The sequence below is a fragment of the Erpetoichthys calabaricus genome, chromosome 2 (assembly GCF_900747795.2).
Source record: "Erpetoichthys calabaricus chromosome 2, fErpCal1.3, whole genome shotgun sequence".
Classification (NCBI taxonomy): Eukaryota; Metazoa; Chordata; class Cladistia; order Polypteriformes; family Polypteridae; genus Erpetoichthys; species Erpetoichthys calabaricus.
This window is the reverse complement of record NC_041395.2, coordinates 99,444,472-99,588,650: the sequence shown is the minus strand read 5'-3', so window position 1 is coordinate 99,588,650 and position 144,179 is coordinate 99,444,472. Positions and strand designations below refer to the sequence as shown.

Below are 144,179 nucleotides of genomic sequence, written 5' to 3'. Positions count from 1 at the left end.
CCCCTGTAATACCCAGCAGATTGAAAACTCTGCAGTGCGGGTGTCCTGTGAAGTCCTGACAGCTCACCTCTATTCACTCACAGCAGGTCTTCCAGCCTTGATTCTCACACAACTCTATCAGTTCCTGGAACTTGATGCTTATTCTATTGTTTGCTTCCTCATTACACTCTTCCCAGGGTACTGTGAGCTCCAGAATGATCAGTTGTTTGGTAGCTTCTCATAAAATGATCATGTCAGGATGTAAAGATGTTAGAATTATATACTCTATAAATCTCAGTCTTTTGCCCAGGTCCGCTTTGAGATGAGTCAGAAGATGTACTTAGCACACCAGTGGGTATTATTGGTTGTAAGTGTGACTTTTCTCCACCCTTGACAAAAGAAATAGTCTTCTTTGGAGGATGTTAACTGCACTGACAGCAACTGCCTTGTGCACCTGGTCATAGTGTCAATGATATCGGCCTTCCCCAAGAGCTTTCAGGCAATTGCTTAAAATGTGTTCAGGAGATCCTCTTCCAGAGCACTGAGGACAGGAAGGTGTCTTATTCTTTCCCTAGATATGACGGTTTGCTGGGCTTGGTAGGGTGTCACAAATGACTTGGACAAGGAACTGGACACAATAAAATTTTAGACCAGGTAATTCTGTACTGTAATGCTCCCACCCAGCTATCCATGCTCCCTGCTGCCTAAACTCCACCATCCTGTTTGTTCTTCCTTCCTCCAGACTTACTCACACTTCTTCCTCAATCGGCTGCTGTCGCTTTTTACCCCTGGGTCTTATCAACCTCGATTTTAGGGAAGTAGACAAACCCAGCCACAGGGGATGCACAAACCAATGTGTTTCTTCGTGCCAGTCCCAAGCCCGGATAAATGGGAAGGGTTACGTCAGGAAGGGCATCGGGAGTAAAATTTTGCCAAATCAATATGCGGGCAACAATACAAATTTCCATACCGGATCGGTCGAACCCTGGGTTAACAACAACCGCCACCAGTACTGTTAGCCAACAGGCTGCTGGAGGAAATTGAGCTACTGTTGGCCGAAGAAGAAGGAGAATAAGAGGGTGGAGATGTGTCCGGAGGCAGGAGGAGGAAAGTAAAGAGAGTGGAACTGAGGGTAGGAACTTTGAATGTTGGCAGTATGACTGGTAAGGGGAGAGAGTTAGCAGATATGATGGAGAGAAGGAAGGTTGATATATTGTGCGTGCAAGAGACTAAATGGAAGGGGAGTAAGGCCAGGTGGATCGGAGGTGGATTCAAATTGTTCTATCATGGTGTGTATAGGAGGAGAAATGGGGTAGGAGTTATTGTGAAGGAACAGTATGTCAAGAGTGTTTTGGAGGTGAAAAGAGTGTCAGACAGAGTAATGATTATGAAGCTGGAAATTGGAGGTGTGATGATGAATGTTGTTAGTGCATATGCACCGCAAGTTGGGTGTGCAATGGGTGAAAATGAAGATTTTTAGAGTGAGTTGGATGAAGTGATGAACAGTGTACCCAAGGGACAGAAAGTGCGGATTTCAATGGGCATGTTGGTGAAGGGAACAGTGGAGACGAGGAGGTGATGGGTAGGTATGGTGTCAAGGAGAGGAATGATGAAGGTCAAAGGATAGTGGATTTTGCCAAAAGGATGTACATGGCTGTGGTGAATACGTATTTTAAGAAGAGGGAGGAACATAGGGTTACGTACAAGAGTGGAGGAAGATGCACACAGGTAGATTGCATCCTATGCAGAAGAGCTGATCTGAAGGAGATTGAAGAGTGCAAAGTGGTGGCAAGGGAAAGTGTAGTTAAGCAGCATAGGATGGTGGTCTGTAGGATGATGTTGGAGATCAAGAAGAGGAAGAGAGTGAGGGCAGAGCCAAGGATCAAATGGTGGAAGTTGAAAAAGGAAGACTGCAAGGTTGAGTTTAGGGAGGAGGTGAGAGAGGCACTGGGTGGCAGTGAAGAGTTACCAGACAGCTGGGAAACTACAGTAGATGTAGTAAGGGTGACAGCAAGAAGGGTGCTTGGCATGACATCTGGACAGAGGAAGGAGAAAAAGGAAACCTGGTGGTGGAATGGGGAAATACAGGAGAGTATACAGAGGAAGAGGATGGCAAAGAAGAAGTGGGATAGTCAGAGAGATGCAGAAAGTAGACAAGAGTACAAGGAGATAAGGCGCAAGGTGAAGAGAGAGGTGGCGAAGGCTAAAGAAAAGGCGTATCATGAGTTATATGAGAGGTTGGACACTAAGGAGGGAGAAAAGGACCTGTACCGATTGGCTAGACAGAGGGACCGAGCTGGGAAAGATGTGCAGCAGGTTAGGGTGATAAAGGATAAAGATGGAAATGTACTCACAAGTGAGGAGAGTGTGTTGAGCAGATGGAAAGAGTACTTTGAGAGGCTGATGAATGAAGAGAATGAGAGAGAGAAGAGGTTGGATGATGTGGAGATAGTGAATCAGGAAGTGCAACAGATTAGCAAGGAGGAAGTAAGGACAGCTATAAAGAGGATGAAAAATGGAAAGGCTGTTGGTCCAAATGACATACCTATGGAAGCATGGAGGTGTTTAGGAGAGATGGCAGTGGAGTTTTTAAACAGATTGTTTAATGGAATCTTGGAAAGCGAGAGTGGAGTGGAGAGGAGTGGAGAAGAAGTGTACTGATGCCAATATTTAAGAATAAGGGGGATGTGCAGGACTGCAGTAACTACAGGGGAATAAAATTGATGAGTCACAGCATAAAGTTATGGGAAAGAGTAGTGGAAGCTAGGTTAAGAAGTGTGGAGATGATTAGTGAGCAGCAGTATGGTTTCATGCCAAGAAAGAGCACCACAGATGCAATGTTTGCTCTGAGGATGTTGATAGAGAAGTTTAGAGAAGGCCAGAAGAAGTTGCATTGCGTCTTTGTGGACCTGGAGAAAGCATATGACAGGGTGCCTCGAGAGGAGCTGTGGTATTGTATGAGGAAGTCGGGAGTGGCAGAGAAGTACGTAAGAGTTGTACAGGATATGTACGAGGGAAGTGTGACAGTGGTGAGGTCTGCAGTAGGATGCATTCAACGTGGAGGTGAGATTACATCAGGGATCAGCTCTGAGCCCTTTCTTATTTGCAATGGTGATGGACAGGCTGACAGATGAGATTAGACAGGAGTCCCCATGGACTATGATGTTTGTTGATGACATTGTGATCTGTAACGATAGTAGGGAGCAGGTTGAGGAGATCCTGGAGAGGTGGAGATATGCTCTAGAGAGGAGAGGAATGAAAGTCAGTAGGAACAAGACAGAATACATGTGTGTAAATGAGAGGGAGGTCAGTGGAATGGTGAGGATGCAGGAAGTAGAGTTGGCGGAGGTGGATGAGTTTAAATACTTGGGATCAACAGTATAGAGTAATGGGGATTGTGGAAGAGAGGTGAAAAAAAGAGTGCAGGCAGGGTGGAATGGAGAAGAGTTTCAGGAGTAATTTGTGACAGACGGTTATCAGCAAGAGTGAAAGGGAAGGTCTACAGGACGGTAGTGAGACCAGCTACAGCATGTTATATGGGTTGCAGACGGTGGCACTGACCAGAAAGCAGGAGACAGATATGGAGGTAGCAGAGTTAAAGATGCTAAGATTTGCACAGGGTGTGACGAGGATGGATAGGATTAGAAATGAGTACATTAGAGGGTCAGCTCAAGTTGGACGGTTGGGAGACAAAGTCAGAGAGGCGAGATTGCGTTGGTTTGGACATGTGCAGAGGAGAGATGCTGGGTATATTGGGAGAAGGATGCTAAGGATAGAGCTGCCAGGGAAGAGGAAAAGAGGAAGGCCTAAGATAAGGTTTATGGATGTGGTGAGAGATGACATGTAGGTGATGGGTGTAACAAAGCAAGATGCAGAGGACAGAAAGATATGGAAGACGATGATCCGCTGCGGCAACCCCTAACAGGAGCAGCCGAAAGTAGACGAAGACAAAATCCATTCTATCGATTGCCACAGTTCCCACTAGAGCCTTTTGTGTCAGCATAAATTCATCATTTCAGTTATTGCAATTATGAATAACACTAAAGTACAGAATTTACAATTGTAAATTTGTCCTCTTAAGCCAATATATATACAGTATATATAGTAAGTGCTGGACTGAATGGACTGCATCCCAACTGGGACTGGGGTTGACATCTTACTTGGCCATGAGTCTGTAATGGAGTCATGGCCTTAATAGTCCTCAGTTTCTGTCTTTGTCAGGATGAGCAGGTAATGGAAAGATGAGGAATAATTGGATGTGTTGTCCCCCAGCATTAGAGATGACAATGCTCCCCTTGCTGGAACCCAGTTTGGACATTTGCAGATTACCTGGGAGTTTAGTATGGAAGTGCGACCCTGTCAGGCTCCTTGGGTGTCACAGGGGTGCACTGTGAAGAACGGACCTCCCTATTTTGGGGTGCTTCTATAGGACCCAGAAGTGCTCCTAGCATGCAATGCCGACACACCAGAAGTGCTCCTGGTCTGCCATAAAAGGATGAATTTTGCCTCAATCAGGGGGTCAGAATCAGGAGGAAGAGGACGATGCTTACTGTGGAGGATTGGAAAGAACTGATAGAAGCATTCTGGTGGTGTCATGCTGTGTTAATCTGACTTTAAAAGCTTGGAACTGTGTCTGTGGCAGGTGAGTCTGGTGTTTAGGGCTTAGTGGTGCCCCATTGTGGTCACAATATATATGTATTGCAAGAGGCACTATATAGCGCCCGACCCGGCACAGACTGTCGCAGAGGCACGTGTAAAAAAAAGACCTTTTTTATTTCTCTTCAGCCGTGGGGCACACCTTCCCCGTGTCCCACAGGCCCAACACAGTCCCACAAGCACTTTAACTGGCACAAACAATAAACAAGTCCCTCTTCTGGCACCACCACTCCTCCCAGGCAACCTCATCCTCTTCCTCCCGATTCTGGCTCCTGAGTGGTGGATGCTGGACCTTTTTATAGCCCACCCGGAAGGTGTTTGATCACCTGTGTATAATTGCACTTCCGGGTGGGGCTGCAGAGATGTCCAGGTGGGTTCCTGGCCCCATGTAGCACCCCCTGGCAGCCACCCCAGATCCCCACAGGGTTGTGGAGAACTCCATCTCCCATGAAACCCTGCAGGAAACTGAGGCACCATCGTCAGCCAGGGAGGCTGCCACCAAGCGTCCCAGGGGAGGTAGTGAGATGTCCATGCCTGCTCCCCCGGAACATCTGTAGAAGGGGTGTCCCGGCCGGGCATGGGACCCGGCCGCATGCCACAATATATATTATGATGAACCATCTTCTTGAAATAAAGAGAGGCGTCACAAAAACAAAGTTTTGGGGACCGTCCCCGTATATTGTCTGTAGGACAAGGAAAAAAAACACAAAAAAAGATGTTTTGGGTTGATCAAAAGCAAGTGTATATAGCAGTTGATAAATGGTACATGACAAGATGCCATTTATATACAGAAAACAAAATGGGGACAGGAAATGGTTGATGGGATATGACGTCAATCCTGTGGGACGGAAGCAACGTCATCAACAGAGGACCGGAAATTATGTCATCAGGGAGTGTCGGAAATGTTTCGTCGTGACGAACACCGCAAGTGACATCTCAGCAGCCATTTTGGATCCCGGAAATACATTCTTTATTTTTCTTCGGATTTCCTGCTGAGAAGAACGAGAGAATCAGGTTAGTACTGTTTGATAATGACTTGTCTCACAATGTTTCACTCACCTTTAGGCTTTTTGACTGCCTCCTAAGCGCACGTGTGTGACAATATATATATATATATATATATATATATATATATATATATATATATATATATATATATATATATATATAAATATATATATATACATATATATATATATATATATATATATATATATATATATATATATATATATAATATATATATATATAAATATATATATATATATATATATATATATATATAAAAAGCCAAAAACCACTGACACACTCATCACGAAATCTCCCAAACCATGAGGACTTAGGATATGAAATTTGGAATGTAGGTTACCCTTGGCCCATAGGTGCTCACTAAGAAACGGTTTTAAAAATTTTGTGGTCCAAGCGTGTTCTGTCTGTATGTCTGTCCGCTTTTTACAAGACAATTACTTAATGGATTTAGATCTGGTTGTTTTCTATAATTTGCTTGAAATTTCCGGTTGATTTTGCGACTTCTCTCATCTCGCTAAGTACCATAGTTCGCTTGCGGTACCGATGCATTTATGCAAATAGAAGAGAGTGGCTGTGGGCCGAGAGCAGGAGGGTGGGGCCTTTCTCATTCACTCGCCAGCCTCTGTTCGAATTGGTCTATGTCTCGCCATGTATTGAGTGCACCTTGCCTCCGCTTAGCTAGCGATACCTGTTTGTTCAACAGACATTATCATCTACAGATTGTTAAGGAGTAACATTTGACGTTTTTGAGAGAGAGAGATCAGAGCTCCATGTGTTTTAAAGGGTAGCTGCTGATTGCCAGAGATATCACAGCCATCAGAGCTGAACGCGATCACATATAGTGTCAGCGTCTATTGATTTTTAAAGTTTGTCCTGTTTCATTACTACATGGACGCAGCCATGAGTACAGCTAGTATATATATACATGTTTGGCCGAGCAACGACAAGTGTTACCTGATAGGTAACCACCTAATAATCATATTGCGATTCAGACTTAAAAAGAATGTAATACTACGATCATCGGCCTGCCACATATGCAAACCAGCTGCTGTGGCACAGCTTCAGAGGCTTTGCCTCAGGTGCTGTCATCCGATGTTCGATCCCCATAAAAGAGATGCAAAAGTGCATACACCTGACAAGCCCCAATAAGGGTGAAACATGTGTCATGTACTGTTGGTATTATTTGGCAGATACTGTATCAAATATCTATGATCTGCTTCTTGCAACTGAAAGGATGTGGCAGATGTTTGCAGAATGGCCAACCAACCACAAGTATTACCTGATAGGTAACCACCTAATTATCAGATTGTGATTCAGACGTAAAAAGAATATACAGTATTTATATATATACATAAACACACTCTCTGGCCACTTTATTAGGTACACCTTGTTAGTAATGGGTTGGACCCACTTTTGCTTTCAGAACTTCCGTAATTCTTCATGGTGTAGATTGAACAAGGTGCATGAGGAATCATTGCTTAGGGATTTTGGTCCATATTCACATGATAGCATCACGCAGTTGCTGCAGATTTGTCGGCTACACATCCATGAAAGAAATCTCCCATTCCACCACATCCCAATGGTGCTCTGTTGGATTGAGAGCTGTTGACTATGGAGGCCATTTGAGTACAGTGAACTCATTGTCATATTTAAGAAACCAGTTTGAGATTATTTGAGTTTTGTGACATGGCACATTATCCTGCTAGAAGTAGCAGTCATCCATTCAATGTTAAAACAATTCAAAGTTGAAAATCACATAAATCCGCTTTCTTCCCCAAACTGATGCTTAGTTTGAACTTCAGCAGGTCATCTTGACAATGTGTTCCTGCCTAAATTAATTGAGTTGCTGTCATGTGATTGGCTGATTAGATATTTGCATTGTATTCAGAAGCCATTAAGAAGGCTAACAGAATGTTAGGTTATATAGCACGATGTGTGGAGTACATGTCCAAGGAGGTTCTGCTCAAGCTTTATAATGCACTGGTGAAGCCTCATCTGGAGTACTGTGTGCAGTGTGACAGACGACCGGCTATGGACTCCGGTCGTCACCCCCAGGCCGCTAGGAGGAGCCCTCCGGACAGCATATTTGTGCCCCGAATTCCAGCAGGGCCTCATGGACTATGTAGTGTTTTGACACAGCCCTGCTGGATACCTTGGGGGCCGCCAGGAGTCGCTGTAGGGGGGCTAGTGGGCTCTGGCATGCCCTATAACCCGGGAGTGCATCTCAGTCACGTGACTGGAAGAAGTGATGTGCTCCCGGGATGAAGAAAAGGACTTTGCCCTGACCCGGAAGGAAAACGGACTTGTGGGTTTGGCTTGGAGCCACTTCCGGGTCAGGGGCTATAAAAGGACTCTGGGTAAGCCCAGACACTGAGCTGAGCTGGGAGGTAGGGTGGCGACGTGTCTGGGAGTGGAGGAGTATTGTTAAAGAAGAGTTTATTGTTAGTATATGAGTGTGGTGTGGAGAGTGCTTTGTGCACCGTACAATTATAAAATAAATATAATTTATACTTTCACCTGGTCATCAGAGTGGTACCTGAGGGTTCGAGAGGTGGACACAAGCCTCATCTGCTACAGCAGTTTTGGTCTCCAGGCTACAAAAAGGACATAGCAGCACTAGAAAAGGTTCAGAGAAGAGCGACTACGCTGATTCAATGGCTACAGGGGTTGAATTATGAAGAAAGATTAAAAGAGCTGAGCCTATACAGTTTAAGCAAAAGTAGATTAAGAGGTGACATGATTGAAGTGTTTAAAATTATGAAGGGAATTAGTACAGTGGATCGAGACTGTTATTTTAAAATGAGTTAATCAAGAACATGGGGACACAGTTGGAAACTTGTTAAGTGTAAATTTCACAAAACATTAGGAAGTTTTTCTTTACACAAAGTATGATAGACACTTGGAATAAGCTACCAAGTAGTGTGGTAGACAGTAAGACTTTACCAACTCAATGTTCTTTTGGAAGAAATAAGTGGATAGGAATGGTGAGCTTTGTTGGGCTGAATGGCCTGTTATCATCTAGAGTGCTCTAATGTTCTAATTAACAAGCAGTTGAACAAGTGTACCCAATAAAGTGGCCAATGAGTTATATATTTATATTTAAATAATTATTAAATAATTAATTTATAAAATTATTATTATGAAATAATTAATTAATATAAACATTTATTACATTATTATTAAATCATTATTTATATATAAATTATTTTGAATGTGTTTTGAAATACAGGAGGGCCACGAAAAAGTAACCCACCTCCAGCGATAGTATAACAAGATAAACGAGCAAGTGGATTGTTTTTATTCACTTACCCACAAGTTAAAATAGATGCAGAAAGTGGTCCCCTTTTACGTCTATGCACCTTTGGACACACTAGAGCATGTTGGTTAATACTGATGTGGCTCTTCAACAGTGATGCTGCGGATAGTGTTCGTGATGTTTTCCTTGAGTTCATCCAGCATATGTGGATTGTTGGTGTACACTTTCTGCTTTAAATTTCCCCACAGATAAAAATTGCATGTGTTTTCTTGTTTTACGGGGAACGTGGTGGCCATAACCTCTTGCTCACAGTCCACTCTTCTGTAAACAGTTCATGAACCCATGCGAGTGAGTCATGTGAGGTGTTGCATGTTGCTCCATCTTGTTGGAAAGAGCAGTACATTTTTCTTCTGGTGTTAGTTGGTCGTAAAATTGTTCAAAGATGTCCAGGTATACTGCGTTACTCACAGTTGATTCGAAGAAAACTGGGCCCACTACTCGTGTTTCTGACACAGCGCACCAAACACCTATTTTCTGCCCGTGAAGTGGCTACGGCCTCCTCCAAAGAGCATGTCACCGGTATTGGCAGCGGGCTACTTTTCCGTGACCCTCCCTGTATTTGTGAATAATAATTCATACATTTGAGTGTCAGTAAATTTGTTTACATTTTAAGTTTGTCATGCTATCAAGTCTAGAAAAAAGGGAAAAGAAGGATTAAAATAAAGTGCCGAGATCAAGTTATACTAAGTTTATTCAAAAGAACTCAGGTCAGCATCCTCAGGGAAGACAAGGGAGGTGCTTCATCTGCATGTTGTTTGATGTGAATGGCCATTATGCACAATATGGGTTAAATGGCACATGTACCATGTGCACTTCAACTACAAGCAATGCTGCTGGCACACTAAACTGGGCAAAATGTGTACCAATAAAGGAGGTGTGGATTTGAAATATCCTCTTCAGGTTATACTTTGGTAGCTGTCTCCATCACTCGAACAAACACAGCAGTCCTTTTTGAGGTTGGGTTCAGATCCTGGCCCAATCACTCTCCACTGTGGACTTTATAGGGTTAGGGTTAGGGTTAGGGCTTGTGTAGGACTTTCCTTGGGTGCTTTGGATTATCTACTACATCCAAAACACGTGCTTGCTGAATCTAAACTGGCCTGGTGTGTGTGTGTGTGTGTGTGTGTGAGTAGGCCTGTGATGGACTGAATGTCCTCTGCAGGGTTAGTTCCTGCCCAAAGCTCGATGCTGCTGTAAATGAATCTAAATTCCCGCAACCATGAATTGGATTAAGTGCACTCAGTAAATGAATGGCTCTGAATGTCACCTTTTGAATTAGAATTAATAAACATAATTAAAAGTTATAGTAATAAATTTAGGAATAAGACAATTTATTCTCCTCCTACCATTTTAACACTACTTAAATACTTAAATCAAAGTATATGCACACTCACATACACACACACAAACACACACATACACCATCCAGTTTTTGATACAGTACTTCCACCTGAATATGTGTGGAGGAGAATGGCTTTCGAGCAAAGGGTCTCATAGGCAGGCTGAAGGAACTCAATATGAGCAGAGAAGACTATTTTAAAACAATGACTCAATATGAATCCCACAGTCAGAGATCAGCTAAGCAGTGAATTAAGTCTTTAAAGTCACTGGCGCACATTGAGGAGCTGTGTATACAGCACAGAAGGCAGACAACACAGCAGAATGAAAAAGATCAACGCTGGCTCATGTTTGTTTGCGTTATAATGATTGCAGAGATGCGCTTCTCTTTTTCAGGGTCTCAACTTAAAATATTTATAACTGTTACTCAACATGGAGCTGTGGACCATTTTTTTTGTTTTCAAGGAGCCCAGACAAGTACTGTGCTTTTTACTGTTTTGGCAGACTTGGAGTCAAATGAATGTCATTGCTTCCTTTTTTTCCCACACATAAATCAGATAGCCTGGCCACAGGTAGGAGTGCTCTTCTCATTTTGTCCGTTTCCATGCCTCTCTTTGTATTTCTCGCCTCATATGAATTGCTAAACAATACAGCAAAACAGACATTAAAGGGGCCTTTGAAGAAGCAAACAGGAAGATTCATTTGCATTCAGTCCTGTGCCTACAGATGAAGGTTTACTGAGGTCTGGCAATGCAGATCTCCCAGGTGACTCTGATACTGGCCATTAACCATACAAAGAAGCACATTTCAAAGGAAAGACACATGAAGGTGAGGGGCTGTGCCCCAAACTTGTAACTTAAATGGCTGCTTCATTGTTCTAGAGATCCTGATCTCAGGAATGTGGGACTGTCATTTTCAATTCTGTGTGTGTCCCAGTTTCTGCTTGAGATTCAGCATATTGTAAATAAGTGGACACAACTCTTGCATGGTCAAAGTGCTTTAAAAGTACAGATATATAACATAGTATGTATTAATACTGTACACTCCATATGTGTTTATATTCTAAGAGACCCCAGGGAAATGTATAAGGGATATGAAGGAAAGAATAAACTACTCACGCACTAGTAATTCAATGTAAAGCTGAACAGACTTTTATTTGAAAGAGCAATCTTATGTACTTATTCATTCCCACTGCTAAGGACATGAGAGACACTGTGACCCAAGAACACGTTCAGTTTGCTTCTGGTGTTTAGCAACTGGGGCATGCCACTCAGGAGATGCTCTGGTGTTCTGGCCTCAAAACATGCCAATTGCCAGACAGAGCTCCTCGTGCACCTCACACTCTCCAAGGTTTCTTTCTGGTGTTCACAGCACTCACTGCTGATTGGTTTCTGATTACATCTCCATCTTCCAATATCAAGATCAACTTAAAAAACACTAGCCTGTGATCCAGCAGATCTGATATCATTCATGATGAAGGTTCTGCTTACTCTGTTTTATTGCTGATGATCTATGTATCTTACAGAACCCTAACCCAGCAGGCATGCTCTTCCTCCCTATGCCCTGCTGCCAGTATATACTGTATACTCAGTTACTGTACATGTGTTCCTGAATTAAGCTGCCAAGTCATTACTAAATATACACTATCTGTCAAATGTTTGGGCACACCCAGAAATGTTTCTGTTTTTATCAAGATATCATCAAATTGATTTAAACTTCAGCCAAGACTAGCCATTAATAGTGTTGTTAATGGCTATTACTTCTTGAAAGTACTGATTTTTAATTTATTATTCATATTGGACTGCAAAGCCCCATTTTCATCATCCATTCCTTCATTGTCCTAATGGTCAACTATTATAGGTTATCCTTAATTAGTCATTTTAAATGCTAATTGGTTATTAAAGAAACCATTGTACAGTACTTGCATTAGTACCACTGATTATTAGAAAGACCTACGGGTGGTGCTTGAGTGCTATGTTGGAACAGCATTTCCCAGAATTCCTCGAGGAAATTGTGACTACTTGAGAATAGCAGAGTTGTTGCCTACTAGTTGCTTACTACCCAGCTGTCTGTCCATTATATGAATATTCCACCCTGACTACTCTATGGTCTACTCTTCCTGTCTGGGACAAGACAGCTAATAATAATATTATTATTATTATTATTATTATTATTATTAATAATAATAATAATAATAATAATAATAATAATAATAATGTACAAATGTAAAGCTAATGTCCCAGACTGTCTGGCAATAAATTCAATTTTTTTTGCAGGCAACCTACAACAACAACAACACTTATTTATAAATTTATTTACAAATAATGTAGCTCAAAGTGCTTTAAATGATGAAGAAAAAGAAAAGAAAACAAAATACAGTGGACCCTTGACTTACGAACTCAATTCGTTCGCAAGGGCTGGTTGTAACTCAAGTTGGTTGTAAGTCAAGACTATTTTTCCCATAAGAAATAATGGAAATACCCATAATGCGTTCCGAACCTCCCACAGCAACACTTACTTAACCTTTTCATTATAAAAAAGGGTTGTATAATGTGCATAATTTACCAAAACACCAATAATTTTTCTAATGTACTAACCACAAAGTTATAAAAAGTGCCTAGCCTACCAGAAACAACAATTTCATACTGTACTCACCATTTAATTTGACATCTTTGGCTTGCAGGAAGGGAGGAGGAGGAGAATGAAATGGAAGGTGGTTATTGTTTGGAAGGAGCCTCCTTATACAAATCTTTTCTTTGTAAAATTGTCGAGATGGTGGATTTCGACATGCTGTACATGTTAGCAAGATCGGTCACACGGACACCACTCTCATATTTCTGCACAATTTCCTTCTTCGTTTCGATTGTGATTGCTTTCTTTACCTTCGTTACCTTCTCTTCCTTCCTTAGCAATTATCGAAAAAAATTATATAAATCACTGCACTGACCGAAATTATGTCCACAAACACATGTATCTGGGCTCTGACTGACGCTTACAAATGCTCTTGGCTGTTTGTTTACAATCGCGCAAGCGGATACACGTGACCACATTCAGGTCGTAATGCAAGATGTTGGTCGTAAATCAAAACAAAAAGTTTGGTCATAAATCAAGTTGTTCGCATGTCATGCCGGTCGTATATCAAGGGTCGACTGTAAATAAGAATTAAAATTAGGCAATACTAAAAGTATGGTCCAATGGCTAGGGAGGACAGAAAAAAAAAAAAAAAAACCTCCAGACGGCTGGAGAAAAAAATAAAATCAGCAGGAGTTCCAGGCCACGAGACCGTCCAGCCCCCTCTAGGCTTTGTACCTCACATAAATGACCTCAATCAGTCCTCCTTGTATTACAGTATCAATATCATTGCCCGGGGGATGAGAAAAAATTAACTTTGCTGAAAAGTTACTACAAATTAAAAAAAGAAAGAATTACGAGATCCTGTGGTGGGTTGGCGCCCTGCCCAGGATTGGTTCCTGTCTTGTGCCCTGTGTTGGCTGGGATTGGCTCCAGCAGACCCCCGTGACGCTGTGTTCGGATTCAGCGGGTTGGAAAATGGATGGATGGATGGAAGAATTATGAGAACCGCAATGATGTTTTACATTAAACAGAGCTGATCTTCGTGTTATCTATGGCAATCTCAGATTAGCACAGATGGTGGCATTTCTGATGGCAAGTCAGCTGCATCATGGTTAATGTGCCATCTGTATCCTAGGTTTTTATTCTGATGTTATTTTTGTTTTGTATGCAAAAATATTTACACAAAAATAATCAACACTATGTGATAGCAGAAGTCAAGCATTAACTATTTATTACTATTAAATTCTTACTTATCATAGACAGGGTAATGCCCCACATTGCTCTAAAAATGATATTCATACTCTTCAGTCTTGATTTCAATGTGCTTCTTATATATTATAAGATTTGTGTGATAATTTTCAATTGTCTAGAAGTGAAAAAAATCTCATGATCATGTCTGAAGTTTCAATTTCTCCGTGCATTACATTATTAACGTTGCTTAAGAAATCAGGACTGGCACCGTCTAGCAATCCTGCATTGTTATTTATTAGTTCATATGTCTGCCTTTCAGAAGAGAATGCGTATTGTATACATTTTACAGTTCCTACATATACTATTATGATAACTGTTATTCATTGCATGGGAAAAATGAAATGGCATTTAATTACTACCAATATATACTGTATATACATATATACAGTACTGCATATAGTATATGTATATAAGGAAATAAGCCAAGAAGGCCTAAATAAATAAAAAGAAACATTAAGCCAAGAACTTCAAAAATGAATAAGGTATTTTTATTTTACAAAAGAAGCACACGAAAGAAGCACAGAACTAACACGAAAAGAAATTAAACCTTAAAGACTCATCACTGGGCAAGACGGGGTTGCTTATCCACTTGTTCCTCCCTATCACTTCCAATGCCTTTCTCTCTTAATTTTGACCTCATCTCCTCCTGCCAGTTCCATCCTTTCCCCATCAAACCTTGGAACTTTATATTAGTGTCTACTAGAGTATACTTTACATTTACCTCCCAACAGAGCACACCTTCAGTATACTCTGTTATACTGTCCCTTCCCCGAAATACCTACCTGTAAATTTCGATTTTACCCTGAATGTAAGTATTCAACACTTTATATATACTCTGTACAAGGAACCCTGAACTGAATCAAGCAGGTTCATTCAAGGTTGAATGGATAGATGAATATGGCAACATACAAGTAGTTGTGCCAAAACTGTCCCATTCTCTTTTCTGGGTAAGGCAAGGCAAGGTAATGTTGGGAGCATGCGCTGATAACACATTGCAACACCCACCACATGGTGAACCACCTGGATTGAGATCCGAGTGCAGCTGTGCAACGGGTGACATCTCAGCACCACGCTGGAACAGTGTGAGGTTTTTTACAGTGGCTGGAGTGACAATCCTGCCACCAACCTCCAAGTTTCCCTGCAACTTGCAGGACCTGCTTGTAGGGATGGATGCAGATTGACGTCATACCCAGGATGGAGCATTTGCAGGTTAAGAGGCCCAACAGAGTAGAGTCACTTGTGGCGTTTATGGCAAAAAAAAAACCTAACATGCACATTTCAATATTTACAATTTCAAATATATGATTTACACATTTCTTCTGAAATATATATTATTATGAATGTACTTAAATAATGAAGGGGCTCTCACAATGAAAAGCATCAAAGAGGAAACCAGAAGGATTTTTCAAGGAAACCCTCACAAATGGAAAGAAAGTAACTCAATCAACAATGTGGTAAGGCAATTAAATGAGCAGGGTCATCGCTAGTGCTGGGGAAAGAGTGATGGCAAGGAAGGAGTTTAAGGAGACTACTGGAAAGATCGATGGTAGGTGACCCAGGTGACGCCAGGAGTGACTGTACCTTTACTTAATAAAAGAAGGAAGCCATATAGGCGAGGCGTGAGACCACAAGAACTTCATGTCAGCTTGTGGGAGCTCAAGGGTCCTATCTAGGTTGTACATTGAAGAGTACGGTCCAGGACAAAAGGCACCAGGTCAATTCTTTTCTGCCCAGACTCTAGAGGGCAACAGAATGTTCCCTAAAATATAAGAGCAGGATTGAGCTGCCCTTCTAAGTAAGATGAAGCTAGTGATTTGCTATCAAGTCCCTACCCTTTGAGGTCTAGACATGACTTAGAGTTACAAGGGACACCAGCAACCACAGTAAGGATGTCCAGCTTGGTGTTCATTTAAAGAAAAAGACCCATGCCAACTATTAAGAGCTCATTGAGTCTGACTAAGGCACTGATTGGTGGATTAGCTTTTTATGAAATGACCGGGTAAAGGTGGGTTTAATAAAAAGGGGCAGATTGTCATATTTAGATTACAGTTCTCTTCAAATGCAATGAATAATTTAATTATCAGAAGCATCATTTGCAGCTCAAAGTTAATCTAACGAGTAAGTAGTAAAACAGGGACTATTTTAATAGGTATCTCATAAATTGTGAGACTTGTGTGTCTCACATGACTGCTGGCCTAAATTCTGGGCTGAGTTTTCACAGACATGTTTATGTTTTTGTAGACAGTGGAGTCTTAAACTCAGCTTTTCAAAGGATTAGGTGAGGTATTAACTAAACAGTGTTAAAGTGTGATAGAGAAAAGGATAGGATAGCAGCCCCAGTGTCCCCGAAGCGGAGTGCATGTGATGCTCATTTGCATATGGCACGCTTCTGTGCCCTGGTTATTAAAAAGCAGTTCCATTGCCGTGCCAGATTCAAAGCACGCACTTCCTCAACTCCCTGAGGACTTGTTTATTTGATCAGCCATCTTTGCCACCTGCCTCCCAGACCCGAGCTCATTGATTAACTAGGAAAGCTCCCTCTCCTCCTCTAAACCAGATGTAGACCCCCTCGATTTACCTTGACACCTTCTCTACTGACCAGGTGGGGCTCACTTACAGCCTGTACATTAATTAGTACAAAAATAATAATAAAAAAACAAACATGAACAAACAGGGCAATAAAAGAAGCAACTTAGAGAAACTGTCACGGAGGTCATTTGCACACAACAGTTTTGGCATTCATGCTGGAATGAATCCGGCCTAATTTACATATTCAGACAGTATTAAGGCCTCATAAATTAATCACATTGCTTCTTTTAAATGCTGCTTTCTTTCCAAGATTAAAACATTAATGAGAAAGAAATCCATACTCAGGAGACCTTGCAAAAGTATACATCATATTGTACTGCATTATCAGTTCCTGGTATTTAGGCTTTGAAATGAATGACTTTTCAATTTCCAGTTTCAAAGAACAGTGTCACGACCGCTCTCATCTTTTGGCTGTCCTACTGATGAGTCAAAGTTTATTCATACAATTCAATTCATTTTTTTTCTTTGTATACCACTCTTCACTCAGGCTCAGGGAATTTGCACATATTTACAACTATAATGCAGTGACAGTAAATTGGTAAACCTCAAATTAACATACATAAAGAATGAAACATATAGCAAAAAAATAGCTTATGATATGAAACACATGGCACACTGAATCAAGGAACACAAACTTAAATCCGTTTTAAACCACATTAAGCACACAGTAAAATTAGGGCAATTTCAATGATGTACATATACAAATCAAACAGTTTAAAATCCATTATAATTGATACATCGTCATTGGACAACGGAGGAGAAAAGTGCAGTTGGGGAAAATACACATTTGGGGGTCTGTGGTCAGTTTCAGCAAACAAAGATACAATTAAAGTGCAACAAGGTTCTGGTCATCATTCATGCTACCCATGGCTCACTTGTGCTGTATTATAATCGCCCACTTTTCTGTCTATAAGTCTACAATTTAATTAAAGCACCTTTCACGTCTCCAGTATAGTCATCAGCAACAGCCGCATTCATTTTCCAGCACCTTTTTATTAAGGTAATAATTGTTCTCTCCGGTTTTCACATGCTCTCGCTGATGGATGATACTTTGCCTTCAACTCACTTTCATGACTACTACCAACATTAGCGACTTAGTATGAGATATCAAGCAGTCATTGAAATATCGAAAACATGCATTTAGTACAGAATTCTGCATTCTCGCCCATAGTATCATATGATGATTGTCCCATTTGATTTTTCTCACTTCGAATGAATGAATACATTAATGAGCAAATGAATGTTATATTGCATTGTTTCTGTTATATTGTCATGTCTTGTTATTGTACTTATTGTTAAAGGGGTTATATAAAGAATGTATTAGGTGATAATTCACTCACTAAGCAAATTCTTAGGAACACTACACTGATACTGGCTAGGGCCTCCTGTTACTCTCAAAAGAGCCTCAATTTGTGTAGCCTGGACCCCACAAGATCTTGGAAACATTCCTTTGAGAGTGTGGTCCATGCTGACATGACTGCATTACACAGTGCCTGTAGATTTATCAACTGCACATTCATGCTTTTAAATCTCCTGTTCTACCACATCCTAAAGATTTTTTAATTGGATCCAAACTGGGAAGGCCATTGAAGAACGCTGAGCTCATTGCCATGTTCACAAAACCAATTTGAGATGACTTTTGCTTTGTGACATGGTGCATTATCAGGCTGGAAGTAGCCATTTGAAAATGGATAAGTTGTGACCATGAAGGGCTGTACATAGTCAGCCACAACACTCAAATAGGCCGTGGCATTCAAACGATGTTTGATTGATATTGATGGGCCCGACGTGTGCCAAGAAAACATTCTTCACGCCATTACCTAAGAGAGACATAAATCGTTTGCAATTAGTGCAGAATGCAGCAGCCAGAATCTAAAACTAGATAAATTTGAGCACATCTCACCAGTTTTAGCGTTGTTACCTTGGCTGCTGGTGTCATTCAGAATTGATTTTAAAATACTATTAATGGTTAATAAAGCGTTAAATAATCTGGCTCTGTCCTATATTTTGGAATTCCTGTCCCCCTTGTCACAAACTCCACACAGAGCCATAGCAAGGTTTGGGGCAGCCACCCGTATAATTGGTATCCTGGCTGCAAAGTCGAAAAATGAATACAGCACTGATGTGCACAAAACTGAGTCCAAAACAGAACTGAAGGATTAGGGGAAAGATGGAGGCTTTTAAAGGGGAAGACAGGAAGTGAGGTCAAAGGGGTCAAGCTCACAAGGGTCTTCAGCCATTGGCTTGAGCCCGGACATGACATCAAAATGGCTGGAGCCGACAAGGTCTTCCTCCATAGGCTCGGACCCGGAAGTGACGTCAAGAGGGCCAGGTGGAATCTCCCGTGAATGGTCTGCAGAAAAGGGAGAAAAAGAGTCAGTGCACTCTGCCACATCCCAGTATGACTCGGAGCTGCCCTTATTCAAGTCCTTTAGTTGCCTCCCATGCGCACGTGTGTGACACCCAACAATTCAAGTCAGAACCTTCGATCTTTTAATGTTGGTCTACTTATAATTCCAAGAGTCAAGCTTAAAAGAAGTGGTAAGGCGGTCTTTTGTTGTTATGCATCTAAAATCTGGAAAACTTTACCTATAGAAATTCGCCAGGCTAATACTGTGGAACCCATTTTTTAATATGGCCTTTTCATAGCTTCTTTTCAGTTTTATTCTTAATAGACTATATGGGCACAGAATTGTCATATTCTTCAGAGATCTCCTATTTGTACTAATCCCCTCTATTCTCTGCTGTTTCATTCCGGTTCTTCAGTGGCGGCGATCTGCGCCACCACCTGATCAACTCACCATGCAGCCCCTCTAAGATGTTGAAATGAAGGTGGGTTTCTCAGTTGTCCATGACACCAACTTCATCAAATCCTATCATGAGAAGCATGAAAGCTAAAAAGTTTGATTTAGGAACATTTATGTTAGGTGGAATGCCTAGTGGGGGCTGGGCTGGGCTGGGCTGAGTGGACTTTTGGCCTTGGAACCCCTGCAGATTTTGTATTTTTCTCCAGCTTAACTGGAGTTTTTTTTTTGTTTGTTTTTTTGTTTTTTCTGTCCTCCTGACCATCTCACCTTATCTTGTTTTGTTGAAATTTGCTATATAAATAAATGTTGTTGTTGCTGTTATTACACCACCATTAACACACTGGATTGTATGCATAAGGCAGGTTGGGTGCAAGGAGTTATGTTATTGGCCTCAAATTGTGACCACCACCTGTGTGCCTCAGCAAAACTTCAGATTCATCAGACCAGGCCATGTTTGTCCAGTCTTCAAATGTCCAGTTTTGGTGGGCCTGTTCCCACTGCAGCCTCAACTTTCGGATGTAATCTTCTGCTGTTGTAGCCCATTGGCCTCGGCCTCAAAATTCAACATGTGCATTCTTAGATTTTTTTTTGCTCACTACAGTTGGAGAGACTGGTTCAAGCTGAGTTACCACAGCCTGTCTATCAGTTTGAACCAGTCAATCGATTCTCCTCTGACTGCTGACATCAACAAGCAGTTTCTGTTCGCAGAACTGAAACTCACTGATTGTTTTCAGATTTCCACAACTCTAGAGGCTGTTGTGTGTAAAAATCTCAGGAGATGAGCTGTTACACAAATAGTTAAACCAGTCTGTTTGGCACCAACAATGCTGCTATGGTCAAAATCACTGAGGTCACATTTTGTCCTATTCTGGATGATTTATTTGAACATTAACTGAATCTTAGATAACTGCATGGATAAGGCAGATGTACAGGTAGTCCTAATAATTTGCTCAGTGAGTATTTATACACATTTCACAGTGAAACTTTTTTCTTTTGAATCAAGCAACAAAAACAATAATCTGTCTCTATTTTCTAGAAAGCAACACAAAATGAAAATATATGTCAGGTGAATTTATTTTCCTTACATCCAATTTCAGTACCAGTCAGTGCAACTTTATTTCTAATGAGGAGAGATGTTGGTCTCTGTGGGGCAGCATGCCTTAGGCACGATATTTGATTTTTTTTCAGTTTGACTTATTGGCAGAATAAACAGCTTTAATTCCGCCATTCATTATATAAATAAGCATTGAGGACAACTTTTTAAACTTGTTGACTGGGTGCCCATTCATCTGTTCATTCTCAAACCTAATTCATTCCAGTTTAAGGTTATAAAGCCTATCTACGTTTTATGGCAGGACCCAACATGAGATGGGGAGCCAGGTCACCTTAGGGAATACTCATTGTTATCGGCCTACTGTCGAGTCACTGGTCAACCTAACTGGCAGACAGCGTGGTCTGGTGGCTAAAGCACTGGGCTCAAAACCCCAGGGTGATGGCTCAATCCCTAACTTCTACTTACTGTGTGACCCTGAACAAGTCACTTTACCCATCTGACTGCCAACTGTATAATATACTTGTACAGTTGTTCCATATCACTGTTACTTGGAATGGAATTTACTATGAAAATGCATGACCGAAAATATATGATTACTTTGTGACAAAAAAAGAAAATTCTGAGTTCCTGGAGAAAAATCACCATGTACATGGGGAGAACATGCACAGTGACCAGGCTAGGGTTTGAAACAAGTCTGTGTGAACTTGTGCTAATGGGAAGTACAGAATGCATATTAAAAAATTACATGGCTTTCAGTGTTGCAAATTGTTTTCTAAATTTTCATTATTTCTTACAGTAATTTTTTTTCTTGTTATTGCTGCCTTCCTGATACATATCATGACTAAAATTTTAAACATCTCCAGTCTGAATCTCTGAACCATTTGGTTCTGCTAAGCAGATATCAGGGTTAAGTTTAACACCTTCCTAATAGTCACTCCAATTGTCACTAATTGCATTTGAAACTTTTAGGGCCATGTTGGAAAATCACCCTGCTTTCTTCATACTCGCATTGCTCCTTCTACTCTGCCTGACCAAAAGCTATTTGAGTTATACCTAAGGGTCGATGATTTGACCATTTTTACAGTAATTAATATGTTTCAGCTGTAAATATTCCTTTGGGTAGCTTTTCATTTATTAAACAACCATGTCTGAAGATTCTTCCTGTGGTCATGGAAAATGCTGCGTTTCAGAAGGAGCAAATTATTGGCCAGCGTCAAGCAAAGAAAATAATGGAGATTGCTGAAATTAATTGAATTGGGTTAAGAATTGTCCAATGTGTTATTAAAAGCTTTAAGTTTAGTGGTGAACCATCAACTTTGCGGAAGAAACATGGTCGGAAAAACTTTGAATGATCACGACTGGAAATCACTAAAAAGCTTGGTGAAGTCAAATCGTAGAAAATTGACTGTAGAACTAACATCTATGCTTTTTTAGTGAAAATAAGAGGATTTTCAAATGCACAATGCAATGAGAACTTACAACTCTGAGCAATGTAAACGCAACATTTCGGAGAAACCAGGAAATGATGACACTCTTGATCAAGCAGTGAAATACTTGCAACATAGCTACATTTCTGACAGGCACCTTTATATATAATACGCTACCGTGGCTGTTCGTTTGTCTGTCCAGGATTTTAAATCACCTGTAGCTTGCAAACCGTTTGACCTATTGACCTGAAATTTGGTACGCATATGCTACGTGACGTCTAGTATCCGTTTTCGGGGTGATGATTGACCTCCAAGGTTATTCCTCTTTTTATTTTTATTTTATTTTATTGTAGAATCAACTGTCGGCAGCAGCCAGCAGGGCGGCCGTGTGGCACATGCGTACTGGCGCCGTTTTCATTCCCTACCTCCTTCATCATCACTTCCCCTACCTCTTCATATCTTAAATCATTCTTGAGGCAGATTGAAGACTTAAGTTCCAGCTTAAGTGAAAAATTAAGGAAAATGTATTAAGGAATTGCAACACAAACACTGACATAATCAGTTTTAACGTGAAAAGATGCTGACGAAATAAGAGAAGAAGTGGGCTGCTAGAGTGGAGAAAAGGAGAGCTGCTGAGGAAGCAGCAAGCGCATCAACCTCTGAGCAAAAAAATGCTAAACGTACAGAGAAGAGGATGAAAACTATGAATGCTCAAGTCAAGTGTATTCACTGCACGTTATCATGCAGTGCGCCATTTCCGGGGTATAATAATATCACAGAGCTGTTACTAACATGTGCGTTGATGAGACAAACATATAAAAGCTCAAATGCGATGAATATGCTGTATAGACTGTATTTTAGTTCCCTTTAAAGAGGGTCAATGCTGTGTATTTGCAATCAAGAACTTTTTTAGTTTTTTTTTAGTTTATATCAGCTATATGTTGTCACTTCTCAGGGAACTGGCCGACAGGTCAGGATTATCTCAGCCATGCATGCTGCGCTAGAAGTCTTTAACTGACTCGCAAAGTGCAATGTCCAGTTTTAGTATGGTGTGGATGCAGATACAATACATATAACTAACATGTTGTTACTCAATATTAAAAAACAATTTGCAGCAGTGTCTGTTTTCCTAATGTAATCAGAACACTTTAATGCAGTCATATTGTAATAAGGGCACCTAGCAAGAATGAAGCTGCTTTTGTTAACCATAAGAAGTTACATTCAACATACAAGTTATCTGTGATGCCAGGATGAGACTGACAATCATCACGACTGCTCTGGCATAAAGCCACATAAAAAACATCTCCAATTACAGATGCCCTTTGCTGATCAAAATCAGTGTTAATATGTGTTTTTTTCTTTCCTCTCGTTATATGCACATTCTGCTGGTGACTATCGATCTGCTTCGTTGACAGAAATCAAACCTTTTTTTTTCTTTTATTTCAGGCATGATACAGTTGCAACTCACGGCATTTACAGCAGCAGTAACATGATGCCATTCGACCTATTTACAATTGTTGCTGACACTCGTGCTTAGGATACCAAATAGAGATTCTTGTGTCTGCACTACCAGCCAATGAAATTCTGCGGCATCACGATTTCATATGTATGAGGTTCATTAGCATGGTTCATATATTTATTTTTTCAGGGAAGAACCAATCAAGAATCAATACACACAAAAATTACAAGATGATTATGATTTATAATGATAAATTACATAGAAATGTACCATGTGTTTGGCGTATGCATTTTCTTGTTATTTGGTGTACGAGTATTTTCGTGCTCAAATTCACTATTTTCTAAATGAGGCTCCAAGTCCCTTGCCAGCTGATAGCAGAAGAACCTTATAAAAGCCTGGCAAGAATTTAATAGGGGGACAGTTAAGCTGAGAGAATCTGAGGTCTTTCAGGTTGTTGCTTACGGATGTACGCATGTTTTTCCGTATGCGTTGGGCTGGAATTCTGTTGAAACAGCAAGCTTAGTGACCATCTGAGGTTTAGTGAGAGGGATGGCAAAACAAAATCAAAGGCTTAACTACGAGAGAGCATGTTGGGACTGAATGGGCTGGTATGTGAAGTGCCTAGAAAGTAAGGGTGTAATTTTATATATTTATTGTGCAATTGCATAGCACTTTTTGACTAAATATGTATAGTTTGGAGGTGTAATATTTGTGCAGTGTATCTGTTTATTAAAATATTAATTGCACAATAAAGTGCACTTTTTTTTGCACCAATGTGTCCATTTCTCTTACTGTTCCACTGGCCTCGGTCCCAATATCAAGGTCCTGGAATCTGCCAAATTTACAGGCTGAGGACCTGAGGGCTTAACACCATCATGCACTGTGCCCACTGGAAGTACTGTTATGATCTGGAGTTGCTTCAGTCGGTCTGGTCTCAGCTCAGCAACATTTTGCAGCAATAAAATGAAGCCAGCTGAGTACCTGAATTATTGAATGACCATGTTATACCATCAATGGATTTTTTTTTCTTCCAAGAAAACACGGGCATATTCGAGGACAACAATGCCAAGATTCAAAGCACAAAGAATTATTTTCACACAGAGTCCAGCCCTTAATCCCACTGAATTTCTTTGGGATGTAGTGGAGAAGACTTAATGGGGCAGTTTGACACTATTGTCATCAATACAAGATCTTAGTGAAACATTATTGTGTATCTAGCTGAAAATAAATATTGAGACATTTAAACAATGCCACAACGAAACTGTGCAATAATCAAAGCTAAAGGTCGTCAAACAAAATATTAAAGTGTGCGACTTTTTTTTTGACCAAGCATATAACCATGTCATAAAGCTCACAATCTTGGTTTCAAGTGGATTAATACCCAGATGTCTCTCTTTATATTGACGAGTGAAAGTGCAGGTTGGCATTATTAGTTTCCTTTAGGTTTGCCTTGTTTTATCCAGAGTTACCAATGCAGTGCCTTCACAGCATTCAGTCCAAACCAATGGATAGTCAGGGTGAATTTCCACATAAACATAGAGGTTCAAATGGATCCCACTAATATCTGAGCACATCATTCTGAGTTCATTTGTAAATGACATCATCCTTTTTGACTTTTTTTAATTCCTATGTGGAAACCAATTAAATGGCTTCATGAACAAAACTCCACCAGATCAAATACTAAAATAAAAGAACAGTGAGATAGCAAGTTGAGTCCAAAGAGAAACAGAAGTCACAGAGGATGGTTGACTTTGGGGCAGAGGCTTGGAAGAGAAGGCACTTTCATCTTGTGAACCTTTTTAAGTCTGTGACACAAGAGCCCTTTGAATTAAAGGTCATGCCTGTGGCATACTGCACCAATGATAGAGGGTCCTTCAGTTAGTTTGTTCGCACTGTTTGAAATAATTTGGTTATCGAGGAACAACACTTCAATGAATAAATTTCAATTGTTGAAGTTGGCATACTCAAGCTTGTTCCTTTCCAGTGCACAGACTGTGCCATGCTGCTTTTTAAAGCAGACCCAGGGCACTCAGAGCCTGATAAACTGATGACAGCATCAAATGAATCCAAGCACCTTGCTATGATGGATGGGACACCATCGGCTACAATTTTCTGCTACACCCACATACTGCTGACGTCTGAGATCTGATTTCTTTGCGATTGCGGCTGTAAATCTCCATGCTTCTGACACAAGCCAATTACAAGTCCCAGCCTATGCCATCGGTGTCATTAATTTGACAGGGCAGCATCACATTAAGCCGAACAAACATGTTTTCAGGGGCTCAAGCAGCCGGAACGGTCGCGGCTGTTACACTAACAACTGGGTATTGATTGGTGCCGCTTCACTCCTGACCCGCAGCTTGAGACTGCTGGAGGGCCAGATCAGATTGGCTCATCTCTCTGCCTTTATTCACATTTCTGCTGAGAACAGAATGTCCTCAATTCCTACTAGATGACAGCTTGGCATTTATAGTGCAAAGAACACAGGACGAGTGGTCACTATAACAGGAAAGAACCGGAAAAGAGCAAACTATCTTAGCTAATAAAATGATTAACCTCTCATTGGATTATTTGAAATAATTACAATCTTAATTAGCTGCCTAAGTATTTAATTAATTAAATAAGAAGTACGTTAACATGCTATTTGATTTATGTAATAACGAGTTGTGAAATTTATTAATGTTTTATTAGTAAGTGATAATTTCTTATTTTGTTGTTTCTTTATGTAAGGTAATCTATATTGATTTTCATCAGTTTTTTTATCATCTAATGCTAATGAATGCATTAATTCTGTTTTTTTAGTAGTGAGGTAATCACAAGCAATACTTGAAGGAATAAACAAGGAGTGGGCAGGAATAATATCAAGGTCAGAGATACGGATTGCAAAACATGTCGATTTCATTCAGATAGAGTCAAGGCATCTAATAAAGGTTTAAGGTGTCACTCATACTCCCACAGACAATCTGAGCTGGAAAACATGTAGCACTCTAGTCTCATATTGCCTATTTGACAGGCTCCAGTAAAATTTCTAGTGACGCATGGAACCATCAACTAAAGCCGAAGCTCGGGGTTAAAAAACAAAGTGTGGAAATGTGGCATCAGGCATCAGCGGAGGGAAGCTGCCATCCGTAGCCATCTCTGTATGATGTCTCAGGGAGAGGTTGCAAAGGAGCCAGAATTCAAAATGCTGACTTCTTTGCTCACTTAACATCAATGACAGCCATATGGAAGAGTAACTGCTATAAACAGAAAATGTAAAAGAAAAAAAGTAGAATTGAATTTTTGTACAGTAGTGAGTGATTGAATAAAACACAGGAAGGAATGGTCAGTCGCCATTTGGTCAAAAGCAGACCGGTCTTCTCTTGTGGTTAGTTATATTAGTGACCTTAAGTGGCTGAAGAGTTCAACCCTTCAGCTTCATGCCAAAGAACGTGGCATGGGGGGCTGGTTGCTAGAAGTTTTTCTTAACAGCAGTTTCCACAAACCTGGTTTCTCCTCTCCAGCTCCCTATCTTTGCCATTTTCATGAAAAAGATGATTCATTTCAAATAAACAGCTGCTTGAAGTTCTGTGCTTAGAGTCTTCCAGCTAATGATTTGATGTGGCCTTCTGAAAGGGTGTTTTTTCGTCTTGCTCTTTGGGTTCTTTGACATTAGCTCAGCTGGAATTAGAGAACACATCTGGAGAGACAGAGGTCAAGCATTGTGATACAGTGGCCTGTCCAGCAGAGCTGATTCTACAGTGTCTTAGATTCAATTTTGGTAATTTTTCCCTCAGTAAGGACGCTGGAACTGCTGTGTTGACCCTCCTGGTTTAGGCAGACAATTCCTAGAGGCAGCACTCTTGAAATCTAATAGCAACGTTAATGCAATGGTAGATAACCCAGTTCTTTCTACAGTACAGGAAAAGTAATAACACAAACCAAACAACCTTAAAGAAGTACTAAATGTCTTGTTTGACACAGCTAGAGAAGTATGAAAAGTGGTCAACTACATCCAGAGTTTTCTAAAGTAGGTGATTGCTTGGGATACAGCTATTTGGTAGGGACAACTAGGCAGAGAATCTTGGGTTTACTGACATTGAGATTCACTCCTAGTATTATTATCTTCTGGGTTCTACAAAACTAAAGACCTGGGGCCTCATGTATAAACAGTGCGTATGCACAGAAATGTTGCGTATGAACGTTTCCACGCTCAAATCACGATGTATAAAACCTAAACTTGGCGTAAAGCCACGCACATTTCCACGGTACCTCATACACTGGCGTACGCAACTTCTCCTCTCGGTTTTGCAGACTGGCGGCACCCAGCGTCAAAGCAGTGCTACTGTTCCTGTGTGGTTACCCTTTCTTTTTCAGATCCACTTCCCTGACGCAGCTTTATAAATATACTGAAATTAACCACATATTGTTTATTAGTTTAATGCATCTGATTGTAATTAAACAGTAACAATATAATGGTCCACGGAATGGTCAAACTATTCCAAATACCATAACTGCTTTAGCTTTGTTACTCTCACTGCATCTTCTTTTACTTCTGTCAGCTGCTCCCATTAAGGGTTGCCACAGCGGATCATCTTTTTCCATATTACTCTCACTGCACCACTCGGAGCAGCTGATCGGAAAGAGGATTATTGGCATACAGCATCAAGCACACGCTGCCTCAGCCATGCTTCCTATTTGAACTGCTTCTCACACGGCAAACGCTTCAAAACCTTTCCTGTACGGACCTCGTGGTTCAGAAAGAATTTCATCCCAAGAGCTCTAAACACAATCAATCAGTTTATCAAGTGCTCCTTGTAGAACTGTTTGTACTTATAAGTACAATCACCTCATTGTAAACTTGCACTACAGTTATAATATTGCACAACCTGAGCCACTTTATAAAGCGCGTATTTACATATGATGACGATATCATTTTTAAGATGAAATGCAGCAAAATATGTTTATTATATTATACAGATAAAACTTTAACTTAATTTAAATAATCTATATTGTTAATAATTAAAGGACACAGTGTTGCTACGGTAGCAAGGCTCGCACTGTTAAAAATTAAAAGTTTTGAAGAATCGGCGTTGTAAGCTTGCAGATGGCTTCACGTCTATTACAGAGCTGATTGTGTGGCAATTGGGTATTTGGAGAAAGAAAAGGAAGGACAGGAATTGGGGTTTAGTACGTTTGAAAGAGATAGTACTGCTTCAATAAATTATTTCATCGAAGGTCGCGCACAATCACTGCGCCACCGTGTTCCCATATTTAATAACATGCTTTAACTCCTATCATCATGAAAATTATATCAAGTATACATCCCAGTATTTTAATTATTCAGACAGTTGTAATATTACAAATGTAATGGATTTTGTGTCCTGTTGGAGGAAGAGAAAGCCAGTAAGCACGTAGTGATTCACACACATAAAGCACATAGAAGATCAAATACAAAACAAAGCATTTAACGTGCTACTTTAGTTACGATGGGATTTGAGAAACTAGTAAATTAAATGATTTTAAGATGAAGTTTGTGATGTTCTACTTTAATGACAAAATAAACTATGTGATAAAAGTGGAAATTTTGAGATTAAAGTTGACATTTCGTGCTTTTTTCACACTGTGTGCCTATTTTTTTCTCTGTACCCTAATAAGCTTTCATATGAAACTCATACGGTGAGCTACGACTTTGATATCTGACAACTTCTTTTTTATTTCGGGCACTGTGCGACTTTGTGAACTTCAGCTTTCGAGTTTCTCCAACACTCTCTGTTACTCGATCAACTTTCTTTTCTTGTTTATACCACTGTTTAAACCAACAAATACTACGTTTTTCCTTTGCCTCCACTTGGTATTCGCTGAAATTCTTAAATTTTCCCCCATGCTTTTTCCATTGTCTTTTCACAGAAGGCTGAGCTTAAGGGCTATTTATATTGATTTGCATATTCAAAAATGCGTAATTCTGGGAGAAGTTGGGGCAGGACAGCAGGCGTGTGCACATGCGTTACTTTTCACGCTGATCGGGATTTATGTAGCGGAAGAACGTGGAAGTTTGCGTACATAAAGATTCCTGTATCTGGATTTTTCTGTGCATACGCACATTCCTGCTTTTGTGCTTACGCCATGTTATAGTGTGAGTTCTATGCATGCCGTTATACATGAGGCCTCTGGAGGGCAGGGGGTCTTAAATAACAAAAACAAAAGTTCCTTTATGTTTTTAAAGGGTTTATTAACACACATTAAAAAACAAGATCATGAAATGGAAAACTGAATCAAGAAGGGTAATACCTGAAAGGCAAACCCAAGCACCAAAACTAAGACCATAAATTAGAAATCTTATTCAGTTACATGGGACCAAACAACAAAAACAAGAAAGTCATAAAGAGAATGCACTTACACAATCCAACTATCAAGAAAGGAGTCAAAGAAGAGACACATAAGTGCAATGTCACCACAGTAAATCGGGGTACAACCCTATTTTACATAAGAGCTAAACTATCCATCCATCCATTCATTCATCAATCCCACCCATCTTCCAAACCTGCTTTATCATTTGTAGGGTCACAGGGAAGCAGAAGCCTATCCCAGCAAGAATAGGGTACAAGACAGGAACAATCCCAGGACAGGGTGCCAGTCCATTACAGGAATTCAGCTAATTTTACTCATACTAACCAATAATGTTGCAACCCATTACAAATGTGAGCCACACTTTAAGAAATACTGATCTGAACAGATAGTGAAGCTGCCTATGTTCCTTGTTCCAAAAGTTCTCTAAAGATCATCACTCTGAGTAGGTTACTCTGACTGTCACCATCTAGATCACTAATCTGGTCAAATGCTCTATCTATAGATATAAAAGGCAAAGCCCTCACTGACTCATCACTAATTCTCCCACTTTCCATATAGGTGGAAAGCTGAAATTTCGCGAACTCATTCCTTGCAGTGTACTTACAAAAGTTTGGTATGTTTCATGTCCTACTGCAACACCCAAGGGTGGGGAAATGGGTGTACTCCCTAAACAGTATATATAGATAGGGGAAACCCCTCCTCACTATTTCTGCGACATCCAGTATATGTAGGAAGCCCAAATTTCACATGCTCATCCTATACACTGTACTTACAAATGTTAAGTATGTTCCATTTTGCGCCATGCCCCGTAAAGAACTTTCGAAAATTACATCTTCTTTTTGGCAGTTCTCACCATTATGTCGTAAGGAACTTTCAGAGCTGACCTCTCCTTTTGGCATTTTCATTCCTTATTAAGTATGTTTCATGTCCCATTGCAACACCTAAGGGGGGGAAACGGGTGAACCCCCTAAACTGTATATATAGATAGGGGAAACCCCTCCTCACTATTTCTGCGACTTCCATTATATGTAGGAAGCCCATATTTTCCATGCTCATCCTTTACACGATTTACAATCATGAATTAAACTCTTTACAATCATCAAATTCACTACGACAATTACATTGACAACCATGTTACGTTATTTTTAAAATGTTTCCTTTTCTTTTTCATAACTTCTTTAACACACTGTTTCTCCGCTGCTAAGCGTGGGTATTTTGCTAGTTTTGGTTTAAAAGAAAAAACAAGCAAAGATATCAGGGGTGAGGTCCCTTGATGAAAGTGCCTAGGGGATGAAATATGAAAATAGCCATGCCAAAAAGAAAATAATCGGTGTCTGCAGTTTTACTATTGATCTCTTCCAAGGTGTGGAGCTCCGTTATCCTTAGAAAATGATCCGTGAATGAATGGCAGCTTGATTTAACTATCAGCTACACTCGAAGGGGTGGGTTCTTGTGCAAAATGGATGTGACCTCAGCAATCCTTTGTTGGATTCTTTTCCTCCACTCTGAGGAAACAGATGGAGCAAACATTACTAATAAAATTGAGCGAATGGTTGAAAGTTAACCACGAAAGTTAACCACGGAAATGTTGAGCATCAACTGAATATAACATGAAATAGAAAGCCAAAGGGACAGAGCTGTGTCGCTCCTCCTGTCCACTTCTGCCTGCCTGTCATGCCTGCCCTTTTTAACTTAATACTCGGTGAAAATTAGGGGACATTCGGGTGATATTGTGACTGACACCATAAACATATAACAGAATTAAAAAAAAATTACAAATGGCATAAGCAGTATATACAGTTAGGTCCATTGTTATTTGGACATTGACACAATTTTTATAATTTTGGCTCTGTACATCGGATTTTAAATATAAGCAATCATTACTGTATGTGATTCAAGTGTAGCCTCTCAGCTTTAATTGAAGGGGTTTACCAAAAATATTGTGTGAGCCATTTAGGACCTGAGTGTAAAATGCATTTAAAAAAATTCAAGAAAATGAATAGTAATATCATGTACTGATACGTTGCACTTAGCAGAGAAGTGATTTGTTGCAAAATGAGAAATTTGAAACTTTTAAAATCAAACTAGTCCTCTCAGTTTTTAAAGGTAGTATACAAGTAAGACACTGGATGTAATTCTTATGGTTTAAACGTAACTCTCCTTTTTTGTGTTATTATTTCATAATAATAATAAAAAAATACAATTACATGAAAATGTCACCCATGCCAAAGAGCCACATCAGACGAGTGTTTCGTCGCCTCACCCTGTATTTAGCCTAGCAATGAGCTGACTGCTGAGCATGTAGGGCATTACTGGCAAATGGCTTCAGGTTCTGTCTCACCTCTAAATGACTTTGTACCACTGATGCTGCATAAAAGTATTTCTTTTTATAATCTATGTTATGAAGGGAATCAGCATAAAAAGCACCAAATAAAGACTCAATGAACTCAACAAGTGGTTTCCATTATAAACATTAAGATGAGTTTCATTCCTTAGCATTGCAGACACGTACCATTCACTTATTTAATTTTCTTAGAGCACTGCCTGGACTTTCGATGAGGTGCTCTTAAAATGCGATTGATCCGGAATTCTTTCAGATTCGATTTGTAGCCGTTAATTCATCATTGCTAGCTATAGGTCAATAGCATCCCTAGACAAATTGGTATGACATCCCAGGCCATCAATTTTCAAAACAGCCAATCCCTTGGGGATAACTGGAGCACTGGAAGGTTGGGGGGGGGGTGGTGTGGGTGGGTACGCACACGACTCTGAAGCAGCATCAGCACAAACACGCAATGGGAGGAAGGCAGGCAGGGCAACGTGGGGTTTGGCTGCCTTATCACCTGCCAGTATTGGCCTAAAAAAGACTAAAGGGGAAAAGTGCATCCTGGGAAAAGGTCAGGTTTGTCCAGAAATTTGTTTTCACACAAAATATTTGACTGCATATTTTAAGAAATTTTAAAATAGTTTAGTTTCTTTTATAAAAATCCCCTGCTTTATATGATGAGAATGAATCATTTCCCTAAAGCACATAGCAGCACACTTTGCAGCTGTCAGCTATAAAAATGAATAAATTTCTGTCTTTCTAGCGTTGGGCTGCATGACTATGAATACCAACAAATTTAATAATAGTTTGAACAAATAATAAAATGTAAAATAGGAAGAATGCAGTACAGGCTGACTGTGCAGTGTTCTGCTAAATGTGCTGCTCTCCCCTTTAATGTGTCTAAGGGTCCTTTTGTTTTTTTTCCGTGGACAGCCCTTCTGTTTGGTGTTTGTTTTGCCGCTCTTTGTCTCACTCTTTTGTTTGCAGGAGAAAGGCATCACCTGGGCCCACTCTGCACACCTACATGTTTCAGAGAGCGTTTTCAAGGCCTATCCTTGCTGCTGAAAGGCCCTTTATGGTAGTATGTCTCAATAAAAGGCCTTCATTTACAATGTTCAGTATTGTTGGAGCCTTCAGTTCCTCTGGCACGGCTGAAAGAAAGGAGCTGAGTCACCGAGAGCTCATTGCACAAATCCTGACCTTGAATCTTTTGTAAACACTTCATCACTCACTGCAGTGTCGCTGGAACAGGACAGAGATATGCCTCCTTTGCTACATTAATATGAAGTTCCAGCTACAGTGTGAGGTGGTTAGTCGGTAAGTTAGGGGCTGTAATGTTAGAAAACTCTACCAGACTTTCAAAAAACTGCTTGCAGTTGCTGAAAGGACATAAGCAAAGCACAAAATATATGGCTGAGACATGAGACAAGCACAGAGGTAAAATTTAAGAGATGCATTGTGGATTGATGGGAGACGAGTAGAAGCTTCTTTCTTTGTAAATCTGGACGGTGACATGAATTTAGTTCTTGGGAGATCCCCCCACTGAACTTATAGCAGCTGTACAATTTGTACAAGGGCTCCTGGACAGTTAAGCACTTGTCATTCGAGAGTGGCCAGAGTGTCTTCCCCTTCCATTATCTGTAAATGCTTTTTATTCTCGTAAAGTAATCCTCACCCTAAGTCTGCTCCACGTTTATATTGAATTTCTTCCTGTTTTCCATAGGGTCTGACGTTAGCCACTCATATTAAGTGAAGTGCCTCTACACTTCACGGACTTTTCTTATTACTGATGTAACAGATTGAGGCGTGGTCCACCTCTTGAACCCTCAGGTACCACTCTGAACACCAGATGAAAGTGTAATCACAGTTTATTTTACTATTACACTGTGCACAAAGCACCCTCCACTCCACACTCATAAACACAATTCTCTCTCAATAAACCAATTCTCTCTCCTCCTCGCCCAGACACTTGCCACCCTACCTCCCAGCTCAGCTCAGTGCTCAGGGCTTTCCCATAGTCCTTTTATATCCCCTGACCCGGAAGTGGTTCCCGGCCAAACCCACAAGTCCTTATTCCCTCCGGGTCAGGGTAAACAGTCCTTTTCTTCAGCCCGGGAGCATGTCGTTCCTTCCTGTCACATAATGATGACGCACTCCTGGGTTAAAGGGCACATATGAGCCCACTAGCTCCCCTACAGCGACTCCTGGTGGCCCCCAAGTTATCCAGCAGGGCTGTGTATATAAACTACAAAGTCCATGAGGCCCTGCTGGAACTCGGGGCACGATCATGCTGTCCGGAGGGCTCCTCCTGGCGGCCTGGGGGTGGCGACAGGAGTCTGTAGCCGGCCGTCCATCACACTGATCATCTTTTCACTTCCTTCATATGATATGCGTAATGGGGTTGAAAAGAACTTCTTCATGGACTTGCACATTTTTGGGATTCCTGGACCGAAATTCTTAGGTGCTGTCAGTGTGTGTGTCACTGTATCCTTGTGCGTGTTGAATGCGTAACTCTTGGATTTTTGATGTCAAATTTTCAACAGGTTTATGTATTTTAGGAGTTTGCAGCAGGCACCACTCATAAATGGATTGACTGCAATATAATTTGCGACACTTGGCTACAGCTCTGCCATAACTATGTGGCATTGCAAGAAAATGATTAAAATAACAGTAACAGCACACTGCACAATAACGTGCAGTGAATACAATTGACTTCAGCATTCATGGTTTTCATCCTCTTTCTCTGTATGTTTAGTATTCGTTTTAGTCAGAGGTTGATGCGCTTGGTACTTCCTGAGCAGCTCTTCTTTTCTCCACCCTAGTGGCCCGCTTCTTCTCTTTGTTTGTCGGCATCTTTACGTTAAAACTGATTAAGTCAGTATTTGTGTTGCAATTACTTAGTACATTTTCCTTAATTTTTCACTTAAGCTGGTACTTAAGTCTTCAATCTGCCTCAAGAACGATTTAAGATATGAAGAGTTAGTGGAAGTGACGGCGAAGGTGGTAGGGATGAGAACGGCGTCCATACGCATGCACCACATGGCCACCCTGCTGGCCGCTGTCAAGAGTTGATTCTATAATAAAATAAAATAAAAATAAAAAGAGGAGTAACCTTGGAGGTCAATCATCACGCCGAAAGCGGATAGTAGATGTCACGTAGTATATGTGTACCAAAATTCAGGTCAATAGTTACAGCACGCTACAGGTGAGTTACAATCCTGGACAGACAAACGAACAGCCACGGTAGAGCATTATATAAGAAGATGGAAAGTTCCAGTTTGCTGTGTTTTAGTTGAAAGCTGGAGAGAACTGAAAAGTTTATAATTTGCAAATTTTGTCAAAGATATGTGTCTGTGTCTAATTACCATCATTAAGTGTGTTATGTTTTACTGTTAATGGCCCACTATAACTTTCTTCTTTGTTTCTGGTGAAAATAGCAGGGGATTAAGATATCTACAATTATTTTTCAAACGATTTTAAAAATTCTCAATCATTTCTTGACAATTGGAAACATTTATAAATCACAGCCAGCAAGGTGACATGGCTTGCCAACTTGACAATACTCCATCCATCTGCAGTCTCCGGCATAGGAATAATGAAAGCCCCAAAAAGTAATGACTGACTTTGTCCTAAGGTAATTTTTTTTAGGAGAACACAGAAAACGGAGATGTTCCCAAATGAAAGCTATTTTTTCAAAAATAAAAAGGGTAACACATTTTCAGAAAAAAACTTATATGTAATTACATGCCAGCAAAAGCCTTATTATAACTTTACTTGTGAGCATGACGTCTTGAAAAAACAGAAAGGAGATACAGAGAGAGATGGCAAACAAGTGTTGCAAAATGTTCTTTCATTGCATAATGGAATGCCATTTGTTCTATATTTTATACAGAGCCAAAACACCAGCCCGGACATCAAAACTCAAAGTGTGAACCACCCATGACCCTGAACATCGACAGTGCCAAGGGGGACTGCCTGGCAATGCTGCTTCAAACTCCCATTCCAAGCACCCATCCTCACAAATCCAACCAACCCTGCCATTGCCTTAGGTCGTTCCTAATTTTTAGGAAAGTTGGCAACCGTATAGCAAACTAAAGAGATGATTGTCCGTGAACTAACAGTTCCCCACATGCCACTCACAATATGTATTTATGTATACTTATCCAGAAATTATGAAGAATCTCTAAACATGTCCCATTTGGCTGAATCAAATCAATTAAGGAAGGCAGAAGTGGAAAATATAGTCCATAATTCAAAACATTAAAGCCAGAAAGGGTCAAATGACCATAAAAGCATTCATAATTGTGGGTAAACAAGACTGATGATTGAAATAGTGGTTAAATCAGAATGCTGAACTTATGCTGCCTTCCATTTACCTTGGGAGTCGGATGTCTGAGCTGGGAATGACATTACACCAGAGTTGACCACGTTTCAGTAAAACATTCGGAAAACCAATATGGACATATCCAGGAAATCCTTTGCTGTGCCCCACCAGAATAAATAGCAGTTGATAACAAAGCATTACTGTACACAGTATTTCGCATTTCCAAACACCGTAGCCACATGTCCACAAATAGATGTTGGACAGGACTGTGTGTACGGCTGATTTTATGAGACACAAACAGACAGAAGTGCCAATAAACAGTATAATGCTACAGCTTTGCTCACGGTGTATGACAAAGCAGAAGACAAAGCAGAGCACCAGCACCAGCGGAGGTCTATGGCTCAACATTGCCTGCGCTCAAGATGAGCCATGGAGCGGCTACGCATTTCGGGAGAAGCTTCTGGAAGAAGACGACTGCTACGAGGTATGTGCCGGGAGCGAATTTGAAAATCTTTTTAAAATAACTCATTTTGTCCCCTGCTCATACCTCGTAGAGAAGCATCTGGAGGCTTTGCGGGAGGCAGGAGACACTCCTGAAGACGGTGGTGCGCTCTTGTTCGAGCCGATGAGAAAAAAGATGGACTTCCGCATGTTGGGTGCCGGCGAGGAACACGTGACCTGCCCCGGGGGATTTGAGGAAGGAGAAGGTCCGTGTATCGCTACTAATGACTTCACCCACAAGAAGACGGACTTGGTCTGTCCGAAGGGGAAGGGGGAGGCGAGCGAAGTACCGCTCACCCCACAAAAAGGTAAGGAGGTCCGGGAAATGACTGATCGGTCCACCGATAGATTAATACAAAATACATATTAATCACAGTCAGCCAAAGATGGCAGCCTGGTCCTCCAAAAAAGAGACCTCCAAATCGCAGACACTCTTGTGAAGCCCGACAGAGCACGTGCCAGGAGCGGAAGGTATGGCTATTGATGAATCGAGTCCACCTCCAGCCAATTTAAATAAAATTTTGGATGTGCGGGAACTAGAGAAATTGCTCAAGCCCGTACATAGTTTCTTACAGGTTGTACAGACAATAAAGAAGATTGTGGAGGAGCTGGGAGCAGCGGCTGAAGCGCCTTTTAAAAAGGTAGAGAATTACCTGCGGCGATTGGGTCGGGAGTCTCCCGTATTAAAGAATTCGGTGGTACAGGTAAGCGAGACCTGTACTGTATATAATGAAATAGGGATGCAGAGTGACACGGGCCCGTGATTAATCCATAGCGGGTGCCAAGTAGCTGCGAGCCCTACAAGGGAAGCGGGAACATTAACTGAGTGTTCGGGGGAAGGGTTGATCGAGCCGGAACAGCTGGATGGTGCTGCCTCCCGGAGCGATGCGATCCTGAAGACCCTGACACCAATTATATTTAAATCAAAGGGGGTTCAGACAGTGAGACTCAGACTGTAAATAAACCCCAGATTAAACAGGAGATCCCAAAAGAGAAACGGGGGTCTCCTGACAAAATAGAGAAGGGAGCTGAGAGCTCAACTGCGGCGGTGGAACCCTCCTCAGCGGACAAAGGGGCGGAGCAAAAGTTTCCAAACTGTTTCCAGTCACGCAGAGGGAGACCAGTAGGAGAACGACGGCTGTGCTACGAATGCTGCCGGCCAGGCCACATATGGCGAAGTTGTCCTCGGAGGACAGAGGATAAAATCTCTTATTTATATAATGTTCCCCCTAGGTTCTCCCGGGAGTATGCAAGACACAGCCAAGACCCGACCAATAGCTCCTCCTGGAGGAAGACATCCCTTGTGGGGCTGGCTGCTTCGAACCATGGGCTGGGCTTAAGGGTGGGGGCCCCCCTGATGATGCAGGTGATCAAGCTGTTGGTGTAGGTCCTTATGTTGAGCTGACACATTAGCTGTCCTACCTCAAATTATTTTGTTCTCCTTTCATCCCCTTTTTTGGTATTTTGCAAGTCTTGTAGGTTTCTTCCTTTTTTAAAAATTTGTGCTTGTTTTGTAGATTTTGCTTTGTTCACTTTTAGGATATATTATTGAATCTTTCATTTCATTTATTTATTTATAGACCACTTTTCAAGTGTTATGCACAAAGTGCTTTACATTGATAAAACAAAAAGGCATAAAAAAAGAATAATAAAAGTAAATTAAAAAAACAGTACAATATTTCATATAAAATTAGATGAACAAAAAAAGAATACAATTAGCAATCCATCATAACTAAAAACAAATAAATAGATAAAAATGCATATTAGAAAAATCTAAGACCTGCCTCAAATAATGTTTTTAATCGACTTTTAAATTTAATTACATAATTAGATGCTTTGAAATCAAGGGGGAGACAGTTCCAGAATTTGGGAGCCATAACAAAGAAGGCTCTATCCCCTTTTGTTTTTAAACTACTGTATGGAATAGCAAGTAAGCACTGGTCAGATGATCTAAGAGGTCTACCTGTATAATAAAAATTCAGCATGTCATTAACATGTACTGGAGCCAGACCATTCAGAGCTTTATAGGTTAAAAGTAGGCTCTTAAACTGGATCCTATAACTAACTGGTACCCAGTGTATTGAGGCTAAAATAGAGCAGAGGACTTAGACGTGATGAAGAGTCTTATAGCAGCATTTTGCACCAGTTGCAGCCTGGTTTTGCTAAGGGTTCAGAGCAAGGCATTACAATAATCCAGACGTGAAGTAATAAAAGCATGAATTAATTTTTCAGTGTCCCCAAAGCCCAGTATGGGTCTGCCTTTAGCAATAATTCTTAAATGATAAAAACAAGACTGAACCAGCTTTTTAACACGAAATTCAAAGTTTAACCTAGAGTCAAAAAAACACCTAAGTTTCTGGACACTGTTGTAAAGTTAAAAGCTAGGTTTCCTATGGAACCTTTAACCAATTTAGCATTTTGTTAAGCCCCCATAATTAGCTCTTCTGTTTTATCTGAATTTAGTTGAAGGAAATTAAAAGACATCCAGCTCTTTATAATGGTAATATAGCCGTGAAGCATGGGAAAACTACTGGAATTATTATGATCCGGAGCTAAGAAAAGCAGTAGATCTTTGGCATAGCAATGGAACTAAATGTCATGGTTTCTAATAATAAAGCCCAAGAGTAGCATATAGACAGAAAATAATAAGGGATAATAATAAAACCTTGTGGTACACCATAATTTAAGACGGAAGTGCAAGATACTGTGTTGCCTCTGCCGACTTTAAATTTTCTATTTGTCAAATAAGCAGGAAACCATTTTAATGCTGTTCCACATAAACCCTGTTAATAAATTTAATAAAGGTTATTACTTTTGCTTTTCTTGTGCACAGGGTTTTTACTTTTCCCCACTCCTATTTGGGATTAATACACTTTTATTTTTTTGATAGTGCATGCTGCAGGCCTGTTTCTGAGTTTCAGGATCAGGCTTACTTTGAGTTTTGAGGCCTTTTTGGAGTTTTTGGGGCTATAATTCTTAACAGTTTTAATAATTAGTGTAAACAAATGATGATAATATAAAGTTTATCAAAATTTTAACTGTCAAAAGAAGATATTGAAATGAACAACTAAAAGTCAACAACTTTCCTGGAGAAAGTACATGGTTTCTTATAACAGTTTTAATATAGTGTGAGTTAATTGCAAAAACCTTTTGTCCACATTCATTTTATAACCAGAGATCTTATAGTAATATCAACATTCATAAATTAGAGTCAGAAATGAAAGAAAACATGTCACACACATAGAAGGATATGTTTTGTTCCATTCTTCTCTCTTATAATTTCTCTTATTTCCAAGTGTTGCCAAAAACAAATCACCAGCAGCTAAAGAGCTGTTACAAATATTATTGGTAAAAGTGTACAGCCCTATTGTGTTCCACATTTCAATGTTTCATAATCAGAATTTATATTGTTTACCTGTACAGAGTCTTCTGGGCTTGAGTAATGTAACTTAATCCTAATGCAAATGTTAGATTCGATTTGCATCACACAGTAAAGAGATATCACCATTCTACTCTATTATATTCCCTTTCTGTGTCCAAAGACTAAGAATTATAGAAGCTAAGATGCAGAAAGTGCATTGTACATTAAACAATCATCAACGTTTGACAACAGCTGTCTTCTTGTAACAAATTCTGTTTAATCTTGTGATGTTACTATACTGAACACCTTCTCAATTCTACTTGCTAAAACCTATCCCAGTATTTTGACATCATTTTTCAGTAATGAGTTTGGTCTTATAAGAGGCACAGTTTTATCGTTATTCTGTTTTGTAATGACAATAATCAATGTATGACACAAAGTTTGGGGTAGAATGTTTCTTTTTTTTTTTTTTGTTTCTCCAAAAATAGCAGAGCATCAAGCTGCAGCAGTTCCAATTAAATGCTTTGAGAAAAGTGTTAATATTGAGTTCTACTTTCTCTATAGGGTGGCACGGTGGCACAGTGGTAGCGCTGCTGTCTCGCAGTAAGGAGACCTGGGTTTGCTTCCCGGGTCCTCCCTGCGTGAAGTTTGCATGTTCTCCCCATGTCTGCATGGGTTTCCTCCCACAGTCCAAAGACATGCAGGTTAGGTGCATTGGCGATCCTAAATTGTCCCTAGTGTGTGTGTGTGTGTGTGTGCTCTGCCCCGGGTTTTTTCCTGCCTTTCGCCCTGTGCTGGCTGGGATTCCCAGCAGACCCCCGTGACCCTGTGTTAGGATAGAGCGGGTTGGAAAATGACTGACTGACTTTCTTTATATTCTTATGTGTCAGACTTTAATTATTCCTTAAATATATTAATCATTCATTTATGTTCATTAAATTTGGTAAAATCTGAATTAGTCTCTGAAATTTCGTTCTGCACTTCCTTTTCATGTACTGTATGTGTTGAGCTAATACCTTATTAGGCCTTCCTTTTTGCTCATACTAAGAATGGTGTGAATTAAAGAATAATTGCTCAATTTCTTTAGTAGTCAGAAGGTTAACTCTGTTTGGAAGGAGGATTTTTTATGCACATCATTAGGTGATTTTGAATTTTCTTAAAGATCTCAGTAATTAACTAACATTTCCTTCTAGCTTGCCATTTATTTTTATGAAACACAAATATTTTGTCCCTTTAGGTAAAACTTCAATGGTCTCCAAAGTGTTCCCAGGGATATATCTAGATGCACTGATCTGTCTGTGAGTAAATGAATTTCATCCTTTAAAAATTTGAAGATTTAATTTGTGGAACGTTCCAAAAAAAGATGCTCAAAATTTGAGATGACAATAACATCTTATCTGCAATATATTAGAAAAAACAATAATAATAATAATAATTGTTAATAATAAAATAGTTTGTGAATAGTTATCATATACTGTCAGAAAAAAAAGAATATTGCTTAGAATATGGGTTGGGAAGTCTTCATGCATCTGAGAGGCAATGATCTTTCATGACATATTAGATTATTGCAGTGGGTTTGTATAAAGAAATAGCAGCTGTTGTTGACTGATCCAAAACACGCTTTTATCCACATTTACAAAATTAGAACTCATATTAGGGACTGATGTTAGAACTTTCTTCATGCATTTTGATCATCCATATTTGATGCATGGTACATTATTTTCATATAGATTCCCCATCAACATATTTTAGGGCAGTGACAAAAGTAGATCTGTACCAACAAAAGGAGATTTCCTGTGTTCGATTTACAGTACAAGTCAGAAACTTTGTTTAAAGGGCTGTTCTTTAGTTTCTTAACCCTCCACTAGTGTCCAAACTTGAAAGATATTTAGGCTAATGAGGAGGAGAATATTGGTAGTATTTACAGACACTATCCGTTATTGTCATGTCATTCACTGTTAGATGATCTTAGCCTGGAATGCTGGGAATCGTACCTCTTTATTAATATCTCAGGATAGTATAATACACTAGCTTTGTAAGCCAATGCTGTATAAAGCCTGGGGTTGAAGAAACTAATGAAATCGTCAGAAAAAAAAAAAATTGAAATATAGAGATGTCAAGTAATTGAAGGGAACTACTCTGGGCATCTCTCTCCTTGGAGGTTTTGTTTTGCTGGCGTGCTCGCCTCTCTTGTGTATTAGCGGCGTGAGGAAAAATAAAAGGGATACTGTTTGCCGATGTGCTCGTCTCTCTATTAGCAGCTAAGCGAGTGACTCTTTTTTCTGAGGTTTCGTTTTGCCAACATGCTGACCTTGCTTGTGTATTAGTGGCTAAGTGGGTTTCTATTTCCTTGTTAGGTGGAGCCCTTACTCCAACTCCACCTGTCACTTCCAGGCCGGACAGACAGACACACACACTTCCACACGTAAACGTTTATATATAAGATTTTCTTCCATCTGTGCAAAACACACTGTCATTCATTCTAAAATTGTACATCTCAGAAATCTTTCCAGATGAAAAGTATCTAAAGTACATCAGGGATTGGAATCTAACTGTGTCTAAATGTGGCTATCCAGCTCTGGCCTTGAAAGGTCATACGTTTTGTAACTGTGCTAAAATAAGATCATTTTAGGTGAAGACATTTCTATTTTCTATTAAGTAGTGTTAGATTCAGAATCATTCCTAATTCTTACACATCAGTGTATTGGAGTAATTTGGGATGGGTTTTCATCACTCAGACATCATCTATCAGTGAGTTACAAACCACTACAGGATGCTGATGGAATTCCGCCCACCCTATTCCCCATTCCTTAACCTAATCGAGGTGTTCAGCACAGTAGTGGAAGGTTTATGATTTCCAGCCACTTATTCAGATGACCCTACTTGATGCCATGGATGCAGCATGTGACAACATCACAGTAGATGCCTGCAGTGGCTGGTTAAGACATTTCAAAAGATTCTTTCTGCACTGCATTTTAAGGGATTGTGATGTGGATGAGAATCTATTGGCAGACAGACAGGAACTTCAGGAGATGTAGAAAGACTGCACTGTGATTCACCATACAGTGTGCATGTACAGTTCTGCCTAAGGGGTGTTTGCTATGTTTACATTTTTAATTTTGTATTTTTTTCCTTTGTATTGCTATAAAACAGTGTTGTCTCTTTCTTTTCATTATCACAATGATATGGGCTGCCAGCAAATTACATTTCAAACAGTAAAAGCACAAATGTGAATCCTGAAAAATCTCTTGCAATAAATGTCCCACATACAGTAATGTGTAACTTTGTACTGTTGCAATTTATATATGCCTTACACAAAAAATGTAGCCTTGTGTGTTTTCAATCATTGTCTTCATAACCTTAGCCATAGCTCACACAAGAAAATATCTATCCATTTTCCAACCCACTGAATCCGAACACAGGGTAACGGGGGTCTGCTGGAGCCAATCCCAGCCAACACAGGGCACAACGCAGGAACCAATCCCGGGCAGGGTGCCAACCCACCGCAGCACAAGAAAATACTTTTGTTATATTGAAAGTACATTGTTATATTGAAAACATGGCTACGTAGTTTGTGTTTTTTGTAAACAATGAACAATGAACACAAGAACTTGTGATTCTGATATTACTGACATGTTCATTGACACAAATGTTTACTTTTCAGAGATATACTAAGGATTCTGAGCAAGTTATGTACTTTTGCAGGTAATCCATTGTGTGGTCATGTTCATACAAACTGTTTCAAGAAATGCGTTTACTGCTTTGCAAATATTATGCATGATTCAAGAATTGCTCCAAAGTGGCTGAGAAAACTGTAATATGTACTGTAGCTATTATAATTCTCTGCACTTTAATATTTCCTGAGTGGTTTTTCACATTCTATTATTATAGTTTTTAGTTATTAATAAAAATAATTTTGCTGTTTCTGTTACACTTTCATTTGTTTGTTGTTTTTATGGATGCTGTCATGTTGAGAAGGCGTTGTTATGATGCAGCGTTGGATAATATGGAGCGCATCTCTGGAAATACCATAATCAATGCAATGATATAAATAGTGCCACATCAGACACATCATGAGCTAGCATATGTCTGCCACCACACACGTGCGCTTAGGAGGCAGTCAACAAGCCCAAAGGTGAGTGAAACATTGTGAGACAAAGGGTTGATGCACAGTACTAACATCTCTCTCTCTTTCTTTTCATCAGACAAGGAAGAAAAATATTTACTTACTTCCGGGTTCTAAGATGGCCACCAAGATGTCACTTTCGCCACCTCCAAATGATGTTACTTCTGGCTCACTCTGATGACATCACTTCCGGTCCACCTTTGATGACGTTGTATCCGTCCCATAGTTTCAATGTCATCTCCTGCCAATTCACTTTCCATCTCCATTTTGTCCTCTGTATATAAATGCCATTTTTTCATGTATCTGTGTCAAATGCTATACATGCTTTTTGATCCCTGCAAAAATCTAATGTCCAACAGACATTATACGGGGATGGTCCCCAAGCATTTTTCTTTGTAGCAATCCATTTATTTTGAGAAGAAAACTTATTACACTGCATACATACGTAGCTGGCTGTGCTACCAATCTAAGATGGATTAAAATTCAAGTACTCAACGTAGACCTCAGCGTTAACATTTTCAGTGCAGTGTGTCCATCCAGTTTCTTCTATCTCATTTGCATACCAATTGATACTTGATTTGTAGAAACAGTGAGGATGTTTGTGATGCACCATCTATCGGATAGCAGAGTCATAACAACCGGATGGACACACAGACATTTATCCTTTTATTATGATTGATAGAAAACCTAACAGATCTCCTGAGTGGATGAGTAAGTTGATAAAAAGAAAACTACCAAAGAACAAGCAGGTCTGTAGCACAAAAAATAAAAATACTCTCAAATAATTTCAGTAATAGGTTTATTAGCACTTTTGAGCTACATTTAAAAGGAAATTACAAATGCCAAAGAAAAATATTACTAAAAAATGCAAATGATAAACCAAGAATATACTTTCAGTACTTTAACAGTAATATAATAAGTAAGGATCAGGTGAGGAGTATTAAGAAAAGAAAGGGTTTAATAAAATATAAGAAATAAAAACATTCTGTTGATTATGAGGTGGATTCAGTGGAGTCAATATTAGATGTAGGGACAGAAAGAAAATGAATAAATAGATATTCTGAATAATTTGAACCTAAGAAGAGATCAGTAGTGTGTCAGTTTCTGTCAGCATGTATCACAGCAGTTATAAAAGACAAGACAGAGGACTTTCCAGTACTGATATTTTAGTGGACAGTGTCACACACGTGCATGTTGGAGGCAGTCAAAGAGCCTAAAGGTGAGTCAATTATCGCGAGACAGATGGTCATCACGTGGTACTTACCTGAATCTCTTTCCCTCTACAGAAAATCAGAAGAAAAGTAAAGCTCTCCATTTCCGGGTTCAAAATGGCTGTGACGACATCACTTCCGGTCAATTATGATGAGGTCACTTCCAGGTTCCACAATCCTTCACTTCTGTCGACTTCTGATGACGTTGGTTCCGCTTCCTGTCTCCAATCGTCACATCCTGCCAACCATTTCCTGTCCCATCATTCCTTGTACTATAAAAACGCCATTTTGTCTTCAGTTAAATGTTCTATGTTCTGAAAAGTCTTTACAATCAGTTTGTTTATTATTGTCTGGACGACAATATACGGGGACGGTCCTCAAATCTTTATCTGTTTTGTTTGGAGTTATTTTCTTCAAGACTGATATCTCACAACAGGCAATGCTGGTTTAGATAAAACAATGGCTTGCACATTTTATGAGAATGAAATAAAAACAACTGATTTCAGTGGGGCATAAGATATTATCCTTAAATTTTAAAAAGTTTCCATAACACACCTAAGAGGATGCTAATAATCAAAGTGCATGACAAATGTCTCCAGAGTGTAGTGTACAGGTGAGTTTAAAATTGATTTAAGCACACAAATTGTGCAAGGAACTTGTTCAAAAGAAAATGAATTTCCAAGGATAAGCTCCAGGGCCACTGCTTTTTTATTGTATATACTATAAATGAATTAGACAACAAAATATCTAACAAGTTCATTAACTTTTCAATTAAACACTAAACTAGGTGGATTAGCAGATATTTTAGAATCGTCAAAATAACCAAAGTTGGATGAGCATAGAATCCAAATTCAGGCAAATATGTAGCAAACTAAGTATAATACAAATAAATGGAAAGTCAATAAATAATGAATATATGTTGTGAACATTCCAGCCCAGATCACAGACAGACACTAAGGATACAAGTACCAAAGCACACATGATTTTATTTATACGGTCCCAACAAGCACCAACACGCTTTACTTTTCTTTCTTTCTTTCTTTCTTTCTTTCTTTCTTTCTTTCTTTCTTTCTTTCTTTCTTTCTTTCTTTCTTTCTTTCTTTCTTTCTTTCTTTCTTCTCCACTCTCTCTTTGGCAAACTTCGTCCTCCTCCTCCCAACTCTGGCTCCCAGAGTAGTGTCTGCTGGCCCCTTATATAGAGCACCCGGAAGTGCTCCAGGTGTCTGATGATGTGTTTCCGGCAGCACTTCCGGGTCTGGTGGAAGAGCTGCTCTCCAGGGCTCAGAAGTAATTGTAGCACCTCCTGGCTCCCATGAAGTTCTGTGGGAGTCCGAGGCACCGCTACAACCCAGGGGGGCTGCCCTCTAACGTTCCGGGGGAGGTAAAGCTCTGGCCCCGGCCATCCACCACAATGTACACAATGAAATGAATCTGAAGCTTCATGATATACTGAAAGTGTAGAAAATAAAACTAATGAAAAGGACATTTGGGTTCTAGAGGACTCATCCCTTTCATGAGAACATAAGCTTGACAGACAGGAGAAGACCATTCAGTCCATCGCACTGCCTTGGATAGGTGATAGCTAAGCTGTCCTAACATGTCATCCACATGCTTTGTAAAGGATGGATTTCTGCTTCAACTACATCACTCTCCACAACCAAGGAGCTGCATGGACATACAAGTAGTTAAAAAAATATAATATTGGGTGTTGAGACTGATGTTGTATAGAGTTGAGGGAAGTTACATTTAAGATGTGGGGGCAACATGTGGAATATTTTGATGCAGCATATTATAAAAAGAAGATAACAGGAAGAGGCACGAAGCCCATAAAAGAGCCAGTGGGCTAATTCAGACAGGGCTGAAGCTACGGAGAATGATAAGATTAATGATTAAGTTAACTACATATTTAGATCGAAACTAATCAGTGACGAAGTGAAGATGTGACACAAGTATTTTAAATTACAAAGCAAATTAGTAGGGTAGAAGGTAACTGTTACTTTAAAACTAGCTCCTCATTTAGGACACAGAGACACAGACTGAAGTTGATCAAGAGTTGTCACAAATGTCAGATGATATCCTTGCACTTACAGTACATACAACACTAAGGATTACTAGTCTTGTATTTCATAGTAATCAGACAGATTGAATTTCAGATCATAACTATTAAAAAAAAAAATTTACATGAGCAGGCTGGGAAAGGTGTGGGCAGAATGTTCTGTTCCAGTTAGAACATCTTATGTTCTTGTCTTCTTTAAAACAAATAAAAGAAATATTGTATGCAGTGCTTTTTATTGATAACCTTCATCATTGTTTGTCCATGAATATAATTTCGCTTTCATACGTCTTCCTACCAGTGCAGTAATAACAGTTCTGTTCTTTTTAATTTCTACAATGTCATTTTACCCCGTCCTTGACCTTGTCTCATTTACTGCTAAATACATCTTTTGTGTATTCTTGACTGTATCCAACCTACCTCTAACTTAACCCAAAAAGTTAAATGCATTCTGTTATATTTCTTTGGATATATAACCCTGCCTTTTACTCTTTACAAAGTGTACACTATTCAAAATAAAGACTGATTTATTGAATTAAAAAGAGAGCACTCTGGCGCTTATGTTGGCATTGCTGCACAATAGCATTTGGATGCTTAGCTCATCTAGGATGATCTAGGATGGCTTTTACATAATAAATTGTACAATTACATAATAAATTGTAATTTCTTCAATATTTTAAAGGCTGTATGTAAGGTTATTCAGCACCAATACATTATTTTAGGCTATATTTGCCCTATGTTTGTGCTCCATTCAGGATGAGATTCTACCTTTAGTCACTTTGCTGAAAAGGGTAGGTGTGAGAAGTCCATTAATCTCAGTTGGACCAACAGGTTTGAAAAGTGTAAAGATGTCAGCTTGAAGATTTGAGGGGATTATATACCTTAGGCAATGGACTTTTTCGGTACATATCAGTTCTTTGGAGATAAATGTGTAACAGAAAATGAGCAGAAAGCAAATTATGACGTGAACTGTATTAAACATTGGTTGTATAGTATGGAATGTAAAAATGTGGGCTGGAGCAGAAGGAAGGACAGCCGATTTTCAATTAAACAGTTAAGTTTCGACAATTTATATCTCGAAGAACCCTTTAAATGATTATAGGATTATTCTGCATTTCTTCTGCCTGTTCCATCACTGCCTTGCCAACAGTAGTTCCCTGAGCGCAGCAGGTGATGGTGGATGTGAAGCTGTTGATCTTTGTCCAGCTACACCCCCAGGTCAATCGGATTTTATACCACACTTGGCTACAAACTACTGAGTCTTTTAGAGTTTAGTGTACACCTTAAAACTCTCATGAACACACTGGCTCCCTCTGTATTTTAAAGCCATAAAAATTGTGTTGATGAGCTACTAAATAATGATCTGCACTCACAAAAGTGTGAGAGACCATTTTTGTTTTTGTTCCCAGCCTTCCTGATGCATCAAACTCCATCCATCCATCCATTTTCCAACCCACTGAATCCGAACACAGGGTCACGGGGGTCTGCTGGAGCCAATCCCAGCCAACACAGGGCACAAGGCAGGAAACAATCCTGGGCAGGGTGCCAACCCACTGCAGGACACACACACCCACACACCAAGCACACACTAGGGCCAATTTAGAATCGCCAATCCACCTAACCAGCATGTCTTTGGACTGTGGGAGGAAACCGGAGCGCCCGGAGGAAACCCACGCAGACACGGGGAGAACATGCAAACTCCACGCAGGGAGGACCCGGGAAGCGAACCCAGGTCCCCAGATCTCCCAACTGCGAGGCAGCAGCGCTACCCACTGCGCCACCGTGCCGCCCTGCATCAAACTCTGCTTATTCAAAAGTATTAGACTGCCATATGGATTTGTGTCTGCTTCTCTAGAAATCTCCATCTTCTATACTAATAAAAGGCAAAGCCCTCACTGACTCACTGACTCACTGACTGACTGACTGACTCACTCATCACTAATTCTCCAACTTCCCGTGTAGGTAGAAGGCTGAAATTTGGCAGGCTCATTCCTTACAGCTTACTTACAAAAGTTAGGCAGGTTTCATTTCGAAATTCTACGCGTAATGGTCATAACTGGAACCTGTTTTTTGTCCATATACTCTAATGGAGGAGGTGGCGTCACGTATTGCGTCATCACGTATTACGCCTCCTACGTAATCACGTGAACTGAAAACGAGGAAGAGATTTACAGCACAAGTCAAACGCGGGAATGAAGGTAAATGACGTTAATTGTTGACTGTCTTTTAATACTGTGTAATTGTTCAGTGTCTTTTAATACTGTGTAAGCATACATATTAACACATGTGCAATTAAACGTGTGCATTTACGGGGTGATTTCTCAGGCTTAAAAGCTCGCCTTTTATTAAAAAGGTAAATGCAAACTCTTTTCATTCTGAAGGGCACAAACCACGTTAGATTTCAGCCGTTAAACGCGCAAAAATGTCAGTACACCAGATAAATAAGCGCAACATATTATCAGTTGTATTGTATGCTTACAATACATATAGAAATGTGTTAATCGTTAACTAATATTATGGGATGGTGTTTTTCGACTCGTGCCTTGATTTAAACGATTGCATTTCTTGGTGGTTTGCGTAGCTTATTTTCAATATCTTTACACCTCTTTTTAAGACTTAATTTAAAAAGGTTTTCTTTTCTTCTTAATTAAAATTTAAAAGCAATACTTCACCGCTGCGAAGCCCCTCTAGCGCTGACGTCCGAGGTTCGATTACCGTAAGCGAGTGCAGTGAGTGTGTATGGCTGATGAGCCAAGAATAAGGGGGAAAGACGTGTCGCGTACTCTTTGCATTATTTGACAGTAAACTATTTTCATCCATTCTCTGATCTGCTTCTCACAACTGAAGGCACCGTGGCTGATGTTACCTGACTTGCTGGCCAACCATAAGCGTTACCTGGTAGGTAACCACCCACTCACTTCACTCCCTTACGGGAATCGAACCTCGGACGCTAGAGGCGAAGCCCCTAAAATTGCGCCACGGCGTGTGGTTCGTTTATTTGACAGCATGTAGATCGGGGTAATTACATTCACGGCATTCGTAGTCTGATTCACAATCTGATTGTATGGGTGGTTACCTACCAGGTAACGCTTATGGTTAGCCAGCAAGTCAGCTTGAAGTGATCACTTGAGTGAAGTCACCTTCACAAAAAAACAGATCCTTAACAAACTGTTATTGGTATATTTTCCCTCAATTTTAAAAGGTTTTCTTTTCTTCTTAATAAAAATTTAAAAGCAGTACTTCGCCGGTGCGAAGCGCGGGGATTTGAGCGACTGACGCATACAGACAGATTCATGAGTGCAGGTACTTCAGAAAGAAAGCACCATGTAAACCTAAACTTTAAATTAAGTTCATAGACCTACAAAAGGTTGCCATTGATTTGAGGCAAGATTGCTTTTCTCATGTACAACTATACCCGTTGCATTCTTAACAGTAAGCTTGCACAGCTTGGTCATATTACAACCTGAGTGCTGAACTGACAACGTCGTATACAAACAGAACTATAACAATCGTAATAAACAAACAAAAAAAAAGCGAAGAACCCTTGGAGTTAATAAAAAGGCTCTTTCCTTGGCAAAGCAAGGAAAAAGGAAGACCTCATATGGCGTTCGTTTATAAAACAACGGAAAAGCTGTGTTAAGGCTGCTTCACAAAAAAACAGATCCTTAACAAATTGCTATTGGGATATTTTCCCTCAATTTAAAAAGCTTTTCTTCTTAATAAAAATTTAAAAGCAGTACTTCGCGGGGATTTATATATATATATATATATATATATATATATATATATATATATATTTATGTATATAGAGATATAGATATAGATATATATATATATAGATATAGATATATATATATATAGATATATATGTAAGCTTATAAGTACTGCCTTACTTCTCTTTAAGAAAGGAAGATGTAATGATACTTGATTTAAACGATTCCATGTCTTGGTGGGTTTGCGTAGCATATTGTCAATATCTTTACACCTGTTTTTAAGACTTATTGACTGAAACGGGCTTTCACAAAAAAAGTTAGGGCTTTGCTACAGGATATACCCTCCACACGTTAAGCAAGTAAAAATAAAAGTGTATATTTCTGTTTTATTTAAACCTTTTAAGTTCGTATGCATAGCCCCATTTGGCTGTTTTAGTTTTTTTGTTCTTTCTTCAGTAATATTAAATCTCCTTAAAGAAAAAGAACATATGCATTTTACTTTTTTTGTATCTCTTTAGTAATATTTTAGTGTAAAAGGATAACCAGTATTTAAACCTTTTATGTTACTTTATAAAGTTATTTTACACAATTTTGAAAAATTAATAAGAAAGCTACATATTTTGGCAGCTGCTGCTTACATTTTCAATGAAATGAAAAAAGCTCTCCAAGAGAAAACGTCAATGAAGAAGAAACAGTTTGCACTATCTAAAAAGGAGAAACCCTCATTTATAAAGGTTTGCTGTAGATGACTTAACTGAAAATAAATTAATACTTCCTATGTGTATAATACATATTTATCTATATTACTGATGCCTTTATTCCAGCAACTTGCAACATCTGAGGTACAATTTGTTACATTACTTTTGTTTTTTGCAGCACAGGCAGGTGAAGTGACTTCCTCAGGGTCACACAGTGGTGTCAGTACCAGGATTTGAACTGACAAGCTCCGGGTTTGCTGAAATATTACTGAACAAAGAAAAAAAACGAAAACGGGCAAATGCGGCTATGCATACAGATGTCCATCCGTCCATTATCCAACCCGCTATATCCTAAATACAGGAGCCAATAAGTAGATATGTATATATACAGTATATATATATATATATATATATATATATATATATATATATATATATATATATATATATATATATATATATATATATATATGTGAATGTATGTATGTATGTATATATGTATGTCTATATTTATATGTATATATATATGTAGATATGTAAATTTGTATATGTATATATATATGTATATGTGGATGTGTATATGTATATACAGTAATCCCTCCTCCATCGCGGGGGTTGCGTTCCAGAGCCACCCGCGAAATAAGAAAATCCGCGAAGTAGAAACCATATGTTTATATGGTTATTTTTATATTGTCATGCTTGGGTCACAGATTTGCGCAGAAACACAGGAGGTTGTAGAGAGACAGGAACGTTATTCAAACACTGCAAACAAACATTTGTCTCTTTTTCAAAAGTTTAAACTGTGCTCCATGACAAGACAGAGATGACAGTTCCGTCTCACAATTAAAAGAATGCAAACATATCTTCCTCTTCAAAGGAGTGCGCGTCAGGAGCAAAGCCTGTCAGAAAGAGATAGGAAAGCAAACAAATCAATAGGGCTGTTTGGCTTTTAAGTATGCGAGGCACCGCGGCACAAAGCTGTTGAAGGCAGCAGCTCACACCCCCTCTGTCAGGAGCAGAGAAAGAGAGAGAGAGGGAGAGAGAGTTTGTTTTTCAATCAAAAATCAATATGTGCCCTTCAAGCTTTTCAGTATGCGAAGCACCGTGCAGCATATCGCTTCAGGAAGCAGCTGCACAGAAGGTAGCAACGTGAAGATAATCTTTCAGCATTTTTAGACGAGCGTCCCTATCGTCTAGGTGTGCGAACAGCCCCCCCTGCTCAATCCCCCTACGTCAGGATCAGAGAAAGTCAGCGCAAGAGATAGAGAGAGAAAAGTAAGTTGGGTAGCTTCTCAGCCATCTGCCAATAGCGTCCCTTGTATAAGATCAACTGGGCAAACCAACTGAGGAAGCATGTACCAGAAATTAAAAGACCCATTGTCCGCAGAAATCCGCGAACCAGCAAAAAATCTGCGATATATATTTAAATATGCTTACATATAAAATCCGCGATGGAGTGAAGCCGCGAAAGGCGAAGCGCGATATAGCGAGGGATTACTGTATATGTATATGTAGATATGTATATATGTTTATGTATATATATATATGTTTACATAACCTCTTTAACACACTACTTCTCCGCTGCGAAGCGCGGGTATTTTGCTAGTATATATATATATATATATATATATATATATATATATATATATATATATACTAATAAAAGGCAAAGCCCTCACTCACTCACTCATCACTAATTCTCCAAATTCCCGTGTAGGTGGAAGGCTGAAATTTGGCAGGATCATTCCTTACAGCTTACTTACAAAAGTTAGGCAGGTTTCATTTCGAAATTCAAAGCGTAACGGTCATAACTGGAACCTCTTTTTTGTCCATATACAGTAATGGACTGCAGCTCGCTGGCCGTGGGAGGCAGGGTTGTGGGGGTCATCACGCCTCCCACGTAATCATGTGAACTGACTGTGAAGGAGAAAGGACGGCCTTATATGGCATTCATTTATAAAACAGCGGACAGGCTGTGTAAAGGCAGCTTCACAAAAAAACAGATTCTTAACAAATTGTTATTGGTATATTTTCCCTCAATTTAAAAAGGTTTTCTTTTTTTCTTAATTAAAATTTAAAAGCAATACTTCACCGCTGCGAAGCCCCTCTAGCGCTGACATCCGAGGTTCGATTCCCGTAAGGGAGTGCAGTGAGTGTGTATGCCTGATGAGCCAAGAATTAGGGCGAAACATGTGTCGCGTACTCTTTGCATTATTTGACAGTAAACTATTTTCAACCATTCTATGATCTGCTTCTCACAACTGAAGGCACCGTGGCTGATGTTAGCTGACTTGCTGGCCAACCATAAGCATTACCTGGTAGGTAACCACCCATACAATCAGATTGTGATTCAGACTACGAATGCCGTGAATGTAATTACCCCGATCTACATGCTGTCAAATAAACGAACCACACGCCGTGGCGCAATGTTAGGGGCTTCGCCTCTAGCGGTGACATCCGAGGTTCGATTACCATAAGCGAGTGCAGTGAGTGTGTACGCCTGATGAGCCAAGAATTAGGACGAAACACGTGTCGCGTACTCTTTGCATTATTTGACAGTAAACTATTTTCAACCATTCTATGATCTGCTTCTCACAACTGAAGGCACCGTGGCTGATGTTAGCTGACTTGCTGGCCAACCATAAGCGTTACCTGGTAGGTAACCACCCATACAATCAGATTGTGATTCAGACTATGAATGCCGTGAATGTAATTACCCCGATCTACATACTAGAGAAAACCTCAATGAAGAAGAAACAGTGTGTAAGCATACATATTAACACATGTGAAATTAAACGTGTGCATTTACGGGGTGATTTCTCAGGCTTACAAGCTCGCCTTTTATTAAAAAGGTAAATGCAAACTGTTTTCATTCTGAAGGGCACAAACCACGTTGGATTTCAGTCGTTAAACGCGCAGAAATGTTGGTACACCAGATAATAAGCGCAACATATTATCAGTTGTATTGTATGCTTACAATACATATAGAAATGTGTTAATCGTTAATTGATAGTATGGGATGGTGTTTTTCGACTCACGCCTTGATTTAAATGATTCCATGTCTTGGTGGGTTTGCGTAGCTTATTGTCAATATCTTTACACCTGTTTTTAAGACTTATTGACTGAAACGGGTTTTCACGAAAAAACTTAGGGCTTTGCTACAGGATACACCCTCCACAAGTTAAGGGAGTAAAAATAAAAGGTATATATTTCTGTTTTATTTAAACCTTTTAAGTTCGTATGCATAGCCCCATTTGGCTGTTTTAGTTTTTTTTTTCTTTCTTCAGTAATATTTAATCTCCTTAAAGAAAAACAACATATGCATTTTACTTTTTTTGTATCTCTTTAGTAATATTTTAGTGTAAAAGGATAACCAGTATTTAAACCTTTTATGTTACTTTATAAATTTATTTTACACAATGTTGAAAAATTAATAAGAAATCTACATATTTTGGCAGCTGCTGCTTTAATTTTCAATGAAATGAAAAAAGCTCTCCAAGAGAAAACCTCAATGAAGAAGAAACAGTATGCACTATCTAAAAAGGAGAAACCCTCATTTATAAAGGTTTGCTGCAGATGACTTAACTGAAAATAAATGAATAGTTCCTATGTGTATAATACAATTTATCTATTTGACTTATGCCTTTATTCCAGCAACTTGCAACATCTGAGGTACAATTTGTTACAGTACTTTTGTTTTTTGCAGCACAGGCAGGTGAAGTGACTTCCTCAGGGTCACACAGTGGTGTCAGTACCAGGATTTGAACTGACAAGCTCCGGTTTTGCTGAAATATTACTGAAGAATGAAAAAAAATGAAAACGGGCAAATGGGGCTATGCATACAAATGTCCATCCATCCATTATCCAACCCGCTATATCCTAAATACAGGAGCCAATCCCTGCCAACACAGGGCACAAGGCAGGAAACAAACCCCGGGCAAGGTGCCAGCCCACCGCAGGGCGCACACACCCACACACTACAGACAATTTAGAATCGCCAATGCACCTAACCTGCATGTCTTTGGACTGTGGGAGGAAACCGGAGTACCCGGAGGAAACCCAGACAGACACGGGGAGAACATTCAAATTCCACGCAGGGAAGCAAACCCGGGTCTCCTAACTGGCACCTTTCACTGCGCCACCATACCGCCTGCATACAAACTTAAAAGGTTTAAATTAAATAGAAATATATATTTTTATTTTTACTTCCTTAACTTGTGGAGGGTGTATCCTGTAGCAAAGCCCTAACTTTTTTCATGAAAGCCCTTTTCAGTCAATAAGCCTTAAAAACAGGTGTAAGCTAAACTTGCAGTACCGCTATTCAATTACACTTGCCTAACGCCTCTCCTAAGGGGAGATACTGTGGGATCTGGGCATCCGTCAAAGCACCAATCACAGGCCCGATTAGAAAGCAGGAAGTTGTGATTTGTCGTCTCCCTCCCATGTAACAATCACAGCCCGTGTTACAATGCATTATGTATGTATGTGTATATGTAGATATGTATATATATGTATAAGTATATATATGTTTACATATCCTCTTTAACACACTACTTCTCCGCTGCGAAGCGCGGATATTTTGCTAGTTATTCATAAAATTCAGACTGACAATATGAAGACTCGCCTCTTTTTATTACTTATTGTATTATGCATTGAAGTTAAGGCCCAATGTATAATTTTCCTGATTGCTTATTATTCAATCTATACTTAATAAGCGTGTAGAAAGCACTATTCATGTGTATTGTGTTTGCATGTGTTTGTAGTTTATCTTGCGTTCCACTCTCATTACTCACTTTGTAGTTCGCTATATGGGAGCAGGTGCTTTAAATCAGGCATGTCAAACTCACTATCATTGGTGGGCCGCTTCAACTGCCATATGTGCGTCAGCAGGCCGCACTGTAACAAATACTATTATACTATTATACAAAGTTACTGTAGCTGTCTTTCCAATACTGAAAACTTTAAAAAATGTAACACTTAAAGTTTAAAGTTTAAAGAAAAGCAATTTATTTCCATACAGTCTCCATACAACAGTGTAGAATTAGAGTCTTAGCCTCTTAGCTAGGTCCTTATTATATTATATTCATTATATTATATTCATTGCTTATATAGGAGCCTTACAGTGTGAGATTTATTTCTTTTGTCCCGACACTTGGCATCTCTTGTTAGTAACCAGTTCGTCAATATCAGGCTTGAAATCTTGTGCAGCTGCAACTTTTATGAGGGATGAAAGGTGCTCGACGGTAAGTCTTGAGCGATGTGGGGTTTTGGTAGCTTTCATTAACGAAAACAATTGCTCACAAAGGTAAGTGCTTCTGAACATTGACAGTACTCTCGATGCCAACTTACGGATCTGCACATACGAGGGTGGCAGGTAAGCATACAAGCCTGGCACACCAACTTCATTGTATTTTGCCTTCAGAACAGAATCTGACTGTACTTCAATCAATTCCATTTGCACATTCTCAGGCGCATTCTCAACGTTGTAAGAGAACAGCGCAATGCCCTGTTTGTGTGAACTGACATCACGATAACGCTCACTGAATTCATTGCTCAGAAATTCAAGTTGGAAAACAAATCCTCCAAAAATCAAATTTTACTTTACTAAGTTTACTTCAAAGTTTATATTGTAAAATAAGCCGATATGCAAAAAGCCAACTGACCTACAATAATTTTACAAACTCAAAATCACAAAAATATGTTAATAAACAACTCACCAACTTCTCGCGTCCACTTCAGATCTTCAGCTGTAGTCTGCACTAACTGTTTGTTACAATACTAGCACAAAATTACATGAAACTAGAGCAAAAAAACGTGAAAATATGCGGGCTATTACTACTCGTGATGGTCAGTTCTGCCCAGTGGCCAGTCTCAGCAGCCCAGTCAGTAGTGTAGCCTTAGCAGGGGCGGCTCTAGGCTCGTGGCGGCCGTGGACAGAGAAAGAATCGGTGGCCCCTTCGCCTGGCAATGTCAATACGGTATCTTATGCACGGCGGATCGCCACATCCGTTGCGGACACTGCATAGCTGCCTCGTGCTCATGACACGCTTCTATATACGCGTGTCCATAACTTGAAAACCAAGTGGCGGCCCATGATATTCTCATTACGGAAAAACATTATAATACTACATATAGCTTACTGCTCCGACTCTAGCGACATTTGTAAATACAGCGTACTAATTAACAAGAAACACAATGTTTTTCAGCCACATTCCCATCAGCTGTGTCGTTATTTTCTCTTTCTGTTTTATATTCAATATATATTGGCGTGACGGCCCCTGGGATATGGCGGCACTGTGCAGGTGCACAGTTTGCACATGCCTAAGGCTGCCCCTGCTGCCCGCTGGTGCAGCCTAGCACTTCAGTTGTAATGCTGCGGCTCATTAACTTTGGTCAAGGCTCGTGGCTATACTAGCAGATGATGTTTCCGGTACCGTAATGCCATGGGAAAACGCGCTTTTGTCAGAAGGAAGAAGTAAGACAAGTCAATAAGTAACACCGAAGATGCAGAATGCAACAATCACAAACGATAGTAATCATTTTGTACAAGTTCAGTGCTAACTAGGATCTGTCATGCGGGCCGCACAGATTTCTGTTGCGGGCCGCATGCAGCCCACGGGCCGCGTGTTTGACATGCCTGCTTTAAATGGACTACTGCTTAAAAACCAGCGGACTCGTTTATAAAACTTTGCATGGATTCAAGCATGAAAATAGGTGTATACCAAAAAAAAATCAGATTTCTAAAACCTGGTGCACACACATTTCTATGCAATTTACCATTTCTAAATCACAATCACCTTGTAAATGTGCATACGTGAACACACCTTGAGCGCCGCCCTCAAACGTTCATATATGGAGCATGCTAATCAACCTCATACATATGCAATCACAATGCTACAGAACTTCATTGGCTGGTAAAGTAGCTCCCTCCTGACATGTAGAGACCCCACCATCTGCACTGAAAAGTATCTGGTTACGATCAACAACTGAGAGTCCAAAATCATGTGTGGTATTATAGTGCCTCTCCTCTGCACTCTCTGGGCAAGAAAAGATGTAAGGTACCATCTTCTGAGCAGGTAGCTGCTATTACCTGGCACACGTAATAATGTGATGGCTGTCATAATGAATAGCACAAGTGATATAAAACACTGAGGGGTCAGCCAGTTACCTTACCAACAAGCCAGCCATCACCATCATGTCTGTCAAAGCTACTTTGCCTCAAATAAATGAATCAAAGGATGACCCAGGCCAATGAGACACAACGTTTGCCTGTTGTATCTCTGATGACTTCTATGTTAATGGAATGTAACTGCTTATAGTTAATAAAGGCAGTTTCATTCTTGCTAGGTGCAATAAACTGATCCCATTACATTAAAAGAACAGTACACTGCTGCAAATTGCTTTTTAATGTTGTCAAAAAAATTGTTTTTTTTTGTATGTTCACCCACACCATATGAAAACTGTACTGCCTCTTTGCTCAGTTAAAGGCATCCAGCACAGCACGGAGTGAAGCTTAGCTGACGTACTGTTGACCTGTTGGCCAGTTCCCGGACAAGTGACAACAGGTAACCAATATAAACTGACAAAAAAAAAACAAAAAAAGGTCTTCAATGCAAATATGTAACCTTAGCCCCCATTAAAAGGAACTAAAATACAGTCTACACATCAAGTTCAGCACTTTGAGATGTAATATGTTTGTCACATTCTAATAATGGCTCAGTGATATGAATCATTATGCGTGTGAGTCATCATTTAGCTGGTTTGGCTGCATTTCCCTGCTTGATCAAGGGTGTCGTAATTTCCCAGTTTTTGTAAAATGTTGTGTACACGTGGGTCAGAGTTGTCACAAATATAAGCACAGTCCCCCAATATGAGGCCCCAGGACTGGTTAAGGTCACAGATATTTAGTATGAAGGATACGGACAAGATTGACAATACAGATTCACCAAATAGTACTGGTCTACATCAAAATCCAAAAATTGGTGTACCTGATAGATTTATAGAATTCATTTCTGACGTTGGAATTCATATTTAGAAGGTAAGAAAGATTCCTTTTTAATTGTCCAGAAGATTGTTATTTCAATGATTTTTACAGGTCAGGTTGATCCATCCACTGTCTAAACAAGGTAACAGTTAAGCAAATGGTAAAAAAAACACCCAGCCTTCCTTTATTGAGACAACAAAAGTGATTGGTTTTAACACATTTTTAGAGAGATAGAGAGATTATAAAGGAAGTGGAGGGGAATCCAATTGCGAACTAAACCCTACCGTTCACTTCTGAGGTTTAGCAGTACCTTAATTATCTGGCAATGAAGGTCTTTTTATTTTTAAAGTCATGCTTTTGTGAAAATGAAATATGTTGCAAGCTCACCCAAACAAACCAGACAATTTTTGTTGCATTTGTGTGGAGTTAACCTTGTTAGTGCAGTGAACATTGTTTGCATTACTTGTAATAAAAGCCAACCATCTTCATATCTACCAAGTGACTATTTTTGTAGGTTATAATTTGCAAGCTTTAGAAGCAGCTAAGGCCCCTTCTTCAGGCAAGATGTAATAAAAGGTGTCATTTTGCTTGACTTCTCATTGCATCCATAACGGCTAACACCGTACAACCTTCTACTACTATTGGTAATAATTCTAATTAAAACAATTATTGTGTAATTTATCATTTTTTGAACTCTAAATTATTAATTTAAACTATGTTACCTTTGTGCAGCACGGTGGTGCAGTGGTAGCACTGCTGCCTCGCAGTAAGGAGACAAAGGTTCGTGTGCTCCATGCATGGAGTTTGTATGTTCTTCCCGTGTCTGCGTGGGTTTCCTCCCACTGTGCAAAAACAGGTGAATTGTTGATCCTAAATCGGCCCAAGTGTGTGGATATGTGTGTGTGTGTGTGTGTGTGTGTGTTTGTGATCACCCTGCAATTGACTAACGCCTTGTCCGCGGTTTGTTCCTACATTGCACCCTATACTAGCTGGGATAGGCCCCAGCAACCCCTGCACAAAGGAGGTGGCAAAATTAAATTTTTTCCTCTAAAACAGTGTGTTTGTCTTTTTTTAACCTTCATCTCCCAAAAACTGGATGTCACAGGGCAATGATGTGGCAAGATTTGGATTCAACACCATAAAATCTATAAAGAAAAATGAAAATATTTGACAGCAGCAAAAAAAAAACCTTTTTTTTTTTTTGGCAGATCATTGTAAACTATCTGTGGTGGGCTGGCGCCCTGCCCGGGGTTTGTTCCTGTCTTGCACCCTGTGCTGGCTGGGATTGGCTCCAGAAGACCCCCATTACCCTTAGGTTAGGATATAGCAGGTTGGACGATGACTGACATGACTGATTGTAATCTATGCACTTACCTTATCCTTTTATTTAATCGGAACAGGGTTTCTGGAACACTGGAGGCAGGAACCTATGAAGAAGTGGTTGCCATTCCATTCTGGGGCTAACACATGTAGAGCCTGTCACTTAATGTCTGCCTTTGCCTCAATTCTGAGAGGACATGCACACAAATGCTAGAAGACTGTGAAAGCTCTCCATCTTTCAGTTATGCTATAAGGTGATAAGACACCATAGTTCAAAAATTATTTCAGTGTGTGAGATCCAGCCACCCATTTCTACATGTCCTGTTGAGTTCTTGTTTAGTCTGTTATGTTAGGAGTATATGCATCAAACTGTTAAGTTCTTGTTCTGTTTCAGCTTTACAAAATAATCTTTTGCAAACAGGTAACTTAAACATTACCCCTTTTTCTTGACCCCTTTATTCCACTATCTGTTTGTTTATGCCAGAGGAGAACCAACATAGGTGGAGATACTACGGTACACACACAATTATTCATACTAGACAAGTTTAGAGGAAACAAATATGCATGTCTATAGGATGTGGAGGAAAAGTCAAGGCCTTGGTGAAAACCAAAATGGACACAGTGAGAACATGCCATCTTCACACATACAGTTCTCGGTCAGGACCTCATATATACAGGTGTGTGCCTTTCTAAACGATGTCCAATCAATTTAGTTTGCTGCAGGTAGACTCCAATCAAGATAATTAAAGAACACAGGAGCACCTGACTACAATGTGGAGTGCAACAGCAAAGGGTCCGAATACAAATGAGAGATTTCAGTTTTTGGATTTCTAATACATTTGCAAACCTTTCTGAAAACATGTTTTCATTTTGTCGTTATGGGTTATCGAGTGTAGACTGATGGGCGAAAATGGCAAATCTGTGCATTTAAAATTTAATCTATGACAAGATAAAGTGTGCGGAAAGTGAAGGAGGCTGAATACTTTCTAAATTGACTGCAAATGATTAAGAGAGTTTGGGTCAGATGTGGAAATAGACAATAAATGACAATATATATAATGAAACTTCGGCAGAAACTGAAAATACATGCATACACAGAATGGAAAAATATGTTTTTTAAAAAAGGCACACCACACACATAGTTTCATTTTACATTTTTTGTTTTTTCTTTTTCTTTTTCTTCTTTTTTTATAGAAAAATGTAAGACAGAGCCTTTTAATAACACTTTTTGACAGCAACAAATGTGACACAATCCACACCTCCCCATTAAACACAGCTAAAAAGGCAAGGAAACTTCACGTCACATCACTTTGAGCAAAGATGGAGTCTAGAGTTGAGCAGAAAACTTTTTTTTTTTTTTAATCCTCAATCATTATCATATTGCAGGTTATGGGAGAAAGGAGTCGAGACTCCAACCACTAACACAATACATTCCAAAATAAAAAGGAAAACACCCTTTCAAAAATTCACTTAGAACATAAAGAACAATAACATGGTTGTTGTGAATGAATTCTTATAGGGCGCTGACCACACTTGGAGCTCTGTGGACATCGGCCGAGGCAGCTGACTCATTCAAGGCTTCCATTACATTTTACACAATCCCAAAAGAACAAGTACAACAAGCTACATTTGTGTTACGCATGTTCTCGAAGAGTGGATGACACAAATTTCTTTCTTTTTTTTTGTTTTTTTCTGAATGGGTTTATTGCTTTGTACACCGACTGCTGCAATATTAGAAAGATGGAAACAGACAGAGAGAAGCTCAAGTGAATTTTATTAACGATGAACCTTCTACAATCCTATGCTAGATGTTACCTTTGGTTTTTTTGTGCAAACTGGCGTTTCAAACCCCTTGGCTCAATTGAATGTTGACCCATGTATTTCCACTAGAGTCTGAGCTCTGTGTTGTTATCTGCTTAAAAAACAAACGGTCATCAGACACGTTTTTAAGAGTAGCTGCTAAACACGATCATTATAAAAATTGCAGACTGTGCTTTAAACCCAGAAATAATCCCATAGATTATTTCAGTATTTACCTGCGTGCAGTTCACATTTTAAAATGCATTGGCTCCCATCTAGAAAAATAAATAAGTAAATAAATAAATAAACAAACTAAAAAAATACTTAATTACTAAATAAATTACTAAATTCTCTTCATTTCATCGAAACACTCAACTTTCAGAACTGGTGTTGCAACACAGTCCCTACAAATGCAGCTGCATAATTTGAAATATGGTCTTTCTAAAGGTCTTCTGTTGTAAGACGAGCTAATTCCTATCCCACCAAAACTATATATAAAAAAAAGCCACTGACATTGAATTCAATTGAATTAAAATCCCCAAATAAAGCAAACTTGTTGAAAAAGATTTTTGTCTCCAGACATGGGGAGCAATTGCACCTAATATTGCAATAGAAATGTTGGTTTTGCTGCAACACTTTAGTTTAAGGGCTGCTTTACAGTATGTTACCTAAGCATAACTAAGTTTATACATATATATATACATATATATATATATATATATATATATATATATATATATATATATATATATATATATATATATATATATATATATATACTGTATATATTATTTATTTATCTCTCTCTCTATATATATATATATGTATATAAAGCATTGGTCATGCAATCAGAAAGTGCCTATAAGTGAAAAAAATTCACACGTTTTATTAGCATTCTATTAATGTTGGCTACTAAAAGCCTATTAACATACTGTTCATAATTTATTTACATTTTTCTGAATATAAATACTTTATAAATATACCTTGCAACCCTTGAACTAAAGGGTTAATGGTTTCTCTTCTCCATATGGCACTAAAATGTGTTGCTACGACACTGGCAAATATTGTGAGAGCGAGTATCGTTTTTGCCATATATAGTTTTGGTCATTACAACATACACTGTTCTTAAATTTTGTATCATGGGTAGGCCAGAATGGAGGTGATAATGCACTACTTTATACAGATTGCACTATTTGAAATAAATATTCATTTATACATTACAACCCGCCATATTTGATATGTTTTACAACTTTTTACACCACTTTTTGCTTGTTTTAAAACTTAATATATTTTTGTGCAAACAACCACAATGGAATTTCAACACAAACACTACAAAATATATCTAGAATGTAACTTTATGTTATGAATAGTCCTCCGTTTGCTTATAGTGGTACATATCTTGTCCTTCCTCCTGCACGTACTCCTCCCTTTTCTCCCACCCGTTAGGCCAGCTGCTATCCAGCTGCGTTGTGGCACCGTAGGTCTTGGCCGGCCCAAAGGCACTGTAGCCCTGAGTAATGTCTCCAGTCTCTTGGTCCAACTCATCCTCATGAATGAATCCACACTTCTCATCGCTTGTCAGCTCAGGGTCCGCCCAGGCTTGTTTTTCTCCGGAGGCAAATATACCATAGAATATCACTCCCCCGTAGTGGACCAGTGCGGCGATTAGGAAGACATACTGCCATTCTTCACGAGTCTGCAGATGAGAAAGCAGGATAAACTGAGGGCATTCACTTTATATGATTTTATTTCAAATTATTTTAGCAGTAGATGAGAGCGCTCCCATGGTAATGAGACAGAATTAAATGTTATGTTACAGTGGGAGAGTTGTACAGGTCCATTAGGGATTATTTCAATTATTTTCAAATGTTGTTTATTTCACCCCATTTCTTTTCTATCAGTACTCAAGAAAATTTTATTTTTTTAATTATAGTTATTTTTGTACAGATATTAACTAATATATTTTGTGGAATGGCTCACAATAAACGAGTTATTCCAGGTGTAAAGTAATAAATGTATTTGCTTGTGGTGTCAGATTTACCGCCCACTTAGAACTTTACCAAAAATCTAAAGACAGAACGCCTAGTTCATATAATGACATACAGAAAGTGTTATGAGCTGGCTTATTATAAATGACCACATAACAGGTAAAAGTAAAATACTACCCAATAAATTAATGGTCTACTCTAATTTTTACAAGGTCTGAACACACTATTATAATGGGTGTGGATCACTGGAGGAAATCACTAAAAAATGAAGTGGATACTGCTAACAATACAACAAGGTATGCCCTGGCTAAAGGAATTTGCCCCAAAGTGAAGAGAAAATAGAATAAGTGGAGTTTCCGATCTATGGTGTGGAGGTAAAATTTGGAAAGAAGATAACTAACTGATTAGAAAGGTTTATCTTTGGGCACACAGCATGGTTGAGAAATTAAGGTATATATACAGTATATATATATTGGCGGATGGTTGGGGCTCTTGCCCAGCCGGGATGCCTGGAGGATGGACTGAGAGAGAGACAATACCCTCCCCCGGGACATGAGAGGGTAGCCCCTCTAGTTTGCATCGGAATGGAGCCTGGGAAGATTCCGGAGCCCTTGACTGCAGCACTTCTGCCACACCAGGAAAGATTGTCAGGGTGCACCTGGAGTGCATCCAGGTGCAACATAATAGGGGCCACCTCACTCCATTCGGGAAGCCAGAATAGGGAGGTGGAGGACACAGCTTGCGAAGGGAGGAGAAGAGGCGGCAGAAGAGAGAAGAGAAAGAGAGAGAAAAGAAAGAGAAAGAAGGGACTGAGCCTATTTGTGGTGATTTGTGTGCTGAAGGGCAAGAACTATAACTATAAGTGTGTGTTTTGCACTTGTGTGTTTTGGTGTCTGGGCTTATTTTACCAGTATATATATATATATATATATATATATATATATATATATATATATATATATATATATATATATACTGTATAATGTGTGTGTGTGTGTGTGTATATATATATATATATATTTCTATATTATATACACACACACAAAGGTGGGTAAATCAAAAAGTAAAGACAATTTGAAAATTATACGGTAACCTATTACAGTTACTATGTAATCTTGAAATTTCCTTTACTCTTTGATTTACTCTGTTATACACACTGTATATATCCGGTATTACAAAAGTCCTTAGCCTTTCATAACTTTTTTCCAAAAGAAGCTCATTTATCAGTATCTTCAACACACCATTCAATGCACTTTCTCATGCACTTGATCTATTTGCCAAAGCTAGCAGCAAAATCATCTCGAATTAACATCTGAAGTTGCTCAATTATGGCATAATCTGTCTCAAAAGCATTACCACACAAAGGTTCTTTAATTTCTGAAAAAAAAAACAAATTACAAGGTGATAAATCTGGTGAATGAGGAGGGGGTTCAACCAGCTGGACACAAGGCTTCTCCTAAACTGCAGTAGTCAGCTTTGCATTGTTATGGTGAAAAAATGAGTAGTTCAGAAGCAGGTGGGGCCAACCTTCACTCCTCTCACTTTTCCCATTTGTACCACTTGCCATGATTTCCTTTGGGTAAAATTTTTTTTTTATAAACTTAGGAAAGAATAAACTTGATCTCCAATCAAAGTGAACAAAGTGGCAACTTAATACAAACTGGAGGCTAAGGAGCTAGGGCTTTTGCAATGCCCCCTTTATATATATATATATATACAGTATATATATATATATATATATATATATATATATATATATATATATATATATATATATATATATATATATATATATATATATATATACTGTATATATATATACAGTATATATATATATATATATATACTGTATATATATATGTATATATATATATATATATATGTAGCTAATATATACAGTATATATTTTTTACGTGGTCTGGGGGTAGTCTGACAACACCAAAGTTAAGCTTATTTACCCTTAAATAGCCAAACTTGCTACAGTGTAGCGAGAAATACATTGATGTACTGATCAATATATTATAGACTGTGATGTGCTTTCCATAGTACAAGACAGGAATCCATCTATCCATTTTCCAACCCGCTGAATCCGAACACAGGGTCACGGGGGTCTGCTGGAGCCAATCCCAGCCAACACAGGGCACAAGGCAGGAACCAATCCCGGGCAGGGTGCCAACCCACCGCAGAAGACAGGAATAATAACAAGAATTTTCCCTGTCTGTAGTCTGATGAGGAACCAAATTATACTCTGCACTTATACAAATCTCTTGGTTTACCAGTCAATCTACATCCCTGTCTCAAACTATGGTCATATAGTTGTGAATGTCCCCTTGGGATTAATAAAGTATCTATCTATCTATCTATCTATCTATCTATCTATCTATCTATCTATCTATCTATCTATCTATCTATCTATCTATCTATCTATCTATCTATCTATCTATCTATCTATCTATCTATCTATCTATCTATCTGAATTGAATTTGTCTTCACAGGGTGGCTGGGCTGACACTAAGTGATAGGATGAGAAGCTCACTGTTTTTGAGAGAGCCTTAGATTAGGGTCACTGTTCCTCTGGATCAAAAGGAGCCAGTTGACGTGGTTTGAGCATATGGTAAGTATTCCCCCAAGGTGGCTCCCCCTAGAGCTGCTCTGGGCATGTGCCACTGGGCAGAGACAGACCCTTCCGCAGACCCAGGATATGCTGGAGTGATTATATTTCTTGGCTGTCTTTGGAATGCTTGGGAATTCACCTGGAAGAGCTGGAATTTTTGCTGGGGACAGGAAAGTCTGAGCTGACCCGCTTGGCCTGCTACCACTGCGACCCTCACCCAGAAAAGCAGTTTCGGAAAATGAGATGAGACTTATACAGAGGCGATCCTAGAAGTTTCTAATTGGTTTTTGGTCTACTAGTCTTATGAGGAATGTTTCAGTGAATTCATGGTAGAATTTCTTATCTGTATGTTTATTGCCTTCACTTGAGTATTCTCCTCTTCAAAGCATACAAAATATTTAAAATATCTTTAGATATAAATGAAAATTTTGCACAGACACATCAGGCATAATTACCTTGTGCTTTGTCATCGCTCCCACAATCAATGGACATACCATCCCAGACAAAGTCCCAACACCATTGGAAATGCCCATTAGGATGCTGGCATACCGAGGTGCGATGTCCAGGTGGTTGACATTAAAACCTTAGGATAGAGAAAAACATGAACAGTGACTACAACTTCTCTTTTTTTAATATAATGTGCCCTACTTAGGCTTACTGAGATCTAAACTGATTTTTAAGAGTTTGGGATTAAAATATATATTATATATACATTAAGTACTTAATGGAGTGGTAAAATGGTGTCCTGCACTGTAATCAAGTTTCCACATTACAAATTCTTTTTGTTTCCAGACTATGCTGCATTTCAAGATAGATAGATAGATAGATAGATAGATAGATAGATAGATAGATAGATAGATAGATAGATAGATAGATAGATAGATAGATAGATAGATACTTTATTAATCCCAAGGGGAAATTCACATACTCCAGCAGCAGCATACTGATACAAAAAACAATATTAAATTAAAGAGTAATAAAAATGCAGGTAAAAACAGACAATAATTTTGTATAATGTTAATGTTTAGTAATACAGACTGAATGTCTTCATTAAATTCCTTAAAAGGAGACACATACGACAATAAAAGAGTATTAATTTGACAAAGAGATTAAGATAAAATGTAAAATTATAAAAACAAGGTATTTATACCTGATATGGCAAATCCGCTGAAACCTACAGCAAGAACAAGGAATGAAATGGCTACTCCTTTACTATGAGAGTAGCCAACCACCAGCAGCAGAGTTGCTTCCATGCCAAATCCTACAAACAACAAATTCATATGAAAAAAATGATGTGGAAGCACAAGCAAAACAAGAAATGTATATGAGGTTATTTCATAACTTCCGAATTTAAATATTAACTATTTACACTCACTAACATACTGTATATTTATTTAAAAGATCTTTTAAATTCTACAACAGGGCTCATCTTATACTGCACATGTGTCTGGATTCAGAACTGAATGGAAATTCTCTGTGATTATTATCATCATTATATTATTAATATTAATTATTGTATTACTAAATGTTTTTGGAGAATCTTATGTTACATTCCAGGATATTTTCAATCTCAGATCCTGTCAGTGTGGAGTAGTTCAACAAGTGCTGGCTATTCAAGCAATGGAAGCTTTTCTCTTTCCCCCCATTTAGGATGGGTACTAGAAAAGGTGGTAGAGAGGTGGGCAGTCACACCTTTCAAATAATTTCAACAATAAGAGGATTTGTTTAAAGCATTTTAAAGCAACTGTGTCTTCAGACAGGAAATATTCAGAAATAATGTATTTAATCTGAATTTAAGCACATCTAAGACAAAAAAATAACATTACGATTTTCTGTTAGCAAAAAAAGGTAATGCTAGAATAATTCAGGGTTTAACTAAATGTATGGAAATTAGAAAACACATTACAGCAGACTGAATCCAAAAAAAATATTTTAAAGCTTCAATTATAGCTAACACAAAACATAAACATGAAAGCAGCACACACATCAAAAGTTCAAACTAATAACATAAGCCACAACAATATATAATAACATTCTCCACAAATTTCCCTGTTAACGTCTGGGCATAAACAAAGTTATTATCCCAAAACTGAAGTCAACATGAAGCAAAAATAAAATGAAATAAGATTAAAAAGAAATTGAAATTTCTTTCTGTGAACAGTCTGAAGAAACTCCTTGCATCATGGACTGTGGTTAAATGAAGAGCACTTAAACTTTTCCCTAAGGTACCTTTGTGTTCAACTGTATGTTTGAATATAATGTTTTCTATAGATAATCCAAAACTATTGCAGAAATCCAACAACAATTCACTCTTTAGGTTGAGATCAGAAGGCCAGTTATCTCAGACAACCCATCCATCTTTCAAACTTGGTTATGCAGAGCAAGGTTGCAGGGCAGCTGGAGCCAATCCCAGCAATCACAGGGCACAAGGCAGTTACAAGACAAGGACAAGGCACCAGTCAATTGCAAGGTAAACACAAGAGTCTATTTAAGCATAGAGTAAGTGCAAATTCACCTAACCTGCCTGTTTTTGGACTATGGAAAGAAACAGGAGCATCCGGCGGAAACCCATGTGGACATGGACAGATCACACAAAATTCACGCAGGGAACCCTTGGAACGTAAACCCTGGTCTCCTTTCTGTGAGGTAGCAGTGCTACTACTGTGCCACAGTGCCATCCCCCCACACAATCCATTAGAGGTATCTCCATCACTACCCATGTGAGAGCTGGAATCTTCCATCAGGACTAAAGAGTTTATAAGCAGTGTGTTTTTGAACACTAAACCTAGAGTCTCTAAAAAGGCCAAAGTAGTCCAGTCTCGTGTGCCTTAACATATAAGGCTATTTCTTCCAAATATTATAGTAACACATTAAATCTTTCTTAGTGTTTGCACAAGAATCTCTCACATTTCAATGTATTTCAGTCATCTTCACATTAAATAATATACCTGTTGATCTCAGGGACACGCTGATTACAAATATTCTGGTCGGTGTAATGTATTTGAACAGTCAACCCATCATCAACAATCTGTTCCATCTTTCACACTAAAACTCTTAACGCTCCAAATTTCAATAGTGCATTGTAAATTAATAACCAGCTCTTTGTAAGTATGTAGAGAGAGCATTGCCAGCTTATGCTGATATCTGGCCATTACGTCCTTTATCCCATTACTAGAAAATTTCAAATTTAAAAATTGTTAATTTAATTAAAAGAAGAATTGTAATGGAGATAATCAAAATATACTTTGTTCAGATATTACTGTAAAAGCTGATTTCACATTTTCCTTAGAATGGTGTCACCATCATGCTCTCCATATAAGAGTTGTCGCTTTTAACAACACAGGTCTCACATCCTGTACAAAACATACCTCCACAATTCATGATTTTCCTGACAGCAGTTGTTGAAAGAATATTTTTGCTCCGGAGGAAGTCTGCAATCTGTCCCCCAATGGGTACAATTATGGTCATAACTAGATGTGGCACAGCAGACAGCATCCCTACCTGAAAAACAAATATATTTATTAAGTTACATAATATAGTTGAATATCTCACACATCTGTTGATATAAGAAAATTGAATTTTCATTTACAACCTTTTTCCTGCTAGCCAGAAGTGTGAAAACCTCACAACTTGGCTTGCTGCTCATTGATGGTCAAGTGTGTTGTGGAATACTTGGTTTGCACTAAAATACATGTTGAAATAAATTTTTGTTTTGCTGAGACTTCTCAGTAAAAAAATAGAGTTAGCACATGATGTAATCCTATTAGACCCTGACATTACCCTAAAAAAAGAAGTAACTTCAGCGGCCTTCATGAAAAGTGTATTTAGACATGAGTGCATGCATGACATACACTAGCTCCTAGTGAGCATAAAAAACTCTGAAAAAGCAAGAGTCAGAGGAAAACACATAAATTGTACAAAAGAAAAATAGGTAAGAAATGTTCAAAATTTATCAACAGTGAAGGCAATCACTATGGAAACCCTGTGGAAAAGAATATCACAAAGATGATAACAGGCACTCTGAAGATGTGAAGAAAAGCTGAATGTTCTCCAGACATTCTGAAATCAATTCAGTTTACATTGAATATTGCAATGTAAATTGACAGTGTATAATTCTGACACGCTTTCCAAAGGTAACCATGCCTTTGGCAAATAGTTGGTGAAGGGATCAGGAACAGTACCAGATGTGTTCAGTGCAGACAAGTTATTGATGGTCAAGTATCCACACAAAGACATAATCCTGTAATAGGTGTTTGTGCTATTAAGGTATGGATTCTAATTACATAAAATTTCTAGAAGAATATCCACTTTATTGCTTGCAAATATCCAATTATAATAATGTACTTCAATGTTTGGGTATATACTGTATAAGTACCCTTGACAATGTGGTTGTGTTCTGAAATACATTCCTGCAAAGTGTAAAACATATATTGAAGGTGTAAAGCAAAAGCAAAGTACATCCATATATACCTTCTGTTGGATAATGTGAACCCATAATGGAAATAAACCTGATTTATTAACATGAGTGCTGAAAAAGTGCCCTGATTTTTTATAAGACTCACAAAGCACACATATTCCCTTCTGATGAGTAAATGTTCCTGATCTACCAGTGGTTACAGAGCTCAAGGTCAGTGAGTGGTAATACAGTATGTGCCTATAACTAAGGAAAGCAAAGGGACATGTCAAAGGCTGCTGTCAACACCTGCATTCAAAGATCAAACATTTTATATTGAAATAATATAAAGAAACGTCCAGCTTCAAGGAGATCAACATTTTGTTCTGGAAAAAAAATTGTGCAGATGGATAGGAGAAGAAAAATCGGTTTGCTTAATGTCAGTAAGTAACAATAAGTAATGCCTATAGTTAAAAGAGCTTTAGAGCAGATGTTAAGATTGGCACTACAAAAGAAGCAAACCTAAAGTAAATGTGGAATGTTAAGTGTTAGGTGATGCTAATTATTGCAACAATTTCAAAATATACAGATGGTTAACAGTAAATAGTTCAAGTTTTCTCCCCAGCAACCCTATTCTTGTACATTAAGCATGTAAGCATGCATATTAACAATGTTAATAAAGAAACAAGCAATATGAGTAAAAGGGTATGAACTGGCAAAGAAAATATAATCATTAGCTTTCACAAGATTACATCATTTGTTTGAATGCATCTGTTTAACAACGCATTTACACAATCATACAGCAGCTTTTAGATATTTGCATGATATTCTTCTTCTCCCCTGCTACTTACTGTCAAAATAAACCATTCTCTATAGCAATTTCAGTTGTGCACACCAAGTGCTGATCTATAGTGCAATTGCTTCAATGGATTTTTAGTGGTAGGTTGAGCGACTAACTTAGTGTCGGAGATGAGAACTGAAGTGGAAAACTTGTGTTTCAGAGGTCAATGCCTTATTGGTTTTTTCACATTGCTTGACCATACCTATGAAATCCACAAGCAGTTTTACCAGTAGAAATAGAGAGAAAGGTATCTTTTTAAAACTTTATTCAATAAATTTTAAACAGGACTCAAATATTAAGCTCTGGGCTCCAAATCTCAACCAAAGCTTTATGCTCATTATCTTCATTTCTCTCAACATTAAGATAAATTAGTAATGAGTGCTGTGCTTAATAAAACTATGCAGAGCATTATTTGTCCAAAGCAGAAGACAGCTTTGTAAAACACAACTGGAAGGATCATTAACTGTTTTTTTAATAAACTGTAATTAAAGGTCTTTTGTATACTCTTTATTATTGGTTGGTAATCACTAGGTGGAATCTAAAAAATAAATGTCAGATATTTGTCTTCATTATATCAAAGTGCAGGTATATTCTTCTACAGTTTTTGTTCAGTTTTTACTTTAGATAAATATGCTTTTTCCCATAAGATAACCAAAGTTATGAATCATCATAAAGACATTCATTTGAAACATTAGCAGAACCTCTGATATAGCAGAGTATGAAAGAGAGAGGATGGCCAGAACAGCATAACAGCTCTTCACACTGACGCTGTATTAGTGGTGTCTAGATCAGTCTGGAGATCTCTCTTCATTCCATCTACAGTAAATTTTTCAATTCATTTTTGTTGCTGAAAGTTCTATTTATTTAACATAAGACTGATTTAATCACATACAAAAAAAAAAAAACTTTAGAAGGACAGTACAAAGGTAAAACAGACCCCAGATTCTTACACAGACAGCATCAAAGAATCTATCTATCTATCTATCTATCTATCTATCTATCTATCTATCTATCTATCTATCTATCTATCTATCTGTCTGTCTGTCTGTCTGTCTGTCTGTCTGTCTGTCTGTCTGTCTGTCTGTCTGTCTGTCTGTCTGTCTATCTATCTATCTATCTATCTATCTATCTATCTATCAACAAACTCAACAACATTTTGCTGATAAAAAGTGAAGAGGGATTCACTAAAAGATTTTTTTTCACAAGAACACACCATTCTGCCCAGCATAATTTATCAATCCCTGTTTGCCTAGCTTTTGCCAAATACCATCATGCTGAGACTTGAAGGTCCCCAAAGTAGTAATATCTACTACACTACTTGATAAATTAATTCATGTAACTAGGCTCCCTGTGAGAATGATCACTGATACATATGACACTATCTTTATCGTTACTGAAGTGAATTTCATTTTGTTACACGCATGGACAAAATAGGCTCCAATAACCATTGCCATATGCAGGATCAATCTGTTCTAAAGAACACGCAGTTCACCTTCTATAACAAAAATGTTAGTCTGTTACCAGTGAAGTAAAACACCAACATCACTATTCAGACCATCAGCATTTCCATAGTGACCCCCTACACCAGGTAAGTGTTCCGACTATTGTGAAAATTTTCACTTTTTTCATTACATCTGTGTGCAGAGGGTTTCTGTTATCTATAGGAAATATGATGAGCCGTAAGTCTGCAATAATGATGAACTATACAGATGAATTGTCTTCCGCAAAGGTCAGTTCCCTGAAATCATAACAACACACAACGCTGAAATATCAGCTACCTTTCAGTCATGTTATCCATGCTTGATTTGTCATCAACAACACACAAGGAGAGGGAAACCAAAATGGAAAAACCCTGGCCACTCAAGAAATTGAAGAAATTTATTAAACAAAAAACTCAATGTATGCAAAGCAAAGATGCACTGACTGAAAAAGGCAGTCAGCTGAAACATTTATGAGTAATGACCAGGAGAAAAGGACGTGTTTACAAAACTAAGCAAGGGTGGATACCACAAGTTGGAAAGAGAGTCATCAATGCAAAACAATTTAAACTTCAGAGCTTATTCTAACAACAGAAGTCACAAAAAATAAAAGTTGCAGAAATCACTAGGTGTATCAAGTCTCAGATAATCCAGTAGTTAACACAGTGACCTTTACTCAGACGCTCCAATGGTGTCACCCATTGTGCATTCCCATGGCAACATAGGAATACGCTCCATGCAAATGACCATTGAAATGATCTCACATTGGTGGTTCCTGTAGCCAACAGAAAATAAATTCGAAAATTCTCAGCTCTTGGTGGAAGCCTCTGATCACAAACTAAATTTCAGAAATTGATTCCTTGGATCTAAAAATACCACAGAGGAATGTTAAAAAGAATTTTATCAACAGTATGAAGTGCACAAAAAATGAACTAAAGATGACATTCATAACAAAAGAATCAAAAAAGGACCAAGATTTCAAAATTAAAACTAAGGTTAAAAAAGGGAAAAGTACAGAAATCAATTAGAAGAAAATTAATATTTATTTTGATAAAGAACAAAATTCAGAAAGCACAAAAATAAGAAAAAAAATAAAGATACATATCAATTCATCCATTATCCAACCCGCTATATCCTAACTAAAGGGTCACGGGGGTCTGCTGGAGCCAATCCCAGCCAACACAAGGTGCAAGGCAGGAAACAAACCCCAGGCAGGGCACCAGCCCACCGCAGTAAAGAAACATATCCAAAACTAAAATCAAAATATTAGACTGTCTATATGCCCGAATCCAAAAACTAAGTAATAAACCTAAGTCATAAAAAAGGAAAAAAAATGGTTAAAAAATTTGTAAAAACCAACATAATCAAAAGCAAACAAAGAAAACAAAAAGCAAAGACACAGTGTACAGTGAGCTATCTAATGCCCTTCTGTTGAATGAATGGCAAACACACATGTCTGTAGCCCTCATGTGCTGCAGCTCTACCTAATGGCGGTTACCAAATAAAGTTTCTCACCACTGAGCTTAGTTACATGATTGACATACATGGGACAATACATTCATTAGGAACAGAAGGAGTCCATCCCAAGATTATTGTGAATATTGTATCCTGCCGATTAAAAGAACTAAACAGAGGGAGAACAAGCTCAGAGTCGACGGGCAGAGGTCAAATCCAGTAAAGTTAACAACATTAGCAAAACTAAGTCATTTTTGGGTCAAAGTTAAAACCCTGACCAGAACATGCTAAACAAACACAAGCACAAACAGTAAATCATAAATCTAGGATGAACTGAAGCTATGGGGCCATCCTTGTATATCCTGAAAATTATGATGATGTCACACATCACAAGGTCGAAGTCACATAACCAAAAACGGGCATTCAAGCCACAACAAATATGGCCACCAAAATGAAAGAGGATCTCACCAAAATGGTGGCAGCATGAAGACTCCATCCGAAAAATAAAAATAAGCAAACACAAAAAACATAATCAAAACCTCAAAATAACACATGGGATTGATATAAAACTGAGAAATGATATGATTCATTAAAACAATAAAATAATTCAAAACTCTAAATGAAACCAGTTAATCAAAATTAAACTGGAATAGAGCACTACCAAGAAAATGGAAAAAGTGAAATACACAGACAACAAAGGGCAAAATCCACAGTGGAATATAAGAAATACAGGCATATTAACAGTAGAAAAGTTATTTAGCTCAGTTATATTAAAATGGTCCATGTTAAATAAAAGACGCTCACTTGATGACTTTTTGATCACTAAGTCTGCAGTAGATGGCGGCATGAGGAAGTTTGTCCTCAGATTTCATATTCAAATCCCTGACTCAGCATCTCAGCAGCTGGCTTGAGCAGCAATATGGATTGCAGGCTTTGAAGAGATGGACATATTAAAAAGTCCTTGAACTTCCTATACTAAAATATGACTGGCTAATTCATGTGTCACCCAAAAGATTGGCTGTAGTGTATTTTCATCCAGGTTTCAATGATCTAGCCAGTAAAGCCTATATTAGAAAAAATCCTCATTGGATGTTTATCCTGATAACTAGTCAAAGTCAAAGTGAACTTTGTTGTCATTTCAACCACATACAAGTATACAGATAGACGAAATTACGAAGCTCAGGTTCCACAGTGTAACAACATGAAGTGCACATAAAAAAATTAAATTAAAATTAGACTTAAAATTAAAAATTAAAATCAAGATTTAAAATTAAAACACAAACAAGACAAGACATTGTGCAAAGACAAGACAAAGAAGTAGCAGCAATATTGACGTGTAGTAAGCAATATGAACATTGATGCAATGTATGGTATTTGCAATCTAGATACATAAATATAGTCAATGGATATGTAATATAATAAATAAATCAATAATAGATATAGATAATACAGAAATTATCAGTGTATGGTAATAGTTGTTGAAGACATGTGTAAACAATGACAGGTCAGAATGTTTCACAGCAGAAGGATATCAAGAACGTCAAAATACTTCAAGGTCAGAATGAGATTTTCAGTTCTTTTCTACCTGAACACTCGTCTTTGCAGGAAAGTGGTTTTCATGTATAAAAGTTCTGTTTTTAGAGGTGGTTGAGGCCGTGTGGAAGAGCCCAGGTGGGTGCTAAGAAATTACACTTAGGTTTCTGAAGTAAATGGGAATGGGGTGACTTGTTCAGAATCATTTTATCTTAGACATATCATACTTCCATCATTAATAATTTTAAATAGTTTTTATTAATGTTGATTCACCAAATATTTTTAAAACCAACTTATTCCTGTTCAGGGTTATGATTAGCAGGTGCCGAACCCAAACAAAGTCAGAGTATGGCAGAACTAGACCTAATAAGATGGCAGTATAACATTGAATACAAATGTTCTTACGGTATTAAAATTTTTCATAGGCATAATATTTGAATTTTGTCTTTTCCACTTGATTTTTGGATTGCTTCATCCCCCATGATGTCTTGGATGGTGGGAGAGGCACTATTGTGTCCCTCCAAGGTACGTGAAGCTACACAATGCTGTTAATTTTTTTTTGTTTTCAAACAGACTAGGGGGCGAAGCACCCTGCTCGCTCTGTTCGCCAACCCCCAAGGCCTGCGCTACGTACCAGCTACTCTCTGCCATTCGCGTATGTGGATTTCACTTACACCAAACAATTCTCGTGGATACGCCTGTTCATTGGGAAGAAACACTACTTTTCCCTGATGGCAACACGAATTAGATGATCTACAAGTCTCCGACTTAAAGTTTAAATCCAAACAATACATTAGATCTCTATTTGCTGTTCAGTTATTTCACTGAGTAATAATTTCCGTTTATTTGCACTAATGCGATCTTTACTATCATTTTTTTTTAGACTTTCGAATTATAGTACTTTCATTATCTCTAACCTGTTTTGCATGTGTAATTGCCTTAACTTCACTATTAACACGTAGATTTATCTTGATGAACTAGAAGAATCGTAGCCCACCTCTTTTAAGTCAGTGGGTAACTAATGTTATATACTATATGAAATTGGAAAAATTCAAATTCTCTCTGTTCAAACCTGACAGAATTTAATCAATAACATTTTACAATAAGCATTTATACTGGGGAAAGGATACTCTTAAAGTTTTACTCTGGCTGTTGGTCTTCCTCTCTTTCTCATGGTTTAAAATGATCATATTAAATATAATTTCAATAACTGGTGAACAAAAATTAATACAATTATGTTCCAATATTTTTGTGGACTCCTGTCAGTCAGAGGCAAATGCTATCTTCATAACTTCCCCCCTTACAGTGCTCCAAAACCCATCCAAAACCAAACTGTGGCCCAGATGCAAAGATAAATGCTACTACACTCATTTGCCAGAGAATTTAAATATAATGACCCTTGATGTGTAATAAAAGGTTTCATATTAGAATGCAACCCGCTGTTATTTATTTATTTATTTATTTATTTTGCATTTGCACTTCATGAAGAATGAATGATTTGTGGCTCTGGAAGTTTAAGCCTGTAGACAGCAAGAAAGGAGAGTTTTAACAGTCTTATTGAAGTATTTCAGTTAAAATGACAGGAAAGTAAAGTCCATAGTGCAACTCTGAGGTTGGTACCATGGCTTATCACGTACCCCATGGGCTGAATCTATAAACTGATTTCTTTTTCAATACTCCGTAACATTCAGATGAGAAGGTGTTAAAGTTCAGTGCTACACTATGCATGAAATAAACGGAGGTCACAGCATTATACAATCAAATTGTCAAGATCACCGAGAAAGCTTGCTTTGCAGGTCTGCAAATAAAAAGGGCATGTCCTTGCCTTCATAAGATAGATTTCAGTTAAGCTTGTAATTGGAATATCTTATACATTTAAAATCAAGCATTTTCTGCCAATGCAGACGTGCACAGTCATTTTCTTTAAGCAGACCTCAGTATCTTTTTATCTTCGCAGTAGTCACCCCCTGAAGGTGCAGTGAAGTGATAGCTTTTTATTGAATGACTTAGCAGCCTATGCGACAGTGAACCTCCAGGAGAGGTTTTATTGGCACATTTAACTTCTTTTGACTGATAGCTATAAAATCAGCAGCGCAAAAATATTGGTTGTCAACATTTTTTAAATGTTTGTTGAGAAGTTCAAAGACCAGCAGTGTCTGTTAATTAGTGGTGTAGCAAAAAAGGTCCTAAGAAAAAGGGCACTGGTAAACTACTAATGATATGAAATATCATAGTTACCCGGTGGCACAAGACCCAGATATGGTGTGGTGCCCCAGGAAGAAACTGCACAGGTTTCCTCAGGATGCAGGAGGAGAGGTGATCAAGTGGATACTGGTGAGGGCGCACACCCTCAGGTCATAGCAGAGAAGAGAAGCTACAGAGGTTTGTCAAGATGTTAGAATGCCTCTTGGCAAAATGAACATTTTTTTCTTGGCAGTTTTAATTTGACACTCTGTTCAGTACAAGACCGGCTTTCAAGTACAGCAGTGGATTACTTGATACAAGAGTGCTAGTGGTAGAAAATACACCCTGGCACATACCATACATGCACAACCAACCAGATACAGTAGCAAATTGTTTTTTAATCAGTGTGTAATCGGAAACCAATAACCTGTCAACTTGTCAGTATTCTACATTAGGAACAACTACTAGATTTACATTAGAGACATTAGGTGTGTAGAAATGCCCTGAAGACACCCTCAACACTTACATAAGGCATATTTAAAAATGCATTTCCTCCCAAACCATTCACTGTACCATAGGTCAAGGCTTTCATTTGTGAAAGTCCAAAATAATGGAGTAATAATAATAATATTTGATCCACATAATTGATTTCTTCAGTTTAGCTGTTGTTAGCTGAAAGTAGTGTCTACAACCCTTATACCGTAGGCATCCAATGTTTTCAAAGCATTTTCGTATTGGAGATATTTAAAATATTACCTGAAATTAACCAAAATGTCTGTTGGTGTGTTTTCAGTGTCACTGATAGAGGGAATCAACATTGAATCTGGCATTATGTTAGAGCACAGCTATTTTTCTTATGAAGAGAATTTCAATATGATGTTGTTTTTTAAGCAAACATTTAGAGGCAGGGTCACTGGACCCAAATAGGAAATGTTTAAAATTTAGTCTGAAACTAGTACCACACTACACTAGGTGTTAATCTTTGTTTTTCTAAAGAAACATAAAGACCTGTAGCCTACTAACCAATGTCTCTTTTGAACAGTGATGTTAAGATCCTTTTGAAGGTTTTTGCTAAAAGAACAGATGAAGTATTCTAATTATAATATCTCAAGATAAAATTAGATTTATCAAAGGCAGTAATTGGAAATCAAATCTGCTATTACTTAATGTAATATGTTCCCTTAAGGTGTCTGAGCTCCCAGAGGTTCAGTTGTGTACTTCCAACACTTCGCCTGACCTTCCTGTCATTCTCTCTACATTTTCAAGTGTCAGTCCTTATGCTGTCTCCTTCACACCTCTTCTTCACTGCATCTCCTTCATTTACCTTTCAACCAAATGAGCCTCCGCACAGTGTATCAGGCCTAGGACCATCAAAAATACTTCCTTTCTGGGGTCACACAGACTTGCGAGGGAGAGCCATTTAGAAGTGGGCAGGTCAATCCTGAGAAGCCATGCAAATGATGTGTGTGTGAATGTAAGTGAGTGAGTGTGCGTGAGCAAGAAAGACAGACAGAGAAAGAGACAATCAAAGACTTAAAAAGCAACATTTATGGGTCCCGCTCCCCGGTTTAAAGCCATTGGCCTGGGTACATGGTCACTGGTAATCTTGGGAAAGATTCTGGATTGGACTGAATCAGTCTACCTCTAACCACAAGTGAGTGGTGTGAGGCGGCACCAAAGGCATGAATATGTAGACACGGGATGCAGCAGAAAAAAGTTAATTTGAGCTGCATGGATTGAGCCATGGAAGAATGGTCATTTGAGGGAGTGAGGGAGAGTCACTAGGTTTCACAGTATACTTGCTTACCAGTACCAGTGATGATAAAGTGTTAGCAGAGTAATGTCATAAAAAAATCAGACAATATAAAGATCTATCAACTAATTGTCACACAGTACAACCACCAAAGCACAGTATTAAAAGATAACACAACATCAAATGTTCAACACCAAAGACTAATAAACATTCATTAACTTCCAATTTTTGTTCAATGTACAAAGTGCTAAATCCTAGTGTACATAAGTGATCAATATAATTCATGATAATGTTGACTATTAATCAAAAACAGCAAGATATACAAGCTCACACACCCTTTAAATGGTGTCAAAGAAAATCACTCAATGGGTTGCTGAAAATGACTCCAACCTTCAAGCACCAAGGAATAAATCACAAGTTCAGACTGAACAAGAGCACACCTAAGCTGTGCTATGTCAAGAATACTGTAGGTTCCAAGGTCCTGTCCTAGCAACTTAGAAAAAGGCACCAGGTATGAAGGAAATTTTACATATACCAAAAAGAAACATTTTTCTAGACAAGAAATTGCATTGAGGAGAAAGTTAGTAATGACTAAGTTGAATTTGAAATTAAATATTTTAAAAATGTGCTACATTACAGAGGCAAATTTACTACTTAGTTGACTATTGTACAACAGAGCCATCTACAGGGACATTGGGAATACAGTCTCACCTGCCTCAAATGCAGAGTGTGACAACATATTAAGGATCCCTGGCAATGTTTGGTTTTATATAAATAAATGTGGTACGTGCACGCATTAATTATTGATTGCCAGCTGATGACAGCGCAGTAATTGGGAGGCACATGTGTCTGATTGCAGTATAAAAGGAGGCCAAGCAGAAGACAAATAAAGGAGAACAGAATGAGAGAAAAACGGAGGTTAAGGCAAAAGTAAAATCTTGGCAGAATCATGATGGAGTCGGTGCCGATAAGAAGTGGAAGTGGGTGGTTGGGAACAGTCCCAAGAGGAGTGTATGGCCGATGCTTGAGTTACAAAGGTCACTCCTTCTGAGCACACCAGGGTGCAGGAGAGACCTACCGCTCCAGATTTCCTTCTGCAATAGGCTGAATATCAGTGGTGGGAGATGGGAACAAAGCTCAGCATGGCACACCACTGAATGTCTGGGTCATCGGTGGGGACGGTGCCTGTTGGTAGATGTCTCCTTGTGCTGAAGAAACACTAAAGGGAAACACTAAAGGGTAAGCACAGGCGACATCAGTTTTTAGAAGGGAACACTGTGGCTTATATATCTTATATATATATATATATATATATATATATATATATATATATATATATATATATATATATATATATATATATATATATATAAAATGTGAATTTCCCCTTGGGATTAATAAAGTATCTATCTATCTATCTATCTATCTATCTATCTATCTATCTATCTATCTATCTATCTATCTATCTATCTATCTATCTATCTATCTATCTATCTATCTATCTATCTATCTATCTATCTTATAATGATTTTTAAAGGAATTTTGCCTGGGATTTTTATTGGAATATTTATTGTTCATTTATTAGTTTTAATCTCTACCTGACAATACTTATTTTTTATGGCATTATTTATTTATTTATGGAAGATGTATTGCACTGCTTGCACTTTGTGTGACCTTTGTTGAAAAATAAAAGCACTGGCACTATTACATCATATTTTGTCAGTTAAGTGTCCTCGTTGTATGACATGTCCCAGTCATGTTATTGACGGCCCTGGGTTCAAGGACGTTGTGGCAGCTAGAGACATCAGGAACTGTCACAAGAGATACTACTGACCTTGTGACATGAAGATTTATTATGCTTGCATGTAAGAATCCTATCCCCAATATTTCCTAAACCTAGAAATAAAAAAATTATCTCATTGAGGACTGTTTCAAAATTTGTTTTTAGAATTTGGCAAGAATTCATTAATGCTGTTTTAAACTAAACGTTTTTTATTGTGTTAATGTACTGTAAGAGGAGCCATTCCACTCTAGGTTCTCTTGTTATAGTTGTCTGAGCCAGGTAGGGCAGGATGAATGTTCGATTTGACATTTTTTGGAATGTAATGTTTGGAATGCTATATTGATTGTACTTTCTCTGAACTGAATCTTACTGTTTGTGATGTATTTCTCTTAATTCAAACAGAGGTAGAGTACCAAAAGCCTGCAAAAGGCTTTTTACAAAAAACAAATATTTAAGAAAAAAAAGATTTAATTTTTTGAGGAAGGTGTGTGCAGAAAGATGGTTGATCATAATGCTGTCTTATCTGCATTAATATACAAAGGCCATCCTGACCATCACATTTCTGAATTGGTTTGTTTCCCTTAAATGGGTGCAAGGTAAACTTAATATCATTACAATAAAATTAAGTTCCTCGCATAAATTTTTAGTAGATACACATTATCCTAGCCAGATGGCATCTGCTTGAAATTGTAATATACTGTATACTTTATAGACAATCAATTAAAAAAGTGTGACCTCTATTCCATTTACTTACTTTGCTGATTTCAAACCCAAAAACCTCTTCAAAGTAGGCTGGCTGGCTGATTAGCAGCAAGTAGAAAGTCCAGCTTCGACAGAAGTTGGCAACAATGATTGCATAGACCGGCATTGAGGTAAAGAATTTTCTCCATGGTGTTTTGAATTTCTGCAAAAGAAAATGAAAATGTGAGATGGAGTGAGGTGAGATTGAAAAGCCTTTTTAAAAAACATCAAAATAAAGGAATTGATTGGGGATTTATTACTCCTCCATAGAGGTTTGTATAGCAATTTCAAGTCACAACACAGAAGCTTTAAGAGTTAACCAGATCTAAGGCCAGGACACAGCAGTATGGCATGTGCTGTGGAGACCACTTACAGAAGCACTCCTATAAAAGGAGCCAGCACCCACTACACTGGGAGCCAGAGTCAGAAGGGAGAGGCTTATGTTTGCTTGAGGAGGAGAGGAAGCGGACTGAAGCAGAGACAGAGAAAAGAAGAAGAGAAGAAAGTACTTTATTGTGAATATTGTGCATTGTAACTGTGCTGATAAGGTGGGAAACGAGGGAAGTGTTTCCCACAGCCAAAATTAAAAACCTGTGTTGCTGAACTCGTGTTATGCATTTGTCTGTGTCAAGTTTTAGGAGCTGGCGCACCTCCTATAGACCATAAAAATGAAAAAAGAACACATAGGTAAGGAAGGTTATTCAGTTTAGAATGACAAAAAATGCATCACAAGATTCAGAACTCCTCTTTTTTGGCATACTTTTCAGTCTACATCAATATATGTATACAATATTTTTTTATTTACTATTGCGGCCCTGGGCTATTGAAATGTGGAGAGACAGATAAGTCTGGGACAACAGGGTTCCCTAGTGTTGATCTCTGATCAGTATAGTTAAAAAAATTGTGGATTGGTGAATCACTTCACTTTTGCACATAACAAATCACAGGTTCATTAGAACAATGTTGATAAGAACAGGTCATTCAGTCCAACAAAGCCTTACAATCCCATATACCAAATTTCTCCAAAATAATATCATGTTGAGTTTTGAAGGTCCTTAAAGTCCTACTTCCTACCACACAAATTGGTAAATTATTCCATGTGTATATGCTTCTCTGCTTAAAGAAAAAAAAATTAGGAAAATGAAAGATTGTCAGACCCTTTCCTTCTCATAAGAGGCTTTGTGAAGATTGCTAAACATGCCAGCAAAGCTGCCACATTGATTTGAGTTCTTCCACCATCTCAGTAATAAAGTAGAAATATCACTGGTCCAAACGTTTATGATGAGTCACAAAAATGGTTCCATTGTCTCATACTATGATTTTTTTTCAAAGGCTCTCACATGAAAGGGTACTCTTCTCTATTAAAGGACAATAAGACATGACTGTTCCCCTTTAAGACACAACTTATTTCAATGGCTCTAAGCAGGACAAAACATTCTTAACCCATCTTAATGCACAAGTCTGTTTTGCTTAAATATCAATTCTAAAAAATATACATTCTAAAATTCTATTAAATATACATTCTAAAAAGGTGAAAAGGCTTGTTATTATTTGCTTGATAAGTAGCCAGTGATGCCTGTGGTTTACTTTTTCCCAGTTTCTCCTCCAGCTCATTGACTTCTTTCTGCTTTTTATAATCATTCACCTGTAGTTTCTCTGCATTACTCAGTTATCATCCATTAGCAGAATGAATCCTTGATCCATTCCTTGTGGGCACCCCTTGGAATTGTCCCTGCTATATAAGGCACATCCCAGCCTGTTGAATGTTGATTGGATGGATTAATTAACACATTGTTACGCATGTTGATGTCCATTTATCATAACAGGACAGTTTTGTTCTCTTCAATACAGAGGGGCAGAAGCACTCTTTTCTGATTATAGAGTAATATTCTAGCCTGAAGTTAAAAATCCATAACTCCATTATTCAGTTACTCTCTACGGCTAACACAGTCGAAGTCTAAATGGACTGAAATGATTTTTGTTCCATTGCAAGCTGCTAAGAGAGATGCAAACAGTCGGCTGAGTGGGCATACCTCTGAAGCACTGACAAGGCTGGCACTCTCTCCGATACTCTCTTCTATATAGCGCCTTTCCTCTTCTGAAATTGTAGGGTGCACAGCTGGACTCTCATAGGACACCAGAATCCAGAACATATACCAGAAAATTCCCAAGCACCCTGTGATGATAGAAGAAAGTGAACAAGTGAAAATAAAACCCAAGCAAAGGAAAATTATACATATTTCATACTGGGAGAAATGTCCATGACTTCAATTTATTCATAACATAGCCAAGACTTACTTTACACTATAAGGCTTAATCAGCAATTACTGCAAATTAAATTATACATTTTTGTAAAGGAGAATATTGCTGAAAGAACTGTGAGAGTAAGTCAAAAGAAACACTTAGATAAAACATACATTGGTGGCAACCTTACAGATGTATTTTCAAAACTGAATCAAGATTAAGTACAGCAGAGAGCATTTAGTTTCTTGATAGCTATTGTAAGAACGCTAGGGGTCACTGTCGCCCCTTAAACCCAACAGACAGATTCACAGACACAGGGTAAAAGCACCAAGGAGTATTCTTTAATTATTTCTTCTTGCACAGTGCCTTCAAAGCACCACAGCCACAATAAACACAATTAAATTAATATCAAAACACAATTCTTCTCTCCTCCACACCTCCCAGCAAGCTCTGTCACACTCCTCTCAACTCTGGCTCGTCTGCTGGGTCTTCAGCAGTCCTTTATATAGTGCCCAACTCAGATGGAGAACTGAAATTCTTTAGTCAGCCCGGAAGTACTTCGGGGCTTCTGTCCATGTCATCCATTAGTACTTTCAGGCTATAGGGAAAGTATGACTCCCTAGGTCCTTCGACAGCTCCCCCTGGTGGCACCCATGGCACCCAACAGGGCTGTAAAACTGAACTCCAAGTCCCAGGATGACCTGCGGAAATCCGGGGCACCGCCATACTCCAAGGGAGCTGCAATCTAGCTTCTTGGGGGATGCAGAGTCCAAACGTTGCTGCCTTCCCCCATCTTCTCTTTTTTGGGGCATCCCGGCCGGATTGAGCTGCTGGCCGTCCATCACACTATAAATAAAAATGTGGTCAACCTCCAAACATCCATTCTCTTGAAGTAGCATAGATCCAGTTCAACCTGATTGTAATGGCATGTGTTGAAGTTCAAGCAAAGTCTGCTCCCTCCAGCATGTCCCATTAATTTCCATGTTTGTCTTCTTCCTATGGAGCATGAATTATATATATTGTGAGAGACATACTCTTGTAAGACAGCTTAAAGGCTTGTTGAGTGGTAAGTCTGAGTCGAGGGTTGACGCTGTTGCCAAATGCTTCTCCTCCTTTCTCTTCAATAGATCTGATGACTGGTAATGGCGTCACTTCCGGGTTCCAGTCCTCTGAGCCTGCCTCTCCCACTCTGGCTTCCTCTTAAGGTGTTCCACCACTATCTTGGAGCAGTCTTAGCTATGACTTGCGTCTGAAAGGACACCCTTTTTGTTGTTTTGATTTTTCCACCAAAGATAAGGGGTTCGTCTTACAGTGCCCCAACACTTTCTCATTTTTCATTCTGCAATATTTATAGCAATGTTTTGCCCAGCTGGCAAGACATTGCCATGTACAGAAGAGGTACATGACTGGTACAGTGTAATGATCACATTTGGAAAAATACAATTTGAAATAAATGTTGGGAATGTTTGCGTCCTTCAAAAAGGGACATTTAAAAGAGTAGTTAGTGAGTAGAGCTGGTTGAAGCATTATATCACAATAACTATCACAAACAAAACCAAAATTAATTCCAAAACAGAAGCCAAACCTAAAATCCTATGCTTATTTTAGAAGTGACTATACTTTTTCCTAAAACAGTGAATGTTTCTGTCTTCCCGTCTGAAACAAATGCAACCCTGCAACATACTATGGGAGCAGGTAGTAAAAATAGGAGAGCTGAGTAACTGCTTTAATCACAATTTGGAACTTGCTGATGTAGTAATATCTTTGGTTCCCTGGATGTGGGACTCTGGTTGGATGGTCATAGGACTATAAAAGGTTATTCTTGAGCCTGGACGTGAGTCAAGGGACTGGCACTGAAGTAATCTTTGGGAGTAGTGTATCATAATTAAAGTCAGGAGGTGAAGTAGGGTCTGTGTCAAGACAACCTTCATTTTTTTGACCATATCTGTGCTCTGTTTTGCAACTCTCCTTAAGATGTAAATGTACAATAGTTAAAACTTAGAGTGGAATTGCATCCTATATTAGTGCCAATATATCTCTTCTGATTCTGTAGCATTTTACTCAGATTCAACTTAATAGAACAATGGACAATAGAAATATGTTATCTTACATTAATGTGAAACAGCAGGACACCACAGAATGTGGTACTAGTCAGCTTTTACAAACAGACAACAGCGCTGTCTATGCAAGAGATAATAAAGGAGGGTGTCTTGGTTATGACAAGGTTATTATAATGTCTTGTTCCAATGTAGATTTCTCTTATCTGAGCCTGTATTCCTGTTTAAGGAAATGTTATTATGATGCAATTATCTGTCAGCTCCACAAGTGTTATTCTCACCTGGACAAAGCTGGCATCACTATGAGGTTTACGTTTTTTGATTTCTCCAGTGCCTTCAATATCATCACATCATCATTGTACACAGGTACAAATAACACTGAATGCTAAATGGCAACAGCTAATTTAATGTTAGCCACTTGTGTACTTACCAGCCAAGAATGACTTAAATAACTTGAACAATAACAAAGAACAAAATAATAAATAGCCATATTATACCAAAGAATTGATCCTCCTCTAACACATATACAGTAAATGCTTGCCTCATGCAAAAATTAGTATAACAAGTTTGTAATTTCTGGAGTAACACAGGAAAGCATTCCACAGCAACACCAAGCTAGTCCTTCTTGTCTGTCATGATGATAGTCTGCTGTCATCTGCTGCTGAATGAGCAGAAGACGTTAACAGGATCAGGGACTAAGTTTTGTGTGCAGTGAAATCGAAATGTAGTTGTCTACCCTCTAACTGTTGGTGAAATGAGAACTGATGTCCTCATGTGATGATAAACTTACGCTTCTGTCAAAGTTTAAACATGATAAAATGAATATTATAGTGTAAAAACTACTGTGTTGTATTCAGCTAAATATTTTGACCCAGGTACCAATTTAATTGCTGGATATTAAGTGCTCTAGTTCAATTTTGTACATCTTGGGTTGTTCCTCGATCTATACTGAAGCCTACGTACTGCCAAAAATGTTACATTTTTCTTTTTTGAAATGCCTCCATCTGGCATTTGAAACTGCACACTATATCTGGTGGTTACCCATGGATTTGCAGCTTTACTGACAATAAAATACATCATATTACAGACTAGCCACGGTACCTGTCAAAGACAGATAATATAATAATTTAAAAATATTTGCACTTTCATCATCCTTCCTCTGTATGTGCATGTTGACATACAGCCTGCTTCTCAGGCTCTGCTATTATTTTCAAGGTGCCTTTCTCATTACCTTGTAGTTTTATACTTTCTGTCTTTGAAGGTGACTCGCTCAGTGTACGCCTTTACTCCTCCTGGTGCAGTTCACACTTGCACCTCCTTCACCAAAGCTTAACTGACTGATCACACCAAAGCCAAACTGACCAATCAGATTTATCTGTGGGACTGGACACACAGACCTTAGTGTTTTATTATATAGTAGATGTTGCAGTGTCACACAGAGGTGCAACAGTACAGTAAGTAATTCCATCATTTCAGTTTTTGAACACTGGTTCCTATCTTGACCGGGGTCACCTTCTCCTTATTTTGACATAGGGTTTCATTTGGGGTCTCCTGTTCCCCCCTTGTTCCAAAGACACTTAGTCAGTTTGAATGGGAGATCTTCATGTGTCCAGTATATACTGTAAGTGAGTGCTGTAGTGCGTGAGATATGTCCTGTATCTCATCTAGGGTTATTTTCAGTCTTGAGCTGGATGTTATTGGGATAGACTCCAGCTCCACATGACCTTCTGAGGGTATAAAAAAATAACTTATGGATTAAGCAAGTTTGAAAACGGTCTGTTGGATGGGGAAATAATAAAAACATTCATATTCAGGAAAGCAGTAGCTGGTACATTAGATTTTAAACTAAAAGGTTGCTGGTTCATTTTCTGTGTGACCCAGAATGAATCGCCTAACCAGTTTGTGGAGGTTGTATGGCAAAAATATATTTAGATAGTTACAATATATTCTTATATTCCTTTAAGAATAGATGTTTGCCAAATAAACAACAATAATACCCAATACAGGGTCATTGGGAAGCAGATTTCAACCAGTAACAATGAGCACAAGGCATGAAACCTGCCCTAAGTGGGATGCAAGTCAGTCCAGGAAGTGGTAAGTCCACTTTGTTAAATATGTCATTACCCTAACCTTCTGACTGGGTGCCTGATACTCCAACTATGCCAGGCAGTCACCTTATTACAATATACACACAAAAGCTACTATTAAATAATCAAAACAGAGTCTTGTCATGATCTGCACAATACTTTAGTGTTGAGTCACCATTTCACATCATTTTGTCATGAGATGGCTTTCTTTAACCCAGCAGACCCTCCGTTCTTTCACCTTAGACAGACATGGTTGAAGAATGCTTTCTAAAGTGTTGGATGATTAGTACTTACCATAAACATAGAAAACAGAAGACCACCCAGAATATTGCACCAAGATCCCAGCCAAAGGCATGGCTATGACAGCACCAGCATAAGAACCTGAAAGATAAAAAACAGAGAGGACTTCTAAGCTGTCCTGATGACACTGGTACTCAGTGGACTGTCATGTCCATTACTATAAGAAAAGCTGCCTCTGGGCTTCAAAAATATGAATTTAAAAAACTTAATCGGAGTACCTATCCTGAGAAATTCACTTTGAACTGTTTACAGATTGTTAGCACATAGCAAGTAAACAAAAAGGCATCTCAGAAATGAAGGAATCTGCTGCCTTACCACAGAAGGAAGTTGTGGCCAGTCTGCTTCTTTCTAGTGGAGGGGCCCATTTGCTCCAGATGCCGTGACAGGCTGGGTAAGTAACACCCTGTAAAACAGCACAGATATACCATCAGTCTGTCTTCTTTGAACCATGAGCTGCGCCATAACATTTTAATAAAGTACAGATCTTTGTGATATGTAACTCATCTATTAAACATGTATAGATTAACAGTCTCACTTACTTGCAATGATTTATAAACTAATATGTACGTTACAAGTATCATTTTGGCTGCTTCATAACAAAACACTAAAAAGTAATATAACTCAATAATGGGCTTTTTTGAGTAATGAGTTCTGTTTGTAAAGAAACAGGCCCATATTAATTATTTCACAGAAAGTCATAGTTATTGGCTGTGGAACTGGAATCATATTGTTATGACAAAAATCTGTTAAATATTTATGATACAAGTGAAAATTAAATTAACATTACTATGCAGAGAGAAGCAGAGATATCTTATTTGTGTTTGGTGTTTCACACAAAGGTAAACATATCTGACAGCACTCAATCCAATTACAGGATCACACTGATGTTTGAGTTGATACCAGCAGCTTTGGGCACTAGGTAGAAAATAACCCTGACTGGAGGGACAGTCCATGACAGGCCACACTCATTTATGCTGTAGGAGGGAAAATCCATGCAGACAATGAAAGAGTGTGCAAGCTCTTCACAAACAATGGCCAGACCAAGATATGAGCACTGTCCACTGACTCGGTAAGGCAGCAGTGCTAAATAATTGACTCAAAAAAATAATCAACTCAAAAATACGATTGCATGACAGGAGTTGCTTGAGAAAACAGCCAAAGGTTTTACAAGAATTCATGTCATGTTGGCTTTGCCAGATGTCTGTTCATCAATATGGCAATAAAGATTTACACATCTAGCACCACCTTCTGGACCCGCTTAATCTTGAGCAGGGTCACGGGGGAGCTGGAGCCTATCGGAGCAAGCAAAGGGCACAAGGCAAGAACAATCCCTGGATGGGGTGCCAGTCCATCACAGGGTGAACATAAACACACACACGTGATCTGGAGCCAAATTAGAATCACCAATCCATCAAACATACATGTCTTTGGACTGTGGGAGGAAACTGGATCATTTGGGGGAAAACCACGTGGACACAGTGAGAACATGCAAACTCCACACAGGGAAGACAGGAACCCTGGACTTCTTACTGTGAGGCAGCAGCACTACAACTGCACAGCCAAGCTGCCTCACAGAGGTAGTAATAATGTGAGTGACCTGTTGACCAAGGAAGGTGGCATGTCGGATAGGGCAAGTTGAGGCAGGAACAAAGCACAACATTGGCTTGATAGAAATAAAAACTATGCACGTGCACAAAGGATGCAACTGCAAGAAAAAGGGCACCAGCATATAATGGGCGACCTCGAAAGAATAAATGTTACACCTTCCTTGGGCTCTTTTAGGGAAGGGAACAAAGAGAGTTGAGAATAGAGAAGAAATGGCACTGGAGGCAACACCTTTTAATTCCCAGAGGACCTACAGTCTCGGGCAGGGGCACAAGGAGCCATGCTGTCCTTTGTACAGAGAGGCTAGATCGGTGTCTGTGGCATGGACAATGGAGGGTGCAATAGTGATGTGGTCTCAGAGGCTGTGGCCTGGTAGTCGTGACACTTTATTGACCCACTCTTGATGCAAGAAGTAAAGTCCTGAAATGACCATAGGAGGATACCAGCAGAACCTAAATGTGATGAAGAGAGGCCAGTGCTGAGTTACTGGAGGTTGTGGGTGTCTTGTTGTGGAAGTTTAAGGTGAGAAAGGGGGTGAGCCACCCAGCTACATAGCAGGGGAACAATACCTCTAATTGATAGGCCCCTTAGACCAGTTAGGTTATTTTTGTGGTTTTCTTGTGGTTTAACCTACTCCCTGTGTTTATTCCTAATTTCTTTCTTTTAGGATGAATGAATGTGCCTTTATTTTATTTTTCTGGCATCTTGGGTATTATTCTGGACATTAGGGAGCTCTGCGAGCATCCCTTGCTGGTCATAATAATAATAATAATAATAATAATAACAACAACAACAACAATAACAAATATAAAAACAGCAGCAACAATAATACTAATAATAATAATAAAAAAAGAGAAAATTGTGTTTTGTTATTATCATTATTGTTAGTGCAGCAGCAATGCGTTTAGATTACAAAATTATTTTCAATAGTAATGCATTTTCATTATTACATTAATAAAATTTTCATTTATTTATTTTCTATGAAGGTTGTCTATTTTTTGGAACGTTCTGTATTATTATGATTATTGTATTTTAGGACAATGGGATTCTTGACAAGCAGGTTCCAAAGAACAGAAAAGGACAAAGATTAATTTTAATAACATTCCTTGAAAAAAGTGTACACATGTCAGCTTCCTTGTCACCTCCAGATGGGATTTAGTTATAAACAATTATAATCTCTTTGTGAATTACTTTTCATGCAAGATTAATGAGAATAATTTATGATTCCAAGATATGTCAGATACATATTAAATCAGGAGAGATGTATTATTAAATTTTAATCACGTGTTAATTGTCACACTGTCAGCTGTTGATGAATGAGAACCATTAAGGGCTGTTTCATAAGTGACTTCAGTATTAAAAAATCTGTTATATAGTCAACTAAATTAGCTTCAATAGACTTCACACACTCATCAGATCTCATTACAATTGTCTGGATTACACTAGGACGTTTCAGCCTCGTGCTTGTTAAGTCCTGTAATTCTGTTGTCTTTTCTCACAAACACTGATAACACTCCTGGATTCAGTGGCTCGTCTCAGTCTGCTCTTAACGCCAGACCAGTAGCAATGTTTTGCTCTTCCTCTCTCTTCTGTCTCTCTCTATGAGTCCAGTTTTCTTTTTAATGAGAAAGCACAGATGTTACTATGGCTAAAGAGAAAAACTCCTCGACTTCACTGGCACTCACATAATTGCACTGCTACGAAACCAAGAACTCAGAGAGACATGCTGCGTCTGTGTTGTAAAATGCTAAAAAGCTGCCAGTATATTGATTATAAAAAACAATTTCAGCACATTCATACAACCAAGCACAACATAAAAATGAGCATCCATTAAAAGGCCTGAATATATTAGAAATGATGATGAAATGCAATAATTGAATTTGTGCAGCTCCATGAACATTAGCTTGTAAACAGAGAGCCTAAGACTGATTGCAATGAATGTATTAATAAAACAAAATGCAGGAATATAAAGAATAAAGAAAACAATGCATTCTGGAAGCTAGGAAGCATATGGCAAAATATGAAAATCAGAAAACAAAAAGAGGAAAGATTCAGGAGAATCTATGGATTTATTTTCAAATGAATTGAGTGCATGGAAGCTCAGGAGCTGCATAAAGATATATGTATTTGAATAGAAAGTGGCAATGGAGAAAATATTTACATTCATGTTAAATAATTCAGAGAAAAGTTTGATGTAAGGTGTGCCTTTATTTCAATTTGACTACAAGATCAACTAAACAAAACATGTGCCTTTATGGAAATCTGAATATAGGGGGCCTGTGAATAATAAGTGACTTGGCTTAATGTCCAAATGCAAGGGAGGAGGAAGCCAATGTACATTTACATAATTGGAAATAAATACAGTAAATCTTTTAAATACATGGAGAAATGCATCCCTATATTTAAATCTACACAAATGAAAATGTATAATAGTTATATTTCTAAATTAAATGGTAGGTAATTAAAACTTAAATTTAAATGTACTGAAATATGAAAAACACCGTTAACTAGAATAACAAACATCTTTTAAAATATTTACTGTATATAGCAGGCTATAAATGCGTATATGAGTTTATCAAAATTAAATAAATTTAGGTATTTATATTTGTAAGTGTGAACGCTATACTATCTGCCGTCTTTCAAATGTCAACTCTTCCACTGTATTTCATCTTCTACTCTTGTTTTGGTTTCTTGGTATGATTTACCATCTTTGAGATAATCAAGGTTCAAGGTTTTTATTTAGTCATGTTTACACAAGAAAACATGAAATTTAACTTCTCAGTTGCATCTAATAACAGAAAGAAAGAAAATAAAGATAATGTAACATGTCCTGCCTTGCCCATCCTCTTGATTTCTTTCTCTCTAGTTTACGCTCCATCAATCCATCTCTTCTTAGTACATGTCCCATCCAGCTGTGTTGCCTTCTTCTCACATTTCTAACATGCTCCTTTCTTCACCAATTCTTTCCTGATTTTTCATTTGATAATTTATTGATCCAACTGATCGTTTCCATCCTTCTCCATAGCCGCAGTCCAAATGCTTCCAGTTTATTTATATGTCCTTTTCTCGTTGTTCATGCCTCTTCTCCATATGGATCCAAATTTTGATTATGCATTTCTGAAATGTGTCATTTTTTTTCTTTCTTTTTCTTAAGCCCAGAGATGCATTTTCAATTTATTTAGTGTGTATTTGTCCTTTTCAACCTCATAACAATACATACATTACAGATCCTCACAGGTGGCGCAGTGGTAGTGCTGCTGCTTTGCAGTAAGGAAACTGTGGAAGATTGTGGGTTCGGTTCCTCCCTGTGTGGATAGCGCTTTGAGTACTGAGAAAAGTGCTATATAAATGTAATGAATTATTATTATCAATAAGACACGCATCTTAGTCCGATTAGATCTAGGAAGCAAATCTTCTTTTTGAAGGATATGTTTAGTGGTGTTTTATGGACTATCCTCCACTGCACTGTGATGCTGAAATCTGTGTTGTATCTCCTCTATTGGCATCGGAGTTCCACTAAAAGCAGTCAGAGACAATTCCTTGACCTGTCCCTCACTCTATGATGTTTTCTGGTTTGCTTATTTTTACTCTTTTTGATATTTCTTGCCTCAGTTGTTGCTGACATTGCCTCTTACTTATAGCTTTCTGGCACTCTGTTGCTAGCCTTTATTTGGAGAGGGCAACTATCCATAATTTATTTTGGCATGCTCAACCTGATTAAATCGGTAAATCTTTTTGATTTTTATATGAGCAACCTTCATCATGGCCAAGATAATGTGAAGTTGATTCGAAGAATTTGAAAAACACTGATGTGAACTAGCCGGGCAATATCAGTATACATTGGGGATCATCTTATGTGACCTATTATATTGCCTACTCTGCACCTATAACCTCATCAGAGCTCAGCAACATAAGATGACTAAGCTTTGCTGAAATGATATTGGATTAGAGAAAAAGTGAGTGTCACCCTGTCTCCTGCTTTATAATGATGTCCTAGTGTGATGCCCCAAGGTGATGAAGGTCTTTCCTTACAAGGAGCATGAGGATTGCTGTATGCCACAGATAGAAAAAAAGAAATTTTTAATTCTTAACACATCTTTACCCAAATGTTAACACATTACCAAAACTGCAGTATCATCATTTGCTTACAGGTTCAGTCTGTGAAGATCTAAAAGTCCAACATATTTAAAAAAGGTTTTAAGAAGCAGAAATAAGGATTTTGTTCCCAGTCACTTTTAGATCACACTCTCCATGTGACTCCATGATATTCATCAAGGCTTTGACTAAATTCGGCTGCCACTGGTCACACAGGCAAGGACATGTACATTATGGGGAGTCCAAGCCTGTATTGTGGAAAATCAAAGTAAGACAACAAAGGTCTCAAAGTCCTGGAAACCAAGTTATCTGAAAATAATTTAAGCTCTAATACAGTTTTAGTTGTGAATGCCCAAGATTCGAGAAATTCATCAAGTGACTGCAAGATATCCCCAAGGCAACTGCTAATGAGAAATCTTCCATTTAATTCTAGCTCTGTCTAATGAGGGCTACAAAGCACAAATAACTGACTACCCGTTGAATCCCTGGTTTATACTGTTTCTCAGGTATCAGCATCCACCACTTGAAGTGTAATAACGCTGACAAATTGTCTGTAAGCCTCACAGTCAGCACAAAGATAGAGCCAACATGCATCTGAGGTCACAAAGTTCCCTGATCACAAGAGACACTGGGAGATGGAAGAAAAGATGGCTGAAAAATAATCATGTGGAACAGACCCCAAAAGTTGTGGGCTAGTTACATGTTTGATGCATAATTAAAGCAATATTTTAGGTTTTTAAACTACATTTTAAACCATATGTGTGTTTACACAGGATGCCACATGCTGATTTGCAGAAGATGGAAAGGGGATGCTTATTTTTACCAATTACAGTTTAGCAGGAGTCTGTTTTCTGAGGAGATGCTAAAAATTACAGCTTGGCAGGTTCACTCTTCACCAGAGGCAATTTACTTTCACATACACATTAAAATAACATTTAAAATATGTGACTCACATCACAATTATCAGGCCATGAAAGCAGAAGTAAAAAAATGATATCTTTTAAACTTTATATACCAAATCAGTACAAAGGATCAGTCTTTCTCTGCCTATATCTATCATCTCTGCATTCTCAAGAAACAATTGGATGAGTGCAGTACATGACATTCCCTGCATAGACCTGGGATTTTAGCATTCAGATATTACAGGCTAAAAAAGAGAAAATTATCTGTGCTGAGAAAAGTGAACTTGAGCATTTTTTTTAATTCACTCAGATTCTTGCATTTTACAATACTAACAATTATGCTATGCTTCATTTGGCTTGAGTGATTCATTCAGACCTGACAGAAAGAAACTCCAGGACAGACATCACTCTAAAAGTAGTCAGACCATGTTCAAGAATTTCTAAAATGTGTGAGTCCATGAAACAATTTCCCAATAAATGATGATCACTCAGTGTGCTTAATGTCTATCGTCCAATGGTACTGAGTACTCTAGTGTATACAAGCCCAAAACATCTACAAAAAGCAACGATTATTTTTCATTAAGGCAAAGAAGGCCTAAATGCTCAAGGAATCTTAGTTTTCAATGCGAGAAGGTCCTAAACATTCATAGAATTGTGATTTCCATTGCGAGCAAAGTCTAACCATACAATCCACTTTGTAAAATGTGGATCTTCAGTTTGAACAAAGCATAACCACCCAAGTAATGCTGATCTCTTATGTGATAAAAAACCTAACTATCCATTCGGTAGTGATCTCTGGTTGAACAATGCCAAACCATTCAAAGAAAAGAGGTATTTTGTGTAAGTATAACCCACGGTAAATGATGATCTCCACTTTTAAATAAGCCCAATACATCTTTGTTGTTCTGTCTTACATTCACATCATGATTTATTCCAGTCTGGACATTTGCACTGTGGTAAATGCAGGCAGCCATGACATCTTGATTATAAAGGCAATCAGATGCAGCACCTTTACACTGTAAACAACTGGAACTCTTTAGTACTCATGTGTGCAGAGACTGCATCTAAGAACTGGAAGCAGAGTGTTTCCTTTTGATGGCAGCTGGGGTCTCTTTCAGTTAGCCCCCACCTTCTGCACAGCTGAGCCACTATACTCCACCTAACCACAATGCAAATCCTGCTGACTACACTAAGTGTTTTGTTATGGAATCATACCACAATTTGTCCCATTCCGGACATTTGCACTGTGGTAACTGCAGGTGGACAGCTTTGATTCTGCAATGTCTGGTTCCAAGACCCTCAGAATTTCTCTTATTGTGTGCTGCATAAAAAAGGTGCTTTTGCGGGCCTTCTTAATCCAGATGCTGTGGGTTCATGGCTGGCCACTGGCAGTTATCACAGCACAAATGTCCAGATAGGGACAAATGTGGTCCGATACTATAACAAAACAGATGGCCTCCAAGAACAGAGTTTGTCATAAGCAAAAACAATTTTTAACAACATGGTGAGTAATGCTTGGTCTTTTAAACCAAGAAGAGCAAACATCAATTAAAAACAGGATCTTTAACAGCGATGATGGATACCAGCTTAATACTGTGACCAGAGTCAAGTACGAAAGACTCTGTCACTTGAACATGGAGGTATTCAAAATGAATACAGTGTACCACTTAAATAAGGGAATCAGCTATGCATTTTAGACAGAACCCTCCCTCAGACATGGTGACATGCAGTATACAGTAAATCGGGCTCCCTACCAGCCTAACCCCCTAGAAAAGGGCATTTCCTAAATGTAGTAAACTTAACCCATCAGCAATAGCAATCTTTGTGAAAAAATGCCCAACTCTTTACCTGACTGATTGGAGAGAAAACAAGGCCTATCCTGACAATAGCTTATTAAAAAAGGTCAAATTATCTACCCTGCTTAAAGGAACAGTGACAGATACATTCTGACAAGATGTAAGCCCCCAGTACAAACAGTATACATCATTGTGAATAAATGCACAGTTCCACCATAATTAAGGAGGGATTTATTGTGAAAGACACCTAATTCTACAATAAATCCATTCCCTCAAGAGTTCTGCAAGTGAGAATACTGAAGCCCATATGCTTGGTGAGTACTGACAGCAGCCTACAGTACATAACATCGGAATTAAACCTTATATAAAATCTTGTACCGTGATGGACAAACTATAAGGTAAGTTTGCCCTAATGATTCTATACAGAGGTGTCAAACTTAGATCCTCAGGAGGTCAACTGCTGCAGGTTTTTGGTACAGCCACTTCCTGAAATCTAATATACATTTTTTACCTTAATTATGATTAATTTTTTGTCCTAACTGGCAGCCAATCAATAAAGAGATGCAAAGCAAATCAACAGATGACCAGATAATTCAGGGGTCTCAAACAGTCCTTGAAGGCCACCATTTTCAAATTGCTCTATAACTGTTAATGAAACCCGTTATTTAATTCTGTGGCTTGTTAGTGTTGTCATTTCCAAAATGACTTTTTTTTGAGATCACTATCAATTCTCAGATTTTCTTTTATTTCTTTTCAGATATTTTATTGATATAGATATTGTATGAAAGACGCAAATGTAAATGCATCAGATGTAAATGCTAACATAGCCCTGGTCATCTTTTGACTTGCTTTGCAACTTATTATTGTGTGGCTTCTTGTTAAAGAAAAGCTGAAAAAAATTAAAATGGATGTCAAGTAAAAATCAATGCAATATAGTATGTTCCATTATCAGTAGTGTGACCTATCAGGGGAGTAGTAGAACCCCAAACATCAGAGACAACTACACTACACACAAGTCCAGAGTTGAAATGGGCTGATTTTATTAAGCCACAATATACCTTTTCAGAGGCTTCCTCCACCATTAACATAATATAAATCTCTCTTTCTTCCTTCCTCCAAACCTCCCCAAGTGAGGTAAGGTGGCCTCTTTTATCCTGGATCATGGGTTCCATTATTCAAAGGAAACACTTCTGGATCCCCAAAGGGATAGGCCTTCTCTGCAGCTCCCACTGCTGGCACCCATTGAACCAGGCAGGACTGCCCAATGGGGCTACAATTCCCAACATGCCCTGAGGACAGTGCATGGGTGCACCAGCCCAAGAGTGCTACCACCTAATGTATTGGGGGAACATGCAGTCTCAAAAGGCTGTGTCTACCCCGGTCCACGTTTGTACTGGCCTCCCAGAGAGGAAAGGATCTTCTGTCCAACTCCACCAGGATGCCAGTCTATCTGTTCTTGCACGTCATGTCAGCATCTTGACTGAGACAGGGAATGAGGTTCATCCCAGCCATGATGTCAGTCCATCCATGCTGTCCTTCACAGTAGCAGATGGTTAATAATAGAGAAACTAGTTGGATATTAAAACCTGAGTCTGACATCCCTGTCCTGTGGTCTCACTGTAACATAAATGTGGAATATTTGGAAGACAAAAAAGCTACCCCCACTATTCCGGGATTTTCATCATTTGAAGTGTGGTATTGGGTGTGGTCACAGGAACATGTCATTTGATAAGAGTTCATACCGTCTCCAAAATTTAATGGATTCCTAGCCTGATAGCTTTGCATATTCATTTTAGTAAAACCGGCTCTTCTTCGTCTGGTTCAGAAGTGTGTGAGCTTTAATGGAGTGGTACTAATGTAAAATACAGACTTTCCTTTTGTTCTCAGCAAAAGGTGTGTCTTGCATGTCATTCTCACATGATTTCATCTAATAAATGAACAGATGTAGAAAAGTGGATGAAGAAATCTTAAACTGTGATGAAAGCAGCATATGGACAGGAACAGGTGTGGTGATGCCTGCTTGGAGCCGAGTCTGAGTGGCTAGGTAGCCATCACTTGACAGGGACTGTCTCCTATAAAAACTATAAAACATGTAAAACATGCAAGAATTTGGAACTAGTTAAATGAATATGACACGTTGAGGCAAACCAGAGAGTGATCTGGGCAAAACTGTCAGCAAAACTCTTCAAAGAGTGGCAAAGGGAAAAGTAAAACTTGACAGTGTTACTATATATGTCAGTACTGGCGATATCTGTGAGGACAAGGTGGACAAGGACAACTACAGGGTTTAGAATGAGCAAAAGGAATTGTGGTAGGTAATATTAAAAGGGAAATAGGCTTTTGAAGGAATAAATGTACTGTGGTATGTAATATTAAAAGTGAAAAATGCTTTTGAAAGAATAAATGTTTTGCTACCCATATATTACTTATTAAATTCTGGACAAAGCCCAATGTGCCTTGAATAAAGGATTCTGATGTGCAGAACTCATTTTTGCATATGCGTTGAATTTGTATATTTAGGATGTTATTAATTTTTATAGTTAATTTGACCACATTTCTCCAACTCCAGTTTGTATCACATTTTGGATGATGGGCACCTCCATTTTGTTTATTTTTCTGTGGCTGCGACCATTTTGTTTTTTCCATGTCTGGATTCTAGTCATGTGATCAGCATTAACACATTATTGTGAAGTCGGTTCCTGATGCTGTGAATGAAGACAGCATACTACTTTCATTGTCCAAGTTTATGGATTCCTGTGTCTTTCTTAGTGGTGTATTTAGTTAGTTAAAAATCTTCTGTTGTATGCAAGATTGGATTTTTGTGTATTTTATGTTTTATTACTGTTTTCATTGCTTTAAAGCCATTTATGTACTGTTTCTTGAAATGTTCTTGTCTTCCACATCTTTGCTGGTGGAGCCGCAATAGGCGGGTCCACCCTGATGTCACTGCCACTAGATACATCCTCTAGCTGTAAATGGCTGAGACCCAGAGAGATCTAGTAGAGGTTCATTGAAGTTGTTCGGAGTTTGTTGAAAGTATTTATTTTTTCAACTGTTTTGCTCTGTTTCTCAGATTACGGTCCTTGAGTTGTGTTCTGAGATTTGTTAGTTTGAGATTGCAACTCCTATTTTGCTCTTTTGAGCCTTTTGTCTTGTTTTCTAATTTTTGTAAATAAATATATTCCTTTACCAGCAGGAGTTTTCACGTTTTTTTCCTTCATGCAAAATATTTTGATATTTTTGAGACTTTTAAGAGTCCTTTGAACTCTAAGGCCAGTTTCCTCATTTTGGTGACTCCTAGGCTGAAAGTCTGCAGCTAGCAGTATACAGGATTACATGGTTTGGGGTGATACACTTCTGCGTTGGCCAGGAGAGGTCCTGGTCTGCTTTTATGGGTCTTTTAGGAGACCTCACATCCCATTTTGTCAAGTTTGTGACCCCATTACACAACACATTTGGAAAATGTTATGGTTTAAAGATTCTGCTTTATTTATGGAGCTGTGAACTTTTGGGTTTTTCCTGATTGTTTGGATTTTGACCTCTAGTTGTTTTAACTTTGTTTTCCTCTAATCTCTTGATCTGTTAGTTTGAGTTTGCCTTTGAGCATGCCACATTCGATCTTGGCAGAACATAGTGTAGGTCCTACTTAATGCTCATCATCTAGCCCAGACTCTTTACATGTACAACTGACACACTCATTTTGAGCTAGGCCATTTCACAGGATTAGCTCATTCAGTCTGACGCTGTTAGCCTGTTATGTCACTGCACATCACCTCTGGCTACATCTTTGGCTTTCTCACAAATGCTTATAGCCCTGCGGTGGGCTGGCACCCTGCCCGGGGTTTGTTTCCTGCCTTGCGCCCTGTGTTGGCTGGGATTGGCTCCAGCAGACCCCCATGACCCTGTAGTTAGGATATAGCGGGTTGGATAATGGATGGATGGACGAATGCTTATAGTTAACCTTCATTTGGCCATGTGGTTGTTCATAGGTGCAAATAGCTCCTTTAGGATTAGATAAAAGAAAATAAATGCCATCACGGTTTAAGGTCAAATATAATTTTGAAATTTAGCAGCTCGTGCAACTTCAACAAAATACAAATGTAAAGCATAAACAGGCCAAAGGTAAGGAAAAGAAGAATGCAAGGCAAATCCAAAGAAACATTGTAAATGAAAAAACAAAGACAAGCACTGGAATGGAAGAAACTACACAAGACTCAGCAATGAAGCTCTGTGGGCAGCAAATTGTTCATTAAAATGCCAATGAAACGCAGCTCATGTTGCCAGGTGGCTGAAGATGCTACTAACAAGGTGCCACTTCAGGGAGCTGTGCAAGCAGTTGCCTTTTTACAGAAGCTCTGTACTCTTTGTTTTTCTTTTTGTTTCTGCATTTGTTTTACTAATTACTAGTCTTTGTTAAGATTAGATTTGAACTGGTTTCTGGTTTATCACAGACAGTAGCCACTAATTATTGGATAAATACATTTTAGATAGATTTTAAATTTACTGATGACATGCAGTCAACGCAAACTCAGGCACTAGCCCATCTTGGCTGCCGTTCAAATGGGTTACAAACTTGGATGGAGTCTCAAACAGGACCAGGAGGCTGCCTTATGTTTGCAACATCTGGAAACATAAGAGAGACTGGGAAAATCTAAACTGGGGTGTGTTAAATACTCTCATAATCTGCTACTTGAACTGTGATTGTGAGCACCTAAGCAGCTCTGTTACACTTTACCGCAGGAGCCATTTGTCCACAGATAGAAAGAGCAACGTGACTGTGTGACAATAAAAGCAAGGCAAAAAGGTTATAGGACTGGTCTACCATCTATGGTAATGGGAAATATTTGACTGCTGTCAAATAAGATGGATGAACTGTCTGCTTTTAAAAGCGGCGGGTCATGGTGCATACACATACTGTACAATGGCATTTTGTGTTTTATGGAGAGCTGACTTAAACCTGATATACCTGACACTGTGTGAATGCTGAATGGATTTCATCTTATTTGAGCAGACAGAGTCCCAGTACAGTGTGGAAAAAAGACAGGAGATGAACTGGTCATCTATGTGAATGAAGAATGTTCTATAAGGTGGCATATTACAATTAACACCATAGTTTGTAATTCAGACATTGAAATTCTGGCTATCGGAATTTATCCACATTATTTGTCCACGAAGATAAATTGCATCACCCTTATTAATGTTTATGTTCCTCCCTCTGCAAATGGAGACTAAGCAATAGATATGATTGTCTCAGTTACCAACACTTTAATGATGACTCATTTTCATCCTATAGTTATAATATTGTATGTGGAGACTTCAACCTTTTGACTTTGGAAGGAATAATAACAAACTTTCATCAGTTTGTATCATGTTCCACTTGAGGAAATAATAAGATGGACCTGCTCTACTCAAATGTTAAAGATGCCTTTAAGTGTAAACTTCTGACACCTTTAGGCACATCTGACCATAACCTGATTAATCTTATTTCCAACTACAAGCCTGTTATTAGATGGCGACCTTCTACCACCACAATAGTAAGGAAGTGGAGATTTTAAATGACAGACTGGGAAATGATTGCAAGTCACTTGGGGATGATATTCAGAAACTCAGCCACTTCATCACATACTATATTAACTTTTGTGTTGACACTATGGTACAATCAAAGACAGTATTTTGCTTCCTAAACAACAAGCTCTGGAATACTAAGGAGTTATCTGACTAAGAAAAAGACAGCATTCAAACCAAGAAGCTTTGAAGGACATACAGTGTGTGCTAAAGAAAAACTGAGTGCGGAAAAGGAAGCCTACAACGCTAAAATGGAAAACAAACTTAATCAGAATAACATGAATCATGTCTGGAAAGGACTGGACATAATTACTGTACTCAAGCAATCTAGGGCTGAGTTGCTAGAAGGGGATGTGGACAAAGTTAATGCCCTGAAGCAATTTTTTATTTGATTTTCCCTTGACACCTTCTTCCAATTTGCAGTTCCCCCTCACTATCCCTTCTACATCAACAACTCTTACTGCTTAAAATTGGAATGGCTAGTGACAAGTCCACCTCTGACCATCAGTGTGCACTGTCCATAACTAAAGACAAAGTCAGGAAACAAGTGAGGAAGCTATACACAGAAAAATCCACAGGGCCAGATGGAGTCAGTCCTCAAGTTCTTAAGTCCTGTGCTGATCCAACGTTGTGATATTGTCTGTTCCTAATGCTCCAGAAAGTTGCTTTGTTTTAGAAAACATCTTGCATTGTTCCTGTTCCAAAGAAGACAGGCACCTTTTCATCTAATGACTACAGACCATTTTAACTTACTTCTCATATCATGAAGACTTTTGAGAGGCTAGTCCTGAACTATATGAGTCCTCTTATGGTAGACCACCTAGACCTATGGATGTTTACCTGCCAGACAAAGATTGGAGGGGAGGAGGCAATTATCTATCTGCTCTATAAGGTCTATTCTCACCTGGACAAAGTTGGTAGCACTGTAAGGGTTATTTTCTGATTTCTGCACTACATTCAATACCATCCAGCCAAACCCTGTTAAGGGGTAAACTCGGAGATCTGCAGGTAGATGAACCCGTGGTGTCCTGGATAATGGACAATCTGTCTTGCAGACCATGCTTGTGAGACTCAAGGACCGTGTTTCTGATATATATGTGAGTAACACTGGATCACCACAAGGAACAGTCCTGACTCCTTTACTCCTCACTCTGTAGACATCAGACTATACATATAACACCAGGTCATGTCACTTACATAAAGTATGTAATGATTCTGATTATAGGAGACAGGTGGAGAACTTTATTTCTTGGTGAAGAAATAATTGTCTGCAACTTAACATCAGCAAAACTAAAGAATTGGTTATTGACTTTCATCACCCCAAAGAGTCTCTAGGTCTGAACACTTATCAGAGAGTGGATGTAAAGATGGTGAACATCAATGTCAGACTGGACTGGCCTGATAACACAGAGGAACTTTATAAGAAAGGAGAGAACAGGCTCTTTTTTCTTAGGAGATTGTGTTTCTTGAATGTGGGTAGTGACATTGCCGTCACATCTTATACAATTCAGTGATATCTAGTGTGATTTTTCTACGCTGTGGTGTGCTTGGCTGGTAACATCACTTCAAGAGGGGCCCACTGAATCAACACGCTACTTAAAATGGCAGGCTCAGTTACAGGACACACTCTGGACCCCCTGGAGGTCGTTGCAAAGGAGAGAATTAAAATAGAACTGAGTGCCATTATGAGCTATGCTGCACATCCTCTTCCTAATACAATAACACTCCTTTTACCTACAATATGTCTGCATAACGCCTCACTGTGATTGTGACTGCCAAGTCAGACTTTTTTCCTTCTTTTCAATTTTCTTCCTTTTCAGTCATTCTGGTGTGTGTTCAGACCATAGTGTGTGCACTTATATCTATCTTTCTAAAGAGGTGTAGCTGTGAGAGCAACACAGAGAAAAGGGAGAAGTCTTTCACCAATGCTTAAGATTGCAAACCATTACAGCAGCATAATATTGTGAATAAACTTTAAACACTCACTCATTCAATATGGAGATCAACAGTGTGAATCAAACCTATCTAGAGTCCTCAAAAACATTAAAATAGCAGTAAAAGCAGGGATAATTGTTTGGATAATGGAACCTGTCACTTGGCTGCAGAGTGAGAGGAGGAAAACAAAACAATACAAAATCTTCTCTATGACCAAAAGTCTTGATTGCACTTGTTGTTGAGAACAGGCTACTTTGGTGCACTTGCTACGTGCCAGAAATGACATATTAAAATATATGAATATGGTCTAAGAAAAACAATCAGTTGTTTCTGCTTTGGAAAGGTAAATGAGGTTGCATTCCCACTGAAGACCAAAAGTAAATTTGCTGTACTTCCTGAAGGAAAATATGTCATATTACTTTTATAGTTAAGGTAAGTGAACCTGTGGGTCGTCACAGATTGGATAAAACCTTTGCATTAAAAATGATCTAAATGTACACATATGACTATTGCTGACACAGTTGTTAGGTTTACCTCTGCAGTAATTAGTGTCAATTTCTTTTAAAACATTTTGAACAGATATAACATTACAACTTACCTCGACTAATCCTTGAAGAATTCTGACAAATATCACACAGCCATAGTGCACACGTGCTGCAGAAGGAATCAGCATGTTCAGGGTAGATGTGAGCAAGATGGCCGCACCAAAAACCCTGTTAAAAGAAAGACCACCATTACTACCACTATTATTTTACCAAAGCAGAAGTGTATTGGTATTGTGTCAAAAACAGTTAGATATTGCAAGGTTTAAAAAATTGATAGGAAGAAGAAGACATAAGAACCTTAAGAAACAAATATGTGTTTGCTTAACAGGAGCCCCAAGAGGTACCCTTGAAACACTAGTTACAGTATTAGGGTCCTCAAACCCATTTAATTATATATCAAAGCTCTTAAAGTACAAGATTTTCACCTTATCCAATATTAGGGACTTACATAACAAATGGAGAAAATGAATGGACTGTATCTTTCATTCACTCATTCATTCATTTTTCACAGCAACAGTCTTAGCAGTGAGGCCCATGTGTCCCTTTCCCCAGCCACACTTGCCAACTCATACTGTGGGATCCCAAGGTGTTTCCAGGTCATCTGGGAGATATAATTCTCCCAGTGAGCCCTGGGTCTTCCACCGAGGTCTCCACCCATTTAGCTGTGTCTGGAAAACCTAGCAATGCATCCAGGAATCATCCATATCACATGCCCGAAACACCTCAATTGGCTCCACTTTATGTGGAGGGTTACTGGTTCTACCCTAAGCTTCTCCTGAATGTCTACAGTTCTAAACCCTGCCTCTACTAGGCTATATCTCATATTGGAAATTGGAAACTTGCCAGTAACACAGCCATTGCTTCATGTGAGAGGACATGGCTTTGGAAGACTAGATAGATACAGTAGATAGATACAGTAATCCCTCCTCCATCGCGGGGGTTGCGTTCCAGAGCCACCCGCAAAATAAGAAAATCCGCGAAGTAGAAACCATATGTTTATATGGTTATTTTTATATTGTCATGCTTGGGTCACAGATTTGCGCAGAAACACAGGAGGTTGTAGAGAGACAGGAACGTTATTCAAACACTGCAAACAAACATTTGTCTCTTTTTCAAAAGTTTAAACTGTGCTCCATGACAAGACAGAGATGACAGTTCTGTCTCACAATTAAAAGAATTCAAACATATCTTCCTCTTCAAAGGAGTGCACATCAGGAGCACAGACTGTCATAAAGACAGAGGAAAGAAAACAAATCAATAGGGCTGTTTGGCTTTTAAGTATGCGAAGCACCGCCGGTACAAAGCTGTTGAAGGTGGCAGCTCACAACCCCTCCGTCAGGAGCAGGGAGAAAGAGAGAGAGAGAGAGACAGAGAAAAACAAACAGTCAAAAATCAATACGTGCCCTTCGAGCTTTTAAGTATGCGAAGCACCGTGCAGCATGTCGCTTCAGGAAGCAGCTGCACAGAAGGTAGCAACGTGAAGATAATCTTTCAGCATTTTTAGACGAGCGTCCGTATCGTCTAGGTGTGCGAACAGCCCCCCTGCTCACACCCCCTACGTCAGGATCAGAGAAAGTCAGCGCAAGAGAGAGAGAGAGAAAAGTAAGTTGGGTAGCTTCTCAGCCATCTGCCAATAGCGTCCCTTGTATGAAATCAACTGGGCAAACCAACTGAGGAAGCATGCACCAGAAATTAAAAGACCCATTGTCCTCAGAAATCCGCGAACCAGCAAAAAATCCGCGATATATATTTAAATATGCTTACATATAAAATCCGCGATAGAGTGAAGCCGCGAAAGGTGAAGCGTGATATAGCGAGGGATCACTGTACTTTATTAATCCCAAGGGGAAATTCACATACTCCAGCAGCAGCATACTGATAAAGACAATATTAAATTAAAGAGTGATAACAATGCAGGTATACAGACAGACTGTATTCAAAATATTCATTATTTTGAATAATGTTAACGTTTATCCCCCACCCCCACCCCGGGTGGTATTGAAGAGTCGCATAGTGTGGGGGAGGAATGATCTCCTCAGTCTGTCAGTGGAGCAGGAAAGTGACAGCAGTCTCTCGTTGAAGCTGCTCTTCTGTCTGGAGATGATACTGTTTAGTGGATGCAGTGGATTCTCCATGATTGACAGGAGCCTGTTCAGCACCCGTTGCTCTGCCACAGATGTCAAACTGTCTAGCTTCATGCCTACAATAGAGCCTGCCTTCCTCACCAATTTGTCCAGGCGTGAGGCGTCCCTCTTCTTTATGCTGCCTCCCCAGCACACCACCGCATAGAAGAGGGTGCTCGCCACAACCGTCTGATAGAACATCTGTAGCATCTTATTGCAGATGTTGTAGGATGATGTTTTTTTATATATATAGACTATATAGCAGTTAATGGCTGAGCCTAGGTTGGAACCAGAGATCCAGTTCTAATTTTCAATTTTTCATACTGGACAATATGAAAGTCTCAATGGCATGTACGGCAAATTGGCTCAATGACATAATAGTAGTTAGTGGCTGATGGGAGATTTGAACTGAAGACCTGGAGAAGCAATGCAAATGTTGCAAAGTGTGAAAGGTGAGAAGGTTCTTTTTCCAAGTTCCTCAATTATGTTGTTTTGTCACTTTTTATAAACCTTGCAAGACTACACCCCAAAAATGTAAGTGTAATAAATGTAACTTTCAACAGTACTACATAATGTTTTCAAACAATCTTAATCCAATTTACGATCACAGGGAGGAAAAAACCTATCCCAGGAACAATAATTACAAGATAGGAATCAACACTAGAAACGCATCATTGAATAAAAAGGCTACTCATGCACCTATTCAAGTCCACATCCACATGGAGCCAGTTCAGATAATCTAAGATGTATATGTTTGGGGATGAGGGGAAAAACATGGAGTATTCTGAGTGCTATGATTTCCAGCCCACAAAGTGCAAAAAAAGGCTTTAGCTTAAAAAGTAGGCCTGGCTGTGAACCTCAAGTTCATGCTTGTGGCCTGCACCCTCAAAGAAGCCAGGTCTATTAAGCCCTAAAAGGGAGATGAGAACTGTAAAATCCACTGGCCCAAAATAACAGCAATAAATTCTTAAAGTGATAATTTTTATACAAAATGTAACCTCCAAAGGGCATTGATATAATCTCTGTACAGTAAAATCCTTTAACAAGAGTAAGAATTTCAAATATCAGAGAATCAGTACTAAAAGAAAAGCTTACAAGAACATCACAAAACATAACCAAAAATGAGTCGAACAACAAAAACAGGAGATAAGCATCATTAGAGAACTGTGGCAAACAGGAGGAATATACAGTATGTTCTGACTCAGCAGAAATCTGAGAAAATTTTTAATTAAAGGGGTCAGGAGCAGGGCCGTCTTAACGCATGGGCACGCTGGACAGTTGCCTGGGGGCCCCATGCTAATCTATGTCTATTGTGACTTGCTGTCAATAAATAAATACTATACTATACTAAACTAAACTATATATATTTATTATTGTGTTCGAAGTGGACATTGGCATTTGCCTCTGATTTAGTATCATGGTCACCTCTGCCACCTCACGTGCATGTATGTGTACAGATCTCATGCACTACATAACATCACTTCAACTCAATTCTCTGCAAAGAAATTTCACAAACGTTTGTGTTGAAAACTTGATTAATAATAAATAATTCATAGTAATTTCATACTATGCCATCTCCATCTGTATGGTTTACCAATTGAGTATCATTTATATGTTGAAATTTTTGTGTTTCTCAAGGTTGATTTTATATTGTTCAAATGTTTCTGTTGATTAATCTTTGCTGTACAGCAGGGGTGTGCAAAGTCATTCCTGGAGGGCCGCAGTGGCAGCAGGTTTTTGTTCCAACCCAATTGCTTAATAAGAAGCACTAATTGCTCTAGAAACACTTCTGCTTCATTTTAGTTATCTCCCTCGTTAAGATTTTGAACCCTTATTGCTTATTTAAGTCTTAAACAGCTGCATTCTTGGTTTGTAATTGCTCCTTATTAGCAATAAGATGCAAATGACAAAAGAAACCAGCAGTTCTCCATTTTGCTTGTTACCCTTTACACCTGTGTGTATTTATCAGGCACTATTTGGTTTAATTAAATACTTGGAAGGAAAGAGAAGAGAAAAAAGTGAAGGATTGAGAATTACCCATCCGTTTTACACTTCAAAATATTTGGATGATATCTTTAGAATGGGAAAAAAAATCTAGGATTTGAGAATGACTTGACATGGCAGAGTTAAAGCGCTAACAAGCCATGAAATGTAATTATTGGCAAGGATTGTTTTCTAATTAAACAACTGGGTTGGAACAAAAACCCGCGGCCACTGCGGCCCTCCAGGAATGACTTTGCACACACCTGCTGTACAGCATGTTTTTTAACATTTAAACACTGATTTTTTTTTTGGAAGTACCAATTCAATAAATATTTGTTTAATTTAATCAACTATTTACATTTTTATTCATATGTTTTGGTTGTGTAGGTAGGGGCCCCAGTGCACTGCTTTGCCTGGGGGCCTATAACGCTGTTAAGATGGTCCTGGTGAGGTGATAAAGCATGGTCATAAATATGTGTGAGGGCTGAAACCAGAAATAATAAAAAAAAAAAATCCAAGGAACCAGAAAACACAAAAAAATAAAAAAATCAGAAGTAGTTAGTCTGAGGTTAAGTCAAAAACCATTAAGGGAAACACAGTGAAGATCACATACCAAATCTTAAACTAATCCAAGCTTGTATCAGAAAGAAATGCTTTTGGCGACTCTTTAATTGGTCAATCTAATGATGTCACTCATCACGCACTCCCAGGGAATCCCAGGAAATCCCCTAAGTAAAGGCTCACAAAATGCTGGCGGTTGCAAGAATCCATTGTGAACTTATAATCTTTCAGGAATCAAGAAAGTGAGAAATAAATGCCAAAATTGATTTCCTTGAGAACAAAACCCCAGTTTAGACACATACAAGTTAGAATAAAAATTTTACAAAAGGCAGAAAGAATAATAAACTACATCAATCATAACAATATATAGGCTACTGCAGATTACACCTGAAGGCCCTAATTACAAAGAAGTGAGGAAAGATATTGGGGCAAAACTACAAACCTCACAATAACAGAACAGTCAGCCAAGAACAGAATTACAAAATTTACAAAAAAAATGTTATAACGCAGAAAAAAACCTTGTGCAGATACAGGGAGGACTGAAACACTTTCCACAAGATGCTGGGTCTATAAGGTCACAACACTAACAATTGTGTCACATCTTAAACAAAAGAATATCTAAACATGGAATCCCACATAAAGCTGTTAATAGAACAGATGAAATTATCAGGGTGTTAACATACAATTAATATATGAAAAGAAGGAAATGACAGAAAATAAATATAAGGTGAAATGAAAACCTGAAACTGGCAACTTCAGAATTGCCACATAAAATATAAACATACATCAGGAGTGATAGGGTTAATTCGTAGAGGGCCACCATGGCTGCAGGCCTTCACCCCAACCAAATAGTTAAGTAGAAGCCAATTGTTTAAGTTAAATTGAAACACAACACCTGACAGACAATGGCTGAAAAGAGAAATCCTGCTGAAGCTTCACAGTTGGAGAAGATATACAATTTACAAGCTGCAGTTGCCGAATCTCATTGTCTCTGTCACACCATACAATAAGGAAAGTCATGGGATTACAGATTCACTCATGACTCTTTATCATGGTTTAAAGTATACTTACAGTGCTAAAGTATTAGGAGATCATCTCATTTTGGCAACCAGTCTATGCAAACATTTGCAGTTAGCTTGGTGACAGAAGAAAAGTTTACTGAGTACGTCAAGTTCAGTTGCAATCTTTTCTGAAAAAGATTCTGTGCTGTGCTGTGCTGTGCCGTCTCTGCTGACTCTGAAGTTCAATGAGCCTTTCCTCCATTTGCACAGTCCAAAACATTTTCCATGTTTTCTTGTAGTCATTCTTATTCCTCACTGTTTGTGGGCTTAATATGCATTGCACTTGCAGTGGAGTGTCATTGGCTCTGGCCTCTCAAATGCACAAGAACCCATGACCAGTGACTTGCTATGATAAAATTAAACTGTCCATGATGTGTCCTGATTTTCTTTAGATTATTTTCTTTAGAAATGAAGGCTGCCATCAAAATTCTTTTGAAAAGAAGCAAGTAGCACTTATGTGTGCATGTGGATTAAACATACTAGCACTGTGTTGGAAGCAGAAGTAGAAAAAGCTGAGACTATGTTACTGTGCAAGAGTGCTGGAAACCATAATGTTTTAGTTGACATTACCCAAACGATATGCAGCATGGCAGAATGCTCAATGATGTCAACCTAAAGACAAAGAAAGTGTGAGGGGCACATCTACTGACCTTACCATCCCATTACATGAAAGGTGCGTGGGAGGGGAGTCTACTTATTGGACATGTAGCCCTCAAAGGGCATGTGAGATAATATATGGCTACTTCTGTACTCTCCTGTACACTTTGTCAGTCATGACTGGAGGGACTTGAATGCATTTTTCACAATTGAGGCATAGGCAAACTAGCGTCTTGCTCAGGATCACATAGGTGGGAACTGGACTGACAATCTTGTGGTTTAAAGTTCATTGCATTAGCCACTTTGCCACACTTTCTTCCAAGAGCATATATTGTATGGTTATGCAGGATTCATCACATGTGTACAACTAAAATAAATAGCCTTTGTAAATGTATAAAAAGCCATAAGCTTTGAACTTTAATCACAGTGAGTGCTCCACGCGCTCATTCCTGATGTCAGTTACTAGCAGCAGTGCTTGGTGTTGCCCAGTAAGTAGTTTTAAGCTCTGGTCCTTTTGTCTAGTAGTCTGGTTCAATTAGTTGTGAGCCACCAGGTGGCAGTGTCCTTACAACTCACTCTAGTATCAGCTCAGGTCAGGTTGGAGAGTATACACTGCAGCAGAGCATTGTTTCACCAACAACACGACAAAATGGCTCAGGATCCCAGTTGGCAAACCTCAGGCAGACATGTGGTCCAGTCCCACCCTCCAGAAATGACCATCTATCTGCCTCAGCCAGGTGTTACGTGGGTGTCCCCTTGGTGTGCTCCAGTCACTCGGGTCCACAAGAATGAGAATCCTTGTGAGCCAGATCACCCTCAGGGAATCACTCCACATGGCCGTAGTGCCGTAACTGATGTTCCCTCACAATGCAGGAATGTGCCTCATTTGGGACTCCATGAGCAACCATTCATTTGACACAAAGTCAAATCAGCGGTACCCAAGGATTCTCCAAAGTGACCCAGTACTGAAGGAGTCCAGTCTTCGTCTCAGGTCACTACATAGTGTCCATTTCTCACAAACATATAGCAAAACAGGAAGCATCAGGAGTCTAAAGATTTGGACCTTGATCATTTTGCAAAGATATCAAGAACGTTACACATCTCTTGTCAGTGACCTCAGCACCTCCCATGCTCTCCCAGTTCATCTAGTATGGGGAAAAAAAGGTATCCCTAGGGTGAAAATTTTGGGTGGCAAAGTAGTCTATGGTCTTTTGCTGGCAAAGTGAGAAATCTGCAAAATTTAGTTGAATCAAGGGTGTGGACATGTTTAAATAACAAACATTTATATATTAGATTAAAGCTTTCAGTCCTCAAGCACCTTTTTGTCTGTCTGGAGGACACGAGTCTGCAACCAGTGTGAAAGCATGGCACACTGAACCCCTTCTCCCTAACTCTTTGTGTTTAGAACTACTGCCTGCTTTCTGTCTTGAATGCACTTTGCCTTAATTTCTACCAGTGTCTTTAAGTATGAAATTCATGATTTGACTGGAAGAATGGTGCTGGATCTGCTTTAGTGACACCAGCCAATCACAGGGCCTATTCAGACACTAATCTCAGATTGCTTTAAGTGTAGCCCCAAATAATTCACTCACCCTAACATAATTCACCTATAAATCTCAGCTTGACCCAGCGTAGCTTGTGTTGCACGGTTATTGAAAACAATTTTTGACCAAAACTTAGCATGAAAGTTCCCTTTCCAAAGATGGCAAGAAACAGAAAAGAACAGCAAGCATGGCACAGCTCAGGATTAGACTTCAGTGGCACAAGCTGAGTTCTTCTGGTGGGAAATCTGCAGAATGCTAGAGACCTACACAATTAGCTACACCAAGGTTTCAAAAAAGGCTGAGCCTAAATTTGTTACAAATGGGCCTAATATTACTTTTTATCATTTAATACAAAATCGTTTACAAAATATTTTAGAAGTCCAGTCATACAAACATAGATGGGATCATCTGTGTTTTTCATATGTACTGTACATGATACCAGTCCATCGCAAGGCACAAATGCCCAAATAATACCAGCTATAATTTTGAACAGTAACATTACTTCACAGTTCAATTACTGTTTTTGGCATTCCTTGTAATTTGTGTGTTTACTATGTGCTGCCCCACAAGGTTTACTTGACTTGTATGCCCGATTCATGCGTTCCCAGATTCTGAATCTTCAAGTGAATGTATCCTCAATTAAGTTATCACCAAAATGGCATCTTATGAAATTCTGTGTTATCTAGCTACATACTGTACATGTTGTACCAATGAGCCATATTTGGCATTTCATGAATATCAGACAAATCTATGTGGTTGGAGATATTCTAGTAGTGGTGTTGGTAGCAAACCCATTGCTAACAATTAGCAGAGCTAGCAGCAGGGTTTTCACTTGACATTGGGGCATTGCTGAAATAATCGGTGCCAGCATCATGCTTGGGAACATTTTGCAGATCTTACTCTTCGTTATTACCATTTTAATAAAAATAATTCTTTGCATTTATATAGCACTTTTCTCACTACTCAAAGCACTTAGCAATTGCAGGTTAAGGGCCTTGCTCAAGGACCCAACAAAGCAGAGTCCCTATTGGCATTTACAGGATTCGAATCGGCAACCTTCTGATTGCCAGCGCAGATCCCTAGCCTCAGAGCCACCACTCTGCCAATAAAACCTGAAAGGCTTTGATTTTTGTGAGCTATTGTTCGTACTTACCTTACATTGTTAATGTTTTTCTCCAACAGGACACATCTACAGAACTAGTAAGTTCAGTAAGTTACTATTTGGCAGCATACTGTAACGTCAGATGTTCCGAGTGGTTTTGTTAGGTCAATCTTATTTTCAAACCTTGTTGAGTAGCTGTATGCTGTAAAATCACCATTCATAAATGTGTGCTTTGCAAATGCTTTTTAAGAACTAAATTAACTCTTATAGTGATAAAGTAATACTGGTGATTTTGCTGTGTTGGTACATAATTAGTTGATATTTTAATCAAGGGAGATGTATAATACATTTAATGTATGCAGTATAGGAATTTGTTAAAAAACAAAAAAAAAGACCAAAGTTAAGCCACAAGACAGGGAGGGTCAAGGAGTATAGGTGGGCATTGGCCTACCCAGGCCCAGTACTGGAGCACCACCTACCCTACACTCCAATGGATAGCACAGGTTTGGGAAGAATATTAGAGCTGGGGGTTCAATTTCATTGCAGACATGTTGGCTTATGAAAAGCTCCTCACTTTTCTTGTCAGTTTCTTGTGAGAATTGGCAGTTCTGCAGCACCCTTGATTCCAAAACCCAGTACTCCTTTATTCTGGTAGGTTTTGTTCACACCTGTCATGATCTACAGTGGTTTGTGAATATTTTGATGTATTTTGGTTGTTTTTCTTTTGTTTTGTTGTAAGTTTTATGTAGTTTTGTCCTGTTAAAGAGGGGGACTTTTGTGTTAGTATAATGCTTGTGTTCAGAGCTTCTTTTACTTTCCAGAGATGTGCCTGCAAATGTGTAGATTTCTGATGTGCCAGACTTTGTAATTTAAAGGCAGAGCATTGCAGATACTTTCTGTCAGAATTTTATGACAAAAAAAGGGAAGACTCCTTCAAAAGAAACGAATATAAATGAAGAATTTCAAGTTTCGACTTTCATTCCCAAATTCAAGTTTTGTTTTGCTCTTTTATTGAGAGTAATGTCAGTTCATTTGACATCTGTCTGTTTAGCTCTTCTGATGATTCCCAGCTTAATGATGCCAGATCTCTGCTTCCACGCTTTTAGACAGCCTTAACCATTTTCGTTATTTAAAATATGTTCACATGTTCCATGAGAAGCTGGGGATGGTCAATATTAGCCTGAACATTAAGCAAGTTATATAAATGTTTGAAACCTCCTGAATATATCAAACACATGTTTGTAATTATCCACTGCAACTATTCTGCTAACCCACTTAATCCATTTCAGAGGTGTGGCAGCCAGGAGTCTTTCCTAGTAGCATTGGGTGAAAGGCAGAACATATCTATGGAGGGAGAACCAGTCCACTGTCCATAATTATTCATGGCAAACATGGGGCAGCAATAATGTATGTAGAAAAGTCTGCATATGTGTACAATAATCTGCTGGTCACCTGTCCAGCAACATGTGCAAAACCCTTAATTCTGGACCAGAGTGGCACACCATCAAAAGAAGGCAGAAAGGAGATAGTCCTCTCATAGACATAGCACCATCTACATGAGTATTGCTTCTTATCTGCATCAGGGAGTCATATCAGCCAACAAGTGAGCAGTGGTTTGGGAAGGAGATGTCTGAAATCTATTGCACTTAACTACTCCCAAGATGGAGCTTTGCATTCTTTGGTGCCTTTTGTGTGCACGCTACCAAAAACCACTGCCAGCACTTTGAAAATATGATGGTGATTCAGAGGATCTTCTTGGGGTAAAAGGTTTGTTAAATTCTACGCTAATGCCAGAAATTTGGACTCATCTGTCAGGGATGGTGCTTCATTTTAAATTCTGGTTGGTCTACCAGAAGGTGTGTAAGTCCTCATTATGTAACATGATAAATTCTATGCACTGAACAGCTGTACTTTCTGTTAACCCAAGCCTGCCAGCTGATATCCAAATGGTCACTGGGAGCATCTGGTGTACTGAAGTTAAGTGCCTTAATGGGATTTAGGAGCTGCTCTATAATGAATTTTACCTGCAGGGCCTTGACTGTGTCGCCTTAAGTCCATTCTACATCCAGAAGTGCCTGCTGGGAGGGCTTTTGTTTGGTTGCTTAACCCAATGATGACTTTTTTTTTCTGCATTCAACTCACCTCAACAGCCTTGCATCTCAATAAGTTGGGGAAAAAAATGATGTTGGTGTTCTGAGAATGCTGGTCGCTAAGGCAACGCTTTCTAGTTTCAAGATTCAATTAGGAAATGAAATATTTATTTGGATTAGTGATTGCTTTTCCGTGTGTATGAAAAAAATAATACATTTACTGTCTCCTCCATCTGACATTACAAACAATGCAGGAGACATCAAAAGGGGATTGTTGGCACTGCTGCTCGAGAGCTTTATAGAGTAGGCTGAAGAAAGTTCAGTAAAATAGGACGATAACTGGCAGCAAAGGTCCACCAGAAAGTAAACATTTATGAAGGGCCAGCTACTAAACATCTAGGGATGGAATGCTGGAATTATACACCCATCCATTATCATGTCTATTTAATCCAATAGACAGTCATAGTCTGTGGTGTTGCGGGTCCACAGCTCCCGTCAAAAAGGCCAGATTTAATAAATAATCACTGCACTCATGGCTTAGCCAGGGGGCGTGGTGGTTGTATGGCTGAAGCAGCTCCCAGGGTGATTCGTGATGTGGGCGTTTCTCACCTAAGTGCACAGGTGAGAAACCGTCTGCATCCATGATTGTCCTTGGGGTTGCCGATTTGCCACAACTGCCACGTCCTCTTAATAAATAGAAACATGAGGTGGCTAAGGAAAAGAGAGAAAGACTGAAAGAAACAGAGGTTGCAGGAGAATGCAGGAAGAGAAAGCCGGTGTGGGAGAGCGAGTGCAGGCTCGTGTGCAGCTGAGCAGAAAGCCTGGGTGTTGGGCCGACACCCGGGGAGTAGTCGTAGTGGTCACTCCTGCTAAGTTTATAGTGAAGAGCAGGAGTGACCAGAAGGCGGATGACTCTCCGCGTAAGGCCGCGGAAGGCAGCGAGAGTTGGGACATGGGGTGTGTATTCCCCAGCGAGAGCCCTGGTCATTGGGGGAAACCCAAGTCACTGTTTGGTGGAGCCTACCGGAGCCAGGGATTGGTAAGGCGAACCGACCAGTAGGATAGTGGAGAGAAGGCCAGCTCAACTCCCCTGTTGAGAAGCCTAGATGGAAGAAGCAGGGGAGCCGCCAGAGGAAAGGAGACACCAGGCTTGTTTTGTTTTAAAAGACTGCTTTCTGCATGGTTTTAACCTTGTTGTTTTAAAGATTTTTTTCTAATGGATTTTAACCTCCATGTTTGTTTTTTTCACTTGCTTTTAATGGATTATTTATTTAATGAAGACGGTTTGGAAGACACTGCACTTTATTCATTTGAACACTGTTTCTTTTTGATTGTAGTTTTAAATAAAAGCACTTGGCACTTTTGTACACCATCCCCTTGCTCCATCATTGTGCCTCACTGCAAGCTAATCGGTAACATTACCGATGGTGCAGGTTTCAAGGGCTCCCAGACAGAAGATGGGAGCATGGAGTCGAACCCGCATCGTCACATAGTCATCTATAATGGCAACATTTGATGTCATTATATGGGACACACTCACACACTTAGTCACTCACAAGGGTCCAAATAATAGCCACCAATAAACCTAACTACACGCACATCTAAGAGCGGGGTTTGAAAAACTGAAAAAAACCATGGAAGTGTGTGGAGTATGTTCATACTCCATGCAGAGAGTGGCTAGGTTGTGATTTAAACCCAGGGGCAGTATGGCTAGCCACTGTGTTTCTGTGTCACCCTATCTCGAATTATTAGTGACATTAAAGCAAATAAAGAAATAAGATTGGATAACTAAAAAAATGAATCATTAGGGGTAAGTTTTTGATAGGCAGGCGAGTCACTGACTTGCATGAGAAAAACTTGTAGAGGAAGGTGTATTGCAAGAATAATTTCTGACTTCTTTAAACACATTGATATAAACACTTCCACCTGAAGCTAAACATGTTCTGGCCCAGCCGGTATTTAGATGGGAGACCATCTAGGAAAAACTTGGGTTGCTGCTGGAAGACATGTTGGTGAGGCCAGCAGGTGGCGCTTACCCTGTGGTCTCAGTGTGGATCCCAATGCCCCAGTGCATTGACAGGAACACTCACTCTAAAAATGGCACTGTACTTCAGATGAGACATAAAACCGAGGTCCTGACTCTCTGTGGTCATAAAAGATACCTGGACATCCTTCATATAGAGCAGGGTGTATCCTGATGTCCAGGCTAAATTGCCCTCCATGGCCTAGTCATTCTGGCCCCCTAATCATCCCCTATCTCTAATTGGCAAATATTTCTCACCCCTTCACCATCTGTTAGCTCATGTTTGTTGAACGTAGTGGCAACAAAATGGCTGCCGTTGCATCATTCAGGTGGATGCTACACATTAGAGGTGGTTGAAGTGGCTCCCCAATCAGTATGAAAAGTGCTTTGAGTAGTGAGAAAAGTGCTACATAAATGTAAATAATTATTATTATTATTTTTAAAAGTCAGCCATATGAAGAGGTGCAATCAGTTATCTTTCACTGCATATTATGTGTTTCAACTCATAGGCCATCCAGCTATACCTTAGGTGTAACTGTAAGTGGTACTTCCAAACCTTATATATATTTTGGATTTTTACGGTCATTGCTATACATATATTAGATTGAAGAGCTGGGGAGCAGGGCTGTCTTAACATAATCATAGGCTCCCGGGCAAAGTAATGTGCTAGGGTCCCCGTTTTAATAGCAAAACCGAAACATGCATAGGCATTAGAAATATTGTGAGTCCTTATGCTTCTAGGGTCCCCAGCCTGTGCCCATACGTTGAGACCGGCCTGCTGGGGAGGTCCCCCTTTTTGTGTTGCCAGTGTGATGAGAAATGTATATTATAACCAAAAAAACCGTTGAGGTGAAGATCCCCCTTGGTGTTGTATTAAGTGTGAGTATTTCTACATTAGGCACATAGTGTTTACAAAGAAATGCCATATCCCCAAGCCTTTGCTGCCATAGGTGACTGCATAATTTGCCTAAATGACAGAACTGGTATCAAGGTCATTAAACAACCTGATCTTTCATGTGATTGACCAGGACGGATTTGGAAACAGTGGTAGAGGTAAAAGGAGAAGAGAAAGTCAGAAATTATGAAACAACGATGCAAAATGTTACACTTAGTGAAGAGCAAATTTAAAAGTGCAAAAAGATGCTTGACCAAAACCAGAAATATTCCATACAAATTTTTAAGATTTTGAAGTTTTATTTGTTTTTTTTTTAGAAAAAGTCTTGATTTTATTCTTAAACAAAGTTTGGATGACAGTTAAAATGTGGTCTGATTTTAAATAGCCAAATACGTCCCATGACGCATGCATCATAAAGCATCAATTCACATTCCTAACACATTCACAACAACAAAATGATGTTGACCATATACAAAAGGAAAGCAATTGTGAAACAAAAATGAACTCAAAAGGCAATTCTTCCAGAAATTAGTTGAATTGCCATGCTTTATAATGATAGGCATCCACCACACCCTGCTATGTCATTGAACTGCTCAGCAGAAATGGCAGTTTTTGTTTTTCCTAGTGCAATACTAATAATATTAAGGATGGCTGCATTTTTTATTTATTGGGAAAGCACAGGTTTGGTAGTTCCGTCACCATCACTAACCTTTTGGGATGATCCTGGAATGCTGATTAACCTGCATGTGAAGATGCCAGTCGATGATAACTTAAACTCAAGTACACAAGCCGCATTGTCTCATTCCGGGTGAATTCAAATTTGCCAAATGAACCCTCCAGTGTTTTCTTTGCCTGTGGCAGCTGATCACTTTCTTATCAGTTCATTGAAAGGACCTTATCGGTGTTCATGATGCTCCTACTGAAAGTTAGCAATGATTTAATGGCTGATAGGGCTGGTCAAACACATTAAGAGGGTATAGGCCCTTAGGGAGGTGTAAAAGATAGCAGTGTGTACTTTGAGAATATGATATTTATAGTGAGATACATAATAAAACACAAGCCGGATTAAGACCCCCACAGGCCCATGGGTGACTTAGTTCCATAACAGACAGTTGATCATACTTTTAACAATGCAACTGGGTTGTTTAATGCAGCACAGTATGCCTCACTTTTGATTTTGGTGTGAGAGCTGATTGCTTCAAGGTCCCTATTGATCATTTTGACTCATCTTACAGACATTTGATTGAGTGATTTTGGCGGAAAGGTGCCCTGAAGGTACATCTGCCCTAATAAAACATTACTCATTTACAGACTAACCCCAACACAACACTAAAGAAACCATCTTAGAAAAAACAACATATTCAAGAAAAGCATACCGTACATATGTGGAAACAAATAGCATGGATTGTGTTTGAGTAGCCAACTGTCCAAAACTTTTTGTTGTCAACAGCAAACTCACTGCTTTCACCTCTCCTGTTTGCTCGCAATGTGAACCTGAACAAGCCGTTTACCCTGCCAATGTCCTAAATGTCTTCCGTTCATCCATTTTCTAGGGAAGCTGGTGCCTATCCCTGTGGCACTGGGCATGAGGTGTCAACCTATTGTAGACATTCCAATTTGTGAAGTGAAGAAAACAATTTCACTGTGGAAAGGCACTATATAATCAATTTGATTTCATTAATGTAGTGGTGTTGATAATGAAGTTTTGGACTTTTTGGAACAGCTCTCTTACATGTGTAATATTTGGAAAATGAAGCAACTTTTTCAAAACTACATTTTTTTCATTTATCAATCAATGGTGTGTGTGTATGTTAGAGCACTGAAAGCTGTTGATCTTAATATACAAATGAGTGCAGATGTTACCCACTAAGTCACAAATATTAAACCTCTTAAACTTTCCAGTCTGCTTAGCAAGGCCCCATTGGGCCATTCCAATGAACAGAGCTAACATCCACTCAGTGATGGATGACAACAAACCAGTCAAAGTGATCTAACTAGTTAGCACATTGTCATCTCATAACAGGCTTAAGTTTCAAATTTGGTATTTTTTATGCAGGTGTTTTAGCTATAGACCATCCTCAAGTAACACAGACACACACCCATCATCGAGATATTGGTGTTTTCAGTATCAGGGGACCGTAAAATGTTGAAGTCTGTTGAAAAATGGAAATCGAAATTTTGGACAAATCTAAAGCTTTTGCTCTCCCCCATAGATGATAGATTATGGTTGGGGAGGGCACAAAGCAAAAATTGCACTTCTTCATGAGGAGTTGTTGCTTTATATCCAAATGCTTGGACAGCATATTTTGCACTCTGCCACTTTATATAGGCAAGGAGTGACAACTCAACATGTCACGGGAGCAGCAACAGCACAGCAAACACAAACAAAATGCAGGAACACTCACAAAATGGTGGCAACCACTTAAACAACTAAAATACAAAATTATGATGTCACTAAATTAATAATAAAAACATTCTAAATAAGGAGGAGGTAATCATTTTATAGTTACACAAAAAACCTTCCTTCAATTTGCAAATGAATTATGACAGCGTGAGGCCATCCTTTACAGCATATTTTGTAGCATACACGTTACTTGTCTTGCAATGCATGGTGTCTGAAGCTCCAGAATGACTGCACCCATCAAAGTAGACAAACAAATTGGTTGTGCCCATGTAAGGCGAGTACACAAAATGGTGTCAAAATCAGTCAGTCAGTAGCTCATTCACAAACATACTTGATGCAATTCAGGGTTGTGGGTTGTCCACAAGTGGCACAACATAGCAAAACAGCCGTGAACAGTCACCACTCCATCACAAGACCCATTCACTCACTCAGAAACACCACACTGTGGAGATGTGGGAGGAACATCTGAGTACCCAGAGGAACATCCATACAGACACAATGAAATCAAGCAGACTCTGAATGGACAGTAACCAGATACAGGATTTGACCCCAGGACATTGCTAACTACTACACCACCCTGATGACAGGAAGAGGCCACCAAATATTAACAATATTTACAAAAATTAATAGCACATTCCACCATGTTTGAAACAATGTATTAGAATGTTCCTGACAACTGTAGAAGGAGATATACTCAAACTGCATGCAGTGGACACCCTATGGTCCACATCTCATGAGACAGTAGCATTAACCACAGGTCAGTGGTGCCATTACGAGGGTAAATCAACAAGTAAAGACAATTTGAACATTCTGCAGTAACTGCAACAGAGAGAAGCTGATGGAATACCACATGTTTGTGATGGCTTAGGGGTAGCTCGAAGATAAACAGCACAACCGTTTCTCTAGTAGAAGTCAAAGTCAAATGAACATGGACACTGCACTGAGAGATCACACTATTGTTGAACAACACACCGTAGTGAGATTAACCGAATGATGTTGGCTTGTGCAGATCAGTAAGCTGTTAGGGTAACCATCCTGTGTAAACTTTATGGTACCCCAGTTCATCCTGCACTATGGCATGTGTAGATCCATAGCTGATATTCAAATGTGCAGCAATAATGGACAACATAATCCATTAATCTTCTTATATGAATTCTTTCACCATGCCGATGAGGGCATGTGTGTGCAATGTAAGTCGACCACATTGAGTTTTGTTGGTTTCACTTGTTCTTCCCACTTTAAACCTTTCTACCCATTCATAAACTTTTCATTGAGTCATACGGTTTTCACTTTCGTAATGAGCCAACATCCTTCAGTGAGATTCAATAGGTTTTACTCCCTGTGCGCAAAGAAATCCCACTACGGTGCGTTGTTCTACAATGCCGGAATCCCACAGCAGAGCATCCATGCTCTATTGACCTTGCCTTCAAACACACTAATGGCAGAGCACTGTGCTGTGCGTGTTCAAACTACCCATAAGCCATCACAAATGAATTGTATTTCGTCAGCTTCTATCAATTATGCTTATCATGTAATTCTCAAATGGCCTTTTTTTAAAAAAAAAAAATTTACCCTTGTATTATTTGGCTTCAGTCTGAGTGCAACTAGACTGACTTAGATAAATATGTTGTGTGCCTTAACTATACTCTTAAAAATAAAGGTGCCAAAGTGGCTCTTCACAGAGAGGCTACAGGGGAACCATGAATCAACAGAAAAATCATGAACGATCTAAAAAGAACCTTTTATCCATAACAGGTTGCAAATCCAACCATGAATGGATGATAAAAAACTTATAAAATATAAATGGGCTCCTGGTTGGTTGCATACAATCACACAGGCTAAGTTCTGGTGTTCTTGATGTGTTGGTAGCCTACTATACATTAACGATTTATGTTTTGTTCACATATTAGGAAGCTTTTCCAAAGCCTAATTACCCGTGTAATAAGCAAAGAACTCCTCCCAAAATTAAATAGATCTCCATCAAGCAATTCTTCTAAGAGGAACCACACAACACGGTAAGGAACCGTTAATTACAACCGTGTAATTTTCCAAAGGGATCGCGTCGGATGAAATGCTGCATCTTCCTGTGACCTTGCGATGTATAAAGAGAATTTAGAAAGTTAATAAAACGTTCCTGCTGTTTTTTTTTTTTTTTTTTTTTTTTGAGGTGTTCAGTCTTCGGGCACTAGAAGTGTCGCATTGCTTTCTTCTGGGCTCGTTGTCCTTGAAATGTATTTAAGGACCGTATTTCCCCAGGGCTCCGATTATCGTCACTGCTCCCCCTCCCGCGGGTCGCATTGTCACGTAATAACAGGTGACGAGATGGAAGAGGAAGCAGGCAGAGCTCTCGTGGGACCACCGAGTGGCACGTGACATTTCAGAATTGGTCATAAGGCTCAAGTTTTTTTAAGGAACTGACAAACGCTAACTACTGGGAAAGCGTTCTTAACCTCGACGATGATGCGCTTAACGGTCCAGAGAAGCGCACGGACCCGGATCCCCAGGTTCAAATCAAACCAGTGCTTTTGTGGAGTTAGCAACTTCTTGTTTTTTAAACTTAGCTGGTTGTTGGGTTAATTAGAGGCCCTGAGTGGAGTGTGCGTGAGTGTGCCATTCGCACTTCGCGATCCTGAACTGTATTAAAAGGGCAAACGGTGGATGAATGACAAAGACTGCACTGAAATTCAGCAGCGAGGCTGCTGGCGATGCTTGGGATGCGTTAGTACAATATCCGTAATGACGCTACGGTGCAATAAATGATTTCCCTACCGTAAAATGGTATTTTTTTAATGTCCTTGTTCGTTTACAGGAATCGATACAGAATATGCAAACTAAAAAATGTTTAGTATTAATAAAGTGTACACATTCTTATTAGAAATGTAATTGCAATTCAGCCGCTTTAGAGCTACGGAAGATCCTGAGCTGTCTGGGGCGATCAGGCTTGGGCGCGCCTTCAATAGTTTTCTGTTGCTTAAAAAAATAAAAATGGACTTATATGGATTTAAAAACTTAACCGATGTAACACTGGCAATACAAAACGCTCTGTTAAATAAGATTAGTGGTGTTAAACAAGCACCACTATAACGTCTTTCAAGCGGAGCTCATCAAAAAGGAAATTTTAGCCAAACATCCGTTATCGAGGCCGTTTAGTCTGATTTCCAGTCGGTGGGAGCTGTGAATATTGGTGGGTGCTTGGGTGCCTGGGTAGATGTCATGGAAATGTTTTATAGAAACCATCAGTTTCACGTGGCGTACTGACCAGAGCGGCGACGGGTTTTTTTTCCCCAAAAATGTATATTATTTAATTTAAATATATACGACAGTAGTCTACTTTTCTCATACAGTCCGTTCCTTCAACGACAAGACAAAATCCTGTGCGGGATGTGTCCTCGTATTATCCGATGGCCGCCTTGTGGCCTCCCGGGGATGGCAATTAGCGAGCGGACCGGCTGTCTGGCCCGACGCCTTCAGACCAGCAGCTGCTAATTGGTAACACGCAGCTCTAGGAAGACTCAACTAACCGTGGAAAAATCAATGTGCAGCCAAAGGAAAGGGGATGCAGTGGGGCTAGCTGTTAAAAGCAAAAACGGCAGTGCCTTTCGATTGAAAGAAAGAAAGAAAGAAAGAAAGAAAGAAAGAAAGAAAGAAAGAAAGAAAGAAAGAAAGAAAGAAAGAAAGAACATTACTTCGGTTGTGAGCGGGGCTCTGGCAGGAGGTCAACAAATCCATTTATAGAAATACAAATAAGAAATGTTTTAAAATGCCACCTATTCAGATGCTTCATATCTACCTTTTGCTTAAAAGATGGATATCGATAATTTGACTTAACTGCACATAGAAAAACTGATAATTTGCTGCAGTCGGCATTTTTTAGCTGCTTAATCTGTTAATGAATTCAATAATAATAATAATAATAATAATAATAATAATAATATCTAAAAGACTTTATAACCGCCAAGAAGCATAATTTCACCATCTTTCCATTTCAAGAAGAGAAGCAAACAATCGTTCTAACTCCATTTCCGTTAAGTCTCTGTACAAACTGTGCAATTTTCTACCTACTTTACCAACCCTAACGGACCAGCCCTGCCAAATCACTCAAGAATTCCTCGCACCGCACAACTGAGCTGAAATGCGGTGTTTTCGGTGTGCATGTGTCAGTCTGCCGGCCAACTTCCCGACACCGAGGCGGCGCGCCGCCGATCCTTAGCTGTTAATAGTTTGAATTCCCAAGGCGCATCATTACGCGCTAGCCTTGATCTGGAAATTCTGTCTTTTTTTCTTCTCCTTTAGCCTATTCCCGGGTTAGACACTGGCAATGAATTGTCTGATATGTGTTGTTAGTTAAAAACGAATTGCTTAACAAATGTGACAAATTTAAATCACACTTTTTTCGGCCAATTTCATTTTACACATCATGATGCCGACTTTTGGCTGACCTGCAAATAAAACCGAATAGCAGCAATTAATGAATTTTGCACCAGCTCTTGCTCTGTATTTTTTTTTTCTAAAATCCAAAACAAATCTCACGTCATACGTACAAATCCGACGTGTAACAATATAAAGGAACATGTATTTTTAATATATATATTTTTCTAAAGGATTTACTGTTTTGCCAAACATATTTAGTTTAATATAGTCCAGTCTACACGCGGATAAATGCTGTGCTGTTAAAAAAAACAACTGCTAAAACCGAAATAACATGACATAACAAATTTTGTTTAATATTAAATGGATGTATTACAGAATGTAAGTCAAATAAACTGATGATTCATGTTTAAGAAAAACGTTTTTAATTCGTGTTGATATAAGTCTATAGTTTATTTTAACCGGCCACCGCAAACTTTCTATACATGATTGTGTTGGAATTTCATTAAAGTATTATTTACTGGAATTATAACAAAATATTTAAGCATGAACGGGTCATACGATTTAATTTTAGACAAAAGTAATCGGGATTCGTGCCTTGCGCTGTATGCAGCAGGTAAAGATTAGGCCCTTAAAAAGGACGTATGTACGCAATAAATTCCAACTATCAGATATTTATTTTTTTACTTTGACATTCGCCAGGCTATAATGCCGAAGACGGCTTTGGGTTATTCCGTTATGTTTTTTTGTATATGAATACTGACTGATAGATGTATGCTACCTTATAATTAGAAATAATTCACATTTTCTTAGTGATAAAAATATAATCATAAAAAGTGTATCTTTCGTAACTTCTAGAAAAAAAAAACGTTAGTTGCGAATTGATACTCGTTATTTGATTTATGCAATAACGGATTTAAGAAAAAGATTAAAACCAAAAACGTGCAGTATAAATACTTTATGAAAAGCGAAACTGTCCATTGTGGAAGTAGATCAAAAGCAGACGATTTTTGCCGCTGTGTGAAGAAAATGGAAATAGACTGAGGCAGAGCCACACCGATATCCGTCCACATGCATTTTCGACTCCGCACAGTCATGTTTAGGGTTACAGAAGCCAGTCTGTACAGCATTTAACTTAAGGGAGGAACCAAACATGACACGATAAACTGACTTTGTGAATGAATCTGGCTGAATAATATATATATAAAAAAATCCTGTGGATATAAGCGAGTTGTAGGACACATTAAAATGAATATATAACAAGCGCCTTGAGCATGGGAAAAGCTCCGTATTCAATAAAATGCATTATTTTTATAACATCCTAAAATCCACGAATATATGACAGAAAACTATGGCAAACAATATCATCTGGGTAAATTATTGCACAGATTTCGTTCCATATTGTTAATAAATGTATAATTTGGGAATCGAAAATTCTGCGCAGTACACCCCACTCTGAACCTTTGCTTTCGCTCCTTGCTAACGCGCTTGAGAGTTTTGCCGTGAAGTCAGCTTCCTTCTCATTTGCCGCATTGCTGTCAAGGCAACCTGCATTAGCATTGCAGACACAACCAGGAAAAGTCCAACCTGAACTGCCATCTGCTTTCGGCAGCAGCGCTAAAAACTCCTGGTCACTCCCACCAGGTTGTCGGACAATCGGCATTTTGTTTATGCACTCAATTGCTGTCATTGAGTATCTGATCAGCTACTTCATCAAAGTGTTCTCGTTCAGTTTTAACGTTTCAGTTGACCTCTCACTCCTGCGTTAAAGATCTGTCTCATATATGTTAGGACGACATTAGTCGGTTTCGTGCGAATTAACCGTATTTAACGAAATGAACGGGATAATGACAGGGCCTGCAAATTAGCTGAATCTTTAATATGTCAATGTTTTCAACGCAAAAGCTTTGCAGTGTCAGGGATGTTATTGTGGAGTCTACCCAGCTTTCTTATTTTGCATGAAACGGCAGTTAAAACACAATAGTGTTATTTCGTTAGAGAGTATCCGACAGTCGTGTAAATCACATAGATTGCTATATCATTTCGAAATTAAATTTTACCGCTCATTTAGGTCTATCTGCAATCTAGAATGTAATAGATGAGCTTGACGATGGTTATTTTAAAATCTGTACGATTTTCCTTTGCGTGCATGGATTTTCTCAGGGGACGGTGGTTTCCACTTAGGCCCTGATATGTGCATGTTATTAGTAGATAGCCCACCCTTAACCGAGCATCGGGTTGGGAGGGAGTGGCGGTGTCAGTGTCCTTCGAAAAAGGTTAACAGGTAGAAGGCCAGCTTTTCTTTTAGATGGGTTCGGTTCCATGTGACTGCGAAATAAATTGAGAAAAGGGATCAGTGAATATTTTACACTAAACATGCAGGCCCACATGAAGTGAAATAAATGAAGCACCCTGGACGGTGTCATAAATAGGCTGGGTAATCAAGAGATTGTGAAAACTGCGATGTGTCAAGCAAAGCAGGTGAGCAGAGTACAAGAGGCATATACTGTAATGGAGTTCAAGGAAGACGAATAAGGAAATCATGCATACTGCTGTAGTCAGTCAGGTCTTTTATACTAACCCTTATATTAGTCAAACTTTGCGTTCAGTCATTTTTTTCTAATGTATTTTATTCCAAATGTCCATGGAATTTCAGTGACAATTCACATTCCGGCAATCTGAACAGCAGAACATTTCAGGGACACTTGTAACCCTGGCGTGTGCTGTTCTGGTTCTTTTCCATTATGCAACAGCGAATACCTTCCACTGGGTTTAAGTTTGAATCAGTTGAGTCCAATAAGGATGAGAGATTAAAAATAATAATAAATAATAATAATAATAATAAATTCAACTCCTCTTCATACATGTATCGTATTGCACCGCTCCGTCTTCGTCGGTGTCGCTAGGACCCAGCGGCTTGCTGTCTGCCCTGCATGAACACTCTAGGCTATAATTAACAATCGGGGGGCGGCGCTCCGAGTACTGACACGCCGCCGAGTCCTGCAGGTTATGTCATGTTTCTGTCGGTATTATTAGAACATCCATTGCAGTAGCCGTTGACAGCGAGCAAAAGGCCGAGGCCGTCGACTTCTAATATAAAGCTTCAGAGTTCTCGGCGCAGACTGTTCATATTGGTACAGAGGAATAACTTTGGCTAAGAGCTGCGGACACATCCTGCAAAAATATCATTGATTTTTTATTTATATTCATTTAGAACCATCCGTCTACTGTAATATTTAGATGAGTAAAATGTGCACTTGATGTAGACTTGATATTCAGTACCTGGTGGCATCGAAGAGTGTCCTTTACCTATCTTTATTTTTATTCTTTCAAGCAAAATCGTTTCACTTATTTAACTTTGACACCAATGCCAATAAATTGCCATTTAAACACGATTTTACAAATACTTCACTTAACTCTGCAAAAGACGCTATCGATATCCTTACTTTTTTTTCAAATTCATTTTCTGTAAAAATGTCTTAAAATATATCAGGTGCATTTTATTTATCGAAGATATCCTCAGCTTTAATAACTTCAAACATAAACGGTATTTTAGAGGAAGAGTTTGAACACGGGAATTTCTAAACGAATTAATATTCACTCAGTTTTTCTGTTGCGAAACGAAGTAACTATCCGTGAAAACAAATCAATTCCTTGTTCACATTATGACAAAGATTAACATTATGACAACGACTTTTTGTTTTTGTCTTGTGGGGCGATAGCCTGCTGCACACTAAATTCGTTACCGTTTACCTAAAATAAAAACATACAGCTACTTTTGTTACATTATTTAGTGTTGCTGCCACTTTCCGTCTACATTTTGTCTTGTAAATTAACATATCCATTAAGATATTTTATTAGATTTAAAAGTACTCTTTAGTGAAGAGATGCAGCTTGACATAACTGTTCCAGTAAAAACGTAAGCATTGTTGTAGTACAATAAAAGCAAATATTTTCAAGGTTTTTAATATTAAATCTGTTTGTTACTTGATTTATAAAATAACAATTACTGGATGTAAGTACATACTTATTTGTAATTACACTTTAAAGGGATATTAAGTTTCCAATGTATATTATATTCTAAACGATACATAGCTACTGTACATTAAAACAATATACAGGGGCATGCTGATGTATTTATTACCAACAACGCGGCAGCTACTGGCTGTTTAATATTTTATACGTATTAGCTGTAAATGTTTAAAATATTGTGAATTACTGTCCCTGATTTCTACTGACGTCATTTGTAGAACCGTTGTTTTTAGTGATGATCACTGGAAAGGATAAGAAGAAATGCAGGCAGTGCGGGGGATCAGAGGGCTCAGTCATTCGCGCAAACACCAATCTGCGGTTCATTGGCCAGTTAAACAAACACGAATCTAAGAAGTGGACCTGTTTTTTTTAACCTTCCATATCTCCAAGGACGACTCCAAATTGGCCGAATGTGTGAAAACGAGTTTCGGTGTGTGTGCTTGGGGGGGAGGTGATAATGGCGATGCAGCCAGGGTGGGCTGCGGCTCCCCGCGACCCTTAAATGTATTAAGTGGGTCTGAAAAGTTACGACTAACGAACATATATATATAGTAGGCAATTTAACATTCCATTTAAAATATACCTTTACTTTTTTCTATTTAGTAAATAATTCCTTGAAGCTAATCCTTGTTCGGATTGCGTATAAGAGCAATTGCAATAATTGTTACATTCACAGCAGTGAAAACATGTTTGCTTTTAAATAAACATAGATAGATAGATAGATAGATAGATAGATAGATAGATAGATAGATAGATAGATAGATAGATAGATAGATAGATAGATAGATAGATAGAATCATTAAAATTACCACTGTTTAATGCTACTACCACAACATTAAGAGCACACAGTCCTGGCGCTGCAGTAAATTCATTATTAAAAGGGACAAGGGGACTTTCTGAAGTTTGCGGATAGTACTGACAAGAAGACCCCCCTGGATGGCACACAGTAAGCACAGCACAGCAAGTCTCGCTATAGTTGTTTAATTAAACCAAGAACAAGAAGGCCAGGCCCATTACCTGTTTGCTGCCAGTCGCGAAGATATATATCCTCCTGGGATCTGAGTAATAATATAACCCCAGAAAAATGAACCATGAATCATTCCTACAGTCTCCGGGTCCCAATTAAATTTTGCTTTCTGAAATTAAAAAGAAAAATTGTTTACTTCTTTTTGCCACAGACTTTCAATGTATGCTTTTTAATGCATGTTTTAATAAAATGGTTGCCAAGATTAAATGTTTTGAAGGTCTGAAAAGGGCAAGTAAAATCTCCATTAGGGCACACGTTTGTAACACCGTGCAATACAGTGTGACCAGTAAGACTGAACTGGTGCTGTTGGACAAAAAGATTCATCAGGAGTACAATGGCCACATCTGCGGAGCTCAGGATGATTAATACGTGTAGAGGAGGTGACGGCTAGAATAAGATGAAAGGGATAAACAATTAAATAAACATGGTGCCGTGCCGGGGAACACCACGACCCTGATTGGCAAGCGTAATGAAAAACGCAGGCAGGTCAGGCTGTCCCGGGTCAGCTGCTCGATTGAACTCAAGTGGGTATCCTTGAGACCGGGGAGGGGGCGGGGCCAACTAGACAGCAGGATACCTGAGACTTCCGTGCATCCCGTCGTAATCTACACTGAAAGAGGTTTTAAATAGAAAGAATACCCGGTAAAAGAAACATGGCGTTTTATCGTTCGTCAAAAGATAAGAAAAAACAAGTTTTTTTTTTATCCCGTCTAATGTTATTAGTATATATTTACTAAGTAATTGTGAGCAACTGGCAAAGTTAAAATTAAACTTTTCGTTGGGATAAATAAATAAATAAGAATATATTAACGTAACTAAATTCATTATCAACCTGTGGGGTATTTTCTTTGTCGGTATTATGTCACAAAAAAAACAAAAAAAAAAGATTTCACATATTTATCTGGTGTCAGGCATTGCACTGGAAAGAGTAAATTTCTAATAAATGCTACAATATAAGGGTTTCCCTCTCTGTATATACAAAATAACAGTAAAAGTATTCACGATCCAGTTATCCCCAGTTAGCATAATAAATAATACGTGCATTCTTTCGTTTCATTATCATGCAGTAAGCGTGTATCCTAACAGAGACAAAGTGATTTGAAATTGTGTAACATTGCATTCAGTTGACTTCATTTTTATGTTTTCGGAGGTCATATAAATTGGATGCACACCTCTTTTATGATGATCTTCCCAGCTCGGTGGATGGTGCTGTTGTTGACCATGTCTACTATGGCCACTCCCAAGTTGCATCGGATTCCGAACGAGATGCAGAAGCCGATCCCGCTCATGAGGGCGATGATGTAACGGCGGGGCAAACCGAAGCAGGTGCAGTCGCAGAGGGGCGCCTTCTTCTGAGGGGTATCCACGGGCCTCCCATCCTCCGTCAGTTCGATGACGTCCCCAGTTTTTTGTCTCTTTTCCAAAACCCTGTGAAAGAAACGACTGTGTTTAATGACTGAAACAAGTATAAATAATTACACTTTACGGAAAACATGTCCATCATCTTTTTGTCGTTGAGCAGTAGCATTGCTAGGTAGTGGTCGTGTTTTCTTCACAGGCCTGCTGGTGCCGTACGCTGACAGACGTAACCGCTCCGCCACTCGTTAGACACAAACACAAACACGCGTGGGCGAACCGAAAGTCTGTCTTCCCGCCTTTTCCGTTTGTACGCTCAGACAGTAAAGCATAAGGAAGCTTATTTCTGTGATGGGTTCCAGAATCTTCAGACAGGAATGCAACGGGCTGCTGCTTGCTAGAAATTAAAAACGTCGATTGATTTAACGTATCAGGAGCATCTTTTAATTCATGACTTAACCAAATCATTTTCTTAAATCACTCTATGGCCGACTTTCAGCCTGGTGCATTCTGTGACACATTAAGCAACTGCACTACTTGTTTTATACTATTGAATGAACAGGAAAATACTTAGCAATTATTATAACTGACAAAAGTACTCTATACAATACACCGTTTTAAAAGACATGAGCAAAAATTGTTTAATTTACCTAGACAATCAAGTCAATTTTATATACTGTCTTCCCTACCGAAACAGCTATTTTTAAAAAAATCAGGTAAAGAACTTGTAATAATCCAGTAATTTTTACAACATTTAAAATATTTAATTTGCTCTGTCTAGACAGTGCTTCTAATTTTTCGTTATTATTTTCAAATAACACATAACAGCTTCTGAAAATGTTTTTTTTTTCTTTTTACAAAATAGTGGAATTTCAGAATTTTGCTAAATTCCTACACATTGCAAAAATGCTTTGAAAATTCACTTCAGTGTATAATATAATATAATATAATATAAATATAATATAATATAATTAATTGGCAAAAAGAGATAAGAAAATGATGGTCTAAAAGGAATTCTTTGAAAAAAATCAAATTTGGTTTGTTCAGTATTTTAATGAAATTAAATCTTTTACTGAAAACGGCATTTTCAAGCGTATTTGTGTAACACTCGACAGTATAGTATGATCGATTAATTGTCACATCGAATGAGTGAGACATCGCATTAAAATCTATAATTTAAAATAACACTAAAATTGGTAGCTTTATGAAACCATTAGTTCGAAGGATAAGAAACACTAAAACACATTTATTTGCCTAAAGAGGAAGCATACATCATTCACTAAATTTCCGACAAATATATATATGTATATATATGCTTAAAATATTAATATGGTCCATATTATTGCAGAGTTTTTTTTTTCTCTTTACAATGTACAATGTTTATTTGAGATTTGAATTAGTATGAGAGGAAAACACATCGGTGTAAATTAAATGAAGGCAGGTGCAAGCAACTTAGAATTCTATCTCCAGTGTGAAAATGTATGTCGGTTTGTCGATAAGACAATAAGTTGCTCCTTGTGGAGACATCTGTCTGTCTGTCAGATGTTCAATCTGCGACGTGTACGATTAAAGGAATCATCCAGATTTGGCTTTGAAAAATGACTAATTTTAGCCAAGATTTTTATTTTTTCTAAATGTAAATTAGGGAGGGTAAAATATTTCAACAACCTGATTATGCAATTTGTTTCCATACTGTTTTAAAGCAAGTCACGAAACATCGGCAATCATTTGCTGCTTCCCAATATTACATTTTATCAATGTAAAAGTCACAAAATCGATCCGTGTGTTGCTGAAAAGATTAATAATTTAAAAGAAATTCCTAGGCTCTAAGCCAGAAACCACAATACTATTAATTATTCATACCTATGATGACTCGTTTCAAATAGAAGAGATTTCACATGGGAATTGATTGATCGAAGAGATATTGTGATCTCCTTTTTTATTTCTCACAAGTGTTTAATATCAAAATACAAGATGTGATGCCTAATGTTTTTGCCAATTTCCCTCATGTCTATAGAGGCAATAGTAACACATATCGTATCTCAGATCTTTTATTAATATTCCATTTCACAAGGCAAATTGAATTAAAAAAAGACAACATTGAAAAATGTTGCCGTATACAACAATTACATGCGCTTTCTGCTGTTTTATCAACACTAAGGTACGGGGATACAACATGGAGTCAGACATCCCTCTATCCCGAAATGCTAGGAATCCTTGGAATGTGTACAATATCGGCAAAGCCCTTTCGTGGTACATTTATTTTATACTTTACATGCCTAAAATATGACCTTAAGCTTCTGTTCTTACCTGTAAAGCTGCCCCAGTGATTTTCCTGCAAAATTCTTCAGACCCTCCTTGCCATGGACGAAAATTCGTTCCTTCACGGACTCCATACCAGTAGATTCTGCTGCTGCTTCTTTTTTACGTTAATTAGAGGATCATATTATGTTAAAGTGGAATTGCACATAGCGAGAACCATACAACTTTTACTGCACTTTAAAATGACCCGAATCGCCTATTTTTCTAGATCCAAAAGACGAGCTCTAGCAGCACGCGTGCATGCGACGATTGGGATCTCCTGACACGCCGCTCACAGAGTCGAATTAAAAAGTCTTTGGCTGTTCTCTCGATTGACTCTTCGCAGAGGCAGATAGTGCCATCGCGCTGGGGGACGACGAAAGGGGGGAAATAATAATCACTAATATGTTTTGTTGCATAAAAATGTAAGCAAGACTTAAAACCGACTTTAACGGAATCCTTGCTTTATTTCCAGTCTCGTGGGGGACACGACGACTGCTTAGAAGGTCAACATAACACCTCCGGCGAAAAAGTGCAGGTGTGAAAACGGAATTTCCAACAGTTTTGTTTCCCTTTCAGAAGTCTGGACTCTGAGCAGTGTCATACACAAGAAATCTTCAGATGACTACAGTGTCGTCAAGCGTTTCGGCACCTTGGACAGCAATCCACAGACTACGGACCTTGTACTCCAATGTGCTTTCCGCGGAATTTCGGAAGCTTGTGTAAATTATTCCACGCAGCGCTTCTGCACCCTGGGCACTGCAATTCACATTGCATTGAATGAGTCACTCCTGCGTTCCCAGTATTTCCCCACACGACCTACAATTCAGTTCTTTAGGAACGGTTATGCAGCACCTTGGATAGTACAAGACACCAAACACACCAGCTTGGTCAGGTTTTCAGCACCACAGGTTGTGCAAAGCTTGCAGTATTGACAGACCTGACTCTTACTCCAACGCGAGAACCCCTACAGCAGCAAGGACATGCAAAACATGTGGTATTGACAAGTGCTCTGATTGCTCCGGTTTAATGATGCTTTTCTGGAGCAGTCAACGGCTCAGATTCCAGCGATATCGACAGATGCGCTAATTATTTCAGCCCTATCTTTGTTTTAATAGTGTTGGGAGCAATAACGTGCATTTCTAACAGCACCGTTTGCCGCCATCCTTCTTTCCAAGCCTGGTTTCCCAAGTGTTTGTTCTCCTTTTGCATACAAGTTCTCGCCCACTTTTTTGCTCTTTCTCATGTATTTTCACAACTTGTAGTCCTCGAAGCCCTTCTTTTGGGTGCAGCTGGTCCAGTTCCTCACGGCAAATCGATATTTCCCGGCGACTTGTCAGCAATCGCGTTTCACGCTGCCGATTTTAGCAGATACATGCGATTCAGCCAACTTTACTGTGTCGTCAGCAAAGATTAAAGCGGCGGGTCCCCGGGGTGCGGACGCTATGGAAACCGAATGAAGGCTGGGTCATGTCGCCCTAGAGATCCAACAGGGACTCCGCAACAGATGCAAAGTGAGGGTGGGGCTGTCAGACACGGAGAAGTTTAGCTTTTATTTTACTAATCAGTCAGCCAATTGCCAACCCTGGCACACAACTTGCCAGGGAGCGCACAAATCCGTTAACCCCGCTGCTCCTGCTCGGTTTTATTTTTAATTATATGCTAAGTTAAGGATAACAAAAGACGCTCTCCTCAGTATTACATCCTCTACGTGGAAAGAAATACATTTTTACGATGTATATTATTTGTTTGCTTTTTATAATTGTAATCTTTTGGCACTACATAAGACGTTAAGGAAATGATAATAGTTAAAAAATGAGCGTTGGTGTAAGTAGCAGCAATACAACTGCTAACAATTAAGCATCGCCAATACATGGCGTAATTTCTGTGTTTTATTACTTTATCCTGCAGTGTTTCACAATTAATCCGATTGTTTATGGGGAAGCGACAGGTGCAGTTCACGTCATGATTTGCCGCTGTATAATATTCTGTCTTCAGCCAATAGTGCTGTGATTATAGCACCGACTAGTGGCATTACCTTAAAAGTGCACACTGTGCCAACGTAGCCGGTATAACATAAAAACAAACCACTTCCAAACTTCTACACTACGTAAACGTTTAAAAAGTAATTAAACTCCTATTAATATAATTTACTATAATTAATTAATACAAGTTGAAAAGTATTTTTATAATTATACATTTATAAAAATAAATATAGCATTGTATTGGGAAACCACAGTAACAAATTAGAACTCTATAAAATGAATCAGACCCTTCATTCTACACATTTTATGCTGCAGCCTTGCTCCAAAACCATTTAAATTAAAATTTTCCCCACAACAATCAATAGCCCAGAATTAGAAAGTGAAAACAGAATTTTAGAAATGATTTAATTTTTTTTTTGTTTACAAATGATGACACAAGTCATCAGACCCTTTGTATGATACTTGAAACCTGGCTCAGATACACCCATTCTATTGATAATCTTTGAGATGTTTCTACACCCTGTTTGGAGTCCATTTGTGGTCAAATTCAATTCATAGGCCATGATTAGGAAAGGCACACACTGGTCTTTAGAAAAAGATCCCACAGTTGACAATGTGTACAAATATTAGACCAAAAACCAATCGATGAGGTCGAAGGAATTGCCTGGAGAGATTAGAGACAGGATTGTGTCAAGGCACACCTCTGGAGAATGCTGTACCATTGAAGATTCCACAGAGCACAGTTGACTTCATAATTCTTTATATGGAAGAAGTTTGGAACAACCATGACTCTGTAGATGGCCATCTGGGCACACTGAGCAATTGTGGGATAATGGCCATGATAAGAGAGGTGACCAAGAAACCATTGGTCACTCTGTTTGAACTCTAGTGAAGCTGTGTAGAAATGTGAGAAACTTCCAATAGGGCAGCTACCACTGCAACACTCCACTGATCTTGGCCTTATGACAGTGTGGAGAGATAGAAGCCTGAGAGTTTGCAAGAAGCCATTGTAAAGATTATCAGACTGTGACAGACAAATATTTTTTTGTCTGATAAAACCAAAATGGGTGTTGTGTCTGGAGAAAATCGGGCACTGCTCCTCATCTGTGCAATACCATTCCAATGGTGAAGCATGGTGGTGGCAGCATCATGCTGTGGCTTTGAGGAATGGGAAACTCCTCAGGGCTGACAGAAAACTGAATGGAGTCGAGTACAGCGATGTCCTTAATGATAACCTACTTGACAATTCTCTGAACTTCAGACTGGACTGAAGGCTCATCGTTCAACAGAACAATGACCGTGAATACCATGCAAACACAACACAGGAGTGGCTTACAGACAACTCTGGGAATTTCTTTGAGTTGCCCAGTCAAGAGCCTGGATTTTTAACCTAATCGAATATCTGGAGAGAGGAAAATAGCTGTCCACCAACATAGCTTAAGAAGATCTACAGAGAAGAATGGCAGAAAATCCCCAAATTCAAGTGTGTGAAGCTTGTTGCGTAACACCCAAGAAAATTGTAATCACTGCCAAAGGTGCTTCAAGTAAGTAGAGTAATAGTCGTGGCAGTGGGTTAGTTCAGTTTTTCATTTTTTAACAAATTTGCCAAAGCTTCTAAAGTTATGTTTTCACTTTGTCATTCTGCAGTGTTTGAGTGTTGTTTTGGTGAGAGGAAAAAAAAAGGAATTTAAACAATTTTAGCACAGCATAGCAAAATGTGAAAAAGTGAAGGAGTCTAAATACTTTCTAAATCAAGTGTAGATTAAGAGACACAGTGCAGAGATTTTGTGAGTGATCCTACAGTCAACATTTAAAACTAAACTCTTAAAGACCTGGGGAGATAGATTTTCAATGTTTATGATCAAATTTAACTCCATTTAGTAAGCTACTATTTAGTTCTGTTTTCTTGTTATCATTTATTTGTGTCCTTTAACTGGCTTACTTGGATTATCTATTATAATTAGTAATTATTGATATTTCAAGTAATTTATTAGTCATTAGCCAGGAGGAATCTCTATGTTTTGGGTACGCCATGCTTTGTGGACTTTGAAATGTTTTAATGTTTGATTGCATGTGGGGAAGCGAAAAGGGGTTGGTGGTGGATTTGGCTGCTAGAAAGGAATGGAGTGTGAGAGACAGACACATTTGTTTCATTCTACAGTACACCTAGACTTGTACTCGGAGACCTTACAGGTTGTATTACTGATGGCAGGGCTTTTTGATGGAAGTTTTTATTTATTTATTTATTTTTTTAAAAAGTACCTTTTCTTCATAAAATTTTATAGGCTGGAATACTAAAGATCTCACAGGAGAGACAGTTGAATAATACCGTAAGCAGAACTCTGAGCTGGAATAAGATTGCATTGGCCTTGTGTTTCACTGTAACATGGCTACAAGACCACCGGAGTAGGAATTTTGATTCACAAGTTACTGAGATAATATGAGATGCTGAAGGGTGTTAAAGTATGGTTTTAGGGATACTATACAAGACCAAAATTAACTATAATACAGGCATCAAATTCATGGTTAAAGATCTTCTGTTAATTCCCAATTTGAGCTTTCATAAGCTTTTTGGAGGAAATTTTAATTGTGTACTCCAGTCTAGATCAATGGTTGCAAATGCAATATCTATAAACTTCACATTTTATCAAAAGATCACAACCTCTTAGATCCAAGGGGGATTCTCCACACATAATAAAAAGAATATGCATAGTTACACACAAACTAACTACATTTTATTGATCACTTACTGCACTCTCTCTAATCAAATATGATGCTATTGACATCTCTGACTGTGCTCCTCTTATTACAAATGCAAGTCATTAAGCTCTACTAATAAAACATACTATTGGTGACTAACACAAAGTTTTTACTAACTTCATTTCTACTCAAACTGATATTTTCATGCAAAACTTTCTTAAAGCCAGACAGGGAGAAACACTTACCCTGTATTAAAGGGGACACATCAGTTACCATGTTTTACATAAAAAAAGAATCAAAGTAGAAGGGCATCAGAACTAATTACTAAGATGTCTAAGACTGATGAAGAATATGCAAAATCTCCTAATGATACACCCTACAAAAAAAGGTTGTCATTACAAACAAAATGTAATTGTTAAACCACAAGAGAATCCATTATGTCATTCTTAATATGAGCATGGAGGAAAAAGCTAAAAAGATTTTAGCTCAACAAATATATTTAATGGGGACATGGAATTTCATTGTGGAGATTAAATAATGTAAATAGGTTTAAAATTTGTGAACACAAAAGTAACTGATATAAAGTATACTGTAAATTTTTATACATGTAGAAGTGTAACAGACATGAGGCCACTTTTTTAATGGTCCACAAATCATTGAACTTGATAACAATCTTTATTGTAGAGCTGGACAAAACCCTGAACCTCTCCCAGATCCAAGATGCTTCTCTACAGGGTAGGAAGTTGTCCAGTCCATATGGGTGAGCAATGAAATTATATTAAAGTTGTTAAATTGGCTCTGATAATGGTGTTTACGGAATCTGAAAATAACATGAAAAATACAATCATCAGGCACCGCTCTCTAAAGAAGAATCAGGTTCTTTTTGAGTGTACATAACGTAGACCAATCTCACTACTAAACAACAATGTTAGAAGCCTGGCAAAAGCTTTATCTTAAAGAAAAGAGAATCAGCTCTCTGCAATATCATGGCATCACAGTAAATGTATTCTGTTATTTGGGATTTGTAAAGACAGTGTTGTTTGTGACATGCCATCTTTTGTAATGACAGACACACAGCAACTGGATGGGCACACAACAGACACACAGATGCTCATTCTTTTATTATAGTAGATGCAAATCATGGTTTGACCTCAATATATATGCTTGGATCAAGCACTACACGCTTGTCTACGTATTATATACAACACGGGTTCTGACTGTTTAACTCTATAATGAAGTACCAAACAGGGCTCTCCAATTTCTCCCATGTTTAACTGCAATTGCTATTGAACACCTAGGTATCCATCTCTGGAATGAGATCAAGGTGACTTCCACAAACAGTCTCTCACAGTTGATGACAGAGTGCCCTATATCATAGATCCATACTCATCACTGTCACATGTATTCATTCTACTGGTTCTCCAGGTTTACAATTAACTTTTATAACAGTGTACATTTTCCAGTCATTCACTTTTACATTACAGACTAGATTGTTTTTCATTGATTGACTCTGAACAGCTTAAACATCTAGGAGTTAAATTTGTTAAGAAAAAGAAGATCAATTTAAGTTTAAAATCTGCAACATGATGGAACACACCAAGCAACATGTTAAAGTCATCTTTTCCATTTCACGTTTTCTATGAGAAAAATACTGTTAAAATGAATTTGAGCAAAGAATCTGCTACTTACATTTCAGTCTAATGACTAGGCACTTTTTTGATCCATTTTCTTACCCAGTTTGGGGTCATGGGGAGCTGATGCCTATGCCGGTAGCACCAGATAAATGACAATAACTAAACTTGAGTGAGGCTTATATCCATTACAGCACACCCTCAAAACACACACTAAATGTTTGTAGAATATGGGAGTAAAACTGGACTGCCTGGAAGAAAATCAAAGGAGACTGGGGGCACAGTGCGTGAGCTGGGATGTTAAAGCACGGACCCTGATACTGCACTCAATCATATGTATGGCTAAGGGCTGCTGTAACAGTAGGCGGCCTATTTAAGCCACAAGGCTGCTGGTTTAATTCTACCATTGACTCTGTGTGAGCCAAAGAAGGTACATAACCTGCCAAGGCTGAGGGCTGTTAATTCTCTGAACCAGGATTCTTAATTCCCAAAACTTTTAATTTTAATTTGAAAATGTAAGTGAAAGACTGTTCTATTTTACTTAAGATAACTACTTAATGACTTTAATTTTCTACAAAGATTAATGTGCATATTTTTCAGAAAGTACAAAACCTTGCAGAAACACAGCAAGAGGGTGGTATGTGGAATACTTTGAATTAATTTCCAAGTAAAGTAAACATTGTTTTAAACAAATTACAACATAGTTTTGCATATACTGAAAACACAAAATGACACGATAGACTAAAACATAATGCACTGGAAGCCTACACAGTGACATTTTTCTGAAAGGATTCCTGAACATCCTCTCTTGATTTGACCTGCAGATCTAGATTTTCCTGCATTACATTGTACTCTGGTCTACTTGTTGGATTTAGATAGTAATCATTATACTTACTCAAAAATCCCTGAAGATTTCTGCAAAACCTAAGATTACAGTCAATTTTTTAAAATTCACCCAAAATACGTAAACTTACAGATTTGAAAAAAGCTGGGACCCAGTGTAAAATATAAATAAAAACAGAATGTGATGATTTGCAAATCACTTAAACCCTACCTCTAATTGACAACAGTATAAAGAAAACACACCAAATATGGAAATGATTTTTTTTCCATTGTTTTTCCCCCAAAAAATAAAAATGCTAATTTTGTTTTTATTTACATTTTACAAAGCATCACAACGTTTGGAAATGGGGTTGAACTTTTATTGTTATTAAATAATAACTTAATTAAATAATAGCTTAGAGAGAAGCTCAACAAGATCTGCTGCCTCACAATA

General features: G+C 38.7%; 1 protein-coding gene across 1 annotated transcript; it reads right to left on the bottom strand.

Annotated features, from left to right (window-relative positions):
• Nucleotides 1–64,267: 64,267 nt before the first annotated feature.
• LOC114646176 (vesicular glutamate transporter 2) lies at nucleotides 64,268–138,071 on the bottom strand. The gene is made up of 12 exons (XM_028794209.2): nucleotides 136,597–138,071; nucleotides 134,103–134,358; nucleotides 132,921–133,039; nucleotides 107,174–107,288; nucleotides 90,993–91,080; nucleotides 90,672–90,758; nucleotides 86,023–86,165; nucleotides 84,003–84,152; nucleotides 71,197–71,329; nucleotides 68,979–69,089; nucleotides 68,284–68,411; nucleotides 64,268–64,922 (listed from the first exon to the last, which is right to left on the bottom strand). The coding sequence occupies exons 1-12, from the start codon at nucleotides 136,680–136,682 to the stop codon at nucleotides 64,587–64,589; spliced, it is 1,752 nt and encodes a 583-aa protein (XP_028650042.1). The 5' UTR covers nucleotides 136,683–138,071; the 3' UTR covers nucleotides 64,268–64,586.
• Nucleotides 138,072–144,179: the final 6,108 nt, after the last annotated feature.

Coding starts and splice junctions, on each gene's coding strand:
- LOC114646176 (XM_028794209.2), bottom strand. CDS start 136,682: ATGGAGTCCGTGAAGGAACGAATTTTCGTCCATGGCAAGGAGGGTCTG. Junction 91,081..107,173: donor TTCTTCAAGGATTAGTCGAG/GTAAGTTGTAAT, acceptor GCTGTTTTACAG/GGTGTTACTTACCCAGCCTG. Junction 71,330..84,002: donor TTGGGTTTGAAATCAGCAAA/GTAAGTAAATGG, acceptor TTTGTTTTTCAG/GTAGGGATGCTGTCTGCTGT.